Here is a 116,667-nt window from a genome sequence, read left to right on the forward strand (position 1 = left end):
TGTTATCAGAGTAAACTCATGTGTAGTTAGGTGTATATGTACGCACATGCGCGCGCGCGCACACACACACACACACACTCCCTAACTCTGTTCACTGAGAGAGCCTGGGAGCAGAGATGTTCCAAAAGCAATGAGCATACTTATCACCAAAACCTTGGCTTCTAAATACCGTTTTCCACTAAGAGGAACCCAGATTCTCTGGAGAAACATCGGATTCCAGGGCTGGGATGAGAAAATACAAGATGAACCTGTGACACCAGGTGCGGTGGGTCACACCTGTAATCCCAACACTTTGGGAGGCCGAAGCAGGCGGATCACTTGAGGCCTAGAGTTCACAACCAGTCTGGCCAATATGGTGAAACACTGTCTTTACTAAAAATACAAAAATTAGCCAGGTGTGGTGGTGGGCACTGTTAATCCCAACTACTTGGGAGGCTGAGGCAAGGCAATCGCTTGAACCTGGGAGGCAGAGGTTGCAGTGAGCCGAGATCGCGCCATTGCACTCCAGCCTGGGCCACAGAATGAGATTCTGTCTCAAAAAAAAAACAAACAAAAAATGAGCCTTAAACTCTTGGTTGTTTCAGCCCTCAAAGGATGATGAGGACATATCAAAAGGATGCAGAAGCCAGCTCGACGGGGTTCCCACTGGCCAAATCAGGGACAAGCTGAGCATCAGAATTAATCACAATAATAAAGGGTTGTAAGGATACAATGGGAAATCACAAGTTTACATCAATCAAAATTTTAAAATGCATAAATGGAAAGTTTACAATTTACATAGTTTCAAAGTACCCACTTACAAAATGCTTATTAAATATAAAGGGAGGGAAAATAGTAACTTGGCTGTGGAGAAGCCTAGCAGACACCCCTTTAATCAAATGATCAAAGTGAACGTCGTTGGTATGGGACAAGTTGAAATCACATGCCTTCTGATAGGATGCACTGGGCAGAACACAAATTGAGAGACAGCCTTCAAACTTAAGTATCAAGGTCACAAAAGTGAAGGAACGTTGACAAACTGTTCCTAAACTGAAAGAGACCAAAGAGACTTGAGAACTAGATCCAAGGCTTGATTCTGGTCTAGATCCCCTTGCTATGGAGGACATGATAGGAACTCCCAGTCAATCTCAAGAATGGGGTCTGCAGGTCGGATGGTGGCAACATGACCGTGCAAGCATCCTGAGTGTTGCAAGTGCTTTGGAAAACGGCAGTGTGCTTGAATGTGCACAGACCACCAGGGGGTCTTCTTAAGACGCAGACTCTGACTCATTGAGCCTGGGTGGGGCCTGAGGCTCATGGGACCTATCCAATCAGCTCCAGCTGTGCCCATTCTGCTGGCCCAGGGATCATACTTGGAGTAGCAAAACTCTAGTGAACCTATGAAGAGTATTTGCTATTTACCTCCCAAACACGCACCTTCCCCTTCTTTTGATTCTAAACTCTAATTTTCCTTTGGGAACATCCTCTGCTGCCCTCTGTGCACCTGTTTTGGGTCAGATAGTCCCCAACACTCAGGCAAGAAGTGTGCAACCTGGGCCTCTGCCTCCCCATCCTCTGGCCACTGTGAAAGGTTCAAGACTGGTTCTGAAACCCAGGCAGGGCCAGTGTATTCATCTGCTCTCACACTGCTATGAAGAAATACCCAAGACTGGGTAATTTATAAAGAAAAGAGGTTTAACTGACTCACAGTTCAGCACGGCTGGGGCAGCCTCAGGAAACTTGCAGTCGTGGTGGAAGGCTCCTCTTCACAGGGTAACGGGAGAGAGAATGAGAGCCAAGCGAAGAGGGAAGCCCCTTATAAAACCATCAGATCTCATCAGAACTCACTCACTCTCAGGAGAACAGCATCAGAGAAACCACCCCTATGATTCAATTATCTCCATCTGGTCCCGCCCTTGACACGTGGGGATTATTACAATTCAAGGCGAGATTTGGGTGAGGACGCAGAGCCAAACCATATCAGTTAATGAAATGCAACTCTAAGAAGCCTGGCTGAGTTAACAGCCTCTAGAGACCCCATTTGTCTTCTGGAGCCTTCCTAAACTCCTAAGGCTTACAGCGGCTCAGGCCTTGCCTTCTGCCCTCTAACTCCAAAGGCCTCAAAGGCTTTTCTGATCCCCATATGACTCCACCACAAAGTATCCATGTGCCCTTAGGAAAATGAATTTTTGCTTGTTTTCACACCTGTAAAATGGGATACCACTTACCTCAAAGGATTGTCCACCTAAAGTGTTTTCACAGGACCTGCTACAGAGTAGATGCTCAATACATTTTTAATTGTTCACGTTGGCTTTTGGAGCCCATGACCCTACACAAAAAGAAGGGATGGCATCTTGCTGGTACATCTTAGGTCACTTTCTGTATTGATGGTGGCTCACCACGGAGTGTGGGGCCCCTGGAAGATGAAGCCAAATCTGCTAGCTACTGTTATTGTTCCCTCCAGGTTCCAACAATTCCTGCACAGTCTAGCTACTCAATTCATTCCTAGTTTGCTCCCATCCTATATCGAGTTGCCTACATATCAAAAGGAAATAAATTAGCAACGTTGTAGGTGCCACCGAGTGCAGGTTTTCTCCCAGTCATCGCAGTCTCCTGCCAGTGAGCAGAAATCCCTTTCGACTGTCTTTATTCTACTGCCATCCTGTGGCTGGTCTGTGCCACTGCAGCACCCTGGGCCGGATGTAGCTGAGCATCTGTAGGGTCATTGTCCTCACTGTCCCCAGGAAGGGGCTCCTGAGGAGGGAGTGCAGTTGAAGGGTCTGCTCAGGTCCCCCACCAGCGGGCAGACGTCTGGCGTGAATCACCAGTCTTGACTTGGTTTCTGTTTGATGAACCTTAAGGACACGTAGTACAGGACCATGAAGCCACCGCTGAGGCCAATGACGATGAGGTAGATGGCGTAGAGAGGGTACGAGTTCAGCTCCATGGCACTGAGGATCTGGAGACACAGACATGCAGTGGGCTCATGAGGAGGATGGGCAGCCGGACGTCCAATAATTTAGAACCCGAGGCCTTCCCCGCTTACTTTATCTCCTGAGACCGCGATGGTGAGGTTCCCGAGAGGCATTTTATAAGTTCTTCTGCTGAACTGAATCTTCATCAGCCCTTCAAAACACCACCGCAGGAAGGACACTTTGGAAATCCACGCGGGCACTGGAGACAGACAGCCGCGTTACTCACAGGTGTCCCTCATATTCTCATGGTTTCCCCATATTTGCATGGTCTCCCCCATATTCACAGAGTCTCCCCATATTCCCATGGTCTGCCCATATTTGCATGATCTCCCCATATTCCCACGGTCTCCCATATATTCAGTCTCCCCATATTCCCATGGGCTCCCCATATTCGCACAATCTCCCCATATTCCCACAATCTCCTTTATATTGATGTGGTCTCCCCCATATTCACACAGTCTGCTCATATTCCCACAGTCTCCCCATATTCCCACGGTCTCCTTTATATTGACACGGCCTCCCCCATAACCAGTTTCCTCATATTCCCATGGTCTCCCCATATTCCCATGGTCTTCTTTATATTGACATGGTCTTCCCCATATTCACACAGTCTCCTCATATTCCCACGGTCTCCCCATATTCCCACAGTCTCCATATTCACAGTTTCCTCATATTTCCAGTCTCCCCATATTACCACAGTCTCCCCATACTCCCAGTCTCCCCCATATTCACACAGTTTCCTCATATTCCCATGGTCTCCCTATATTCTCATGGTCTCCCCATATTCCCACTGTCTCCTTTATATTGACACGGTCTCCTGCATATTCACATGATCTCCCCATATTCCCACAGTCTCCCCATATTCCCATGGTCTCCCCATATTCGCACAATCTCCCCATATTCCAACAATCTCCTTTATATTGACATGATCTCCCCCATATTCACACAGTCTCTTCATATTCCCACGGTCTCCCCCTATTCCCACAGTCTCCTTTATATTGACACTCTCTCTCCCATATTCCCACAGTCTCCCCATATTCCCACGGCTCCTTTATATTGACATGGTCTCCCCCATATTCACACTTTCCTCATATTCCCACAGTCTCCCCATATTCTCACGGTCTCCCCATATTCTCACAGTCTCCTGCATATTCATGTGATCTCCCCATATTCCCAGTCTCCCCATATTCCCATGGTCTCCCTATATTCTTGCAGTCTTCCCATATTCTCACCGTCTCCCCATATTCCCACGGTCTCCTCCTATCCTCATGGTCTCCCCGTATTCCCATGATCTCCTTTATATCGACACAGTCTCCCCCGTATTCAGTCTCCCCATATTCCCATGGTCTCCCCACAGTCACACAGTCTCGCTTACCTGCACAAGGGCACATCCCACTCTCTGAGACAGGGCCATGGTGGCTCTGGCCCAAGTTCTCTGATGAGCAAGGAGGGGAGAGAGACCAGAGACCAAAAGGCAAAAGGGCAGAGGGGTTGCTGGGGACATGGACTGGGGCCGAGGGAGCTGAGAGGCCACGGGGTCACCCACACATTTGATCCATAGCAATTCTCGAGAGGGATGTGATGAGGCATCCCTGCACGTGCTCAGCTTCATGGACTGTGCGGGCTGAGGAGAGTCAGCGGCCCCACACCAGAGACAATGGAGCCTGTGCCCTGATCCTATGGAGGTGGCATGGTACGGGGAGGGGAAGGAGGCAATGAGCCCTGCCTGGGTGCATCAGGAAAGCCCTGGCAGAAGAGATGCCCCATGGAAGGCGGGCATGACACTCCCAGAGACAATAGCTGGGCAGGCTCAGAGGTGAGAGAGTGGGGTGTGCTGGGGGCTTCAGAAAGCTGGGGAGGCCGCAGGGATTGAGCAGCCCCGGGAAGATTTGAACAAAGAGGGGCATGGGTTTGCACCTTGGAAAGCTCACTCTGCATGGCTGAGTCGAGAGGGATGTGGAGGGGCCCAGGTTACAGAGACCAGGCTATGGCAGTGGCCCAGGCTCAAACAATGGTGGCCAGGGATGGAGACACAGCCAAGCAGACATTTCAGAGAAACAGGAGGCAGAATCGACCTGGCTCACAGGTGGACGTGGAGAGGGAGGGAGACAGTCAAGGGCGACTTCTGGATATCAGCTGTGGGATAGGAGGAGGTGCATCTGGAATCTCTAATGGAATCATTCCTTTGGCCTCCAGGGCAGTGGGCAAAGGCCTCTGCTTCCAGAAGGGCCAGCCTCGAGTTGGATCTAAGTGGTAAGTGTCCATCTCCAGATGAAAGCAGGCTTCATCCAGTCACATGAGTCCTAACAAAGCTGGCCCAGGCCCCGGGGGCAGGCCTTACCTGTCCACAGGCTGCTCAAGTTTATCATGAAGCCCCCGGTGAGGTAGAAGGAGTTGTAGAGGGCATTGCTGAAGAAGGAGGCCATGTGGAAGGTGGGGAGCAGGGCCGCGGCGGCCAGGGCCATAATCCTGCAACAGAAGACCACCAGCCACACCAGCAGGAAGTGCAGCAGGAAGGGCTGGAGGCCTGGCCTCAGGTTGGCCAGCCAGTAGGTGGGCATCCCGTAGATGATGATGTAGGCACAGTGCTCCGGAAGCTCCCCGAGGATCTGCAAAGAACAGCCCTTGCAAGGATATGAAGCCAGCACCTTCACTGCCATTATTATAAACGTTTAAAAGTAGCAGTGCCCCCAGATGGCAACCTTCCCTCCTGGTGATGAGGAGGCTGTGGCAGGAGGGTGTGCTGGGACCCAGGAGCATGAGCTCAGTGCTGGCCTCCTCCTTGCAGATACCAAGTGCTCCCTCTAGGGCAGTTCAGCCTGTTTCCCCCAGGGCAGCAATGGGCACCTGCTGTCCTAAGAACTGCTTTCAAGTCCCTACTCCCCCTGACCAGATCAAGTAGCTGTGTGGCCTTGGAGAGCCACGTAGCCTCTCTGAACCTCTGCTTCCTGGAAACACCTGCCTGGCCTGCTAGGGGGCCACAGTGAGGCTCTGAAAAGGTAAAATACAATGAGGACTTCTTTTTTTTAGATTCCTTCTGGCCAGAAAACTATCATTCCTGGTCCACAGTCCTGGTGTTTTGGCAAATGTTTAAAATAAAAGTTCAAGTCTCTGAAACTCCCCTAGAAAATGTGGCATCTGGTGGCATCTGTGACTTCACATGACCCACGGCCCCATGGTTCAGAAAAGCCTTCCTTGTAGCAATGTTTTCTCCACACTTACCCCCACCCTGGTGGGTGGGGGGGCACTTGCTCTCAACCCTGCCCAGTCACCTTGGCAAAGAAATATGGACCAGTGGTGTACAGCCCGTCTTCCAGTTCATAGTAAAGCATTGCCCTCTCTGAGTAACCTAAAAAATAAGGGAAAGGAAAAGAGAATAAAAAAGTAGAATAAATCTACAGTGTTTCTGTTTTGGAGACTCTCTTAATACAATTCAAAGTAGTTATCATATTGCCCAAGTCTCTTATTTTTTTTTTAAATAGGCACAGTAAAGCCATCCTAATTTAGATGTTTGATGAGGCTCCTCAGGTTTTCCAAGTCTGTAGCTCGTGTTCTGCTGTCAAATTTAAATCCTGCTAGGATAGGAACAGCTAAGACTCGGTAATTTACTTTCATTTGTATGCTAATATTAACATGCAAACTTTAAAAACATTATTGTCTTATATATCACAATCACAATAAAATCAAACCCGCTCCCCAGGAGCTCAGAGGAACACAGCTTGGAGGTGGCTGAGGTCCTGCCTGGCCATGCCAGTGGGCCACACTCACATTTGGAGATAACATCCAGAATGACGTTGAAAGGGATGAGAGCACCGATCATGAACAAGAGGGCGGCTGTATCCATGAAGGAGAGCTGGATGCTCCCATGGCCAAAATAGAGGAAGCCGATGGTCAGTGACATCAGACAGGCCTCCGCCCCATGGATGAGGAGGGTGGGCAGGTCTCGGAAGTCGTTGGAAATCTGACGACTTAAAAACCAAAAGGAAGAGATGCTGAGGCAACAGCATACACCAGCCCCGTGACCCTGGGAATGTCACAGTCTCCGTAAGCCTCGTTTTTCTCCTATGCAAAATGGGGATGGTAATACCTGCCTCATAGAGTGGCTCTGAGGATTAAATCAGAAAACTGATGACAGCATCTGTCCCACAGTAGGTACTCAATAAATGATTGTTACTTTTATCATGAATGTATCAGCTTGGCAATGTTACTCAAAGAAATGATCCTGAGGAAAAAATCAATTACATCCATAAAGATGTACGGACAGGCTGGGCGTGGTGGCTCACGCTTGTAATCCCAGCATTTTGGGAGGCTGAGGCAGGTGGATCGCTTGAGGCCAGGCGATCGAGACCAGCCTGGCCAACGTGGAGAAACTCCATCTCTACTAAAAACACACAAAAAATTAGTCAGGAGTGGTGGCGCACACCTGTAATCCCAGCTACTTGGGAGGCTGAGGCAGGAGAATCACTTGAACCTGGGAGGCGGAGGTTGCAGTGAGCCAAGATTGCCCTAGTGCACTCCAGCCTGGGTGACAGAGAGAGACTCTGTGTTAAAAAAAAAAAAAAAGTACGCTCAATGATGTCTGCTGCCTCATTGCTTGTAGTAGCAAAAGCCTGAAGATAATCTGGCCATCAAGATGGACTTAATGGGTGGGTGATTACGGCTAGACTAACTGGAATGCCGAGGAAGACCCAATCAGACGGGAGGTAGAGGTGCTGCCCTAACTGAAAAGAAACCAGCTACAGACCAGCATGCAGAGTATGATCCCGCTACGTTTACAAATGTGTGTATGCATGGAAACATCAGGAAAGACACACGCCACACAGTGCCGTCTGGCTTTCTTTGAGGGCTGGTATGACCGCGACTTCCCTTTTAACCAGAGATTCTCTCCTATTGTCTCCATTTTTCTCAATGACCCTATGCTATTTCTACGATCTTCCAGCCGGTGAGGATATCTTAATTTTGCTTAAAGAATAAAAGCAATAGGGGTGTTCTGTGTCGCACTGAAGGTTAGTGCTGGTCCCAACAATGCTGTTTCCTTTTTTTGAGATGGGGTCTTGCTCTGCTGCCTAGGCTGGAGTGAAGGTGCAATCACGGCTCACTGCAGCCTCCACCTCCAGGAATCAAGCAATCCTCCCACCTCAGCCTACCAGGTAGGCCCACGCCACCATAACTGGCTAATTTTTATAATTTTTTGTAGAGATGGGCTTTCACCTTGTTGCCCAGGCTGGTCTCGAACTCCTGAACTTAAGTGATCCACGCACCACAGCCTCCCAGAGTGCTGGGATTACAGGCATAAGCCACCAACGCCCTGCTGGATGCTGTTTTTTCAAATGACTCTACCTCTCACTTTCTCCTTTAAATTCACTTTAATAGAAAGGGCTTAATGTGATATACAAAGACTTGGGCAGGGGGGCGGGTTCAGTAATAAAATGACAGATAATTACCGGATCAGCGTTGTAAACTGCTGCACCGCCCCAGGCATCTTCGTAGGACTCGGGAGGCAGTTGGTGTCTAGTGGGGTCACGCTGCTGGGAGGCAGAAGATGTGGCCAGGTCATGGGGGCAGCCACCTTCTGCAGGGAGCTCTCCTCTCAGAGTCGCCTGCCACCTTACCTTTCCACACAGGTGTCCTCGTCAAGATCCTTCGTCTCTGCTTTCCATAGAAAGTCATCCAAGTCACACACTTTTTCTAGAAACAGGGCTGCGAGTGACTGAGCCTTCTCCCTGGTGGCCAATTCCTGCTCTCTGCTGCGCCTGTCAATGCTGGTCAGGTCCACTGCAAGCAGGGGATGTGGAGTCACAGGTGGCCTATTCCCTGGCACCTGCTCACAGGTGAAGAGCTTGGTGCACGCCCAGCTCACAATGCTGATCACCCCTCATGGGGCTCTGGGACATTCTCCCCACCCTCAGCCATGAAGCAAGGGGCAGAGCAGAGAGAGGCAGAGGGACCCCAAGGGCTGGGCCTTCACCCTGCCAGGCCTGACCACATCTGCAGAAGCCTCAGGGTAAGAGCAGTGGATCAAAAAATGGGAAAGAGTAGAGGACCCGCCCAAGTCCCACTACCCAGGCTCATTTTGAGGACATCTTAGGACAGAGCAAGAGCCTTCAGAGCCAAGGGCCACATGACAGTCATGCTCTGGCTCCAACTCCAGCTGTCCAGGAAGATTTAATGAGGACTCAGTGCCCCTCCATGGGGAGAAGTTGGGCTGGTCAGGGGGAGGCTGAGTAGTTAGGCTCCCAGATAGTGAGCGTTCCATCCAGAGAGTGAGAATTCTATCCAGATAGTGAGAGTTCAAACCAGATGGGGAGAGTTCTATCCAGATAGATAGTGACAGTTCTATCCAGAGGGTGAGAATTCTATCCAGATAGTGAGAGTTCCATCCAGAGAGTGAGAATTCTATCCAGATAGTGAGAGTTCTATCCAGAGGGTGAGAATTCTATCCAGAGAGTGAGAGTTCTATCCAGAGGGTGAGAATTCTATCCAGATAGTGAGAGTTCTATCCAGAGGGTGAGAATTCTATCCAGATAGTGAGAGTTCTGTCTACATGGTGAGAGTTCTATCCAGATAGAAAGTGAGATTTCTATCCAGAGAGTGAGAGTTCTATTCCCACACAGTGAGAGTTTTATTCAGATGGTGAGAATTCTATCCAGATAGATAGTGAGAGTTCTATCTAGAGTGAGAATTCTATCCAGAGAGTGAGAGTTCTATCCAGAGGGTGAGAATTCTATCCAGATAGTGAGAGTTCTATCCAGAGAGTGAGCATTCTACCCAGATAGTGAGAGTTCTATCCAGAGAGTGAGAGTTCTATCCAGAGAGTGAGAATTCTATCCAGATAGTGAGAGTTCTATCCAGAGGGTGAGAATTCTATCCAGAGAGTGAGAGTTCTATCCAGAGGGTGAGAATTCTATCCAGATAGTGAGAGTTCTATCCAGAGGGTGAGCATTCTATCCAGATAGTGAGAGTTCAATCCAGATGGGGAGAGTTCTATCCAGATATATAGTGACAGTTCTATCCAGAGGGTGAGAATTCTATCCAGATAGTGAGAGTTCGATCCAGATGGTGAGAATTCTATCCAGACAGATAGTGAGAGTTCTATCTAGAGTAAGAATTCTATCCAGATAGATAGTGAGAGTTCTATCTAGAGTGAGAATTCTATCCAGAGAGTAAGAGTTCTATCCAGAGGGTGAGAATTCTATCCAGATAGATAGTGAGAGTTCTATCCAGAGAGTGAGAGTTCTATTCCCACACAGTGAGAGTTTTATTCAGATGGTGAGAGTTCTATCCAGATGGTGAAAGTTCTATCGAGTTATTAAGAGTTCTATCCAGAGAGTTAGAGTTCTATCCAGACAGATAGTGAGAGATCTAACGAGACAGAGAGTGAGAGTTCTATCCAGATAGACAGTGAGAGTTCTATCCAGAGAATGAGAATTCTATCTAGATAGTGAGATTCTATCCAGATGGTGAAAATTCTATCCAGACAGAAAATGAGAGTTCTATCCAAACAGTGAGGATTCTTTCCAGACAGATAGTGAGAGTTCGATCCAGAGTCAGAATTCTATCCATATAGTGAGAGTTCTATGCAGATGGTGAGAATTCTATCCACACAGATAGTGAGAGTTCTATCCAGAGAGTGAGAATTCCATCCAGATAGTGAGAGTTCTATTACGATGGAGTGAATTCTCCCCAGACAGATAGTGAGAGTTCTATACAGAGGGTGAGAATTCTATCCAGATAGATAGTGAGAGTTCTATCCAGAGAGTGAGAATACTACGCAGATAGTGAGAATTCTATCCAGATAGTAAAAATTCTATCCAGATAGATAGTGAGAGTTATATCCACAGACTGAGAATTCCATCAAGATACACAGTGAGAATTCTATCCAGAGAGTGAATTCTTTCCATATAGATAGTGAGAGTTCTATCCAGAGTTAGAATTCTATCCAGATTGTGAGAATTCTACCCAGATAGTGTGAGTTCTATCCAGAGAGTGAGAATTATATCCAGACAGTGAGAATTCTATCCAGATTGTGACAGTTCTATCCAGAGGGTGAGAATTCTTTCGAGACAGGTAGTGAGAGTTCCATCCAGACAGTGAGAATTCTATCCAGAGACTGAGAGTTCTATCCAGATGGTGAGAAGTCTATGCAGACAAATAGAGTTCTATCAAGAGTGAGAATTCTATCCAGATACTGAGAGTTCTATCCAGAGGGTGAGAATTCTATCCAGATAGATTGTCACAGTTCTATCCACAGAGTGAGAATTCCAACGTGATCGACAGTGAGAATTCCATCCAGATGGTGAAAATTCAATCCAGATAGCGAGAGTTCTATCCAGAGAGTGAGAATTCTGTCTACATAGATAGTGAGAGTTCCATCCAGACAGATAGTGAGGGTTCTAGCCAGATGGTGAGAATTCTATCCAGATAGTGAGAGTTCTCTCCAGATGGTAAGAATTCTATCCAGACAGATAGTGACACTTCTATCCAGATGGTGAGAATTCTATCCAGACAGATAATGAGACTTCTATCCAGAGAGGGAGAATTCTATCCAGACAGATAGAGAAATTTCTATCCACAGGGTGACAGTTCTACCCAAAAAGATAGTGAGAGTTCTATCCAGAGAGTAAGAATTCTATCCAGATACTGAGAGTTCTATCCAGATGGTGAGAATCCTATCCAGACAGATAGTGAGAGTTTTATCCAGATGGTGACAATTCTATCCAGACAGATACTGAGAGTTTCATCCAAAGAGTAAGAATTCTATCCAGATAGATAGTGAGAGTTCTATCCAGAGAGTGAGAATTCTATTCAGATAGACAGTAAGAGTTCTATCCAGATGTTGAGAATTCTATCCAGATAGCGAGAGTTCTATCCAGAGGGTAAGAATTCTATCCAGAAAGATAGTGAGAGTTCTTTCCAGAGAGTGAGAATACTATCCAGATAGATAGTGAGAGTTCCATCCACATGGTGAGAATTCTATCCAGATAGTGAGAGTTCAATCCAGAGGGTAAGAATTATGTCCAGATTGATAGTGAGAATTCTATCCACAGTGAGAATTCTATCCAGACAGATAGTGAGAGATCTATCCAGAGAGTGAGAATTCTATCCAGATAGATAGTGAGAGATCAATCCAGAGAATGAGAATTCTATCCAGATAGTGAGAGTTGTATCCGGATGGTGAAAATTCTATCTAGAAAGGCAATGAGACTTCTATCCAGAGACTGAGAACTCTATCCAGATAGACAGTGAGAGTTCTATCGAGATGGTGAGTATTCTATCCAGATAGTGACAGTTCTATCCACAGAGTGAGAATTCTATCCAGACTGTGAGAGCTCTATCCAGAGGAGGAGAATTCTATCTGAAAGATTATGAGAGTTCTATCTAGAGTGAGAATTCTATCCAGATAGTGAGAGTTCTATCCAGAGGGTGACAATTCTATCCAGATACATTGTCAGAGTTCTATCCACAGAGTGAGAATTCTATCCTGATCGATAGTGAGAATTATATCCAGATGCTGAGAATTCTATCCAGATAGTGAGAGTAGTATCCAGAGAGTGAGAATTCTATCGAGAAAGGTAGTGAGAGTGCTATCCAGACAGAGAGTCAGAGTTCTATCCAGACGATGATTATTCTATCCAGATAGTGAGAGTTCTCTCCAGCTGGTGAGAATTCTATCCAGACAGATAGTGAATATTCTATGCAGATGGTGAGAATTCTATCCAGACAGATAATGAGACTTCTATCCAGAGACAGAATCCTATCCAGATAGATAGTGCGAATTCTATCCAGAGAGTGACTGTTCTATCGAGAAAGATAGTGAGAGTTCTATCCAGAGAGTAAGAATTCTTTACAGATACTGAGAGTTCTATCCAGATGGTGAGAATTCTACCAGACAGATAGTGAGAGTTTTATCCAGATGGTGAGAATTCTATCCAGACAGACAGTGAGAGTTTTATCCAGAGAGTGAGAATTCTATCCAGATAGCTAGTGAGAGGTCTATCCAGAGGGTGAGAATTCTATTGAGATAGATAGTGAGAGTTCCATCCAGAGGGTGAGAATTCTATCCACATTGATACTGAGAGTTCTATCCAGAGAGTGAGAATTCTATGCAGGCAGACAGTGAGAGATCTATCCAGAGAATGAAAATTCTATCCAGATAGATAGTGAGAGCTCTATCCAAAGAGTGAGAATTCTATCCAGATTGATAGTGAGAGTTCTATCCAGAGAGTGAGCATTCTATCCAGATAGTGAGAGTTCTATCCAGATGGTGAGAATTCTATCCAAACAGATAGTGAGAGTTTTATCCAGAGAGTCAGAATTCTATCCAGAGAGATAGTGAGAGTTCTATCCAGAGGGTGAGAATTCTATCGAGAAAGATAGTGAGAATTCTATCTAGAGAGTGAGAATTCTATCCAGATAGTGACAGTTCTATCCAGATGGTGAGAATTCCTTCCAGATAGTGAGAGTTCTATCCAGAGGGTGAGAATTCTATCCAGATTGATACAGAGAGTTCTATCCACAGAGTGAGAATTCTATCCAGACAGATAGTGAGAGTTCTATACAGAGACTGAGAATTCTATCCAGACAGTGAGAGTTCTATGCAGAGATTGAGAATTCTATCCAGACAGTGAGAGCTCTATCCAGATGGTGAGAATTCTATCTAGACAGATAGTGAGAGTTCCATGCAGATGGTGACAATTCTATCCAGACAGTGACAGTTCTATCCAGAGTGTGAGAATTCTATCCAGATAGTGAGAGTTCTATCCAGATGGTGAGAATTCTATCCAGATAGAGAGTGAGAGTTCTATCTAGAGTGAGAATTTTATCCAGATAGTGAGAGTTCTCTCCAGAGGGTGAGAATTCTTTTTTTTTTTTAATTATACTTTAAGTTTTAGGGTACATGTGCACATTGTGCAGGTTAGTTACATATGTATACGTGTGACATGCTGGTGCGCTGCACCCGCTAACTCGTCATCTAGCATTAGGTATCTCTCCCAGCGCTATCCCTCCCCCCTCCCCCCACCCCACAACAGTCCCCAGAGTGTGACGTTCCCCTTCCTGTTTCCATGTGTTCTCATTGTTCAATTCCCACCTATGAGTGAGAACATGCGGTGTTTGGTTTTTTGTTCTTGCGATAGTTTACTGAGAATGATGATTTCCAATTTCATCCATGTTCCTATAAAGGATATGAACTCATCATTTTTTATGGCTGCATAGTATTCCATGGTGTATATGTCCCACATTTTCTTAATCCAGTCTATCATTGTTGGACATTTGGGTTGCTTCCAAGTCTTTGCTATTGTGAATAGTGCCGCAATAAACATACGTGTGCATGTGTCTTTATAGCAGCATGATTTATAGTCCTTTGGGTATATACCCAGTAATGGTATGGCTGGGTTAAATGGTATTTCTAGTTCTAGATCCCTGAGGAATCGCCACACTGACTTCCACAAGGGTTGAACTAGTTTACAATCCCACCAAGAGTGTAAAAGTGTTCCTATTTCTCCACATCCTCTCCAGCACCTGTTGTTTCCTGACTTCTTAATGATTGCCATTCTAACTGGTGTGAGATGGTATCTCATTGTGGTTTTGATTTGCATTTCTCTGATGGCCAGTGATGGTGAGCATTTTTTCATGTGTTTTTTGGCTGCATAAATGTCTTCTTTTGAGAAGTGTCTACTCATGTCCTTCGCCCACTTTTTGATGGGGTTGTTTGTTTTTTTCTTGTAAATTTGTTTGAGTTCGTTGTAGATTCTGGATATTAGCCCTTTGTCAGATGAGTAGGTTGCGAAAATTTTTTCCTATTTTGTGGGTTGCCTGTTCACTCTGATGGTAGTTTCTTTTGCTGTGCAGAAGCTCTTTAGTTTAATTAGATCCCATTTGTCAATTTTGGCTTTTGTTGCCATTGCTTTTGGTGTTTTAGACATGAAGTCCTTGCCCATGCCTATGTCCTGAATGGTAATGCCTAGGTTTTCTTCTAGGGTTTTTATGGTATTAGGTCTAATGTTTAAGTCTTTAATCCACCTTGAATTGATTTTTGTATAAGGTGTAAGGAAGGGATCCAGTTTCAGCTTTCTACATATGGCTAGCCAGTTTTCCCAGCACCATTTATTAAATAGGGAATCCTTTCCCCATTGCTTGTTTTTCTCAGGTTTGTCAAAGATCAGATAGTTGTAGATATGCGGCGTTATTTCTGAGGGCTCTGTTCTGTTCTATTGATCTATATTTCTGTTTTGGTACCAGTACCATGATGTTTTGGTTACTGTAGCCTAAGAGGGTGAGAATTCTATCCAGATAGATAGTCAGAGTTCTATCCACAGAGTGAGCATTCTATCGAGACACATAGTGAGAATTCTATCCAGAGAGTGAGAATTCTATCCAGATAGATAGTGAGAGATCTATCTAGACAGATAGTGAAAGTTCTATCCAGATGGTGAGAATTCTATCCAGACTGATAGTGAGACTTCTATCCAGAGATTAAGAATTCTATTCAGATAGATAGTGAGAGTTGTATCCAGAGGGTGAGAATTCTATCCAGATAGACAGTGAGAGTTCTATCCACATAGATATTGAGAGTTCTATCCAGACAGTGAGAATTCTATCCAGATAGAGAGTGAGAGTTCTATCAATAGGGAGAATTCTATCCAGATAGTGAGAGTTCTATCTAGAGGGTGAGAATTCTATCCAGATAGATAGTCAGAGTTCTATCCATAGAGTGAGAATTCTATCCAGACAGATAGTGAGAGTTCTATGCAGAGACTGAGAATTCTATCCAGATACTGAGAGCTCTAACCAGATGGTAAGAATTCTATCCAGACAGATACTGAGAGTTCCATGCAGATGTGAGAATTCTATCCAGATAGTAAGAGTTCTATCCAGAGGGTGAGAATTCTATCCAGATAGATAGTGAGAGTTCTATGCAGAGATTGAGAATTCTATCCAGATAGTGAGAGCTCTATCCAGATTGTAAGAGTTCTATCCAGAGGGTGAGAATTCTATCCAGATAGATAGTGAGAGTTCTATGCAGAGATTGAGAATTCTATCCAGATAGTGAGAGCTCTATCCAGATGGAGAGAATTCTATCTAGACAGACAGTGAGAGTTCTATCCAGAGAGTGAGAATTCTATCCAGTTAGTGAGAGTTCTATCCAGATGGTGAGAATTCTATACAGATATAGAGTGAGAGTTCTATCTAGAGTGAGAATTTTATCCAGATCGTGAGAGTTCTATCCAGAGGGTGAGAATTCTATCCAGATAGATAGCCAGAGTTCTATCCATAGGGTGAGAATTCTATCCAGACAGATAGTGAGAATTCTATCCAGAGAATGAGAATTCTATCCAGATAGATAGTGAGAGCTCTATCCAGAGAGTGAGAATTCTATCCAGATAGTGAGAGTTGTATCCAGATGGTGAGAATTTTATCCAGACGGATAATGAGAGTTTTATCCACAGAGTGAGAATTCTATCCAGAGTGATAGTGAGAGTTCTACCCAGAGGGTGATAATTCTATCGAGAAAGATAGTGAGAATTCTATCCAGAGAGTGAGAATTCTATCCAGATAGTGAGAGTTCTATCCAGATGGTGAGAATTCCTTCCAGATAGTGAGAGTTCTATCCAGAGGGTGAGAATTCTATCCAGACTGATACTGAGAGTTCTACCCACAGAGTGAGAATTCTATCCAGATAGATAGTGAGAGATGGATCCAGAGAGTGAGAATTCTATCCAGATAGATAATGAGAGTTCTACGCAGAGACTGAGAATTCTATCCAGATAGTGAGAGTTCTATTCAGAGGGTGAGAATTCTATCCAGATAGATAGTGACAGTTCTATGCAGAGACTGAGAATTCTATCCAGATAGTGAGAGCTCTAACCAGATGATGAGAATTGTACCTAGACAGATAGTGAGAGTTCCATGCAGATGGTGAGAATTCTATCTAGATAGTGAGAGCTCTATCCAGATGTTGAGAATTCTACATAGACAGATAGTGAGAGTTCCATGCAGATGCTGAGAATTCTATCCAGACAGTGAGCGTTCTATCCAGAGGGTGAGAATTCTATCCAGACAGACAGTGAGAGTTCTATCCAGAGAGTGAGAATTCTATCCAGATAGACACTGAGAGTTCTATCCAGATAGACAGTGAGAGTTCTATCCAGATAGTGAGTATTCTATCTAGATAGATAGTGAGAGTTTTATACAGTGAGTGAGAATTCTATCCAGATAGTGACAGTTCCATGCAGACGGTGAGAATTCTATCCAGAGAGTGAGAGTTCTATCTAGAGGGTGGGAATTCTATCCAGATAGATAGTGAGAGTTCTATGCAGAGATTGAGAATTCCATCCAGATAGTGAGAGCTCTATCCACATAGTGAGAATTCTACCTAGACAGATGGTGAGAGTTCCATGCAGATGGTGAGAATTCTATCCAGATAGTTAGAGTTCTATACAGATGGAGAGAATTCTACCCAGACAGATGGTGAGAGATCTATCCAGAGGGTGAGAATTCTATCTAGATAGATAGAGTTCTATCCAGAGAGTGAGAATTCTATTCAGATACTGACAGTTCTATTCAGATGGTGAGAATTCTATCCAGATAGTGAGTGCTATCCAGAGAGTGAGAATTATATCCAGATAGGTAGTGAGGGTTCCATCCAGAGAGTGAAAATTCTATCCAGACAGATAGTGAGAATTATATCCAGATAGGTAGTGAGGGTTCCATCCAGAAAGTGAAAATTCTATCCAGACAGATAGTGAGAATTCTATCCATATGGTGAGAATTCTGTCAAAATAGATAGTGAGAGTTCTACCCACAGAGTGAGAATTCTATCCAGATAGTGAAAGTTCTATCCAGATCGTGGGAATTCTATATATAGAGAGAGTGAGAGTTCTATCCAGAGAGTGAGTATTCTATCCACACAGTAAGAGTTCTATCCAGATGGTGGGAATTCTATCCAGATAGATAGTGAGAGTTCTACCCAGAGAGTGAGAATTCTATCCAGATAGATAGTGAGAATTCTATGCAGATGGTGACAAATCTATCCAGATAGTGAGAGTTCTACCCAGAGAGTGAGAATTATATCCAGATTGACAGTAAGAGTTCTACCTAGAGAGTGAGAATCCTATCCAGATTGTGAGAGATGTTTCCGGATGGTGAAAATTCTACCTAGACAAATAGAGTTCTATCCAGAGAGTGAGAATTCTACCTAGACAGATAGTGAGAGTTCTATCCACAGAGTGAGAATTCCATCCAGATAGATAGTAAGAGTTCTATCCAGACAGATAGTGAGAGTTCTATCCAAATAGTGAGTATTCTATCCAGACAGATAGTGAGAGTTCTATCCAGATGGTGAGAATTCTATCAAGATAGACAGTGAGAGTTCTATCCAGATGGTGAGAATTCTATCCTGACAGATAGTGAGAATTCTATCCAGAGACATAGAATTCTATCCAGATAGATAGTGAGAGTTCTATCCAGAGGGTGAGAATTCTATCCAGATAGTGACAGTTCTTTCCAGATACTAAGAGTTCTATCCGGAAAGATAGTGAGAGTTTTATCCAGAGAGTAGGAATTCTATCCAGTTAGTGATAGTACTATTCAGATGGGAATTCTCTCTAGATGAATAGCGAGAGTTCTATCTAGAGAGTGAGAATTCTATGCAGATAGTGAGAATTCTATCCAGATGGTGAGAATTCTATCCAGATAGATAGTGAGCGTTCTATCCAGATTGTGAGAATTGTATCTAGCTATATAGTGAGAATTCTATCCCGATGGTGAGAATTCTATCCAGATAGTGAGTGCTATCCAGAGAGTGAGAATTATATCCAGATAGGTAGTGAGAGTTATATCCAGAGAGTGAAAATTCTATCCAGATAGTGAGAGTTATATCCAGAGAGTGAGAATTCTATCCAGATAGATAGTGAGAGTTCTATCCATATGGTGAGAACCCTATCAAGATAGATAGTAAGAGTTCTACCCACAGAGTGAGAATTCTATCCAGATGGTGAGAAATCTATCCAGATAGTGAAAGTTCTATACAGACAGTGAGAATTCTATCCAGATTGATAGTAAGAGTTCTATCCAGAGAGTGAGAATCCTATCCAGATTGTGAGAGTTGTTTCCAGATGGTGAAAATTCTACCTAGACAGAGAGTGAGAGTTCTATCCAGAGAATGAGAATTCTATCCAGACAGTCAGTAAGAGTTACATCCAGAGAGTGAAAATTCTATCCAGATAGTGAGAGTTATATCCAGAGAGTGAGAATTCTATCCAGATACATAGTGAGAGTTCTATCCATATGGTGAGAACCCTATCAAGATAGAAAGAGTTCTACCCACAGAGTGAGAATTCTATCCAGATGGTGAGAAATCTATCCAGATAGTTAGAGTTCTATACAGACAGTGAGAATTCTATCCAGATTGATAGTAAGAGTTCTATCCAGAGAGTGAGAATCCTATCCAGATTGTGAGAGTTGTTTCCAGATGGTGAAAATTCTACCTAGACAGAGAGTGAGAGTTCTATCCAGAGAATGAGAATTCTATCCAGACAGTTAGTAAGAGTGCTAACCAGATTATCAGAATTCTATACAGATAGATAGGGAGAGTTCTACCAAGAGACTTAGAATTCTACCCAGATCGTGAGAGTTCTATCCAGATGGTGAGAATTCTATCCAGACAGATAGTGAGAGTTCTATCCAGAGAGTGAGAATTCTATTCTATCCAGATAGATAGGGAGAGTTCTACCAAGAGGCTTAGAATTCTACCCAGATCGTGAGAGTTCTATCCAGATGGTGAGAATTCTATCCAGACAGATAGTGAGAGTTCTATCCAGAAAGTGAGAATTCTATTCTATCCAGTTAGATAGTGAGAATTCTCTCCAGATGGTGAGAATACTATCCATATAGTGAGAGTTGTTTCCAGGTAGTAAGAGTTCTATCCAGAAAGATAGTGAGAGTTTTATTCAGAGTAAGAATTCTATCCAGTTAGTGAGAGTTCTATCTAGATGGTGAGAATTCTATCCAGACAGATAGCGAGAGTTCTATCCAGAGAGTGAGAATTCTATTCAGATAATGAGAGTTCTATACAGATGGTGATAATTCTCTCCATATAGATAGTGAGAGTTCTATCCAGAGAGTGAAAATTCTATCCAGATACACAGTAAGAATTCTATCCAGAGAGTGAGAATTCTATCCAGATAGATAGTGAGAGTTCTATCCAGATGGTGAAAATTTTATCCAGATAGATAGTGAGACTTCTACCCAGAGAGTGGGAATTCTATACAGATAGTGAGAGTTCTACCCAGATGGTGAGAATTCTATCCAGATAGTGAGCGTTCTCTCCAGAGAGTGAGAACTCTTCTATCCACATGGTGAGAATAACCATGAGAGAATAACCTCTATCCAGAGGTGAGCGTTCTCTCCAGAGAGTGAGAACTCTTCTATCCACATGGTGAGAATAACCATGAGAGAATAACCTCTATCCAGAGGTGAGAACTCTGGATAGAGTGAGAACTCTGGATAGATGTTATGGTGAGAATAACATCTATCCAGAGGTTGAGAATTCTATCCAGACAGATAGTGAGAGTTCCATCCAGAGAGAGAATTCTATCCAGATTATGAGAGTTCTATCCAGACAGGTAGTGAGAGTTCTATCTAGAGTGAGAATTCTATCCAGATAGTGAGAGTTCTATCCAGAGGGTGAGAACTCTATCCAGATAGCAGGAGTTCTATCCAGAGAACTCTATCCAACTTGATATTCTATATTTCTGGATAGAGAATTCTCTGGATAGAATTCTATCTTGATAGAATTCTCACTCTCTGGATAGAACTCTCACTATCAATATCAGAAAGATAGAATATCAAGATAGAATTCTATCCAGAGAGTGAGAATTCTATCAAGAACTCTGACTATCTATCTGGATATAATTCTAACCCTCTAGATATAACTCTCCCTATCTGGATAGACTTCCCACTCTAGATAGAACTCTCGCTCTCTATCTTGATAGAATTCTTACTCTGTGGATAGAACTCTCAATATCTATCTGGATAGAACTCTCACTGTATATCTGGATAGAATTCTCACGCTCTGGATACAACTCTCACTACCTATCTGGATAGAATTCTTAGTATTTGGATGGAAGTCTCACTATGTGTCTGGATAGAATTCCCTCTCACTATCTATCTGGATAGAATTCTTAGTATCTGGGTGGAACTCTCACTATGTGTCTGGATAGAATTCCACACCCTCTGGATAGAACTCTCACTATCTATCTGGATAGAATTATCACTCTCTGGATAGAACTCCCACTATCTGTCTCGATAGAATTCTCACTCTGTGGATAGAACTCTGACTATCTATCTGGACAGAATTTTCACCCTCTGGATAGAATTCTCATTATCTGGATAGAATTCTCACTCTAGATAGAACTCTCACTATCTATCTGGATAGAATTCTCATCATCTGGATAGAACTCTCACTATCTGTCTGGATAGAACTCTCAGTATCTATCTGGATAGAATTCTCACTCTCTGGATAGAACTCCTGCTATCTGGATAGAATTCTCACCCTCTGGATAGAACTCTCACTGTCTGGATAGAATTCTCACCATCTGCATGGAACAGTCACTATCTGCCTGGATAGAATTCTTACCGTCTGGATAGAGCTGTCACTATCTGGATAGAATTCTCAGTCTCTGCATAGAACTCTCACTGTCAATCTAGATAGAATTGTCACTCTCTTCATAGAACTCTCACTATATTTCTGCACAGAATTCTCATTCTCTTGATAGATCCTTCACTATCTGCCTGGATAGAATTCTCACCCTCTGGATAGAACTCTCAGTGTCTGGATCGAATTCTCACCATCTGGATGGAACTCTCACTATCTATCTCGATAGAATTCTCAACCTCTGGATAGACCTCTCACTATCTATCTGGATAGAATTCTCACTCTCTGGATAAAACTCTCACTATCTGTCTGGATAGAATTCTCACCATCTGGATAAAACTCTATCTGTCTGGTAGAATTCTCACCATCTGCATAGAACTCTCACTGTCTGGATAGAATTCTTACTCTTCTATCCACATGGTGAGAATTCTATCCAGACAGTAAGAGTTCTATCCAGGGGCAAGAATTATGTCCAGATTGAGAGTGAGAATTCTATCCACGGAGTGAGAATTCTTTCCAGACAGATAGTGAGAGATCTATCCAGAGAGTGAGATTTCTATCCAGATAGATAGTAAGAGTTCTATCAAGAGCGTAAGAATTCTATTCAGATAGTGAGAGTTGTATCTGGATGGTGAAAATTCTATCTAGACAGGTGGTGAGACTTCTATCCAGATAGTCAGAATACTATCTGGATACATAGGGAGAGTTCTATGCTGATGGTGAGTATTCTATCCAGATAGATAGCGAGAGTTCTATCCAGAGAGTGAGAATTCTATCCAGATAGTGAGAATTCTACCAAGAGAGTGAGAATGCTACTGAGACAGTGAGAGTTCTGTCAAGATGGTGAGAATTCTTTTATTTTATTTTATTTTATTATTATTATACTTTAAGTTTTAGGGTACATATGCACAATGTGCAGGTTAGTTACATATGTATACATGTGCCATGCTGGTGTGCTGCACCCATTAACTCATCATTTAGCATTAGGTATATCTCCTAGATGGTGAGAATTCTATCCAGATAGATAGTGAGAATTCTATCCAGATGGTGAGAATTCTATCCAGATACTGAGAGTTCTTTCCAGGTAGTAAGAGTTCTATCCAGAAAGATAGTGAGATGTTTACCCAGAGCGTAAGAATTCTATCCAGTTAGTGAGAGTTCTATCTAGATGGTGAGAATTCTATCCAGACAGATAGCGATAGCTCTATCCACAGAGTAAGAATTCTATTCAGATAGTGAGAGTTCTATCCAGAGGGTGTAAATTCTATCCAGATAGCTAGTGAGAGTTCTATCCAGAGAGTGAGAGTTCTATCCAGATAGATAGTGAGAGTTCTATCCAGAGAGTGATAATTCTACCCTGATAGTGAGAATTCTATCCAGATGGTGAGAATTCTATCCAGATAGTGAGAGTTCTTTCCAGATAGTAAGTTCTATCCACAAAGATAGAGTTTCATCCAGAGAGTAAGAATTGTATGCAGTTAGTGAGAGTTCTACTCATATGGTGAGAATTCTATCCAGACAGATAGCGAGAGTTCTATCTAGAGAGTGAGAATTCTAAGAATTCTATCAGATTGTGAGTGTTCTATCCAGATGGTGAGAATTCTATCCGGACAGATAGGGAGAGTTCTATACAGATTGTGCGAATTCTATCCAGATAGATAGTGAGAATTCTATCCAGATGGTGAGAATCCTATCCAGATAGTGAGTCCTATCCAGAGACTGAGAATTATATCCAGATAGGTGGTGAGAGTTCCATCCAGAGAGTGAGAATTCTAACCAGATAGATAGTGATAGTTCTATCCAGATGGTGAGAATTCTATCAAGGTAGATAGTGAGAGTTCTAACCAGGGAGTGAGAATTCTATCCAGATAGTGAGAGTTCTATCCAGATGCTGAGAATTCTATCCAGATAGATAGTCAGAACTCTATCCAGAGAGTGACAATTCTATCCAAATAGTTAGTGAGAATTCTATTCCAATGTTGAGAAATCTATCCAGATAGTGAGAGTTCTATAGAGAGTGAGAATTCTATCCAGATTGATAGTAAGACTTCTATCCAGATTGTGAGAATTCTATCCAGATAGATAGTGAGAGTTCTACCAAGAGAGTGAGAATACTACCCAGATAGTGTGAGTTCTATCCAGATGCTGAGAATTCTATCCAGACAGATAGTGAGAGTTCTATCCAAAGAGTGAGAATTCTATCAAGATAGATAGTGAGAATTCTATCCAGATGGTGAGAAATCTAGCCAGATACTGAGAGTTCTTTCCAGGTAGTAAGAGTTCTATCCAGAAAGATAGTGAGATTTTTACCAAGAGAGTAAGAATTCTATCCAGTTAGTGAGAGTTCTATCTAGATGGTGAGAATTCTATCCAGACAGATAGCCAGAGTTCTATCCAGAGAGTAAGAATTCTATTCACATAGTGCTAGTTCTATCCAGAGAGTGAGAATTATATCGAGGTACATAGTGAGAGTTCTATCCAGAGAGTGATAATTCTATCCAGATAGATAGTGAGATTTCAATGCAGATGGTGAGAATTCTATCCAGATAGATAGTGAGAGTTCTACCCAGAGAGTGAGAATTCTATTCCAGTAGTGAGAGTTCTATGCAGATGGTGAAATTTCTATCCGGATAGTGAGAATTATGTCCACTATCCGGATAGTGAGACATAGTGTCCACTATCTGGAGAGTGAGAATTCTATCCAGATTGTGAGAGTTCTATCCAGAGGGTGATAGTTCTATCCAGAAAGATAGTGAGAGTTCTATCCAGAGAGTAAGAATTCTATCCAGATAATGAGAGTTCTATCCAGATGGTGAGAATTCTACCAGACAGACAGTGAGAGTTTTATCCAGATGCTGAGAATTCTATCCAGACAGATAGAGTTTTATCCAGAGAGTGAGAATTCTATCCAGATAGATAGTGAGAGTTCTATCCAGATGGTGAGAATTCTATCCGCAATGATAGTGAGAGTTCTATCCACAGAATGGGAATATGATCCAGACAGATAGTGAGAGATCTACCCAGAGAATGAGAATTCTATCCAAATAGATAGTGAGACTTCTATCCAGATAGATAGTGAGAATTCTACCCAGATGGTTAGAATTCTATACAGGGAGTGAGCATTCTTTCCAAGTAGTAAGAGTTCTGTCAAGAAAGATAGTGAGATGTTTATCCAGAGAGTAAGAATTCTATCCAGTCAGTGAGAGTTCTATCTAGATGGTGAGAATTCTATCCAGACAGATAGCGAGAGCTCTATGTAGACAGTGAGAATTCTATCTAGATAGGGAGAATTCTACCCAGATGGTGAGAATTATTTCCATATAGATAGTGAGGGTTCTATCCAGAGAGTGAGAATTCTATCCCGATACATAGTGATAATTCTATCCAGATGGTGAGAATTCTATCCGGATAGTGAGAGTTCTATCCAGAGAGTGAGAATTCTATCCAGATAGACAGTGAGAGTTCTATGCAGAGAGTGAGAATTCTATCCAGATTGTTAGAGTTCTATCCAGAGGGTGAGAATTCTATACAGACAGATAGTGACAGTTCTATCCAGAGGGTGAGAATTCTATACAGCAGATAGTGAGAGTTCTATCCAGAGAGTAAGAATTCTATCCAGATAGTGAGAGTTCTATCCAGAGGGTGAGAATTCTATCCAGAGAGATTGTCAGAGTTCTACCCAGATGGTGACAATTCTATCCAGATAGCGAGAGTTCTATCCAGATATGTAGTGAGAGTTCTATCGAGACACACAGTGAGAGTTCTCTGCAGATGGTGAGAATTCTATCCAGATAGTAAGACTTCTATCGAGAGAGTGAGAATTCTAACCAGATAGATAGTGAGAGTTCTATCCAGAGGGTGAGAGTTCCGTCCAGGAAGATAGTGACAGTTCTATCCAGAGTGTAAGAATTCTATCCAGATAGTGAGAGTTCTATCCAGATCATGAGAATTCTACCAGAGAGTGAGAGTTTTATCCAGATGGTGAGAATTCTATCCAGACAGATAGTGAGAGTTCTATCCAGAGAGTGAGAATTTTATCCAGACAGATAGTGAGAGTTCTATCCAGAGGGTGAGAATTCTATCCAGATAGATAGTGAGAGTTCTATCCAGAGGATGATAATTCTATCCAGATACTCAGAGTTCTGTCCAGAGGGTGAGAATTCTATCCACATTGCTAGTGAGAGTTCTATCCAGAGAATAAGTATTCTCTCCAGATAATGAGAGATCTATCCAGAGAATGAGAATTCTATCCAGATAGTGAGAGTTCTATCCAGAGAGTGAGAATTCTATCCAGATAGTGAAAGTTCTAACTAGATGGTGAGAATTCTATCCAGACGGATAGTGAGAGTTTTATCCAGCAAGCGAGAATTCTATCCAGATATATAGTGAGAGTGCTATCCAGAGGGTGATAATTCTATCAAGATAGATAGTGAGAGTTCTATCCAGATAGTGAGAATTCTATCCAGATAGTGAGAGTTCTATCTGGATGGTGAGAAATCCTTCTAGATAGTGAGAGTTCTATCCAGAGGGTGAGAATTCTATCCAGATTGATAGTGACAGTTCTATCCACAGAGTGAGAATTCTTTCCAGACAAATAGTGAGAGATCTATCCAGAGAGTGAGAATTCTATCCAGATAGATAGTGAGAGTTCTATGCAGAGTGAGAATTCTATCCATATAGTAAGAGCTCTATCCAGATAGATAGTGAGAGTTCTATGCAGAGTGAGAATTCTATCCAGATAGTAAGAGCCCTATCCAGATGGTGAAAATTCTATCTAGACAGATAGTTAGAATCTCGTGCATGCAGATGGCGAGAATTCTATCCAGATAGTGAGAATTCTATCCAGAGGGTGAGAATTATATCCAGACAGAGAGTGAGAGTTGTATCCAGAGTGTGAGAATTCTATCCAGATAGTGAGAGTTGTATCCAGAGGGAGAGAATTCTATCCAGATAGACAGTCAGAGTTCTATCCACAGAGTGAGAATTCTATCCAGACATTTGGTGAGAATTCTATCCAGACAGTGAGAATTCTATCCAGAAAGTTCTGAGAGTGAGAGTTCTATCCAGACAGATAGTGAGAGTTCTATCCAGATGGTGAGAATTCTATCCAGATAGATAGTGAGAGTTCCACCCAGATTTTGAGAATTATATCCAGACAGAGAGTGAGACTTCTATCCAGAGACTAAGAATTCTATCCAGATAGACAGTGAGAGTTGTTGTATCCAGAGGGCGAGAATTCTATCCAGATAGTGAGAGTTCTATCTAGATAGATATTGAGAGTTCTATCCGGAGTGTGAGAATTCTATCCAGATAGATAGTGAGAGATCTATCCAGAGAGTGAGAATTCTATCCAGATAGATAGTGAGAGTTCTATCCAGAGTGAGAATTCTATCCAGATAGTGAGAGTTCTACCCAGACGGTGAGAATTCTATCCAGATAGTGAGAGTTCTAACCAGAGTGTGAGAAATCTATCCAGACAGGTAGTGAAAGTTCTATCCAGAGAGTGGGAATTCCATCCAGATAGATAGCGAGAGTTCTATACAGAAAAATAATGAGAGTTCTATCCAAATGGTGAGTATTCTATCCAGACAGATAGAGTTCTATCCAGATGGTGAGAATTCTATCGAGATAGATAGTGAGAGTACTATTCAGAGAATGACAATTCTATCCAGATTGTGAGAGTTCTGTCCAGATATATAGTGAAAGTTCTATCCAGAGACAGAGAATTCTATCCAGATAGATAGTGAGAATTCTATCCAGATGTTGAGAATTCTATCCAGATAGTGAGAGTTCCTCCCAGTTAGTAAGAGTTCTATCAAGAAAGATAGTGAGAGTTTTATCCAGAGAATAAGAACTCTATCCAGTTAGTGAGAGTTCAATTCAGATGGTGAGATTTCTATCCAGACAGATAGTGAGAGTTCTATCCAGAGAGTGAGAATTCTAACCAGATAGTGAGAGTTCTGTCCATATGGTGAGAATTCTATCCAGACAAATAGTGAGAGTTCTATCTAGATGTTGAGAATTCTATCCAGATAAATAGTGAGAGTTCCACACAGAGAGTGAGAATTCTCTCCAGATAGTGAGAGTTCTATCCAGATGGTGAGAATTCTATCCAGATATATATTGAGAGATCTATCTAGAGAGTGAGAATTCTATAGATAGATAGTGAGAATTCTATCCAGATGGTGAGAAATCTACCCAGATAGTGAGAGTTCTATCCAGAGAGTGAGAATTACATCCAGATTGATTGTAAGACTTCTATCCAGAGATAGCGAATTCCATACAGATTGTGAGAGTTGTTTATGGATGGTGAAAATTGTATCTAGACAGGTAGTGAGAGTTCTAACGACAGAGTGGGAATTATATCCAGACAGATAGTTGGAAATCTATCCTCAGATGTTGAGAATTCTATCCAGATAGTGAGAGTTCTCTCCAGGTAGTAAGAGTTCTATCCTGAAAGATAGTGAGAGTTTTGTCCAGACAGTAAGAATTCTACCATTTAGTGAGAGTTCTATCTAGGTGGTGAGAATTCTATCCAGACAGATAGCAAGAGTTCTATCGAGAGAGTGAGAATTCTATCCAGATAGTGAGGATTCTATCCAGATGTTGAGAATTCTTTCCATATAGATAGTGAGGGTTCTTTCCAGAGTGAGAATTCTATCCAGAGAGATAGTGAGAGTTCTACATAGAGTGAGGATTCTATCCAGATAGTGAGAGTTCTATCCAGAGAATGAGAATTCTATCCAGATAGATAGTGAGAGTTCTATCCAGATGCTCAGAGTTCTATCGAGGAAGACGAGAGAGTTCTATCCAGAGAGTAAGAATTCTATGCAGATAGTGAGAATTCTACACAGATGGTGAGAATTTTATCCAGACCGATAGTGAGAGTTCTGTCCAGATGGTGAGAATTCTATCCAGACAGATAGTTAAGAGTTTTATCCAGAGAGTGAGAATTCTGTCCAGATAGATAGTGAGAGTTCTATCCAGAGAGTGAGAATTCTATCCAGATAGATAGTGAGAGTTCTATCAAGAGAGTGTGAATTCTATTCAGATAGATAGTGAGAGTTCTATCTAGAGAGTGAAAATTCTAACCAGACAGATAGAATTCTATGCAGATAGTGAGAATTCTATCCAGACAGATAGTGAGAGTTATATCCAGAGAGTGAGACTTCTATCCAGGTAGATAGTGCGAGTTCTATCCAGAGGGTGAGAATTCTATCCAGAACGACACTGAGAGTTCTATCCAGAAAGTAAGAATTCTATCCAGATAGTGAGAGTTCTATCCAGATGGTGAGAATTCTACCAGACAGATAGTGAGAGTTTTATCCAGAGAGTGAGAATTCTATCCAGATAGATAGTGAGCGTTCTATCCAGAGGGTGAGATTCTATCCAGATAGACAGTGAGAGTTTTATCTAGAGTGAGAATTCTATCCGGATGGTGAGAATTCCATCCAAATAGATAGTGAGAGTTCTATCCAGAAAGTGAGAATTATATCCAGATAGATAGAGAGTTCTACCCAGAGAGTGAGAATTCTATCCGGATAGATAGAGAGTTCTATTCAGATGGGAAAATTGTATCCAGATAGGGAGAGTTCTATCTACATGGGGAGAGTTCTATCCAGATAGAAAGTGAGATTTCTATCCAGAAAGTGAGAGTTCTCTTCCCACACAGTGAGAGTTTTATACACATGGTGAGAGTTCTATCCAGATAGTGAGAGTTCTATCCAGATGGTGAAAATTCTATCCAGTTATTAACAGTTCTATCTAGACAGTGAGAATTCTATCCAGACAGGGAGTGAGAGTTCTATCCACAAAGAGAGTGAGAGTTCTATCTAGAGAGTGAGAATTCCATCCAGATATTGAGAGTTCTGTCAGGATGGAGAGAATTCTATCCAGACAGATAGTCAGAGTTCTATCCATAGGGTGAGAATTCTATTCAGATAGATAGTGAGAGTTCTATCCAGAAAGTGAGAACTCTATCCAGATACATAGTGGGACTTCTACCCAGAGTGTGAGACTTCTATACAGATAGTTAGAACTGTATCCAGAGGGTGAGAATTCTAGCAAGCTAGAAAGTGAGAGTTCTATCCAGAGAATGAGAATTCTATTCAGATAGTGAGAGTTCTATCCAGATGGTGAGAATTCTATCCAGATAGATAGTGAGAGTTCTATCCAGAGAGTCATAATTCTATCCCGAGAGTGAGAGATCAATACACATGGTGAGAATTCTATCCAGACAGATAGTGAGAGTTCTATACAGTGAGTGAGAATTCTATCCGGATATATAGTGAGAGTTCTATCCATAGAGGGAGAATCCCATCCAGATAGATAGTGAGAGTTCTATCCAGAGAGTGAGAATTATATTTAGATAGTGAGAGTTCTATCCAGAGAGTGAGAATTCTATCTAGATAGTGAGAGTTCTATCCTGATGGTGAGAATTTTATCCAGACAGTGAGAGTTCTATCCTGATGGTGAGAATTCTATCCAGACAGATAGTGAGATTTCTATCCAGAGAGTGATAATTCTATCTAGATAGATAGTGAGAGTTCTCTCCGGAGGGTGAGAACTGTATCCAGAAAGATAGCGAGAGTTCTATCCAAAGACTGAGAATTCTTTCCAGATAGTGGGAGTTCTATCCAGATGGTGAGAATTCTATCCAGAGAGTGACAGTCCTATGCAGAGGGAGAGAATTACATCCAGATAGATAGTGAGAGTTCTGTCCCCAGAGTGAGAATTCTATCCAGATAGACAGTAAGAGATCTATCCAGAGAGTGAGAATTCTATCCAGATAGTGAGAGTTCTATCCAGAGAGTGAGTATTCTATCTCGATAGATAGTGAGAGTTATATACAGAGAGTGAGAATTCTATGCAGATAGTGAGAGTTCTATCTAGATGGTGAGAATTGTATTGAGATAGTGAGAGTTCTATTCAGAGGGTGACAATTATATCCAGATAGATATTGAGAGTTCTATCCAGAGAATGAGAATTCTATCCAGATTGTGAGAGTTCTATCCAGATGGTGAGAATTCTCACTGAAAATTAATAACTTGGCCTCCCAGGCACCCTGCCGAAAGCAGGAGAATGTCTGGCTGGAGGGTTCTAGGGACTGGCCAACTTCAGGTAGATTTCTCACTGACCCCTTGGTCGGCTGCTCTGCCCCAGGAGGGAGACAGCACACTTGGCTGTAGACCCAATCTGATCAGCCCCTGCCTGCTAAATCCCAGGGATGCTAACCTGTAGGGAGCACCAGGCAACCCCACACCACAGCTGTCCTCTTGCAGTGCCTCTGCCTTCTACCTCCAAGGCCCTGGCAATGCCAGAAAAGGCAAACTGAGCCCAGCCACAGCCAGGATCTCCCTATACCCAGCTCAGTCTAGGACCATGCATGCCTGCCCACCCTCCCTTCATTCCTTCCCCAGAACCTTGGCTTGGCTAGAGGTTCCCCACTCCTCTCTCTTCCCCTTCCCTCCTCCCATATCCTTTTTTTTTTTTTTTTTTGAGATGGAGTCTCACTCTATCGCCCAGACTGGGGTGCAGTGGCACAATCTCAGCTCACTGCAAACTCTGCCTCTCAGGTTCAAGCAATTCTCGTGCCTCAGCCTCCCAAGTAGCTGGTACTATAGGCATGTGTCACACACCCAGCTAATTCATGTATTTTTATTAGAGACAGAGTTTCACCATGTTGGCCAGGCTGGTCTCAAACTCCTGACCTCATGTGATCTGCCTGCCTCAGCCTCTGAAAGTGCTGGGATTACAGGCGTGAGCCACTGCACCTGGCCCTTCCTCCCATTTTCATAACACATCTCAAGACAAGATAATGTCTAGGTGGGGTCTTATAAACCATGATGTGGCCCCCTAGTGTGCAGCACTGTAGCTCAAAACATCAGATTTTTGGGTACCCCAGGCCCCGCGTAGCTCTTGCATCCCAGGTTGGTGAGAGGTTCCTGCCCCAGGGCTCGCAGGCCAGAGCCCCTTCCAATAACAATATAAAATGTAAAAAAGAGTTTTCAGGTCTGCTGTGGACACTTGACTTCCGGTAACCCCTCTCTGGGGTTACTTTAAATTATTCCCCGATGGCCAGGTTGGCAGGTGCCTTTTGGCCCCTATTCTGGGGATGGCTGGCCTGAGGATGACACACCGTCAGGAAGCCAGGCTGCCACCTGAGCACAGGGAGGGAGGTGACCTTTCTGTGAGTTCATGCAGAATGTGAGTACAGAGGGCGAGGGGTGGCCTGTCCTCCTGGGGGAAGGATGGTGGAGAACTTGGGACACTAGGAGGAGGGTGTGGGCTGCTGGACGAGGAGTCACAGCCAGGGCTGGGCACCAGTCCCAGTTCTGTGCCTTACAACTGTGCTGGAACAGGTGTTTAGCTCTGCAGGCTCCAGGCTTCTCATCTGTAAAGATGGAGATGGCCTTGGCCTGGCCGGGGCTTGAGAGTCAAACAGGAGACCCTTTGAGCCTGGCATGTTTGGGCCCCATGTTTGCCTTCAAGGAGATGATTGCTGTTGTCCTGTTTACTGGTGGGGTCCTTGCTACAGTTTGCCATCCTGGGTGGAAGCTGGGGGCTCAGGCGACCTATAGCATAAGCCATGACAGCTGTCTCCCTGGGACCTGGTACAACCATGACGCCTGTCCAGCAGCCATGCCCTTCCTCAGCACTCAGGATTTCAGGCCAGGTACCTGGGAAGGCAACTGTCCCCTGCAGAATGAAGGAAGCGGCTCATGCTCTGTGAGTGTAATATGCTGGGTGTTCAGGACCCAAGCAAAGGGCAAGCCTGGGGCTGCCAGAGCAATTTTCATATCTAGAGATTCCCTGGCCAAGGCCACCACCCTGGACCCCCCTCTGCCACCCTGCACCTTCAGGCTCCCTGCCACTGTGGGAACACCAGGGCATGTTTTAAGATCTGGTGACTTCTTGACCTTAAAGGTTGTTTCCTTACCGAGTCTGAATAAAGACTCTGATATTTATTGATCCCCACCCTCTTGAATTCCATGCCCTCCCATCTTTGGAGTTTGCAAGTTTCTAATCTATCATGCACAGAAGGGTAGCTCTTTATCAGAAGCTTCTATTTCCAGGCCCTCATTTCTAGCATTTGATACCTGGCAAACCACCCCATGTTCTTCCCCATCGTTGCTCCTCCTCTCCTGAAACCTCTGGGAGTTTCTCCCCTGAATCTTTCCAGCAAGCTTGGGCAGGGTTTAAGCATCGGGGAGGCCCTGTGTGCCAGGGCCCTGGCTGCTGGCCTTGGGGACTCACCATAGAAGTCAGCAGGATTGCTGTAGCGAGGACAGGGGTAGCCGATGGCTGTGAAATACTGGACCGTGTGCTGGGCTGCCCCTAAGTAGATGGGGGTGCCAGACGTCATCAGGAGGACCAGATCAAACAGCCTGAAGATGTCAGAGCGAGGCTGGTGGAGGGAGATGAGCACCAGCCGGTTGCCTTTGGCCAGCCTGGACAAGGTCTTCACCAGGTTGTGGGCTGTGAAGCTGTCGAGCCCAGAGGTGGGTTCGTCGAGAATAAGGATTCCTTTCCAACACAGAGAGGAGCCTGGTGAGTCGGTGGGGCTCTGGCCAGACCAAGCCAAGCCTGAGGGGACCACACAGGTCCCTGTGCCCCCATCTGCCCCCCAGGCCCTCACCTGGGTTCCACAGGAGCTGCACCCCAATGCTGACTCTCCTGCGCTCACCCCCCGACAACCCCCGCACGTACATGTTGCCCACGCGGGTGTCAGCGCACTGCCTAAGCCGCAGCTCCGCGATCACGTCCTCCACCTGTGGGCCAGAAGGAGCTCTGAGGCCACCTCAGGGGCCTCCTTCAGGACTGGACACATTGTGACCCCAAGGATAAAGGCACCCGCTCCTCCGGCTGGGTTTGAAAGTGAAGGGAGACAGCTCCAGCACTTGAGTTCCAAGCTGCAACATTGGTTCCCCTGATTCTTTCCACAGGTCCCGAGTGGCCTCGACGTGCTGGGCATGGTGCCCTGTGTTAGGAACGTGGCAGTGTATTGGGGACCATGGCTCTCTACCCACATGGAGGCCCAGAAAACACACAAACAAATACACTCATCCCACATCTTGACAAGTGCAGTGAAGGGAACCAATGGGCTGAGCTAGCTTCTGGCGGGCTGTGGGGTTTGAAAGGAGGGTGGAGGGCGGGCTGCAGCCCAGGGCTGGCGGAAGGCAAGCTGAGTTGTTCAAACTCGACCTGCGGCTGGGTCCTGAGGCAAGGCAGCAGGGGAGGAGCGGGGCATGGACACTGTGGCTTCTTGGACCTGGGGGTCACCACTGGGGCCAGTTAGTTACCCTTTTGTCACGCTGGGCCTGGGAGAAGGTTCTGGGCAGCCGCATCTGGGCAATGAAGGCCAAGGTCTCTCGCACGGTCAAGTTGGGGAGCAGCTGGTTGTGCTGGCGCACGTGGGCCACACACTTCCTCACCAGCTGAGGCGAGCTGGGCTGCCCATTGATCCAGATCTGGCCTGACTTGATCTTGCCGCCGTGACCTCGGCCAGTGATCACATCCAGCAAGGAGGCTCTCCCACAACCTGCAAAGCCACCAGGGATATCCCTGAGAGCAGAGCTTCTGTGGGGGCCAGGCTGTCAGCCACTGCTCCCCATACACTCTCCAGGACCCTGGACTACTCTGTCCGTGCAGATGTGACCAGCCCCTAGAGAGGTGGCATAGTCCCTGGACCTAGATGGGGTGGGCCCAGGACATGGAGCTCCAAGCCTTCTGTCTGCAGCCAACGTGAGCACCCCTGTGGGGCTGCGAGGCATGATGGCGCTGGGGGTTCAGGCCAGGCCAGCCAGTGGTGGCCTGACAGGAGAAGGCTAGAGTCCTAGATGCCACAGGGCCAGCTGGTGCCTGGAGCATTTCTCCCCTCCTGCCACCCACCAAGGCCCTTTCTCCCCAAGGCAGGCTGGTGTTAACATAACTATTTCTGGCTGGCAAACATGCCAGCAATGTCTCATTATTCAATGTCGGTTGGCTCAGAAGCTGGCTTTGTGAGGACTAATTTGGAGCATTTATAGAGTGTCTTTTAAAAATGCAAAACCAAATCTATTTTGAGAAATAATGGAGAAAAAAATAGAGAAATAATAGAAGTGGAAACGATTTAAAACTACAGCACAGTGTACATATATGTTCTGACTGTATCTACACCCATCTCTCTTCTTTTCATCAGTGGTACTTTTACTTTTTCTTTTTTTTTTTTTTTTGAGGCAGAGTCCCACTCTACTGCCCAGGCTGGAGTGCAATGGTGTGATCTCAGCTCACTGCAATCTCTGCCTCCCGAGTTCAATCAATTCTCCCTGCCTCAGCCTCCTGAGTAGCTGGGATTACAGGCGCTACCATGCCCGGCTAATTTTTGTATTTTTAGTAGAGACAGGGTTTCGCCATGTTGGCGAGGCTGGTCTTGAACTCCTGACCTCAGGTGATCTACCTGCCTCGGCCTCCCAAAGTGCATCAGTGGTATTTTTAATACTCTTTTTTAAAAAAAGATTCACCTAACTGAGGGTGGAGGATGGGAGGAGGGAGAGCAGGAAAAAACACTTGGGTACAAAGCTTACTACCTGGGTGATTAAATAATCTGTACAACAAAACCCCGTGACACTAGTTTACCTATATAACAAACCTACTTGTGCATCCCCAAACCTAAAATAAAAGTTAAAAAAAGATTCATTGCACTCAAGTTAACAGCACCCTCTTCTGAATGATGTACTAATTATTATTGATTTGAGAAAGTAAGCATCAGATTGGATCTAGTTTCCAAAAACTTTCGGTGAGGCTCTGTCTGTGACAGCTGTTCAAGCTGTGAATGCGGATTGGGCTCAGGCTCAGAACATCTTCCTACCATGGAGCTAGGAATGAGCTCTTTCCACTCCCGCAGATGGAGTGTTTTCTGCTTGTTTGCTTGTTTGTTTTGGAGATGGGGTCTCCCTCTGTGGCCCAGGCTGGAGTGCGGTGGCGTGATCTCAGCTCACTGCAGCCTCTACCATCCAGGTTCAAGAGATTCCCCTGCCTCAGCCTCCTGAGTAGCTGGGATTACAGGCACCTGCCACCGTGCCTGCCACCACACCCGCCACCACACCCAGCTAATTTTTGTATTTTTAGCAGAGACCGGGTTTCACCATGTTGGCCAGGCTGGTCTCGAACCCCTGACCTCAGGTGATCCGCCTGCCTCGGCCTCCCAAAGTGCTGGGATTACAGACGTGAGCCACCGTGCCCGGCCCCAGATGGAGTTTTGATCTCCTTACTGTATGTTCCTTTTGGAGAGCAAGTTTTCCAAGTTGTGTTCAAACAGACTTGTCACAGGTTGAGCCAATACATATGTGATAAGTCCTTCCTGCTACACACTATGTGCTTCTTGCAGGAAGCCCCACAGCACCCAGTGCAAACCCCAAAAACCAAGAAGCTTCCTCACATGATCTTTCTGGTTACTGTGCAGAGGCTCTCAGGGTAGAAGGGGCCTGTGCACCACCTCTGGGTGTACCTCATTTAAGATCCCTGAGAACATGAGTGGAACAAAATAGCCAGGAGAGAAACCTGGGAGAGAAGCTTCAGAGCCAGGCTCCAGGGACACAGAGGACTTCACCAACATTCACAGGGACCACGGATTCCCACTCAGAAAGCCGGAAGGCCACGTTTTCTGAGCAAAACTTTGTGAGAGCGGTGGGGAGCCTTCCAATGGAGGATGCCTGTGGCATCTGGGGAGACTCTCTGATATGGTTTGGCTCTGTGTCCCCACCCGAATCTCATCCGAAATTGTAATCCCCACGTGTCGAGGGAGGGACCTGGTGGGAGGTGATTGGATCATAAAGGTAGATTTCCTCTATGCTGTTCTCATGATAGTGAGTGAGTTTAAAAAGTTTAAACTCTGATGGTTTAAAAGTTTTTGGCAGTTCCTCCCCTCATTCTTCTCTCCTGCCACCATGTAAGATGTGCCTTGCTTCCCCTTTGCCTTCCACCATGATTGTAAGTTTCCTGAGGCCTCCCCAGCCATGAGGAACTCTGAGTCAATTAAACCTCTTTTCTTTATAAGTTACCCAGTCTCAGGTAGTTCTTTAGAGCAGTGTGAAAACGGACTAATACACCTTCCATGAACTAAGACAAAACACCCACTGGCATTCAAGACCCTTATTCAATGGCTGGAATCTCCAAATCAATAAACTCATCAATTGGAAACCACTTTTGGCATTGCTGAGAGTATAAAAGAAACTAAAATGCCTAGGGCTGCTTTCTTTTCTTTTCCTTTTTTTTTTTTTTTTTTTAGACAGTGTTTTGCTCTTGCTGCCAAGGCTGGAGTGCAATGGTGCAATCTCAGCTCACTGCAACCTCTACCTCCAGGGTTCAAGCGATTCTCCCACATCAGCCTCCCAAGTAGCTGGGATTACAGGCACATGCCACCACGCCCAGCTAATTTTTTGTATTTTTTTTTTAGTAGAGACAGGGTTTCACCATGTTGGCCAGGCTGGTCTCGAACTCCTGACCTCAGGTGATCCACTTGCCTCAGCCTCCCAAAGTGCTGGGATTACAGGCATGAGCCACCATGCCCAGCCTGGCTGTTTTCTTTGTATTTTAAAAATTATGGCCAGCGTTCTTTTGTGTGTATGTTGGGCAGGGGGAGAGGGGGATGGCAGTAAAAGTCACAGGAAGTGTAGTCGATGAACCTTTCTAATAAATCATTTTAATAATTTCAGCTGCTCAGTTAAACTAAATTTGGCCTGAGACTGCCTGCATACTTTGAGTTCCCACAGAGCAAACTGTAAGCAAACTTAGTATGTAAACAAACTGCAACTTATCTTAGCAGTATATTCTCTTAAGACAGAGACTGGCTGAGACAAGTTGCTGAGTCTCAGCCAATCATGGCAGCCAAGCATCAGCCAACAGGCTACCGACTGATGAGCTCCTGTCCATACCCAACACCTGATCACATCACCCTCAAATAAATAAGGTGAACACCCAACTGTAACCAATCAGCTATTTCTGTAGGGCACTTCCTTTTTCTGTCTATAAATACTGCCTGACCAAATTGCTTGGGGGAGCCTCTGAACTGGTCCTGTTTTTGAGTGCTGCCAGATTCATTAATCACTATTTGCTCAGACAACTCTACTATTTATTTGTCTAAAGTTGTTTGTTGTTGTTTTGTGTTTTGTTTTTGTTTTTTTTACACAGGCAAGTAAACCTGAAGCCAAACAACACTGAATCTATAAACAACCAGGAGATGCTCGGTGCAGTGACTCATGCCTGTAATCCCAGCACTTTGGGAGGCCAAGGCAAGCAGATCACCTGAGGCCAGGAGTTGGAGATCAGCCTGGCCACCATGGCAAAACCACATCTCTACAAAAAATACAAAAAAAAATTAGCCAGGCATAGTGGCACCCACCTGTAATCCCAGCTACTTGGGAGGCTGAGACATGAGACTCGCTTGAACCCAGGAGGAGGGGGTTGCAGTGAGCCGAGATCACACCACTGCAATCCAGCCTAGGCAACAGAGAGAGACTGCCTCAAAAAAACAAAACCAAAAAAAAAAACAAAACAAAACAGGAGACTATTCAGTGTAATTTATTCATTCCTTTCTAAGAGACGGGATCGTGCTCTGTTGCCCAGGCTGGAGTGCAGTGGCGCGATCTCGGCTCACTGCAAGCTCCACCTCCCAGGTTCACGCCATTCTCCTGCCTCAACCTCCCAAGTAGCTGGGACTACAGGCACCCACCACGACACCCAGCTAATTTTTTGTATTTTTAGTAGAGACGGGGTTTCACCGTGATAGCCAGGACGGTCTCAATCTCCTGACCTCGTGATCTGCCCGCCTCGGCCTCCCAAAGTGCTAGGATTACAGGTATGAGCCACTGTGCCTGGCCGGGATCTACTTTTTTCTTATTTAGGTCAGGATTGCAGGGACAGGGACAGAGTGAGAGGGACTTCATGATTGTGATGCTGTTTCAGTTACAAAGTGCATTTATACATAAGATTTCATTTGATCTTTGGTTATACAGTAAACAGAACTTATCTACCAGACGGGTGTAAAAGTTTGGAGCAGAATGTTTAAAAAATTGAGTAATCTCTACCTCTGGAAATGATTAATTAAAAGATATAAAATGCTCTCTCCAGCACTATGTAAGTGTGTCCCAGGGAGAAATGCCTTGATCCGAGAATGATGAAACCAAAGTTCTAGTTCTAGCTCTGCATTAAATATGTGTCCTTACGAGAATCCCTCAATTTCTTTGGATTTGAGTCTCCTCATCTGTCAAATGGAGGGGAGTGTGTGTGTGTGTGTGTGTGTGTGCGCGCGCGCGTGCGCGCGTGCAGGAGGATACTCTAGACACACTGAGAAGTAGGGAGTTTGAATACCTTCCTCTGAAAATGCTTCCAAACTGGTAGGGAGAAAGAAAGGTGGAACATGATGAGAATGACCTCTATTTCCCAAGCTCCCTTTCAGATCAGACATTCTCTCATTTTAAATTTGGCCATGAAAATGACAATTTGAGGCACTCCAAGAACCTGGCTCTTTGCAGATGAGTGAAAGTTGTGCTAAGTAAGACGCTGGAGAGGCTGTCTGAGAGGTGAGAGTGTGGCAGGGGCTGTCTGGCCATAATCAGAATGTGATTGTGGAGGAACAACCTGAACCAATGCCCCTCATGGCTGGAGGAGTCTGAAAAGAACATTACCTGCTGGAGCTGTTTGCTGATCTCTCCGTCCAGGTGTTAGCCAAAGTCAGATGCTCTGGCCACAGCCTCGGGTGGACAAGAGGCACACTCATGACTCTTAACAACAGCACCTACCCTCAAGCCAGCAAATGGAGGAGCCAGGATTTGAGCCTAGGTCTGTCTGACCCAGAACCTGTGTTCTCAGCCATTCTGCTGTATTATTCTACTAGTCAGCAAAGAGCTCCATAAGAAGCATCCATTTGTCCAAAGGACCATTCTGTATCCCAGGAGAGAAACCATTGCCCAGCGATTTGCCTTGCCGGTACCTGAGCTCCCTATGATGGCCAGCATCTGCCCACTTCTCACTTTGAAGCTTAGGTTCTGGATGCCCAGCTCACAAGAATTCTGGCAGCTGGGAGATGTCCAGGGCATCTTGAACTGAGCCAGCTGCTCAAACCAAGGGACCTGAGAGGCCAGGTCCACCTGTGGGGAGATATCAGAAGGTTCCTTAGAGAGCTGAATGGTTCAGAGGGCTTCAGCAACTTCTGTTCAGCATCTTCGTTCCCCAGGTGGCCCCTCTCCACAGAGGATATGTCCTCACCTACATACAATAGGCCCCAACCCAGGTTCTACCAAACACGGAAGCGGGACCCATGCTGAGAACCTGTAGCTGCTGTTTCCAGGTCTGAAGATAAGAAGAATGAAAAGCATGTACAGGCCAGGCACGGTGGCTCTCAGCACTTTGGAAGGCTGAGGCAGGTGGATCACCTGAGGTCAGGAGTTTGAGACCAGCCAGACCAACATGGTAAAACCCCGCCACTACTAAAAATACAAAAATTAGCCAGGCGTGGTGGTGGCTGCCTGTAATCCCCGCTACTTGGGAGGCTGAGGCAGGAGAATCACTTGAATTTGGGAGGCAGAGATTGCAGTGAGCCAAGATTGCACCACTGCATCCCAGCCTGGGTGACAGAGTGAGACTCCATCTCAAAAAAAAAAGTAAGGAAAAAAGAAAATCATGTGCAATAGTGGTACAGAAATAAAAATAAAACACGAAGCAAAATGTCTTCACTTGATACTAGTAATTTAGTAATAATTTATCAGATGGTTACTATGTGCAAGACATTGTGTTAATCACTTAACATCCATCACCTTATTCAATCTTCACTGCAAATCTATAACACAGATATGATCAGAATCCTTGTTTTACAGATGAGGCTCAGGGCAGTTAAGTAACTTGCTCAAGGTCACACAGCTGGTAAGTGGCAGAGCAGAGAAAGGCTCATTGGCTTGTCCCAACTCACACCCACAGGAAGCGAGACTCAGGCCTCTGAAGTTCACCATCCCAGACCCCACCATGTCCCATCTGGGTCCCTGGGGAGGTGTGGGAATATGGATCCTTGAATCTGACCAGGGGGTTCCTGGGTGCCTCTGAAAGGTCAGTCGTTGTCTTTGCACTCTGGATGTTTTATAAGCTCCAGGGATAGTACATTTAAAAAAAAAAAATTATATATACATATATATATATACACACACACATATATATAAAAACTAATGAAATCTGAATAAAGTCTGTAGTTAATAGCATTGTACATTGTTCATTTCTTAGTGTTCATAATTATACTATGGGTATGCAACATGTTAACATTAGGGGAAGCTGGACAATGGGTATATGGAAACACTGTGTTATTTTTGCAATTTTTTCCAAAATCTAAAGTTAGTTATTTCAAAATATAGTTTAAAAAGAGTCCCAGAGACATTTTTCTATAGGTTCACGCATTTTGTTTTATGTTTATACAACAGTTTCATTCTCTTTTCAAGCCTCTCAACCTCCAGCTCTGATATATGCCATTGATGACACCTATTGCACCTGACACGTGAGGCATCAATGTGGACTGGACTCTGTCCTTGGGGGCAGAGGGCCTGCAAGGTGGGCCCACCCTTTTATTTCCGCCCGGGGAATTTCCTGGCTGTCCCTGCCTGCTCCTTTCCCCTTGAACCCAGGCGTGCCTCTACCTGGTAGTTGAGGTCTCTGACCTCCAGGGTGTTGGGCTGGCCACTGTAGGTGAAGTACAGGCTGTTGTCACTTTCAGAGGAGAACAATCTATCCTGGAGGCCCTGTGGGAGACAGGAGAGATGAGGGGCTCCTTTAGAAGCTGCTGAGAACATAGGAGAAGACAAGGAGGAAACCAACAGGTGAGAGCAACTTCTTAGAGCCGACGTGGTTAAATCTCAAATTGGCAACAGACGGGATTGCACAGGTGGAACCTCAGGGCTTTGGGAAAATAGGAGTGCTGACAAGGGCCCATCTCCTCTTCCCTTCAGAGAGAGGTTCGGGGCTTCTCCCGGGGCACCTTCCCAGAGAACCTCAACCTCAGGCTGGTGGAGCCTGAAGCCAAGCAGCTTCTGGTAAAGAGACCCAGACTCTGGACCGGAGAGAGTTCTATAAACAAACCTCTGTACTCTGAGAAGACCTGACTGGAGTGGGCAAACTCTTTGCCTTTAACTTTCTCTTCCCTGCAGCTGGCTTAATATCTCCTGATGCCAAACAGACATGACACATGCAGCATGTGAGAGGGAAGCAGCTGTTGAGAGTTAATGCCCAATATTCATGAAGACACCACCCTGAGAAAAGTTCTAACCAACATCTTAGTCCTCACTAACATCTGGCATACTTCTCCTCATATCTGATTTTGATGAAGAGTTCATGCAACAAAGTGATGGAAAATGCTGCTGGGAGCTTTGAGAGGAAGTCCCTCTCATCATCATCATCATGTTGTTGTTATTGTCGAAGTGGTGGTATATTTGAATGTACATTAAAAAATCAATGTTTCATGGTGTCGGCTGATACCTTTGAATGGTATTAACCATCTGCAGATCTCAATTCCTCCTATTTGGACAATTCAAGCATTTAAATCATTGAGGCCCAAACAAAGAAGCAACAGGAAGTCCCCCACCATTTCTTTTTCTTTGGATTGGGTCTTGCTCTATCACCCAGGATGGAGTGCAGTGACGTGATCACAGCTCACTGCATCCTTAACCTCTCAGGCTCAAGCAATCCTCCCACCTCAGCCTTCCCACCACGACCAGCTAATTTTTGTATTTTTTGTAGAGACAGGGTTTCGCCATGTTGGTCTCAAACTCCTGGGCTCAAGTGATCCACCCACCTCAGCCTCCCAAAGTGCTGTGATTACAAGGGTGAACCACCTCGTCTGACCTCCAGTTTTTACTGCATTCAATTTTTCTTACATTTCTGTCAGGCAGGAACAAGTACACTTTCATTAACAAGTTCCCATAGACTTTCCTCCTCAAGCTACCATTCTCACACTATACATTCCTTCAATCAACCACGCACCCAACAAACACTTATGGGGAGCCCAGAACACCCTTCAGGCTTGGAATTTGGGATGTGACAATGAAAAGGCCATTGAAAAGCTTAGATTTTGGCAGGTGAGACAGGTGATTACGATGGAGCGAGACAGACCAGGCAGAGAGGGAGGCTGACCTCAAGCAACTGACCAGGGTTTATTTTCACTATGTACACAATGCACGCACATGCTGTAGGTGAAACTAACATGACTTAGGCTTTACGTGAAAATAACAAATAACATACAGCAGTCTGCTTGTCAAAGTACCCCTGCAATGATGGGGGCCAGAAGTTCTCGGAAAGAACATTCCAGGTCAGTGGAGGTGGAGGGAAAGAAATTCGGTGACAGTATGCCGCAGGCGTGCTGTGGGGAACCCCTAGAGTTCTGGGAGAGTATGAAAAACAGCAGACAAAAGTGACTTCCATTGCTTAATGTTTGAATTATCACCATAAAGACCCAAAATTATAGAGAAAAAAAATGGGAAAGATAAACACCTAATTCAGGAGAGGGTTTATCTCTGGGGAGCGGGCAGAGATGAAAGGAGAAAGGGGACACAGTAGGAGTGCGGGGATCAAGCTTCAAAGCTTTTGGTAATTGGTGGTGTGTACATGAGAGTTCTTTAAGCTGCTTTGTGTATGATATTTCACAATATGTTGTCAAATTGAGAGAGCAAGCCAGTGAGTAGAACTCCAGAGTTCCATTCCCACCTCAACCCCAGTTGCCAAAGCCCCCAAGCAGGAGGGAGGTTGAGGGAGAGGAGGTAAGAAGGTCTGTGCCCCAAGCTCCTGAGGAGATTGAAAGCAGCTCGGACAGATGCTGGACTCCTGGCAGATCAGCCCTTCGGCCTTGCCCCTCACTCGCCCTCTCCGCTGTCACTGTACACATTGCTTCATTGTCCCATTTTTGTTGTTGTTGTTGAATCATCAAAAAATCTTAGCCATTGCCAGTTGTGCGCAGTGGCTCATTCCTGTAATCCCAGCACTTTGGGAAGCTGAGGAGAGCAGATCACCTGAGGCCAGGAGTTCAAGACCAGCTTGGCCAAAACAGTGAAACCCTGTCTCTACTAAAAATACAAAAAAAAATTGCCGGGCATGGTGGCACACCCCTATAGTCCCAGCTACCCTACTCAAGAGGTTGAGGCAGGAGAATCACTTGAACCAGCAGGTGGAGGTGCAGGGAGCCAAGATCGTGCCTCTGCACTCCAGCCTGGGCCACAGCGTGAGACTCTGTCAAAAAAAAAAAAATCTTATCCATTTCTAAGAGACTCATGTGGGCTAACATGCATCTTGCTGTTGTTGTTTTTAAAACAAATATCTGCAGGAGGGATATTAGACAATGTAAATGAGCTGAGAAATTACTTCTGCTGGCCAAAACATCCCCAGGTCGGATTTAGGCATGGAGGAGGCGCTGAGGAAGGAAGGTCAGACGTTTGGAGTCTGGAGCAATGTGTGGAGGTGACCTGCAGCCCAAATGGGTTCCACTGTGTGGTGCTTTGAGAAGGGGAGGGAGCTGGCAGACAGAGGAGGCAGAGCAGAAACTGGGTAAGAGGAAGGGGAGAGGTGCCTGGTTTCTTGTTCCAAGGCTCGCCCCAAGCCCCTTCACTGTGGCCTGGGAAGGCAGGTGTGGGCCAGCGCTGACTCCAACCACCATTGAGGGATTGTGCCTTCCAGGAGTTGCACAGGCAGCTCATCTTTCGGAGGAAGAAAATTCGTGCCTGGGTTGGGGACGACCTCTGTTCCATTTTAAAATATTTTCCTTGGCTCCCAGGAAGGATTTGTTAGACTCTTCCTGAGGTTTTGACAAACTCTCTGTATTTTTCAAATACTTAAGTATCTATTCGGCTGACATCTTAATCAGTACGACTGTCAGAACATCACTTGAATTTCTGACAGGTGACACCCAAAAAAGCAAAAGCAGGTTTATTTGTAGGTAACCAGCTCTGCTCATGCTGGGCTACATTGTAATTTCTCCTCGTATTAACTTCTGATCAAATTCCTGAGTCAGATGCCTAGGCAAGAAGGAAACTCTCAGAGCACATGTTTCTGGTTCTGAGATGAGGAGCCTATGCCCCGGGGGGAGTGATGTGCTGACACTCACGGCTGGAGGGTTGGCAAGAGGACACGCAGGACTTGTTCCTGGCTGAAGAAATTTTATCGAAACATTCAGTCTAGGTCACACACAGCTCTGCCTGCTGCCAGGGTCTCTCTTGTCCTTCTCTGTCGCTGCTCCTGCCCATGGCATGAGGAGTTTGTGGGTTAAGGGCACTTGCCACTCCAGGTGCCCAAGATGCCAGATATTCTCTGTGCAAATGGCCCCAAGTCCATCCCCAGGGTCTGTACACCTCTTCCCAGCCCCAACCTCCTGAGGACTTTTAGGCCAGAGAAGTATATGTCTGTGCAGGGCAGGGCTGCAATGCAGGTAGGCAGGAGGGTGACCATCCAGGGTGTTGAGGGCCCCGTGGAGTGGGATGGAGCTGAGGGGGCCAGAAAAGGGGGACAGGTTGTGGCTCGGGCTGGAAGTGGCTCCCCCGTACCAGCGCATTCTAGCCAAGATGCCTTAGAATTTCTCAATTTACACCTGGCCTTTCAGGTTGTGAGGAAGATATGTCAAGATAAGAGGATAGAAACTATTTTATTTAACTGTTCTTATAGCTTGACTGATGACTTTTATATATCTAGACATAGGAAATGTGACCCTCATCCTCTTGTTCCAAGACCCACAGGTGTTAGGGGCAGACCCTCACTCAGCACCTGGAGTGACAGGATCGGACAGAAGGGAAGCAGAAATGGCAGGGCCTGCGTGCATTTCTGGTGTGGTCCTAGCATTTCTTTGCCTCTCAAGCTGTGGTGGCTGAATCGTCAGCCCTCCCAGGCAGAAAGTGTTCCCAAAGTCCCGCTGACTTTCTATTCTATTCAGGCTTTAAACATTTCCCGGAGTGGTGGGCCCCACAGGGTATTCAGAGAGCAGAGCTGGTCAGGTGTGGTGGTTGCAGAACTGACTAGAAATGGTGGGCTCCTTGGGTCTGGCCGAGTCAAGTCCTGGAAACTCAAGGCCAGTCCAGGTGGTTTTCCCCATTGGGTGTGGAGTCCTTGATCATGCTTGTCTTTCTCTCCTCCCTCCTACCCACAACAGGCAAAGATGGAAAGGTGGGATGGGGTGAGGTGGTGGGAGTGGGGATCTGCTCCTCGCTTGTCTTCCAGTTTAGCCTCCTGCTTCAAATCCTGCCACATCCCGAATTCAGTCAAAGGCTATTTCTTGAGTAAACACTTCTCAGGTAAAATGAGGAAGGAAACGTACCTCCACCTCCTGCCACCTGGCTGCTTCTACTCCTTCCAGCTTTCTCACAGAACTTACGATTGCCTGTTAGAGCCACACATGCTGATGTTCCCACAAAAGCTGTCTGTCACCCTGTCTCACCTATCACTTCATTACTGAGACCAACCTGACAGCCACATGGATGGAGGAGACACCAGTGGAGTCCCTGGCATGTGTGAGCACATTTCTATGATGGAGTCTCATTTGGAAAAAGCAAAACTGGCCAGGCACGGTGGCTCATGCCTGTAATCCCAGCACTCTGGGAGGCCGAGGAGGGTGGGTAACCTGAGGTCAGGAGTTTGAGCCTGACCAACATGGTGAAACACTGTCTCTACTAAAAAATACAAAATTTGCCAGGTGTGGTGGCAGGTGCCTGTAATCTCAGCTACTTGGGAGGCTGAGGCAGGAGAATCACTTGAACCTAGGAAGCGGAGCTTGCAGTGAGCTGAGATCATGCCACCGCACTCCAGCCTGGGCAACAGAGCGAGACTCCGTCTCAAAAAAAAAAAAAAAAAAGAGAAGAAAAGAAAAAAGAAAAAGTGAAATTGTCTCACATCACACAAAAGAACATCATTTCCCTAAAAGAGCATTTCTTAGGGCAGGAAGTGACCTCAGAGGCCTCTGGGACCCTGAATCTGTTCTCCTCCGCCCTTTGACATTCAGGAAACAGTCCTGTGGCCATGTCCTCACACTGCTTGATGTCCGGGTGGTGCTAGGACAGAAGGCTCCTGAGGGAAGAGAGAAAGGTTTGATTTCTCCTACCCGCCCACCAGGCCTGGGCCGACTCCCCATTGCTCACTCACCGAGGTATCCTGGGGAGTGGCCCCTTTCGGCAGCCCTCTCTCCTCTGCCGCCTTCCCAGCCATGGGGCCCACAGGTCTGTGCCCCTGGGCTGCAGCTCTCTTAGACCCAGCTGCTGCCTGCCAGGGCCAGTGTCTTCACTCTGTTTCCTGGAGCAGGGACACCTCGGCCTCCTGCCCTGGGCCCGTCTCTCCCAGCATTCCTTGCTGGCAAGCCCACCTACAAATGTGTGTGTTCTGCCCACTGTCAAGATAAGGACGTGCTGGCTAAAGGTACATCAGATAATGGTCTCCGTGGCCAAGTCCCAGTCCTGCTGTCCCAAGGGACTCCGGGGTCAGGTGGAGCAGGCAGGGCAGTCTGCCACGGGCTCCCCAACTGAAGCCACTCTGGGGAGGGTCAGGCCACCAGAAAATTTGCCCAGCTTTGCTGCCTGTTGGCTATGGGTGACCTCTCATCTTTGACCCCCGGAGGGTCCATGGGTCTCCAAGTAAACAGAGGCTCCCAGAGCTCCCTGGAGGGGGCTCCTGCCACCGCCCCGGAGCCTCACAGCTTGGGCATCCTCCATGCCTCCTACAGCGTCAGGTAAGGCAGAGCCCTTGCTGCTGCTGCTCCCCCAGGAGTGCGGGGCCCGGCGCTCACCCCTCTGCTGCCTTTCTTCACTCTTTAAGTGCCAGTCTGGGCACTTCGGGCTCCCTCTTTAGTGGATCGGGTGGAGAGAGGAGAGGGAGAAAGGCTGTGCTGGGAAACATGGAGCGACAGTGAATGGCCCCTCCCCCTGCCCAGGGAAGGGCCTGGGCATAAACAAAGTGGCAGCAGTGCCCTGCCTACCCAGTGTCTACGGCCTGCCCTCTGTGGATGGGAATGGGGGTACTGGGAATGCAAGGAGTCTTGAAACCTGGTGAAAGAATGCAGGGACAGCCACCTCGCAGCCAAATGGACAGGACATTCAGAGCAACTCCAGCACAGGCCCCCTCCCTACGTGGCAGACAGCCTCAGTCGCTATCTGCCAGGTTCTACAGAGGAGGGCGCAGAGACTGAAACACGTTAGGAGCCTGTCCGGAGACTACTGGGGTGGGGCACAGGTAGGATCAATGCTGGGGACCTGGGTGTGGCCCCTTCCAGGGCCCCAAGCTGCCTTTGCCTTCCTGGGGTTTCCTTTAAAGCCACCGCGTGAGGCCCTGGTGGGACATCACATCTTGCCAGCAGCAGTGGACCAGGCAGATCCTCAAAGATGTCTCCTTGTACGTGGAGAGCGGGCAGATCATGTGCATCCTAGGAAGCTCAGGTAAGCTTGGGAAGGAGGATTCTAAAAAGGATTTGGCTTGAGTTAAACTCCACATTGAAGAAACAGATTAAGTTGTAGCAAGAAAGCCACAGGTTTGAGATTAGAATGAATTCTATTGATATCTGACTGTGAATGGAACTGCTACCAATGTGAAATCTTTAGAAAGATCCTTGAAAGAGTATAAAATTCTGCCTAACATGTACGTGAATTCATATTTCAAAATATAAAAAGCCCCCACAGTTCCATGGCATATAACGGTACTCAGGAAACACAATTTCCCCTATCTGTACACTGCCTAGAGACAGGAAAAGGATTAAATAAGCACAAAAATGACCATTAAGCCCCTATCTTTGATTCCAGTGGTGCTTTTTTATGATGGTATATTTTGGACCTACAATCAAGAATAGAGAATAGGCTGGTCACAGTGGCTTATGACTGTAATCCCAGCAGCTTGGGAGGCTGAGGTGGGAGGATTGCTTGAGCCCAGGAGTTCGAGAGCAACCTAAGCAACAGAGTGGGACCCCATCTCTACAAAAACATACAAAAGTTAGCCAGGCATGGTGGTGCATGTCTGCGGTCCCAGCTACTTGGGAGGCTGAGGTGGGAGGATTGCTTGAGCCCGGGAGGTTAAGACTTCAGTGAGCTGAGATAGTGCCACTGCACTCTAGCCTGGGCAACAGAGCAAGACCCTGTCTCAAAAAAAAAAAAAAAAAAAAAGACTGGAGAATAATGTTTAAAAGTTCATGTATTAACATCAGGCCTTATCAGATCTTATCTGGTCGTTTTTCTTTTCTTTTTTTTCTTTTTTGAGACAGAGTCTCACTCTGTCACTTAGGCTGGAGTGCAGTGGTGCGATCTTGGCTCACTGCATCCTTAACCTCCTGAGCTGAAGTGATCTTCCCACCTCAGCTGGGACTACAGGTGCACACCACCATGTCCGGCTAATTTATTTTTATTTTTATCTTTTTTTGTAGAGACAGCGTTCTTGCTATGTTTCCCAGACTCTTTTTCTTTTTTAAGGAATTAAACATTACAAATTGCACTGAGGTCATCCACTGCCCGTTCTCCACATCATCCTTCTCATCCTCTTTCCCAGGGTAGCTGCATTTGAGCCTACAGTCGGTGTTTGTGCCCCTGCATCAGCCAGTCATTGCCCCAGAGAGTCTAGCCTTTGGTGAGACAGCTCCTTGTGGCCGAGGGCAATTCCCTGGGAGGGTCCTTGTGGTGAATCTTCTGCAGCTGACGTTCTCAGCAGCTGGGGGATGGCTGCATTGGCCCTGAAGAGGGGATCTGTGTGGCACACCACAGTGTCTGCCACACTGGATTACCATGTACATTTTAAGGTTAAAAGCTTCTGACAAATTGGCTCCACAGAAGCCTCTTGATTGAGCTATTGCTTGCAAATTGTTGACATTCACTGCCACTCTCTACTTGTGTTATTCTCTTCAGTGGAGATGGGGACTCCATTGAAGTCTATGACCAAATGTAGGCATGGTCAGCCTCCTTAGACCCAGGGAATTGAATCCATGGCTATTCACCTGCTACAGCAGGTGCACAACCAGATGCCAACAGTAGTGTTGTTAAGAGGAATTCCCAGGCCGGGCACGGTGGCTCATGCCTGTAATCCCAGCACTTTGGGAGGCAGAGGCGGGCGGATCACCTGAGGTCAGGAATTCGAGACCAGCCTGGCCAACATGGCAAAACCCGTCTCTACTAAAAATGCAAAAAAAAATTAGCCAGGCCTGGTGGCAGGTGCCTGTAATCCCAGCTACTCGGGAGGCTGAGGCAGGAGAATCGCTTGAACCCGGCAGGCGGAGGTTGTAGTGAGCCAAGATTGTGCCACTGCACTCTAGCCTGGGCAGCAGTGAGACTCCATCTTAAAAAAAAAAAGAGGAATTCCCAGACTGTCTCAGTCCACTCAGGCTGCTACAACAAAATACCACAGATTGGGTGGCTTATAAAAAGCAGAAATTTTTTTCTCACAGTTCTAGGGGCTGGGAAGTCCAAGATCAAGGGGTCAACAGATTCAGTGTCTGGTGAGGGAGACTTCCTCCTAGACAGCCATTTTCTCACCCTAACCTTGCATGGCAGAAGTGGGGAGGGGTCTCTGAGGCATTCATCCGAATTGTAAGAGCTCTCCAAAACCTAATCATCTCCCAATATCATCTCCTTGCATGCCCCACGTCATAATATCATAATCTTGGGTGTGAACATTTCAACATATGAAATTTAGGGAGACTATAACACTGACCAAACATTGAGACTATAGCACTGACTAAAGCTGTTACACTTTTCAAAGACTTTGTCAGTTCTTATTTCCATTTTTAACCAATATCTAGCTATACACATGTACCGTAACATCCAGGGTCATTCTCAGCTTCCTTTTGATAAATACAGTGTGCTTCTTTAAAAAGAAAAAAAACTGCCTCTTCTCCTTTAACAAATTTTCACCTAGGGTGGCATTTAGCACCCTTCTCAGAAGTGTGTCCCACTTCTAAGAACAACAAGAAATGGAACCCCCCATCTCAGAAGTGCACCCCAAAGGCCAATGTTGTGTTTCATGCACATACAGCAGGACAGCGGGAGGGGCTCTTGATTGGGGTGGGGGAGTGGGCTGATTTCTGATGAGATGCCTAATCACGGCTTTGGGACAATGCCTACCCTTTATACTAAATGAATCCACAGTGGGCTGCAAGTTCTACAAGGGCAGGGACTGTATTCTACTGTATCCTTATCACCTAGAACAGGGTCGGTCACGTAGTGGGTGCTTAATAAATATTTGTTGAATAAAGGAGTAAAATAATTTTATGAATTACTCCATAGTATTGCATAAAATGACAATTTCATTGGTGTCTTATCTCAAGCAGTATTATCTATCAAATCTTCATTAGCGAGGCAAAAGATGATGACATATATGTTCAAAGTCTCACTAGAGTATAGTCTAAAGCAAGCCTGCACAGAGCCATCCGACTCCAGGGGAACTCCAACTTATTTGAATTGTTATTTGCTGTTGAGGAGGGCGTAGACTCTGGGTTGGATGCTTCTTTGCAGATTATTTAGTTGCAAATGTCATAGTTTTATTGCCCTTTAGGGCATTCACCTTGTGATCCATCCGCCTTGGCCTCCCAAAGTGCTGGGATGACAGGCATGAACCACCACGCCCAGCCTCTCATATCCTCTTTTGAATGAGCTTTGTCATCTTGCTGGTTCCCTCATTAATGAGTTAACAAATACTTGACACATTTTTTTAAAAAACTAAATTCATTATTATAAAAAAAAAAAGTATCCCAAAATTTAGTGGCTTAAAACAACACCATTCATGATCTCTCAGAATGTCTATGGATCAGAACTCTGGAAGTGACTTGGTTGGGTAGTTCTGTCTTGGGATCCCTCCCAGAGAAGTATACACTGGATTTGGCAACAATAAAGTGGCTTTAATATCCCTGGGGAGGCCAGTTTTGATGAAGTGGTGGGGCTGGGACCCAGGCTGCAGGATATTTGCAGCTTCTGCCAGAGTTCAGATTGGATCCAAAAAATGTAAAGCCAGGATGGCTCTGGTTAGAAGAACCACACGACTGGGAAATTACAGGGCACATTTTGAAAGACAATCCCAATGAAGTCACATTTTGTTTCTTTATAATGGGTTTTCCTCTCTTTCCCCACTCTGACCACCTCCTGAACACGCAGGGGCTAATTCTGAGTTTTGTCAATGATGCATTAGAAAAGAAGACAACTGCTAAGGGAGTTGATTCATCTTTGTACCTCTCACAGCAACAAGCAAGTTTCTTTAAAATATTTCAACAAGGGCCAGGTGCGGTCGCTCACACCTGTAATCCCAGCACCTTGGGAGGCCGAGGCGGGCGGATCACCTGCGGTCAGGAGTTCAAGACCAGCCTGGCCAACGTGGTGAAACCCCGTCTCTACAAAAATACAAAAATTAGCCAGGTGTGGTGGCACACGCCTGTAATTCCAGCTATTTGGGAGACTGAGGCAAGATAATTGTTTGAACCTGGGAGACAGCGGTTGCAGTGAGCTGAGATCTTGCCACTGTACTCCAGCCTGGGCAATAGAGTGAGACTCCATCTCAATAAATAAATAAATAAAGGGCTGGGCCCGGTGGCTCACGCCTGTAATCCCAGCACTTTGGGAGGTTGAGGCGGGCAGAATACGAGGTCAGGAGATTGTGACCATCCTGGCTAATGCAGTGAAACCCCATCTCTACTAAAAATACAAAAAAAATTAGTTGGGCATGGTGGCAGGCGCCTGCAGTCCCAGCTACTCAGGAGGCTGAGGCAGGATAATGGCATGAACCTGGGAGGTGGAGGTTGCAGTGAGCTGAGACTGCGCCACTGCACTCCAGCCTGGGCAACAGAGCGATACTCCGTCTCAATAATAATAATAATAATATTTCAACAAAAGATCTCTTTGGCTCTGCGCAAGCCATCTCATCAGTAGATTTCTCTTGCTATCTTCCCAGATAGTTCAGAACTTCCCGCCTATTTCTCTGTTATGAGTCCCAACTTCTCAGCCTCCTTGGATAGGAAAGGCCTGGGAGGGCTATTCTGTCTCCATGAACTCTGGGCCTATGGTAAACTTGTGTCCAATATGACTGAGGGGCCATCAGGTTCTTGTCCTAAAGGCATCACCTAACCTTTAACCTTAGAAAAAAGCAGTGGCTCACGCCTGTAATCCCAGCACTTTGGGAGGCTGAGGCGGGAGGATCACCTGAGGTCAGGAGGTCGAGACCAGCCTGGCCAACATGGTGAAACCTCAACTCTACTAAAAATACGAAAATTAGCCGGGTGTGGTGGTGCATGCCTGTAATCCCAGCTACTCAGGAGGCTGAGGCAGGAGAATGGCTTGAACCTGAGAGGCGGAGGTTGCAGTGGGCTGAGATTGTGCCACTGCACTCCAGCCTGGGTGACAGAGTGACACTCAGTCTCACTCAAGAAAAAAGCAAACCAAGGGAAGCATCATCCCCCAGTCACCTCCAGCAGGCAGTTAGTTCACCACAACCCCTCTGTGGGAACTTCCTAGTGACATCCAGATAGGCTATGCCCCAGGCTCTAGTGCAGGCTGTGGCCAACTTGGTCTTACTAAAGGACTTACCAAGCCAGTGCTTCTCAAACTCGACTGAAGCAGAGCTGACTCAGCAGGTCTTGGGTGCGGCTTGGGGCTCTGCATTTCTGGCAAGCTCTCAGGGGTTGCTGATGCTGCTTGCTTTGTGAGCAAGGCTCTAGACAATGTCACCTACATCCAGGTACAACCAGACCACCCCAGGGGGGCACAAAAAGAAATCCGTCCTAGGATCCAAACGTTTCCAACAGTCTTGGCTTTCCTCTTATTCTGATACCTATAAGTATTTTGTTTTTCAATCCAAAACAGTTTTAAAGGCAAATAAACAAGCAAAGAAAGCACGTTCTGTCTTGACCCAGATGAGAGAAATGGCATGTCCCCTCTCACTCAGGGGACAATCCAGAGACTCACTTGCGCGTGAGACTGCTGCACGCACAGTGCGCGTTCCACAGGGCAGGGCCTGTATCCTGCTGTGTCCTTAACACCTAGAACAGGGTCCGTCATGTAGCACTCATGGCCCGCGGGGTCATGCCTGCACAGAGGGTCTCGGGAAGCTCCTCCAAGGCCGGCACAGAGTGGTTCCTCTAGGGCCTTCTGTTGTCGCCCCGCAGGCTCCGGGAAAACCACGCTGCTGGACGCCATGTCCGGGAGGCTGAGGCGCGCGGGGACCTTCCTGGGGGAGGTGTATGTGAACGGCCGGGCGCTGCGCCGGGAGCAGTTCCAGGACTGCTTCTCCTACGTCCTGCAGGTGGGCGCGTCCCCCACACCCCTGGCCCCCCGCCCGCCCCGGGGGCTTGGGCTACACTGACGCCCGAGTCTCCTGCAGAGCGACACCCTGCTGAGCAGCCTCACCGTGCGCGAGACGCTGCACTACACCGCGCTGCTGGCCATCCGCCGCGACAATCCCGGCTCCTTCCAGAAGAAGGTGGGTGCAGCCCCCCGCTCACAGAGGGCAAACTGAGTACCTTTGCACCCCCCGCTGCCCTCCTCTCTTCGCCTACGCTTGCCCATTCCTTCCCTTTGCTCGTCACTCCTTCACTCTAGAGCGCGCCCTGCGTCCTGCACCGTGCACCCTGTGCTGCCCCTAGTCACATGTGCCTTTGGAGACTTGAAATGTCAATAGTCCAGACTGAAACGTGCTCTGAGTGCAAAATACACATCAGATTTCAGACTCTTAGTCTGAGAAAAACAGAACGTGAAAAAGCCCATTAAGAATTTTTAGGTCGGGCAGGGTGGCTCATACCGGTAATCCCAGCACTTTGGAAGGCCAAGATGGGAGGATTGCTTGAGTCTAGAAGTTTGAGACCAGCCTGGGCAACATAGCGAGACTCAGTCTCTACAAAAAATACAAAAATTAGTTGGGCGTGGTGATGTGCGCCTGCACTCCCAGCTGCTAAGGAGGCTGAGGCGGGAGGATCTCTTGAACCCAGGAGGTCGAGGCTGCAGCGAGCCATGATTGCACCATTGCACTCCAGCCTGAAGGACAAAAAGAGACTCTGTCTCTCCCAACCAAATAAATAAATAAATTTCAAAGAGTATTGATTACAGGTTGAAATGGTATTTTTGGCTGTAAATAATATGTTATTAAAATTAATTTCACCTGTTTCTTTTTACTTTTCAAAATTTGGCTACTAAAATTTCACTTCTGTCTGTGGCTTGCATTACCCTTCTCTGGGACCATGCTGTTCTACAAGTTCCCTGTTTGAACAGACATAGTTATTTTTGCCACTGATTTTTCTCAGCTTGCTTGGAGCCATCTTGAATGTGCCTCATCCAAACTGGACTGAGTTAATGAAGGAAGAAACTATTGAATTGTCAGCTCCTTCTAGGTTCCAATCTCTTTCTTAATTGTCTCCAGTTTGGAAGTAGCCACAGGTAAACCCACCGGGTACCTTACCTGGAAACTGCTTCATTTCTCTCTAGACTGGGAAGGCCCACAAGCACCCAGGGAACCAATGACAGGTGGACATGCCTCCTTCAAGGGGCACAGCTCCCTGGGAGCAGGAGAACTCCCGATGGCAGAGTTCTCTCCAATTGAGAGTCATTTCTGAGCAAATCCAGCCCACAGCGTGTAAAATCCTGATAAGTAATTCAGTGGGAAGGAAGTGCTGATGATAATAAAGGAGATAGCATGGCAGATCTGCTTCTGTCCTTGGAAGAACCTGGAAATAAAGCATGGCCAATGTGAGCAGGCTATGTCTGCGGGGCTGTTGGCTAAGGCTCAGGCTTCCTGGACCACTTCAGAGAGCCCAGAGAGTCCTCTCAATCCTGGCCCTGCCATTTGCTAATGGCATTATCTTGGGCAAGTTACGGAACTTTGTTTTCTCCTCTATAAAAAATACAATAAGAATGCATTTCTCCTGGGTTTGATGTGAAGAATACATCAGATTACGTGAAAGCACAGAGCATGGAGGGTTGGACTTGCTCATCCCAATAGTCCTTCCAAGGACTCTGAATTCCATTTCCAAAATTTGTTTCCAAAATGTGGGAGAGCATTCCTGCTGGGGTGTGAAACCTCTGAGACAAATTAAGTAAATGTCTTCTCTGTCCATCTCTTCCAAGCCAGGAGGGGCAAGCTTACTCCTTACGATGTTACAGAGATGAGAAGGAGGCTCGGGAATCTACCCTGGCTGGTCAGCACAGAAATCTCACTGTGTCAAGCAAAGCTTAATTCTAGGATCCTTCTACCCTGATGGCAAGAGAAGACCTTTCTTTTGTTCCAGAATATATTTATATCTAGTTTATTTATGCATTTTTACCTTCTCATTATTCCTTTGTACCTATTTCAGATATGTCCATTCTTTGGGTGGGTCAAAGTTGCATCTATGCCGTCAACCCCACTCCCTGACTCCTCTTGAATGTTGGTCCACAAGTCATTCCCTCTTCTTCTGCAATCTAGCTTATTGTTTTTTAATGCAATGGTTTTGTTTCCATTTTCATCACGCGGCCTTATTAGGGGTGTCTGGAAACAAAACTCATTACCATATGAGTATCTTCTGTCTCTTTCTGCTTTCCCCCTGGGGTTTCTGCAGATAGAGGTAATCAGTACAGGGGGACAGAAACAGATTTGTGAACAGGTCTCTGGAGAGGAGATAAGCTGAGGAAGGAAAGACAGTGAGGGAGGAAAAAAGCCAAGCTTCTTGATTAGAGATTCAGTAAAGAATTTTTTTTAGTCGTTATTGTTTTGGGAGAGTTGAGAATGAGGAGGGAAAACGGTTTCAGGGAGTTACAGGCTTTAAGTAGAGCGAAGAGAACTGGAAGAAAGGGAATTTTAAATGTGGCTGGGGGTTATAAATTGGGTCCCCATTAAAGTCCTTAAAGAAATTCAAGTAAAGATTGGAATTATTTTTAATTACTTCTGAAGGCTGGATTATATGTCTTTGATGTGAAATCACACTGAGATTGTACCACATGGGACCCCAGCACTTATTTGGGTTATATAGTGGGAAACAGGTTTAGTTCGAATCAGGTTGGATTTTTGTAAACACATAAAGCATTTATGATAATAAAGTTTCAAAACCCAAACACTTATAAAAGTAAGCGATATTGTAATCATGAATTTGGGGGATTTTTCTGTATGGGCTGCAGTGACTATGGCTCCTGCAAATAGGAGTTTAATGAAGCATCTGTTGTTTCCTGGTTAATTTTCCTGAAGCAAGTGTAAGCAGTTTGTGTTCTAGGGAATCTTATTTTATTTGTTTATTTATTTATTATTATTTTTTTGAGTCGGAGTCTCGCTCTGTCACCCAGGTTGGAGTGCAGTGGTGCCATCTTGCCTCACTGCAACCTTGGCCTCCCGGGTTCAAGCAATTCTCCTGCCTTAGCCTCCCGAGTAGCTGGGATTACCGGTGCCCGCCACCACTCCCAGCTCATTTCTGTATTTTTAGAACAGACAGGGTTTCACCATGTTGGCTAGGCTAGTCTCGAACTCCTGACCTCAAGTGATCCACCCACCTCGACCTCCCAAAGTGCTGGGATTACAGGCATAAGCCGCCATGCCAGGCCCATTTTATTTTATTTTATTTTAGAGACAGGGTCTTGCTCTGTCACCTAGGCTGGAGTGCAGTGGTGCCATCACGGCTAACTGTGGTCTCAACGTCCTGGGATCAAGCGATCCTCCTGCCTAAGCATCCCGAGTAGCTGGGACTACAGGCACGTGCCAGCATACCCAGCTAATTTATTGTTTTTTTCTTTTTTCTTTTTTTTTTTTTTTTTGTAGAGACAGGGTCTCTCTTTGTTGCCCAAGCTGGTCTCAAACTCCTGGCCTCAAGCAATTCTCCCTCCTCAGCCTTCCAAAGTGTTGGGATTACAGGCATGAGCCACTGCACCCAGCCTCTGGGGACGTTTTAAAAAATTCATATTATTTATTTAAATCTGACACATGTATTACGATTTAAGCCGAATTGGATCATATTATTATCAAAGACATGCTTTCCCCAGGGTGTGGTGAGTCTGGAAGTGGCCCTTGGATTCTTGGGGGGTGTGCTGCCTCTTTCATGTCCTCCCCAGCCCATGAATTGAAATAGCAGCCACAGCGACTCCCAGCCTTCCTGTAATTTGTGTCTCCTGCAGGTGGAGGCCGTCATGGCAGAGCTGAGTCTGAGCCATGTGGCAGACCGACTGATTGGCAACTACAGCTTGGGGGGCATTTCCACTGGTGAGCGGCGCCGGGTCTCCATCGCAGCCCAGCTGCTCCAGGATCCTAGTAAGTGGCACCCAGAACTGTTACTAGCTGCTGTCTGGGCATCTTCTGTGTGTCTGCAGATACTTTGGGCCCCTTCTTCACAGTCCTCATTTGGAAAGGGGTTTGTGTACAACTGAAATCACAGGTTTTTCAAACTGAGGACCCAGTTTTTTCGGAAATGCTGTATAGTTCATTTCCTGATGCGATTCCATCATCCAAACAAAACAGCTCCTGGACCCGGAAGCGTTGCATTGGTGTTGAAGTGTTCCATTGGGGTTTTCCTTATTCAAATATGGAGCCTTGCCCTGCCAATCATTTCTTCTCACCAGGGCAATACCACTGTGTGGGCTGGGGAAAGCCAATGAGTTTTGATATGACCACAGGTGTTCATGAAATGGCAGGAATTAAAATAGGAATTTGAATGATAAACTCAAAAGTGTATATGTTGTGGGGAAGGGAGTATCAAAACAGAGTAGTCAATCCTCTGCCAGGTTTGGTCATTTTCCCCATCACCTGGGGAAACCTCGCCACTCATGCAGCTGGAGAGGACAAACTGCATCTGGATCCTTTCTTTGCACTGTGGTAGACCAGGACGGCCTGTTCTTCAGATGGTGCTTGGTCACTAGAAGGCAAATAAGAGAGATGTTTTTAACAGCTCTTGTCACTTTTTTTTTTTTTTTTTTGAGACAGAGTTTCGCTCTTGTTGCCCAGGCTGGAGTGCAGTGGTGCGATCTTGGCTCACTGCAACCTCCACCACCCAGGTTGAAGCGATTCTCCTGCCTCAGCCTCCTGAGTAGCTGGGATTACAGGCGCCTGCCACCACACCCGGCTAATTTTTGTTCTTTTAGTAGAGACAGGGTTTCACCATGTTGGCCAGGGTGGTCTCGAACTCCTGACCTCAGGTGATCCGCCTGCCTTGGCCTCCCAAAGTGTTGGCATTACAGGCGTGAGCCACCGCGCCCGGCCCCCTTGTCACTTTTTAGGAAGAAATAAGTTACTTTAAACCCTCTAAAGAACCCAAATGTCTGCCACACTTCAGGCCTTGTTTTATTCGTCAGATTTTTTTCTTTTCTGTGCAAAGACCCTGCTGGTGTTGGAAAGTGTTACAGACATGAAATGGGGTTGTCTTTTTGACCAGCCTTCTCTCAGTCTTGTTTTAAAACAACTTGATGCCAGCCTGCCAGCCCTTGTTCCCTGACAGGGTGCCCTGAGCAGAGCCCAGATGGCCCGTAAGAGGCCTGAGCTCCTTACTCCCTGTGCCCTGGAGGATTTGAGCCCCACATGTGCTCCAGAGCTCGGAACTAGGCCCTTCCACATCAGGTCCTTTCTCCTGAGCTCAGGCTGAAAGCCAGTTTACATGTTTACTTCCCACCGCACACTGTTTGAATGGGGTACAAACTCAATAAGGAACAGTTCAGAACTCTGAGTTTTAAGCACAGAGCCTGGGCTTTGCACTGCCTTAGAAGTCTGGCCCTTCTTTGCTGGCAGAGGTCATGCTGTTTGATGAGCCAACCACAGGCCTGGACTGCATGACTGCTAATCAGATTGTTGTCCTCCTGGTCGAACTGGCTCGCAGGAACCGAATTGTGGTTCTCACCATTCACCAGCCCCGTTCTGAGCTTTTTCAGGTAAGAGGTTCAACTCGTAAAGGCCGGGTCTATGGTATGTTGAGCTGGGAATCGCAGGGGCAGGGGCAAGATTTGTACCAGTGGCCAGGCACAGTGGCTCACACTTGTAATTCCAGCACTTTGGGAGGCTGAGGCAGGAGGAGCACTTGAGGCCAGGAGTTTGAGTCCATCCTGAGCAATAAAGTGGGACTCCCCATCTCTAAAAAAAAAGAAAGAAAGAAAGAAAGAAAGAAAAAGAAAAATTAGCCAGGCATGGTGGTGCATATCTGTGGTCCCAGCTACTTGGGAGGCTGAGGTGAGAGGATCGCTTGAGCCCAGCAGGTCAAGGCTGCAGGGAGTCATGATCATGCCATTGCACTCTAGCCTGGGTGACAGAGGAAGACCTCATCTCAAACAAACAAACAAACAAAAAACCGTTAGTGCTAGAGAATTGGAGCCAACAGCTCCTGAGAGGGGAAGAGCAAAGGATGAAAACTCACTTCTTTCAGCACCTACCATGTTCCAAATACTTTCTGTACATAGCTCATTTCATCTGCACAACACTCCTATGAGGTGTGTTTCAGTGTATTCACCTTACAGAGGAAAAGAGTGAAACTTAGCAATGATTCAAAATTGATAGTTGGGCGTGGTGGTGTGCGCCTGTAATCCCAGCTATCCGGGAAGCTGAGGCAGGAGAATCGCTTGAACCCAGGAGGTTGCAGAGAGCTGGGATTGTGCCACTGCACTCCAGCCTGGGTGACAGAGTGAGATTCGGTCTCAAAAACAACAACATCAACAACAATAACAACAAAACAACAACAAATTAAGCCAAGATCACACAGTTATTAATAGTAAAAAGCTAGCATTAGCCTTTCACAGCCAAGTTGGCTTCAAAGGCTGTGTTTTTCCACGAAATCATACCGATTTCCTTCCAAAAAAACTCACTTTCTCCGCCCAGTATCCCTTTAGTTAGCTATTATTTGCTTTTTACAGAGGAGGAGCTGAGATTTAAAATGAAAACAAAAAAACAAACTAAGACCCACCCCTGCTCGCCCGAGGTCACTCACTTGGCTTGGCTGGGACTTACGCCCAGGTCCAGTCATGCTTGTCTATCCCAGATGTGAAGCTGAGCCTCAGGATGGGAGGCAGCATGACCCGCAGTGGTAGCCTAGGCTCACAAGGGTAGGGATGCATTTCGAATGTCTCCAAGAACACTGATGCAGGGCCAAGGTCATCGAAGGACTGACTGCTTATGGGAAATGCATTTCCCATAAGGACTTGGTGACCATAAGGAATACCTGACCTTGGCCCTGCATCAGTGTTCCCAGAGACATTCAAAGTGCATCGCTACCCTTGTGATCACACACTAACTACGTCTGTTGTCTGGTCAGCTCTTTGACAAAATTGCCATCCTGAGCTTCGGAGAGCTGATTTTCTGTGGCACACCAGCGGAAATGCTTGATTTCTTCAATGACTGCGGTTACCCTTGTCCTGAACATTCAAACCCTTTTGACTTCTATAGTAAGTTTTTCTTTCACATTCCCCATCATGAATGTTTTTTAAACTTTCTCATCTCAGACTTCTGCCTGGATGACACCAGTCTAGTGGATTTGATTTTTGCTTTTGTTTTTGTGTTTTATACTCTTCAAGGAATCAATTTGGCCGGGTCAATGAACTTGCCAGAGATGACTATCAGAATGAGGTCAGGGATCTCTCTCAAACAAACTGGCGCACTGCTACTACTTTATCAGAGCATAATTAGCTGAGCTTCTGAATTCTCCCAGACAATCCCAATGGGATCCTCAAGGCCCTGCTGGGATGCCTTAAAGTATTCTGATTTTATAGGTGGGCATTAACCACAAATTTTATCTTGATGGGATGAGGTATTATGGCCAGTACTCCTGTACCAATTGTATATCCATGTACATACATGCATTTAAAAACACATGGGTGACATCTTTTGGGAAAAACTTTTAGTGGACCTGACGTCAGTGGATACCCAAAGCAAGGAACGGGAAATAGAAACCTCCAAGAGAGTCCAGATGATAGAATCTGCCTACAAGAAATCAGCAATTTGTCATAAAACTTTGAAGAATATTGAAAGAATGAAACACCTGAAAACGTTACCAATGGTTCCTTTCAAAACCAAAGATTCTCCTGGAGTTTTCTCTAAACTGGGTGTTCTCCTGAGGTAAGAGGCTCACAAATGTGAGCAATGCCCGTTGGAGGTCTTTAGCCATCCCCCAGTAACAATTCTGAAAAGGAATTAAAACAGGGTTGTTTGTTTTCAGGAGAGTGACAAGAAACTTGGTGAGAAATAAGCTGGCAGTGATTATGCGTCTCCTTCAGAATCTGATCATGGGTTTGTTCCTCCTTTTCTTCGTTCTGCGGGTCCGAAGCAATGTGCTAAAGGGTGCTATCCAGGACCGAGTAGGTCTCCTTTACCAGTTTGTGGGCGCCACCCCGTACACAGGCATGCTGAACGCTGTGAATCTGTGTAAGTGCCCACGTGCTGGAGGTGCACCTCTTTCTCCCTAAATACCTCCCTTCTCCAGCTGTAACCTTACAAAAGTCTACCATTATAAGGGTTTTTCTCTGAGCTAAACCCAGCCCTCTCCAGGTTCCCTCTCTGGGGAAAGGCAACTATTGAGTTACCAACACGTTAATATGAATGAGCTCACCAGGTGGATCTCTCTGAGGGCTAAGGATCCAGGGAAACATGAAGTGATAATGTACTGGTGGGGAGAGTTTGAGGAGTTTTTCAAAAGATCATTCCTCCTATCTCATCTTGGCCATCTCAGATGCACAGCCCATGGGGGGCTCAGCGACCAGGCCAACTTTGTACCGTTAGCTTCTTTTGCAATTGTATTGCAATTCTGGTAGAGTGTAGATTTCCAGCGTGGGGATTTATTGTCCTGTGGATGGCAGGTCCCCTCCTTCTATGACTAGGGAACCCCCCTAGCTGGTCCTCACCATCCAGCCCTGACAGACCTCACATTCAGCTTGGGCTAGCCCTCCCTTTTTCAGCTGGGTGGTGACTGACTGTTCTGAAACCTGCCTTCCATCCCCAGTTCCCGTGCTGCGAGCTGTCAGCGACCAGGAGAGTCAGGACGGCCTCTACCAGAAGTGGCAGATGATGCTGGCCTATGCACTGCACGTCCTCCCCTTCAGCGTTGTTGCCACCATGATTTTCAGCAGTGTGTGCTACTGGTGAGGGGTTGTTCAGTTCACCCAGGGCCGGGCTCCCATGGAGTCATGGAGCTAGTGGGACTCGTGCAGGGAGAGCTCCAGGGTGAAGTTCTCTGCTCTGGAGGATCTACACTTTGCCCATCAGTGTCTAGTGCAATGTCGTATCTTCCAGGACATTAATTTTATTGTAAATAGCCCAACTGTGGGTTGCAGGAGACCTGAGAACAAACCAACAAGATGACATGTGCCTGGGAATGACCTGTCCCACATTCACGGCAGGGCCTGGGCCAGAGAAGAGAGGACTCTGAAGTAGCTAGGACCCAGGTGCATGGGGGGCCTGGGGGAGGGGAGAAAGCAGCCTGAATGTAAAACCTTAAAACAGACACATTCAGAGGGTGGGAAGAGGACAGCAACCAACAGAGGAGGCAGAGGGTGATCAGGGAGGTAGAAAGAGAAGCAGGATTGGGCAGCATCAGAGAGGATGAGGAAGGAGAGAGTTTCAAGGAAGTGTCATAAACACTTCAATATTGCAGGGGTTAAAGGAGGTGAAGCATAAGGGGAGAAGGCCATTGCAATTTTCCAAAAAAGAGCTTCGGTAGAGTCATGGGGGTGCAAGTCAGGTTTACAAGAAGGGAAGGTGTAAGATGGAGGAAGCAGATTGTTTTGAGAAACTTGGTGTTACAGGGTAGGATGAAGAGGGGCAGTTACTTAAATGATGATCAAGTTCAAAAAATGGTTATTTTAGGATGTGGTAAATAAGACCATCAAAAAACATCAGATTGAGAGATGAAAATGCAGCCAAAATTTGGATAAGTCAAAGAGGAAGTTTCCAGAGTAGACCAAGGTAGGGATAGGGGAATCAGAATAACATGGGATCAAGGATGCAAGCAGCTAGGGTCACAGTTTCAAAGATGGGGTGTGGGAAGAGAGGGGGAGAGAGAGAGAATGAAAAATAGAGATGATGAAGATATCAAGAAATTCATAAAATGGGAGGTGAATTCAGCTGCTGAGCACTGGGGAGAGAGATTGAAATTGGGAAGGGGGAAATTTTAAAGTAGAGGTTTATATCAGTCATCATAGGACATGCTATTAGAATTCAAGACACAACAAGGAAATCTTAGGGGTCCAGGGGCCAGCTGAGGCAAAGTGGCAGAGGGGATCCAGTTAGTGCGGCAATAGGCATTGTCCAGCACACCTTCCATTGCTTAAGGGAGAATAGGGTCCCCAGATGTGGGAACTGATAAGGCAAAGAATGGCAGAAGGGGTCCAGCATCTGCAGCAGTGAGGGCACTGGGGAAGTGAGAGGCAGGAGGCTGTGATCAGAGAGGGTGTCCTCAGACTCTGAAATCCTGGGAGCGAAACCATTTTGATTAATATTTAAGTCCAAGACATGGTGAGTGATGCAGATTAGGTAGCTGGAGCCATTGGAATTGAGATTCGCTAATTAGGAACCACTGATGTGGATGGCTCATCAAGAAGGTTAAAGAGCTTGAGGAAAATGATAGGGGAGAGGAGCAAAAAGAATGACTCTGGTCCAGATGCTATAAAATCATCAAAGGCAAGAGGATGTTTTAAACATCACAGAAGACAACAATGAGGAACGGCATTGATAACATAAGCAAACTTCATGATTTGTACAGAGGAAAAGTAGATGGCCTTGAAGAGTAAGTGGTAAGGAGGGGCGAGTATAAGACATGCCAACATTTTTTGCTTACTCTACAAATGGGATAAAGAGCAGCCATGCCTAATGGTCATTGAAGATACGCTATCACCAGGGAAATGTAATTTGGAGAAAGGAATATAAGAGGAAAGGTGCATGGATATAGGGTGGTTTGTTTACAAGAAAATGAAGGTCAGGCCAGGCATGGTAGCTCATGCCTGTAATCCTAGCACTTTGGGAGGCTGAGATGGGCAAATCACTTGAGGCCAGGAGTTCAAGACCAGCCTGGCCAATATGGCAAAACCCCATCTCTACTAAATACAAAAAAATTAGCTGGGTGTGGTGGTGCGCACCTGTAATCCCAGCTACTTGGGAGGCTGAGGCAGGAGAATCACTGGAACCTGGGAAGCAGAGGTTGCAATGAGCCAAGATCACGCCACTGCACTCCAGTCTGATCAACAGAGTGCAACTCCGTCTCAAAAAAGAAAACGAAGGTCAAATCAGTGGAAGGGGTTGGTAGAATAAAAGACAAGAATGGAATGGAGTAGGGCTGGGGAGGGCTAACCTGATCGAGGACAAAAGAAGTGAGGGGTTTTCACGTAGGCAATAATCCCATATAACAGAGATGAGGTTCAGGGAAGGGGGTGCTGGGAAGCGGGTTGGGTGAGCCCTTTAACGTTAGGTAGGTGTGGTGTTGGCTAGGCAGAACATGGTTATTTATGAAGATGCCTGTAGAGTTCAACAAGCCTGCTTACTGCAGTTAGTTGTGACCATTGTCTAAGTAATTTAATGTTTTCCTATGAGAGCTGAAGGAGCTGTGAAAGGGAAAAGGTGGCTCCCAATGAGTTGCAGCCAATGGGAACAATTTGATGTAATAAATAGTCTCATGTTGACTCCTTTCCAAAACGGCCTTTCAAAGGGGAGTGTGGCTTGCCCTGCAAACTTCTCCCACCCACTCACCACCAAGGATTTATTCATAGAGGCAAGTGCAGTATTTTTCTTAAATGATAGCCCTTGGAGAGGAAACTAAAGCTTATGCTTTTCTAGGACGCTGGGCTTACATCCTGAGGTTGCCAGATTTGGATATTTTTCTGCTGCTCTCTTGGCCCCCCACTTAATTGGTGAATTTCTAACTCTTGTGCTACTTGGTATCGTCCAAAATCCAAATATAGTCAACAGTGTAGTGGCTCTGCTGTCCATTGCGGGGGTGCTTGTTGGATCTGGATTCCTCAGGTAAGATATCATAATTCAAAAAATTTAGATTGGGATAACCTGTTATTAATGATCACCTAATAATGACTGAAGTAAAGGAATACCAGAGAACTGATAGTGGTTATGGATATTACCTTATAGTCTAGAGCATTTATACTGCTCGTTAATCATTGCCTTAGACCTTGAACTGTTCATTTGTTCAATAAAATGTCTTTTTTATCGGGAATCAGGAACTAACAAGTTTATGTTATGATATGATTCACATATAATAAACCATTATACCAAGAGAAGAAAACCAGCCCGGATGTTCCAGGAAAAACTCACAGCCCACGTGATAGGCTAAATAAATTGCATGCATTAGCTCATTTCTGACCTGGTACTGTTGAGTGTGTACTGCAGTTCTCAATTCCCAGTTATTCTTAGGAATTAAGACTAGTCAGACAAAAAAAAAAAGCCTGCAGGATAAAAGACTGCTCCAAAGAGTATCAAGGCTTAAAGGATATGCACCAAATGATAGCAGTAATTATCTCTATCTCTAAAATCAATATCAATAGTGATATTGATTTTAATTTTTTTCTTCATATTTCTGTATTTTATCAATGTTCTGTAATGGACAAGTATCATTTTATAACCAGGAAAAAATGTATCCACACACATTTTTAAAAAGCAGCAGCAAAAAGGGCAGAAAATTTTAAAAGGCTAAAAATGATCCCAGGCAGGTGGTGTGAGTGGGATCTAGTAAGTAATCTCTGGGTCCCCAAGGAAACATGAAGGCTGTTTCTTTGACTTAAAAATGTAAAAATCAAGTCAAAAAGCAAAAGCATTACTGAGCATCTACTATATAAAATTATATGTGTGTTTAATTATTTAACTCTCAGAGCAATCCATTTTCAGATAAGAAAATGAAGCTCAGACTTGACTTTGCTCAAGTCACACCACTATGAAGGCTGTGCCGCACGTGACTTCGTGGAGAGAGGCTGACCTATGAGTCAGAAACTTCCTCTACCACTTGCCAGTCTCTTTTCTATCTAAATTAGTTTCCTCATTTATAAAAAAGAGATCACTATTTCAGCCCCACCTGCCTCAAGGGATCATGAGAAGGAAAGGAAATAATCAATATGAAAACACATTATAAATTGTAGTGAGTTATACGAAGTGAGATATTATAAAGCAAAGTGAATTAGGCTTTGATAAATCAAGGAGGATATTTTTTCACACGAAGACCATTATATTGTATTTGTCCATGTTGCTTAAGTGGATTGTTAATATTTATGAAAAATGCAGAAATCAAATCACACCAAGAGTACAGAATCAAGCCAGCAATGTACAGAGCCAACCTTGGGCAGCATTTCCTCTTTTATATTATTTGAATCATTGTTTCAGTTAATCTGGTGCCATTTCATGTACAGATGATCCCCGACTTATGATTTTTTGAGAAAGTGATACTCGTTCTGTAGAAACCGTATTTTGTTTTTGTTTTTGTTTTTTTGAAACAGAGTTTCACTCTGCCGCCCAGGCTGAAGTGCAATGGCGCGATCTCAGCTCACTGCAACCTCTGCCTCCTGGGTTCAAGTGATTCTTGTGCCTCAGTCTCCTGAATAGCTGGGATTACAGGTGTGCGCCACCATGCTCGGCTAATTTTTGTATTTTTAGTAGAGATGGGGTTTCGCCATGTTGGCCAGGCTAGTCTCGACCTCAAGTGATTCGCCCACCTCGGCCTCCCAAAGTGCTAGGATTACAGGTGTGAGCCACCGCAGCCAACCTAGAAACTGTATTTTGAGTAGCCATACAATCATCCTGTTTTTTACTTTCAGAACAGGATTCAATAAATTACATTAAATATTCAACAATTTATTATAAAATAGGCTTTGTGTTAGATGATTTTTCCCAACTGTAGGTTAACGTTAAGCTTTCTGAGCACATTTAAGGTAGACCAGGCTAAGCTGTAATGTTTGGTGGGCTAGGTGTCTTACATGTGTTTTTTTGTTTGTTTGTTTGTTTTGAGAGGGAATCGCGCTCTGTCACCCAGGCTGGAATGCAGTGGCACGATCTCGGCTCACTGTAACCTCCGCCTCCCATGTTCAAGCGATTTTCCTGCCTCAGCCTCCCGAGTAGCTGGGATTACAGGTGCCTGCCATTACGCCTGGCTAATTTTTGTATTTTTAGTAGAGACGTGGTTTCACCATTTTGGCCAGGTTGGTCTCAAACTCCTGACCTCAGGTGATCTGCCTGCCTCAGCCTCCCAAAGTGCTGGGATTATAGACGTGAGCCACCGCGTCTGGCCTTAAATGCATTTTTAACTTAGAATATTTTCAACTTATGATGGGTTTATCTGGAAGTAACCCCATCATAGGAAGCATTTGTATTGGGTTTTTAGGAAAAGGAGGTTAGTTGCTCTTTATTTTTATTTTTGTTTGTTTCTTGACACAGAGTCTCACTCACTCTGTCACCCAGGCTGGAATGCAATGGCACGATCTCGGCTCACTGCAACCTCCGTCTCTCAGGTTCAAGCAATTCTCCTGCCTTAGCCTCCTGAATAGCTGGGATTACAGGTGTGCACCACCACGCCCAGCTAATTTTTGTATTTTTGGTAGAGATGAGGTTTCACCAAGTTGGTCAGGCTGGTCTCAAACTCCTGACTTCAAGTGATTTCCCTGCCTCGGCCTCCCAAGGTGCTGGGATTACAGGCGTGAGCCACTATACCTGGTGGTTAATTGCTCTTAAAAGGTAGGCAGTTGCAAAGAATACTAAATGTTCTCAGATTAGTTGCAAAATCTTAACAACCCAAGGCTTCACATGAATTCCACTTCCATGGCTGAAAATTAAAACTCCACTCTTAAAGGCCACATCAACCTGCTAGTCATTCCATTTACCCATTTTTCTCCCCAGTCATCATCTTTCTGGGTGAACTGCCTAAGGCATTTGTGCTGTTGGCTCCCTTCTCTTTTAAACACAAAGGAAATTAGCTTTGCTATGTTTTCTGCTTACAAAATCATGCAAGTTCTTGGGGGAAGAAATGCTCACAATATAAATATGGATGCAGAAGAAAGTAAAAGTTTCCTGAAGTATCAGAGCCCAGAGTTAAATTTTGTTGTAGTTCTTGCTAGAATTTTATATAATTTTTAACAAAGATGAAATCATCCTGTTGTATAAGATATAAAATATGCATACATTTTTTTCCCATTTAACAACATAATATGAATTAGGTGGGTGTGGTGTCACGTGCCTGTAATTTCAGCTACTCAGGAGGCTGAGGCAGGAGAATCACCTGAACCTGGGAGGCGGAGGCTGCAGTGAGCCAAAATCACGCCACTGCACCCCAGCCTAGGTGACAGATCAAGACTCCGTTCAAAAAATAAAAAAGACAAAGCACAAACCAACCTAATGTGGACAATGTCATGTCAATACATCCAGATCTATGGTTCCTCCCGCTGCTTCTCCTTCTGTCTGTGCCTTTCACTGATCCATTTCTCTCTCTCTGCCACCTGCACAAAGTCTGTTGGTTGTTCCCAAGGCTAGAGGCACACTCTCTTTGAAGGCCCCTTTTGTTTTCTCTCTCAGCCTATCACACACTACTTCCTGTCACGGTCTTCCTTTGCAGTAATAGATTATCCACCCCTTGAAGGCAGCAGCTGTGTCTCATTCATCATTTTAGACCTTCTCAGCAGCCAGCCCAATTAGGCCTTGGACCAATTAGGCCTGCAAACATTATTTGTTGAGTGAATAAGTGAATGACTCTGTCTTTGAACTGTATACACACTGCATCACTCACCAAATCATGTTGGTTTTCTTTTCTGATATCAAACCATAGGTGCATGTGGAACATTTTGTGTTTGACTCTGTGTGGTACAGGGAGAAACAAAGGTTCACAGTTCCTACCTCAGAAAGATAGCACCCTAGCCACTAGGCAGCCAACCTCTCATGGCCATCATCCTACTCCAGGCCTTTGTCATCTCATAGTTGAACTTTTTTTGTAGTCTGGTCCTTTTTTTGTTTTTTTTTTTTTCTTTTCCTGTTCTTACTCTGCCCTCATTCTGGCCATCCTTCTTGCTGGAGTCACGTTAATTTTCTCAGAATGCTGATTTCAACGTGACCTGTCTCATTCATGGTCATTCAACCTCAACTCACAGCAAGGCCCTGAAATGGCTGTTTCTGGCTATTGTTCCGAGCTCCCCTCCCACTGTTCCTTCACATCCTGTCTTCCAGTCTTTCTGGTCCAGTCAGTCCCATATGCAGCCCTTGGCATACCTATACTCATACCATTTCTGCCTTCCTAGAATTTCCATCCTCTTCCCCTAATTCCTTCCCAGAGTCCCACGTATCCTTTTCAATTAGCAACCTCTCAATGTGGTTAATTCAATGTTGCGCCTTAGGAAACTGAAAGTTTGAGGACACCTTGCAAATAGGTGAAACCATAAATACTAAATACAAGAACATCATGGATGTGTGGTACACATTTTTTTATACTTTCTTGGCACAAATAGTTCACTACTGTGTATTTTTATAGTTTTAAGGATATATTCTATATCTCCAACTACATTATGAGTTCTTTAGGGATAGGATACATCTTTTGAAGTTCTCAAGCTCCTAGAACTAGTGCCTTGCAAACAGAAAGAATTTTATATCTTTTGATTGACAGAAAATATACAGTGGACTAAGAAGACCACAGTGTCAGCACACAGTTTCACCTGAAATAGATTGGAGAGGAGACATATTTCATTTTCACAATGAATGTTGGCTCGGTCTCTCCTTCCTTTTTCCTTTGTATTCTAGGTTAGTTCTAACTTTCTACATTGGTACCTTCAACTTTCTGTTTAATCACAAATCTCCTCCAATTGGTATGTGTTAGGTCTGTATTTTCTTGTACGTTTATATCAGTAGTGCTTACCAAAATAAGTAGACAGTAATCGTCTACTTGAGAGAACTGTTAAATTAAGGTCTTCACTATAACAGGCCACCAAGCTGTGCCTAAAAATGACAAAGTGCTATGCTTACTGACTTGGAAGGATGTCTGAGACATATGTTTGGCAGAAAAAGAGTAAGTTAGGAAAGAGCATGAAGAGTTTAATTCCATTTATATAAAACTTTTAAACACACATGTTATATGTATTACCAAAATGTTAACAATAGTTATTTCTAGGCAACGGTATTTCTTTATATTGTTCAATGTTGTTTGAAGGTTTTTTTATAGTGAGCATCATTTTTATAATAAGGAGATAGAAAACTATATTCCTGTTGGAAAATATAAGGATTGCCTTTCTTTTCATTTGGTAGGACTATTGCCAGAGCCTACTGAATTTCATTTTTGTTTTCTTTTTCTTAAGAAACATACAAGAAATGCCCATTCCTTTTAAAATCATCAGTTATTTTACATTCCAAAAATATTGCAGTGAGATTCTTGTAGTCAATGAGTTCTACGGACTGAATTTCACTTGTGGTAAGTATTCTATTTGGGGATATTATTTTTGCATATTACTCTGAGGAAGCAATTTCTTGGAGGAAATGTATTTTTGAAATAAAAACTGTGTTTTATAATAATTCAATTTAAAACTCTGTTTTGAAATACAGTCCAACATTTTCTCTGATTTTTAAGATGAAAGAAAATAAGCAGTAGTCAAGTTAGTCTCCTGTCAAAGGTCAATAGGTAAGGGACACTTGGATGTTGTTAGAAAATGACAGACCTTATGTACACTGAGGTAAACTCCAGTATATTCTGGATAGACTCAGTTCCTGTATCTACTGAACACATTCAAGCAGGCTGAAGTGGCTTCTTGTTCCCCAAAATGTACATCGTACATAGCTAAATAAAGCTACTTTTGGCAAAAGTCTATTCCTCAATCCCACCAGACGGAAGTAGAACCAGGACAAGGACCTCATGGCCATTAGAAATCTCAGGGTGGCCAGGCGCAGTGGCTCACGCCTGTAATCCCAGCACTTTGGGAGGCCGAGGTTGGATCACTTGAGGTCAAGAGTTCGAGACCAGCCTGGCCGACATGGCAAAAACCTGTCTCTACTAAAAATACAAAAATTAGCCAAGCATGGTGGTGCGTGCCTGTAAATCCCAGCTACACAGGAGGCTGAAGCATGAGAATCACTTGAATCCGGGAGGCTGAGGTTGCAGTGAGCCCAGATCGAGCCACTGCACTCCAGCCTGGGCGGCAGAGTGAAACTGTGTCTCAAAAAAAAAAAACAAAAAAACAAACAAAAAAAAACCCAAAAAAACCCCAAAAAAAAACAACCAAAAAAATCTCAGGGCCACTCCAAAGACAACCAAAGAATATGGCTGAATTTAGTAGTGTTTTAAATAATTTTAAGTGATAATGTCAGTAACTTTAGGATAGCCTGTGCTAAGGGATCATGATTTTTATCACAAATATGGTAATGAGTCTATACCCAAAACAGACACAAAAGCATGTCCATCTTCAAATGAAGCCAAAGGCCAGAACTGCTCACTCTTGCTTCATCAAATTCTAAACTCTGGGCTTGCTAAAGTGTCCTGTATTTTTCATTAAGGGTACTTAGCAAGCACTTGGTAAATACTTGTTGATTAAATTACCTGAGATAAACCACACCTGACACTGTCAATCTTTTCCTTGACAGGCAGCTCAAATGTTTCTGTGACAACTAATCCAATGTGTGCCTTCACTCAAGGAATTCAATTCATTGAGAAAACCTGCCCAGGTGCAACATCTAGATTCACAATGAACTTTCTGATTTTGTATTCATTTATTCCAGCTCTTGTCATCCTAGGAATAGTTGTTTTCAAAATAAGGGATCATCTCATTAGCAGGTAGTGAAAGCCATGGCTGGGAAAATGGAAGTGAAGCTGCCGACTGTGCATGACTGCTCTGAACGTCTGAAATGAGAGTGCCATGTATTTCTTTCTTGATAGGACATCTCAAGTCTTTTAACCATTAAGACTCCATTTGTGCCTCTTGGATCCAAGCAGGCCTTGAATGCAATGGAAGTGGTTTATAGTCCCTTGCTCTTACAACTTGCAGGGACATGTGGTATTTGGAAATTGTGACTGAGCGGACCCAAGAATGTAAATAATAATCATTCATAAACCTATGGGAGACTCGTGTGACTATTTTTTTTCCTTGTTCTAGGCACAGAAAAAAATAGGTCAGCTTAAAAATATGTTTACATTGGATAAAGGATTAGGCAAAAATAAAAGGTTTCAAGGATTCCCGACCGTAAGTGACAGAGAAAAAGAGTTGTGGGTTTAGATGAAGCAAGGTTATCATGCAGAATTGGGTAAGAATGCTTCTGTTCCTGGAAGACCCAGAGTTAAATGCAGATGTCCACACGAGGGGTCGGAGTTACCTGATCACATCGAGAGAGTGCTGGGCAGATGGATGGTGAGCACCACTGCTACAGAGCACCCAGTGATTTTACTGAGGATTAAAATAAAAAACTGTAGGAATGGGCTCAACAGTGAACAAAGCACACCAGACAAACCTCTGGTTATGTTTTTAAAGATTCGTTTGCTATTTTTCACTTTCAGCTGAGTTTACTTATAGGCACATTGTGCACATGTACCCTAAAACTTAAAGTATAAAAAAAAAAAAAACCTACCAAAAAAAAAAAAAAAGAATTACAAGTAAACTTTACTAAAGTATATGCACTGAGAAATAACACCATTAAGGCTGGAGATCAGCTGTTATTTAAAGTCCATATAGAAAAAATGCTGACATAGCTAGACATGGTGTCTCACATCTGTAATCCCAGCTGCTCAGGAGGCTGACGTGGAAGGATCGCTTAAACCTAGGAGGTAGGGGCTGCAGTGAGCTATGATGGAACCACTGCACTCCAGCCTGGGCAACAGAGACAGAGCAAGACCCTGTCTCTAAAAAAGAAAGAAAAAAAGTGCTGACATATTGTTTACAAAGAACAGGGTACATACTAGAAATTCACATTCTTGAACTGTAAAGGGTGCTGATATGTATAAATACAGACACCTGTATTACATATTTTCAAGGACAAAATAATGTAAATAGGTTATTAAAAATGGGTTCTGGCCAGGCGCGGTGGCTCATGCCTGTAATCCCAGCACTTTGGGAGGCCGAGGCGGGTGGATCACGAGGTCAAGAGATTGAGACCATCCTGGCCAACATGGTGAAACCCTGTCTCTACTAAAAAATACAAAAATTAGCTGGGCATGGTGGCAGGCGCCTGTAGTCCCAGCTACTTGGGAGGCTGAGGCAGGAGAATCGCTTGAACCTGGGAGGTGGAGGTTGCAGTGAGCCGAGAATGCACCACTGCACTCCAGCCTGGCGACAGAGCAAGACTCTGTCTCAAAAAAAAAAAAAGGTTCTGTATTAAAATTACTGATTCTCTTTCTGATTGATCTTCAAGTAATTCCATGTACGAACCCGAAATGAAACTGTCTCAGTGTTACTATGGTAACTTTGGCTGAGAATATGGTAGAGAGCGCATGAACTTGTTCACTGACTGTGACCTAACTTGTGAAGAAAGATAAATTATAGCATTTGAAATGTCTCACACTGAAATAGGAAAGATCATTTCATTAAGGAAACCACAGTAAAATTCTATTTCTTAGAACAGTATTTAAGGATGTGGAGGCATTGGTAAATTATCAGACTAGTATTGTCAATTTTTATAAAAGGTCTTTGACATGGATGATTATGGTGTAATAGTTACACAATGTCTTACAGATTATATATGTCACATCAGTTATAGACAATTCTGGAGATGATAATCTATTAAAGTAGTTCAAAGAGAGTCCCACAGGAACCTCTTTTGAAATCACTGATTTCAACTTACTAAAGATATGGGTGTACAACATAAGTGGAAACATTTTCTACTATTCATATGCAGATGAATTTCATTCTAGCTCAGAAACATTTGGAAAACTGACATCACACGTGACTTCAAGCTATTAAATGTTAGTGATAGCACCTTAGAAAAACACAATGGCTTTCAACATGTGACAGTTTGTGTGTCAAGTCAAAAATGGACAGTGATGTGTAAGAAAATCAAATTACATAATAACAATTCCTATTACTCTTGTGGAATAGGCTGTTTCTTCCCACCAAGTCAGTGATGTTTCTGAGATCATAATGTTCACTGTAAATTTAAAGGGATCTCTTTTTCCATAGCACTCAGCAAGAAACCTGTGCTAAAGACTAAGGTTCCTTGGAAACATGCTGAAAATTCTGTTCCCAAGGGTGTCAGAACCATACATACTGCAAATAATTTATGAAGTCCTAGTTCATTGCAATAAGCAGATGGCTTGCTATCTGCTCAGACACTACTCCCTTGGGGTAGTAAATGTGCTTATCTGAAGCTGGGAGTCAATATATTTTGTATGTGGACATGGAAGAACATAGAATAAATCATTTTTAATCATAGCAATTATACTTACTCAAAATGAACTTGGCTAGCAGGTACACAAATCTACAGATTGGAATGGCTTCTTAAAGGCTATCCCACCTTGGAAATAATCCTGGTTATCCGCAACACATGATGTTTTGTCCTGCTTCTTGATAGGATATCTCCTTAGATGTGCCTGTTCTTCAAAAAGTGGTATTTAAAATAAATGTGTCAGTCTCACAGCAGGGTGAAATTGGTGCTGATTAAAAATGCCCCATTCCAGACCACTGATGGCGACACTCTAGGTGTGGGGACCTGGGAATGTGCATCTCCTGTTTCAGGTGCTTCTTGCGCCTCACTGTTAAGAGTAAAATTTTGACATCTGTGAACCCAATTCCGGTTTCCTCCCAGCTACAGCTGAGAATGCCTTTTAGAAAGAATGTGTCTAAAGTGGGCACTTAACCTTGCATTTAAAACTGTAACCAAATACTCTTACTTTTATATTCCTAAAAACATATAAGCAGAAACTTATACATGCTGAATTGAGTATATACCACTTAAACACGTTAGAGGTAGGTAGTAGAAGATTCTTTTATTTTAAAAAAATTACACGTGGTTCTACAATATTTTTTTCCTTTTAAAAAGCTTCAAGATATACAGGGAGATGCACTAATCCAAGAAATCCAGCTTGTCCTTTAACAAATTATACAGTTTAACTTTCTTCACATATTGCCACAATAGTTAATTCACAGTATAATCTTATTTGTATTTGGAAAAGAAGAAATAAATATACAATAATTGAAATAGGTTCAAGAATCAAGCTCGATTTGTTTCCAAGACTTGGAAGAACTTCTTTTGTACTGTTCCAGTTCCTAAAACAAAAATATGTATCACTTTAAGAAAAATCAACTTTACTAATTCAAGGAGGCACCTTAAAACTGCCTTCTCATTTTTTAGATATAACAATGTATCCTTAGTAGCATTATCATTCTAAATATTTCTTGCCAATTATTTTGTAAATGATTATGCTTAGGACTTATTTTCTAGAAATACTGTCTTCAGAGTTTCTGTGTGGCTAAGCAGCACTCAGAGATGAATTTATTAAACTTTCAGACAAAATTATGTACATAAACTACATAATACATATGAATTGTCTTTCAACTAATGAACTAGACATCTGTCATCCTTCAAGTATTCAAAAGTGATCTTATTTTAATTGTTTGCTGTTCAGCTCTTATCAAAAACTTGGTTGAAGTTAGCAAAATATTTAAAAAATATATACCCAGGCTGGGTGCGGTGGCTCATTCCTATAGTCCCAGCACTTTGGGAGGCTGGGGCAGGAGAATTGCTTGAGCCCAGGAATTTGAGACCAGCCTGGGCAACATAGGGAGACCGTGTCTCTACAAAAACTGAGAAAAATAATTATCCAGGCATGGTGGTGTGTGCTGTGGTCCCAGCTACTTGGGAGTCTGAGGTGGGAGGATTGCTTGAACCTGGGAGGCCAAGGCTGCAGTAAACTGTGATTGCGCCACTGCACTCCAGCCTGGGTGACAGAGTGAGATCCTGTCACAAAAAAGTGTGTGTGTGTGTGTGTGTGTGTGTGTGTGTGTGTGTGTGTGTGTGTATCCTTTGTCCCAGTGATTTTACTTTTAGAAATTTATCATCCATAACAATAGAGCAATGCACAAGGATGTAAAAGAAGGAAACCCATTGCTCTGTCTCAGCACAACTGGAAACAACTTTGATGTCCCCCAGTAAGGACTGACTAAATAATTAGCATTCATTCACAGGTGGCTTCCAAGGCAGCCAGCAAAAATAACAGTGGCCACATGAAAACATAATGTGTGCCACATGAAAAAAGCACACAGATAGGGAGAGGGCAGGATACTTCCATTTTCTATTTTATATACATCTACCTATAGGTCTTGAATTTTTTCACAAGGAGTATATGTTACCTTTACAATTCATAAATAAATTTTAGTGGAGGTGGCTATCCTGCACAAGGCAACTGACATGTAAAAGGGACCATCTAAGGGGATGCCTCTTGGCCTCCTACATGTTGTTCAATGTCTAAATAACTGTACAAAGGTTGTCACCACTTCAAATAAACAAAACGTGGTTACTCTGCAAGATAAGGCAATCACTGCCCTTTGGCTAACATAATTGAAGTTCACAGTTGCTATGAAAAGAAAATCCATTCGAATTTTCAGAAAAATTGCAGAGCGTACCTTTCATACCTATACCCTAAGTTACTAAAATTTAAATGTTAAATGTTTCAAAATGGTATATAGACTTAGGAAGAATTTTTCCTTGTTTTTTTTTGTTTTTGTTTTTTCCTTTAACTTCCTCACTGGATTCTAGGAAGAATTTTCATGGTAATAATCATATGTAGTCTTTACAGCTTGTTTTATTTTTTTCTAATAAAGCTAATTCAGTTCACCAGTTATCTACCACTTGTGGTTTTAAAGATTAACTCATAAAGAATAAACAAATTGTTTACTGCAAACTTTGTCTTTAACTGGAAGTTAAATTATTTTTACCAATGACAAAGGTGAAAACGTTGTTTTGAGATTCTTTGCTGGTAGTATCTCCCTTTTGCAGACAGCAGACTGTGAGAAAACTAGGGCTATCACACAGGCCATGCCAGAGGGAGAAAAAGGAATAACCAATATGGGACAAAAACCACCAAGTCCACTAGATCTTCAACATGACAATGATATGGCCTCAAAATAATACATTGATGTTTTAAAGGGATAGCAAGTAAGAAAGTTTTCAGAAGATATCTGTGGTTGGCCAAGAAGACCTTAAAAATAAATGTTAATTGTAACCTTTTTTTTTTTTTTTTTTTTTTGCTTTAACAAAAATAATAGAAAAGAAGCTGGGCACAGTGGCTTATGCCTGTAATCCCAGCACTTTGGGAGGCCAACTCAGGAGGATTGCTTTAGGCGAGGAGTTCAAGACCAGCCTGGGCAACAAAAAACAAAAAATTACCCGGGCATGGTGATGTGTACCTGTAGTCCCAGCTACTTGAGAGGCTGAGATGGGAGGATCCCTTGAGCCCTGGAGTTCAAGGTTGCAGTGAGCCATGATCTCCCCATTGCACTCCAGCCTGGATGCCAGAGCAAGACGCAGTATCAAAGAAAAAGAAAAAAACACAAAAGAGGTAGAAGGGCTCAGCAAGTGCTTTCCACATTCGCATTCCCTTAAAATCGGGAATGCTCTAAAGCTAGAGGACTTTTAAAAAATAGAAAATACTACTTAAGTATTTTCTGGTGCCCATGTGAAGTCTGGCAAAAGACAGAACTTTAAATAATTAAAGAGGGCTAATCACGAAAGACCCTAAGTCTGCAGGAAAGATGAAAGGGGTCTTCCTACCAATCCTCAGATCCTTGAGGACTGACTTCACAGCACACAACTGGAAACAACTTAAGGTCTCACAACTACTCATGAAATAGTATGAAATAATATTCAAATTAAAAATTTTGTATAGTAGAATGTCAAAATTTAGATTCAGATTATCAATGAAATAACAGCAACAACACTGATAATCATTAGGGTATCTTTACAGCTAAAGCATAAAATTATGTTAAGGTCCTATGTGTGCAATCTGGAATCAATTCATCTAAAACCACACAAATAAAAGGGGTTTAGAGGCAAACTTAGGATAGCATAACTTTTCAGGTAGGTTAAAAAAAAAATCTCGAACCAAGAGATGATAGGAATTGGTGATCTGCTGGCAGTGAGATACAAGAGATGAATGAAGGGTGATATGGGTACTGCGGGGCTGCCTTCTTTTTCCACACAAAATTCTTATGGTTTTAAGTCATTTAGAGAAGATAGATTTGAATGTGAAAACTCATGATGCTCACAAATACCCTAATCCTTTAATAATACTGATGTATATGAACTTAATAAAAGTGATCATTATGCAATATAAACAGATATTCTTATCAACAACAACAGTTAATCATTGACTCCTAGACAAATATTAATCAGGGATGACTTCCAACTAATCCTTACAGCCAGGCTGCAAACATAATAAGGGTTACATAAGGTCATTTTCCTGTTTCTACAACATGCCTCTCACTTTGCTACAGCTATAAAACCTCTAAATATTCATGGCATATTTTTCAAAAGTCTTCTGGACCGTTTACATAAAATGTTTTGCTTACTTCTCCAACAGCCCCCGAAGGTGAATACTGAGAAAAAAACCCTGGCTCCTACTCCCAGCTGACAGCTATTTTCAGGTTACCCTCGCAACAATGTGACTGCCACCTGAGAAGTTGCCGGGGCTTTCAATCTAGTGCTTACCATATATAAGTTTACTCATATAAGGACAGGTTCTGTACAATGTCTCATTTTATCAAATCAAACTAAAATCTAAGTTTGCTTGTTTGTTTTTAGAAAAATCTAGGCCAGGCGCAGTGGCTCATGCCTGTAATCTCAGCACTTTGGGAGGCCAAGGCGGATGGATCATGAGGTCAGGAGTTCAAGACCAGCTTGGCCAAGATGGTGAAACCCCGTTTCTACTAAAAAAGCAAAAAAAAAATTAGCCAGGTGTGGTGGCAGGCACCTGTAATCCCAGCCACTCAGGAGGCTGAAGCAGAGAATTGCTTGAACCCGGGAGGCGGAGGTTGCAGTGAGCCGAGGTCATGCCACTGCACTCCAGCCTGGGCGACAGTGTGAGACTCGTCTTAAAAAAAAAAGAAAAAGAAAAGAAAAATCTAAGTATTTGAGTGATGGTGAATTTGCCAACTCTTAACATTCTTACATCAGACTTGTGTGTTCAAATGGGGCTATCTAGTGATACATGGGATGGTGGTGTCCACTTTTAAGCATTTTCCTGAGAGAACCTGGGTTATGTCGGGTATGTCTGTGTGCTTTCAGATCGTGCTTTCAGTCCTTAACTAGGCAAGATATGTTTTCTGGTACAAGGAAGGTATAGGTATGTCTGAATGTCCTAATCAAAAACAAAGCTCTTTATGTAATTCCACAAACCAAAGAATATTAAGAAAATGTCTCTCTAGCAGCAAGGTAAGAATCACCACTCATCTTTAATATAATGTAAACTGGAAAATCAAAAAGGTTTATGTGAACACTAAGTCATGTCTGGGTGGTGGGATGACAGGTGATTTAAAAATTTTTCTTTATTCATATCAAATTTTTATTTTTTCTACAGTATACTATTAGTGTGTTATTTAAATAGATGTACTACTTAAATAATTTTAATAGTAAAGAAGATACACTGAGTAAATACATTGAGAAAAATGTAAGGAATTCCCAAGGCACCCCAGGTTTTGTGATAAAACTTCAGATGAAATTAAGTAAATGTTTAGGATAATACCTGATCCTTCTGAATTCTCATCTCATCGACTTCACTTTCAGCATACTGAGGATCTCTCGCAGGGTCCTTGATATCTTTCAGCATGTTAATACTCTGAAATTACAAATCTCAAAATCACTTCACACCCATAACCCAAAATTCAATGGCTACCATCTGCCTAATAAACCAAGCTCCCATTCCTCAGCTTGCCACAAAGGCTCTCTACGATCTTTCTAGCTTTTCTCATCACCACTGAGGCCCGCTTCCAATTCCGCCAGGTCCCCTTTCAGTTGTCTCTCCCTTCTCTAACAGCCAGATAACTCTCTTTGAAAGTGGAGCAGGAACCATGTCTTACCCTTTTTTTTTTTAACCCCCACAGTGCCTATTTACATTTTCAGCAAATGTTTAATTGATTTTTGAGCATAAAAGATAAAAACAAAGTTATCATAATAAGCCCTTTGACACATTTCCTATAACTGTTAGATAGTGCTAAAAATCTTGCTTTTAAAAAAATTAGAAATATGTACCTTTGGTGGAAAGAGCTTTTCATACACTTTTTTCCACAACTCCATTGGTGAGTGGGCATGAAGCTTTCCAATGTCATTTTCAGGAACAGGAGGAGATCCTAAAATAGCAAGTTTTACCACAAATGACTGCATTGATTAAAATATTACAAACTCCACCAATAAAAGAAATAACACTAACAAAGGTATACATCTCAGATCACTCATTTTCCCTCTCCTTAATATAGTCACCATAAAAATTTACCCTACCCAGCACAGCAAGGTCACTGGGACAGATTCTAGTACCGAAAGAAGAGGAGGCAAAGAGTAATGGGTAAACTGTAACTCTCATTCTCCACACCCTGTACCTATAGCTGTATCTATATCCTGTTAACCAGTAATTCCAGTTTTTGGTAGTGTTTGCCCTAGAAACACCTGCAAACTGGTACTGTATTAAGGATTTCACACTGCAGTATAATTTGTTATCAGTGAAAAATTGACCTACAACCAAAATATTCATCAGTGGTGAACAGTGCATTAATTACTACGCATAGCCATGCTCTGTAACACTATCCAACAGTTAAAATAAGAAATAGACCCATATATAGCATTAATATGGAAAAACTAAGGTATATTGGTATATTGAATAAAAAGATATTGAATAATAGGGTATATTGAATAAAAGGGGAAATTCCAAAATGATATAGACTGAACATATAATTATATTAAAGCAAATCGTTTTTTTACACTATATACACGTGTGTAAAGGCATAGGAAATTGGAAAGAACACAAATTTGCTCCTTGTATGTACTCTTTTACCTTTTTACAAGGAGATATCTTTATGTATTACTTGTATAATTTAATTTGAAAAATTTAAAACTTTGCTGCCATTTGCAATTTGTAACTGGATATTTCCCATCTTTCTATTTCCAACAACTGTATTGTTCCCCAAAACTGTTTTACTGGTGATCTTCCAGGACATCCTTACCACTTTGGTGCGAAAGCCATTGATACGCTCCACTGACGTTATTCAGCTTTGCCAAGTTTTACTTGTATTCCTTTGTGTGTCTGTGTGTATATTAAGTTCTATACAATTTTATCACCTGCATAGGTTCATGTATTTGCTACCACAGTCGAGACACCAACTTAATTCCACTAGCACAAAGATCCTGTGTTGCCCTTTTATAGACATAACCTCTTCCTTCCCGACCCCTCCCCTGGTCTCCCCATCCATAGTTCTATCCCTACCCTCTGACCACCACTAATCTGCCTCCATTTCTAAAATGTTTTTCATTTCAAAATTTTTTATAAATAGAATCACACTGTATGTAATCTTTTCTAATTGGCTGCTTTTTACTCAGCATGATTCCCTGGAGATTCATCCAGGCTGTGTGTATCAATCATTTGTTCCTTTGTATGGCTGAGTAGTGTTTCCTGGTACAGATGTACCACAGTTGTTTAGTCATTCACCTGCTGAACAACTTCTGGGCTGTTACTAGGTTTTGACTACTAAACATAAAGCTGCCATGAATATATGCCTAGAGATTTTTTGTGTGAGAGTTAAGTTTTCATTTATCTTGGATAAATGCCCAACAGCACAATTTCTAGGTCATATGGTAGTTGCATGTTTAGTTTCATAAGAAACTGTTAAACTGTTTTCTAGAGTGGCTGTACCATTTTACACTCCCACCACCAATGTATGAGAGATCTGGTTTCTCTGCATCCTTGCCAGTATTTGGTGGTGTCACTATTTTTTATTTTAGCTATCCTGTTAAATGTATAGTGATATTTCATTGTGGTTTCAATTTGCATTTCCCTAACAACTAATGATATTAAACACCTTTTCATGTGCTGCTTTGCTATTTTTATGTCCTCTCTGAAATGAAATGTCTGCTTATGTCTTTTGCCCACTTTCTAATTGGATTGTTTATTTATTTTTCTGTTGAGTTTATATATTCTAAACACTAGTCCTTTGTCATATATGTGGTTTGAAATTCTTTTCTTCCACACTATGGCATGTCTATTCATCTTCACATGGGCTTTCATAGAGCAAAAGTTTTTAATTCTGATGAGATCTAAGCGCGATGATTTTTAAATTCAGCAATTATGAACTCTCTTCTGGCCTCCAACTATTCATAGAAGCAGAAGAATTCCATCAGCATTATCTATCAGTACAACAGTGATTCTCACTGCTACTGGAATTAAGTTGGTGCTAATGATAATCATAAACATCAGTCTCCATGAACATTCACTAAGCAAAATCACCTCCATTCCTTTCATTCCAATTAATCTATAATCTCATTACAAAGATTTCTATATTTGAAGTCAAGTCACCTTTAGCTTGTAAGACTAACAGAGGATGGGAAATACAAAAAAAAAACAAAAAACAAAAAAACCCTACTGCCCATTAGAATGTTAAAAGCAAACTACGCCACCTGCAGAGGATAAAGAAGTGTGAGGCTCACAGATCTTCACAATGAAAACAGTTTCTGTGGGAAGGTAAGGGCCTTGAGATATAAACTCTTAAACTTCCTTTTGATTCAGAAGCCTATAGAGTCTATGAGTTTAGGAAATACATTCCATTAGATGAGGCATGCTATTTCATAACAAAAAATCAAATCATACCTAATTGTTACAACTGTGTTCTTTTCGGTTTACTCTACCACTTCAATCTCTCATATACTTGCTAATTGCCTGTAATATGTAGCTTTGAATTTCCTCACTACTCTATGCTCCTAGCTTCTTTAAAGCCAAGGAGCTAAAATTTAAAAGTACCTGGAAATCAGTGGGGGAAAGAAAATACATGCAATTTGTTTTTCAGTGGAATAGAGATCAGAAATGAAAAATCAGTCTCTTATGTGGTGACATCACTTCCATCACAAACATGTCAATGTGATGCATGTTACATGAATACTGGGCATATAAACAAACACACAGGAAATAACAGCAATGATAATGAAACCAGAAATAGGAGTATGTTGGAGACAAAGTGAACATGGAGTAGGACAAAATCAATAAGCAATTAAAAAAAGATTGAACGATCTTAATAAGTTCACTAACCTATTTGACCGAAAGAATCCAATCCTGCTGTGATAAACAGCGGTTTATTCTGATCCACACATATTGATTTGCTACGTGGAGAAGAGAAAGATTCTAAATTAGTTTAGCAATTAGATTTGCTGCCACGCTCGCCTGTAAATATGACAGCAATATTATCGGCTAGTTTTACATTTAGCCACTAATGAGAGCATTGCCCCGAATGAATGAGTGACTATCAATTTAAGTGATTTCAAAAATTAACATATAGCATAAATAAACGTTTTATAGGAAAAAAAGTGACAGACCCTATTACCTTAAATCAAAACCAAGAGAAGCAGCAAGGCTAAGAAGATACATACCAAAATTTTCAAGTCCATTTCAAATCAATAAAAGAAAGTGATAATAGAGGGAAGCTACTAAAGTGTGGGAAAGGAAGTAAAAGAAATCAGGGAGCTAGTATAATATTATCATTATTTTATTCCAGCCTCAAACTAAATGTTATGTAACATTTTGCTTGTAAAATTTAAGAAATATTTAAAGAATATAAGAAGCAGGAAATAATATTAAATTATCCCCTTTATGCTGTTTTGACAAAATAAATAATAATTAAAAATAATAATAAAATAATTAATAAAATAATAAAATACATAAAATACATAAAATAATAATTTAAAAAGAAATTATCCCTTTAAGAATAGCCATCTGGGTCACTTTCCTGGTCAAGACACAAGAGACTGAGTAGAACAATAATCAGATGAGACAACACTGGCTAAATCAATCACTCAATAAATGATATAAAAAATATCTTAGCAGTACCTTTTGTCAATGCCAAATGCCAACTGGTTGATAACTCCACGTATTTTTAGTAATAGAGCTTCTGATTTACTGGTAAACTTTAAACAAATCAGGAGAACAAATTATATGCTCTATTTTCCAATCACAGAAACAGGTAAAATAAATATGGCTTTGAACAAATACAGATTACAAACAGAATCACTATTTAGTTGCCCAACAAATACTTCTGTTTGAGTAGACAAAACAAAACCTGAATAAAGAAATCTTGGTAACTTTAACTCGTCCTTCAAATTTAATGAGTACATGATGTGGAAAGGACTTGTGTTTATGTACTCATCATTTCAGCTACTCACACAAATGGACCATAATCACTGTCAAATAATTTCTTTAAAATATATATATATGAATGTATGTTTATGGGCTGTATGTGTGTAAACATACTCATTATGGTCTAAAAGAAAATTTTCCAAAATGCAGTTGGGTTGGTTAGAAAATAAGAGGTATACCTCAAAAGTAGCTTTCACATCCAAGGGCGTATTGCTGCCTTCCAAATAGTCACTGTGGGACTGCAGACTGGTCTAATGATGCTGATACTCACTAAGGTAATTTTTTAACTTCTTTTTAAATTGCTTTTGGTGCCTAAGCTACTGAATATTTTCAGTGCTGGTATATAACTAGGGAAACCATAACCAGAACATTTCAGAGAATGAAAGGGGTTGGGTACTATTAATAATTAAGCTGTGACATCAGATGAATACCAGGACATATGGTTACCCTACAAATCTTTAAAAGCTAGATTGGATTTCTGTAGATACCAAAAGTCATTCACAGCCAAGTCAAAATGACTAAGAGGTATGGAAGTGGGAAAAACAACTTTGAACTGAAATGAAATCTAATTATGAAGCAAGGATATCAGCGTTATGGTTCCAATGGCAATTCCACAAGATAAGCCTCATTCTGGATTAAGAACAGAAAGTTCTTAATGCTCTCAGAGAAAGTATTCAAACGAGAATACTCGTATATATATAAGATCTGACACATTTATTAAAGAAAGCATTGAAATAATTGTAATGCTTCTACTGAGACCATGTTTTAAAATACATACAGAAAACTTTAACTGAATTTTAGAAATATAACTGCTCTGTTTAATTTTATTTTCTTTATGAGAAAGGAAAAACCTAATCACAAACATATTTCATAGAAGATAGGGCTGGGAGAACATTAGATGTTTTCTAACCCAACTCCTCCATCTGCTGCATCAATCACTTCTAAAACAACCTTCACAAAGAACTGTAGGCCTTCTGCTTAAACAAACTCAGTGCCTGGGAACTCATCTCCCCAAATAATTCATTGTTTTCAGATAACGGTAGTATTAGAAAGTGCTTTCATATTTTGAGTAAACTCTATTGATTCCTTTTTCTGGACCTTAGAATAGCAAAGAATGAATTTAGTCATTTTTCCATGGAACATTCCTTCAACTATATAAGAGAGTATCACATTTTAGGTGATATTCTCCTGGTCCTCATATATAATAATTTAAAGTCCTTGCCATCCTCATGGCTCTTCTCTGATTCTGGTTCTACTTATCAGTCTTCTCCTGTTCTTTTGGGGGGCGAGGAGCATATTGGTTTTTTAAGAGAGGGGGTCTCGCTCTGTTTCCCAGGCTGGAGTGCAGCAGTGTGATCATAACTCACTGCAGCCTCAAACTGCCAGGCTCAGGCAATCGTCCCTGCCTCAGCCTCCTAAGTAGCTAGGACCACAGGCATGCACTATGATGACTGGCTAATTAAAAAAATTTTTTGTCAAGACAAGGTCTCATTTTGTTGCCCAGGCTGGTCTTGAACTTCTGGCCTCAAGTGATCTTCCTACCTCACCCTTCAAGTGTTGACATTAGAGGCAAGAGCTACCACACCTGGCCTGTGTTTTGTTTTTATTAACTTAATTAGATTGTTCATAATATTGAATCAATATTCTCAACTGCACTATATAGGATCAACTATAGTGTTGGAAAAAAAAAAAAAACCTGCTAAATTTCATGGAATTTTGCAAAGCAGTACCCAACTTTCTTCCTTAAATGGGGCAGAGGGTAAGAAGAGATGTGAAACTGAAAGATGGGGCTTTGATCACTTTGGCTACATTCTTCCTGAAAGGCCTTATGGTTCCTTTGGTGGTCCAGAAGTACTCCACTAACCCAAACCCTGTTCCTTTAGGCTTATTAAAAGCTGAGATGAAGCCATTCTCAAAGCCATTCCCTGGTCCCTGATCTTGTTTGATCTCCTGGGCCATGGTTAATCCCAGGCTTGCTGTGGACTGCGTTGACCTGACTTCATCTAAATTTGTACCCATGAGACCAGACTGGACCCTCCATCAAATGTAATCTGTTCCTAAAGAAATACAGGGATTTCCCTCAGCTAACTTTATAACCAGAATAAAATGTGTGACCCTCTCTAGTGGCAAAAATAAGTAACTGCAAGATCTTTACCTCTGTACCCTCGATGAGCCATTCACTTTAAATTCCCCATATCCTCTCAAAATAGTAAAGAACACTTCCCAAAGTACTGTGTCAACCTAATACGTAAGCAAATACGATTCAAACATAAAAGGTGATCATTTTTAAGAAAATACATAATGAAATGTGTAATGTTTTGGAAGGTATAAAAACTGACAACACATATTTTGTACATATTACTTTCAGTGAAAATATTCTAGCCATGAAAGCAAGGGGCTAGACCATGTTGTCTCTAGGTTCCTCTGAGTGCTTTAATTTGGAGGAAAAAAGAGACCATTAACTAATTATTCAAATGTAAAGGAAATTTTTTTTTTTTTTGAGACAAGCTCAGTCTGGAGTGCAGTGGTGTGATTTTGGTTCACTGCAGCCTTGACCTCCTGCACGCACGTGATCCTCCCACCTCAGCCTCCCAAGTAGCTGAGACAACTGGTGTGTGCCACCATGGCCAGCTAATTTTTAAAATTTTTTGTAGAGACAGGTTCTCACCATGTTGCCCAGGCTGGTCTGAAACTCTTGAGCTCAAATGATCCTCTCGCCTTAGCCTCCCAAAGTGTTAGGATTACAGGTGTGAGCCACTGCACCCAGCTGGAAATTTTTTTAAATAAAAATGTTTTGGCCAGGCATGGTGGCTCACGCTTGTAATCCCAGCAGTTTGGGAGGCTGAGGAGGGTGGATCATGAGGTCAGGAGTTCAAGACCAGCCCGGCCAACATAGTGAAACCCCATCTCTACTAAAAACACAAAAATTAGCCAGGTGTGGTGGCACGTGCCTGTAGTCCCAGCTACTCAGGAGGCTGAGGCAGGAGAATCACTTCAACCCAGGAGACAGAGGTTGCAGTGAGCCGAGACCATGCTATTATACTCCAGCCTGGGTGACAGAGTGAGACTGTATCACAAAAAAAAAAAAAAAAAAAAAAAAAAAAAGTTGTTATATTTTATTGCATTAAAGGACATTTAGTAAAGTTTAGTCCTGCTATGGGAGATAATGATAACAGTGATATAATAACCAACATTTATTGAGTAATATTCTGTTCTAGGCCCTGTGCTAAGCATTTCACATGTACTCCCTCTTTGAATCCTCACAACAATCCTATGAAGAAGGTACTGTTTTTCTCCATTTTACCCTGGAGGACAATGAGGCTTAAGTGAAATTAAGTGACTTGCCGAAGATCACACGTCTAATAAATGGTCACTCTGAGTTGCGAACCCAGGGAGCATGACTTCAGATTTCATGTTTTTAACTTTTACAACAAACAGCACTTTTTTAAAGAGCCCCCATCCCCAATACACACACTGTTAGAGTTGATTTTTGTTTTTCTTTTAGGGGAATATAGATTCTAATTCTTAAGGGGATACGAAAAATGAATAAATAGATCATCAACTTATCTCTTTAAACTTGGTTGGGATTTATGGATATAAGCAATTTAGAACTTTTGTTCCAAAGAAGGGGGAGACCATCTAGAAGTGCATGTTCAACAGATGCATTATCAAACACTCTGTAAGGAGAGGTCTTCAGCAATGGGAAAGCAACAGGACCATGTGCATTAGCAAAAGCATTTATCCCTCGTAGCTGTGCATCAAGTTGCTGATTTCCCCAAATTTGGTACTGTCCATTCAAGCCCAAAGGACAAGAAATGTACAAACCATTAATGATGCTCCATAATAATGTGCAACAAATCGAAGTGTCTTGCATATTACCTTTCTCTTCTCAGACTCAAAATCCTGTAGAAACATGTTATTTTAAAAAGTCAAGATAACCAAATATCTATAGCAGGAAGATTCAAATTATTAAATGTAGAATAGATTATTTCTTATTTTTTTAAACTCACTTTCAGGAATAGGATTCCATTACCTTGATATTTGTTTCATAGAGAGTTGAACAATAGCTGCAGCCTTCTTAGAACTACAGCTAACAGATCTTTCTTTGTTTAAATACTTAGCTCAATAGAATTTAGATATAAGCACACATTTCATAGTGTGGAATTCTAACGATTCTCTGACAAGCAAAGATAAGAAGGAACTAATTTTCTACTTTCTTCAATTTAAAAGCTGGGAAGTAAGTCCTATTCCCCAGTGACTGGGTTGAAGACTTTTTTTTTTTTTTTTTTTTTTTGAGACAAGTGTCTCACTGTGTAACCCAGGCTGGAGTATAGTGGTGTGATTACAGCTCACTGTAACCTCAAATTCCTGGGCTCAATTGATCCTCCCCCTTCAGCCTCCCAAAGTGCTGGGACTACTGGCATAAGCCACTGTGCCCGGCAAGATTCATTTTCTAAATCTGCCTTATCCCCATTCTAATCACTGCATTTATTTTCTTTACCTATTTTTTTCTGTCCCAACTATGTCTTTTCCAAAATCTTTAAGATGCATGACTTAACCTATTCCTTCAATAATTATTTTTCTTATTTTGATATTATTTTTGTACCTCCCTCATAAAAAGCACAGCCATATATGTACAACAAACTCAGCTAGAAGCGGAAGAGCTTACCTGAAAAACATCATATTTACTTCCAATTATGACCAGAGGTACCGGAAATGGGTCAATTAATTCACGATCCTGTTAATAAACATATTTCATTGAGTTGTTGTAATTCTTTATTGCTAGGTGCTTAGCAATTTCTATTTACTTCCAAAAACATTCCATTTTTAGTCTCTTCATAGATGTTTACTTAATTTGCTTGACATAGAATTTGTTCTAATATTTAACTTTCACTTCCTAAGCTATATTTCATAAGTGTAAAACTAGAAATGGCAATTCCCTAAATTACTATGATATTTATTATTTTCCTTTTTCTACCCTTTTATTTCCTTATATAACATATTACCTTCCTGGTTTTTTTAAATTCTATTTTATGTTGACTGTTGGAACAGCATTTATCCGGCATAGATTTGTTTTGTTCCATTATTTCCTATGAAAAACACTTTCTTTCTTTTTTTTTTTTTGAGGCAGAGTCTCCCTCTGGAGTCAGGCTGGAGTGTAGTGGCGCGATCTCGGCTCACTGCAACCTCCGCTTCCCAGGTTCAAGCGATTCTCCTGCCTCAGCCTCCCAAGTAGCTGGGACTACAGGCATGCACCACCACACCCAGCTAATTTTAGTATTTTAAGTAGAGACGGGGTTTCACCATGTTGGCCAGGATGGTCTTGATCTCTTGACGTCGTGATCCGCCCGCCTCGGCCACCCAAAGTGCTGGGATTACAAGCATGAGCCACCGCACCCTGCTACACTTTCTTATAAACTCTGGATAATATAAAATGCTGCTCTCAGTTTTCTAGATGATGATATTTATTATTGTATTTGAAGAACTTGTGTTACTATCATATCAACTTTATAATTTAATTAGCTGTCAGATGATAAAAAGATACTGAGTAAGTGACAGAAACGAAATGAATGTAAAATACAGAGTGATGGTGAAGGCTATTACAACTCTACCCCTTGCTTAAAGTTGTAGCTTCATCTAGTCTTTGTCAGGTGACTTTTGTACAATCTGGCTTTTTATCTTCATTTTTACAGAGATTATAAAATCAGTATCAAACCACTACTTTAAAACTCTATTTCTCTGATTGGTGTAATATGCCATAACAATCACAGAAGATGTCTAACAAGAAGATATAAGGAACCTTCTTCCTTGTTTTGCTCTTACTGAGGTTTTAATAAATTGCTGTAATTTTCCAGTGAACAGGTTCATCTACATCAAATGAATTTCAAGTCATGCATAAAAATCTAAAGAAGTTGTTTCTGATGTTATCATTAACTATATATGGGACTAAGGATTCCAGTAATAATCCCAAACAGCAACTCACAGGATGATCCTTCTGCATATTATTCCAGATCTTCTGTCTCATTTCAGAAACTGCTTTAGCATTTGTCTTTCCCAGTTTCATTATCACTTTGTCTACATGGCTTTTTGTGGCTTGCAAGAGATTTTCCATGGTGGGCCAGAGATCATTAGGTTTTGAAAGATCCAGAACGAGAACAAGAGAAAACGTCCTAAAGAAATAAAACACTTTTCAAAAAAGACTCAAAATAATTACCATTTTGAAATCCTAATGTACTGAAATTTATCTAAGAATAACTAAAATATACCTTAAGGGGGAAAAAAAACCGTAGCATTATTCTAAGACTCCCAAAAACAAAAAACCAAAGTCATAGCCTTATTTATTCCAATACTTTCCTCTAGTAATATTTAAGTGTTACAATAGTGGAACTAAGTTTCTGTTTGAACTAAAAGTAGTTTAGTTCAAATAGAGAAGCTCCAAGAATTTGGATCGACAATGCCACATTTACATCCAGTTTTACTGTGTGCTCCAAAAAAGGGAAGCAAAAATAATAAAAGAAGCAAAAACAGTAACAAAATAATCAGGTAAAGGAGAAGAAAATAGATATATGGGTGGACCTTGCTAGGGAACTACCTAGTTAATCTCCACAATAACCCTCTCCAGAAGATGTTATAACGTCCATTTTATAGATTAGAAGTCTGAGGCACAGATTTATATAATTAGTAAATTGTAGAACTGGTATTTAGATCCAAAGTTACACGTTTTTCTGCAATACCATTCTGTCTCTCTGAAAGCACACTCCTGACCACCAGATACATGACCACCATCACCACATGCACTTGTATTCTGTTCATGCCCATCAAACATAAACCTAGACTCGGCACAAAAACAAACATTCCTGTTCAAAATTGGGCAAAGAGGCCAGGGATGGTGGCTCATGTCTGTAATTCTAGAGCTTTGGGAAGCTGAGGCAGGAGGATCACTTGAGGCCAGGAGTTCAAGACCAGCCTGGGCAACATAGTGAGACCCCCTCTCAACTATATTTAAAAAAAAAAAAAAGAAGGCAAAAGACTCAAATAGACATTTCTCCAAAGAAGATATACAGATGGCCAATTAACACATGAAAAGATGTCCAACTTCCTATCCATTAGGCTAGCTATTGTCAAAACATTTTTTTGTTGTTGTTTTTGGAGGAGGAGTCTCTATCGTCCAGGCTGGAGTAGAGTGGCATGATCTCAGCTCACTGCAACCTCTGCCTCCCGGGTTCAAGCCATTCTCCTGCCTCAGCCTCCCAAGTAGCTGGGATCACAGGCATGCACCACCACATCTGGCTAATTTTTGTATTTTTAGTAGAGACGAGGTTTCACCATGTTGCCCAGGCTGGTCTCAAACTCCTGACCTCAGGTGATCTACCCACCTCAGCCTCCCAAAGTGTTGGGATTACAGGTGTAAGCCACCACTCCTGGCCTAAAACAATTCTTTAAATGAGAAGATAACAAGTATTAGTGAGGATACAGAGAAATTAGAACCCCTGCACATTGCTTATGGGAATGTAAAATGGTGCAGCCACTGTGTAAAATAGTATAGTGATTCCTCAAAAAATTCACCATAGAATTACCAGATGATCCAGCAATTCCACTTCTGAGTCTAAACCCACAAGAAGTGAAGGAAGAGATTTAAACAGATAGTGTACACCAATGTTCATACCAGCATTACTCACAATAGTCAAAAGATGGAAACAACCCAAATGTTCTGCATGGATTAACGGATAACTGAACTGTGGTATTTGTTTACACAATGGAACATTATTTAGCCTTAGAAGTGAGGGAAATCCTGACACATACTACAAATGGAAGAACCCTGAAGACGTTATGCTAAATGAAATAAATAACAAAAGGACAAATAATGAATGATTTCATTTATATGAGGTACTGGAGTGGTCAAATTCATAGAGTCAGGCAGTAGGGATGATAGTTGCCAGGAGCTGGGGAAGGAAAAATAAGGAGTTATTGTTTAATAGGTAAAGAGTTTCAGTTTGAGAAGATTAAAAAGTTCTGGAGATGCATGGTGATGAGAATATACTTAATGTTACTGAACTGCACAGTTAAAAATGACTAAAATTTTACGCTATGTATATTTTACGACAATAAAAACTAAACATTTGTAAATCTAGGAGTATTTTTAAAAATGGTTATAATAAGTATGTAGAACCATAATCCTTGATGGTTTAGGATTATATCCAGTATAACCAATATATCCTTGATCAACACAGCAAACATTCTGCTAGAAGACACAGCACAAAATTATAATATGTTATTTAATTATTTTGTTTAGTTCAAGTAAACAGGCTATTTAGTATAATTCAAGCAAAACAGTAACATTTCTGTTGGTCTAAATTCAGAAAGTAGTCTTTTACACATTAATTATCAAATTTTCTAAAAATTATTGTGCTATTACATTGTCTAGGCAATTATATTTATGTCATTTTAATAAGCTCATAAGCAGTTTTGCTTAAGTGTAAAAATTGTATATACATTTTTAATTGTACTAATTTCATTTTTAGGGTTTTGGTATGGTTGTGTTTCAACTATGATTTAACATTTTTTCATTGTGATGAAATGGATATAACATACAATTTATTATTTTTTCAAGTGAAAAATTATTCTAAGCAAAAGAAAAATAAATTACTCAAATTTTTTCTAAGATTAAAATTTTTGTTTACAGTATATTAGAAATACTTTTGATACTTTTTACCTATTTCATAGCAAATGACAGCCAAAAAATTGTTTAAAACAAACTCCTAAAACAGAGATTCAGACTACAGGAAATGTTCTATTACAAATTGTCTAAAGTGTGTGGAAATGTTCAATGCATTTATAATTCTATAAACAGTTATTTCAAAGATAAACAGTATCTAACAGTATTTGGCAATATTGTTTTCTCAAGTTGTGAGACTTCATCCAACACAAGGAAATTATGTGTCAAACTAATTCCAGTCAAAAACACTTTGAGTGTTTTTGACATGATGAATGAAATGTTTTTCCATGAATTATTTAACCACCCAGCAACCTACTTTAGACCCAAGCCTATGGCTCCCTTTCCCTTTCCCTCTGTTGATCATAACCCTGACCCTTCCTCTCTCCTAAAGCAGGTCCCAGCTGTCCTGGGGCTCCAGGGAAAGGAAGACCAAGACCTCACAAATGAAGTATTAACCCTTGGGATGATCTGGCTTCCTGCAGAACCTAGAATTTCCACAACCCCAGCAGGCCAAAACCTTTTGGGCTTCAAGAAGGGGAGTGAGGTAATAAAACAAGTCAGTCGAATAGGAGGCGACTCCCAACCCGGGTAAGAGCCAGCTCCTGTATTTTCACCCTTTCAGCCTCTGGCCACTGTAACTGGAAGCTCCTCCCACCCTCACTCTCTCTCTCTCTCTCTCTTTTTTAAAGAGACAATGTCTCACTCTGTCACTCAGGCTGGTGTACAGTGGTATGATCATAGCTTACTGCAGCCTTGAACTCCCTGGCTCACGCAATCCTCCTGCCTCAGCCACCTGTGTAGCTGGTACTACAGAGGCTTGCTATGATGCCTGGCTAATTTTATTTTTTAATTTTTTTGTAGAGATGGGGTCTCACTATGTTGCCCAGGCTGGTCTTGAACTCCAGACCTCAAGTGATCCACTGGCTTTGGCCTCTCAAAGTGCTGAGATTACAGGCCTGAGCCACCACACCTGGCCCCTCACCATCTCTTCTCAACCACACCACTAGGCACTATTCCCAGGCAGCTTCACTTATTTGTCACCATTAAAGAGAGACAAATGAAAAACTATATAACTGTAAAATTCCATGTTCCTGAAAAATAAAATCATAGAGAAAAGTGTTCAAAAGTGGAAAAGCAAGATCTAAATATGTATATAAAATATCCCAAACCTGTACAAAGTCTATTTACAGACATTGAAAAGGCTGAAATACCTCAACATGTTAAAGTGGTTATTTTTTAATGTGATTCTGGCTCCTTTTACTTTGTGTCTTTCAGTATTTTTACAAGTTTTCTGTAAGAGCATATATTACTTTTCTAATAAGTGAAAGAAAGTAAATCATATTTCACTAAAAGGAAAAAAAAAAAGACCAAATAAAGCCAACCGTATCCAGCCAGTTCTAGAAAAACAACTGTCCCATTAACAAGAAATAATTCAATCCTCCAAGGAGCTTAATGACCAACATGTAACAACTAATTGTCAAGCCCTTTGTATTTGATCCAGGCAGCAGCAATGGTTTATGTTAAACTCTAAGAACAAAATATTTCAGATTAAAAAAAATTGTTTTTCTTAGCTAAGACCAGTTCCCAGGAACACTGTAGGAAATGTCACAATTTTCCACATATTTGGCCAACATGTGGGAGTTACTGTCAGGAAAACATCACTCAAGCGTTTTGAGGTTTTCCTCTAAGTTCTATTTCTCTAAGGTCAGCAAACGGAGAGACTTTCTCTCTTCTCGGACATATAGTCTTCCTTTAAATGAAGCTTCAAGAATATTAATTAGCATTAAATTCAAAGGTAGCTTATAATACTCAGCTGAAGAAAAAACTCAGAGCCGAATTAACTCATACTGAGATGGATAATGGAAAGAATTAAGCTTTTCAAATTTATTTTTACAAAATGAATTCATTGCCCAAGTGTAATTTGATGTATTTTTGTTTGTTTGTTTTCAGCTTGCAAAATATGTTACTGGGGGGAATGTCAGCTATCTCAGTTCAGCACGGGCCAAAATCTTGGTTCTTTTAAAACTTCTTTGAAAGCATTACAGGTTAGGCATTTAGAAAGGAAGTGGGCATAAGCCTTCAGCAACATAAAACTGTACCCCAAAATTCTGACTGAGAAAAGCCAACTCATATTCCTCCTAGGGACACTCCTGTGTACTTACAGCTTTTCCTGGAGCTGGCTCACTTACCGTAAGGTGTCACTTGTGATGGGTATGCTGATTAAGTCCAATAAAGAGGTTCCTCCACCGAGTTCCCAAAAGTGAGCGATATCTTTTGGCTGAAAAACAAAAATTTTTGATTTTTTGAAGTTTAAGTACTTCTTATATGTCATTAGCACTTCCCAGTAATAATTATACATACAAAATATTGTAGTCCTTAATCAACCCTTTCTTGGCAGTCAAAATTTTTTCCTTTATCCCATCCCTCAAAATGCATCAAAGTGCCTATTCTAAAGAAAAATGATGAACTATTCAAAATTGTTTATATGTGTACACAAATGCCCTAATTCTAGTAATACCTAAACAGAAGACATCAACAGTGCGTCAATCTTGTAAATAACATATGTAGCATATACTTATGCAGACTTTAGATAAAAATTAACCTGTTCAACAAATTTCGTATTATCTTTTGGAAAACATTTATAATTCTAGATAGAAATAAAACAGGTGAATAGGAAAACATTCCTATTTAGGAAGACAGAAGCTCACAGAATGAATTAGACACACGTAAGGCATGAAGAAAAGGGACAAACAAATGGCAGTCCTGGCTGCGGATCAAGATTACTTGAGCAAAAGTATAAGCAGACAATTTGTTCCTAATTCCTGTGGAGAATCTGACAGGCTACCACTGACAATAATACACGGTAGGTGGGGGAACAAGAGTTCAAACAACTGCTTCTCTTTTCATAGGACCCTCAAAATAATAGGAAACTGAAAGGGCTAGGCAGCCAAGAAGTTCAGAAATAAGATCATCTAGGGTTGGGTGCAGTGGTTCACACCTGTAAACCCCAGCACTTTGGGAGGCCAAGGCTGGAGGATCACTTGAAGCCAGGAGTTCAAGGTCAGTCTGGCCAACACAGTGAGACTCCATCACTATAAACAATTTTTTTAAATTAGCTGAGTGTGGTGGTACATGCTTGTAGTGAATTTGTGGTGACAGTTTACTTGGGAGGCTAATGCGGGAGGATTCTTTGAGCCCAGGAGTTTGAGGCTGCCATGAGCTATGATCCTGCCACTGTACTCCAGCCTGGGAAACAAAGTGAGACCTTGTCTCCGAAAGAAAAAGAAAAGAAAAGAAAAAGGACCATCGATTCCATAAGACGTTCCTAGACTGTTGGCTAATGGCATTTCTGCTTCTGTCCTGACACTGAAGACCCTTCAGGTCACTGAAATTGTGAGGAGCTGACAAAGTGCTTCTATTTAGGACTCCTAGGGAATTAAATCTGAGAAAGACATGATGCTTCCAGAATGAATATGGAAATATCCCACTTGATAGTACAAAGTTTAGAAAAAAAATTACACAAGTTTTTACGTATCTGCTCCCATGAGCCTGGAAGAGACAGATTGTCAATAAAATAAGTTTTAGGTGAATATATATTATTTTGGATATTTGACAAAATTTCATCTTGTAATCTCTACAATTGTTTGGCTGTTCATATTTGAATCATTAATTTTTGTGGGAAAAATAATTCTTCACTGGAAAATCTCCCTCCATTCACAATTTGATAAAGGGAAGCTTTTAGAGCTCTTCTCAAAAGTTAAGCTTATGAGAGCTGTCTCAAAGTTTCCCATGAAAAGCATAATTACATTTCTAGGCTTATTACTCATGTCAAAATTCAAGTGACTCACAAAAATGAAGTTCTCCTGTATCTCTATATATTATGTTTTTTTCTTTAAATTTCAGTTTTAATAACCCACTTTCATTGGTGAATCCTGGAAGCAACAATAGGCAGTTTTCTCTCTTTATACACTGTCTAATGAGGAAACATTTGGACTAAGTCAGTGTATAAAAATCTGCCTGTGTTAGCAGAGTAGCGGGATGCTCCATTCTAGATTGTCCTTCTACACACTTAACTTTAAGAAATGATCTCTTTTCAGGTGACAACTCCAAAAAGATTCTATTTAGGAATTCCCCACCCCACCCCCTGCCAACATATACTATGAACCCTTCTTCTATCCTGAAGAGTTTATCATGTTCCTCTAAAGAGACATTAAAACAAGTGAAAATAGGATTATAATCAAGCAGGGCATATGACCTCAACTAGTACTATCAACTTCAAGATGCATTTTTAAATGCTAATAATTTAGATTTTAAACAGTATATTTTCATAAATATTCCACAGGTCAAACCTATATTTTAGCAGATTTTTTGAGAGACAGAAAATAACTCACAACACTATTCTCATGAACTGTACAATAAAGTTAAAAAGGTATCTTATTCTAGCATCTTAAGACACAATAAATGAGAAGGCTAAAATGTTTTCACAGTTTGGGTTGGCTTCTATCTGCCACACTGCATTTGAAGTTTAATGGTAGACAGCTACGAAGTGTATAACTAGATATGTTTATTGATTACAGATAAGATGGAAAATGTAAAACAAAGTCAGCAGCATTACTTTCCCATCTATGGGCATAGCAATGTCACTTTAAAAGACACTTACTGTGTTGTGCCCTTTTGCTCTTCTTCCATATGTATATTCCAAAGCTAAGGTTGGTTTTGGTGGTTCATCTCTGTATAATAAAGGCCGATAGTATTATCATTGTAGGTGGTATTAGTTTCTTATGCTATCATCTTACCTGATTCATTTTTCCTTCCTCTTAAAAACTTTATTAGTAGAGAAGTTACCTTGTATAATAGCGTTGAAATAAATTATATACACAAAAGAAATAAACCTGCAAAACACCATCTTAGTGGATTTTAACAGCACATGCATGTGGTAGCCCCTAAAGGCACTGCTGGGGCAAGCAGAGAATGTGTTGAGGCTGGCAGCGTGGATGGCCATGCTGGGCACAAGAGCTCTACATCCAGGCCATGCAGGAAGCACTGACACTGGGTGTTTTTTTTTTTTTGAGATGGAGTCTTGATTTGTCACCCAGGCTGGAGTGCAGTGGCACGATCTCGGCTCACCGCAAGCTCCGCCTCCTGGGTTCACGCCATTCTCCTGCCTCAGCCTCCCGAGTAGCTGGGACTACAAGCGCCCGCCACCATGCCCAGCTAATTTTTTTTGTATTTTTAGTAAAGACAGGGTTTCATTACGTTAGCCAGGATGGTCTCGATCTCCTGACCTCGTGATCCGCCCGCCTCGGCCTCCCAAAGTGACACTGGGTTTATACTCAGCCCTGACATGAGGAACCTAATGACTGTCAATTTAAAACATCAATGCAAGACTTGGCCAGGCATGGTCGCTCACGCCTGTAATCCTAGCACTTTGGGAGGCTGAGGTGAGTAAATTGCTTGAGTCCATGAGTTTAAGACTGGCCTGGGCAACATGGCAAAACCCTGTCTCTACAAAAAAAAAAGGTAGTACATGCCTGTAGTCCCAACTACTCAGGAGGCTGAGGTGGGAGAATCACTTGAGCCTGGGAAGTCGAGGCTGCAGTAAGCCGAGATCATGCCACTGCACTCCAGCCTGGGTGACAGAGAGGCACCCTGTCTCAAAAAAAAAACAAAAACAATGCAAGACTTTAATGCAGTTCTCTAGCAGTTCTTTATCTTAAATCACAGCCCAAACATGGGTATCATTTAGATAGTGATAGTTAATAAATTATATCAACAAGTCCTTAAAATCAGTAATGATTAGGAAAATATTAAAACAATTTGCTGAATTATTTATACTATAGCTTATACTGCTGGTAAGCAGTTTTATGGTGTATATATATTTAATTTTTTATTATGGTAAAGAATACATAAAATAGAATTTATCTTACCTATTTTTAAGTGCACAATTCAGTAGTATTAAATATATTCACATTGTTATGTAACTAATATTCAGAACTTTTTCATCTCACAGAACTGAAACTCCATACCCATTAAACAACTTCTCATTTTCCCTTCCCCCTAGTCCTTGGTAACTACCATTCTACTTTTTGTTTCTATGAGTTTGATTATTTTAGATATCTCATATAAGTGGAATCATACTATATATATATATATATATATATATTTTTTTTTTTTTTTTTTTTTTTTTTTTTTTTTGCAGTGGCGCAATCTTGGGTCACTGCAACCTCTGCCTCCCAGGTTCAAGTGATTCCCATGCCTCAGCCTCCCAAGGACCTGGGATTACAGGGGCCCGCCACCACACTTGGCCAATTTTTTGTATTTTTAGTAGAGATGAGGTTTCACTATGTTGGCCAGGCTGATCTCGAACTCCTGACCTCAAATGATCTGCCCGCCTCGGGCTCCCAGAGTGCTGGGATTACAGGTGTGAGCCACTGCACCCAGCCCAATATTTGTGTTTTTTTTGTTTCTGGCTTATTTAACTTAGCATAATGCCTCAAGATTCATCCATGTTGTAGCATGTGACAGAATTTCCTTCCTTTTTAAGTCCAAATTATGTTGCTACATATCTTTATTTTACTTTCCTATTTTATTTTATTGAGACAGGGTCTCATTCTGTCATGCAGGCTAGAATGCAGTGGTGCGATCACAGCTCACTACAGCCTCAACCTCTCGGGCTCAAGTAATCCTCCCACCTCAGCTTCCTGAGAAGCTGGGACTACAGGTATGCACCACCATGCCCAGCTAATTTTTGTATCTTTTGGTACAGACAAGTTCTCATTATGTTGGCCAGGCTGGTCTTGAACTCCTGAGTTCAAGCAATCCGCCTGCCTTGCCCTCCCAAAGTGCTAGGATTACAGGCATGAGCCACTGCACCCGGTCCCATATCTATCCTTAGATTGGAGAAGAAAGAGAAATGATTTTTAAATTTCTGACTTACATAATTATGTTTATTGAATATTCTGAATATCACCCCTGCATACATCTTTTGAATACGTTATATAGAGAGTAATATTCGGTTATATGTCCCAAAAGATAGAAATTTTATCAAGCCAAATGCTACTTTTAAGACAAAATTTATAAGATCTGATATTTAACCTATATTTTAGAAAATTAGTCTTTTCCTAAGTAGACTTTTGAGGAATTGAAATTAATACTTTTCAGGGCCAGGCGTGGTGGCTCACACCTGGATTCCCAGTACTTTGGGAGGCCGAGGCAGGCAGATCACCTGACGTCGTGAGTATGACACCAGCCTGACCAACATGGAGAAACCCTGTCTCTACTAAAAATACAAAATTAGCTCGGCGTGGTGGCACATGCCTGTAATCCCAGCGGGAGGCTGAGGCAGGAGAATCGCTTGAACCCGGGAGGCGGAGGTTGCAGTGAGCCGAGATGGCGCCATTGCACTCCAGCCTGGGCAACAAGAGCGAAACTCCATCTCAAAAAAAAAAAAAAAAGAAAGAAAGAAATTAATACTTTTCAACTCAATGTACTATTTTGTAGTATTTTATCCTAAGCTGGTGTTGTATTAGATGATTTGTTTATGACAGGAAACGTCTAAATGTGGTCTAAAAAGACCCATGATTCCTGGATATGGAAAGATAATACAGGTGTTACTGTTGATAGTTCCTCTGAGAAACAATATTGTTGGTGAAAGGAATTACACAAAAGCAGGAATTTATTATTTGTATCCTTTAAAAATATTTTTCAAATGAGTGATGTTTCTTTAATGTGACCTTAACACCAAATTCCATCTCTTTTGATGATTTTGGAGACGTTATATGTATTCAAATGAAGGGAACAGAGAAATATCTTCCAAAAATGACTGAAGGCTTTCCTCATCAGCTTCCTGAAACATCTACCAATCATAATGCTAAATCTTAATCTGACGGCCTGCTTCTACAGTATACGTTAGGAAATATATAAAATAAATGATAAAATATCCAGTTTGAGGATCAACACTGTGCTTCAAAATGTACCCCTGAGCAACTAAAGCTTACAATGAATGTTCAAATAATTGTAGATTAGGTAGAATAAAAATAATTTAAATATCAGAGTAGCATAGCCAAAAAGAAGGTAAATACTATTGTAGGCTGGGTAATTATGGTAACATTTCTCCCTCAAATAGGGAAATCCAGTATTAGTCTCATATAATTTTTGGCTTATTGTTAGTTTTATATTTAAAGGCGCTCTTAAAGGTTATACTAAGGATTTGCTAAGAATTAAATATTTTGTTTGGGTCTCAAAATGGTTCCCCTTCCTTATGTCTTTTAGAGCTAACTTGCCCTATACAACTAGAATAAGCATAAATATAGTTTAAAGGTTAACATAACACTTACCTGTCAAGACACCTTAGAATAATAGTAGTCTTTCCCTGGAAATTAAAAAAGAAGGAATACTGTGTTAATGTCATTCATATGTAAAAATTGTATTATTGTTCGTAATTGTGGCCCAAAATAGATTTTTAATCAATTGAATGATAAATTACCTGGAAACTAAAAACTAGAAACTTTCGGAATTGTTCTAAAGTTTGATAAGTGGAAAAAGTTAACCGTCAACTTTCCATCACAGTGTAACTACACTGCTATTATTATAATTATAAAGTCCCACAGATGACAAATACTAGCAAATCATACCTCACTTAAGTGGTCAACTTGGCAGCTGTCTTAAATTTTTTCTCTACTCATCAATGTTAATTACTGGTTAAGCTGATGCTTAGTGTCTTTTAAAATGTTTTAATTCCAATTGTTGAAGTGGAAATAAAGAAAAAGGTAACATACACATAAAGGACACATTGTAAATATGTTCAAAGTAAGCAATTCAGATACTGCATTAGAGTAATTTAATTTCAGAAGATGTACTTATTCCAAGTTTCTGTTTATTTTTATTTTATTTTATTTTATTTTTGAGACAGAGTCTCACTCTGTCGCCAAGGCTGGAGTGCAGTGGCATGATCTTGGCTCACTGCAACCTCTGCCTTCTGGGCTCAAGTGATTCTCGTGCCTCACCCTCTCAAGTAGCTGGGATTACAGGTGCACACCACCACGCCTGGGTAATTTTTGTATTTTTAGTAGAAACAAGGTTTTGCCATGTTGGCTAGGCTGGTCTTGAACTCCTGGCCTCATCTGATCTGCCCACCTCTGCCTCTCAAAGTGCTCGGATTACAGGTGTGAGCCACCACGCCCAGCCCCAAGTTTCTTTTTAGGAGTAAGGAAATACAAGTTCTGGCCTAATTCCTACCACTAGTCACGCAACTTAACTTCACAGCTTAGCCAGGGATTAGCTCAGTGGTTTATATCATTTTTAAAAAATAGTAAAATGCTTTTTTTTTTTTTTTTTTTTTAAAGAAAAGACCCCTTGCAAGCAAACAGATAAAAGAGAAACAGCAAGGCAAGCTCCACTGGAGGAAACCTTCAGGCTCTAAAGAAAATAATTTGGAAAACTCTGGATTGCCAAAAACACAGAACACTTATTATATGTGTTTTTGCTTTTACTAAAAAACCTATAGTTTTTGACAAAAAAGATAATTACTCCAGATTATATCTGGAATATGATCAAATTAAGTAAATTTTTTGTAATGAGATATATTTAAAAATAACTGGAATTGTACAATATAAAAATGTATATTATTGAAGGATGTTTATTGGCCAGTGTTATATCAAACTGAAAAACTAAAAACAACCTACATGTCCCCTATTGGCTAAAATAATCATGGTAAACCATATAATAGAATAATATACAGTTATTATGAATGACAATGTAGAAATATACTTACTGACATAGTAAAACATTCATAATAGATCAGCATGACTGTGTTTTCAATTAAAAAATACTTTTCCTGCTTCCTTGAAGTACACACACACACACACACACACAGAGAGAGAGAGAAACAAACACACAAATAAATGTAGAGGGACATCACTATGTTAATAATGATTATTTCTAGCTGAAGGATTTGAAGGTAATTAAAGTTTTTAAGAAAATCAGGATTTTCTGCCAGGCATGGTGGCTCACGCCTGTAATCCCAGCACTTTGGGAGGCCGAGGCGGGTGGATCACGAGGTCAGGACATCAAGACCATCCTGGCTAACATGGCAAAACCCCAACTCTACTAAAAATACAAAAAAATTACCGGGCGTGGTCGTGGGCGGCTGCAGTCCCAGCAACTTGGGAGGCTGAGGCAGGAGAATGGTGTGAACCCAGGAGGCGGAGGCTGCAGTGAGCCGAGATCATACCACTGCACTCGAGCCTATACGACAGAGCAAGACTCCGTCTCAAAAAAAAAAAAAAAAAAAAGAAAATCAGGATTTTCTAATTTTCCTACAATGAACTTGTATCATATGTAGTATGCTGTAAAAGTTCTAAATTAATAAGGGCTACATTACCCAAAAAGTAATGTACTCCGCAAGAAAGTAGAATAAGAATTGGAAGGAATTTTAAATAATATCTAGCCAATTTCCTCAAATTTTCATGGTACACTAGTATTGATTGATTTAAATCACTCCCCCCCACCTTTTTTTTTTTTTTTGAGACAGAGTCTCCCTCTGTTGCGTAGGCTGGAGTGCAGTGGCACCATCCTGGCTCATGAAACCTCTGCCTCTGGGTTCAAGTGATTCTTATGCCTCAGCCTCCGGAGTAGCTGGGATTACCAGTATGCACCACCACGTGCAGCTAATTTTTTGTATTTTTTAGTTGAGATGAGGTTTCACTATGTTGGTCAGGCTGGTCTTGAACTCCTGGCCTCAAGTGATCTTCCCACCTCAGCCTTCCAAAGTGCTGGGATTACAGGCTTGAGCCACCACGCCTGGCCTTAAATCACTTCTATTATTATTTCATATAAATGTATAGTACTATATGGTAACAATTCCAAATTAACATAAACTAATCTGGGAACTGAAATCAAGTTTTAGATTATCATTAAAATTACAACCCAAAATTTAAAAATTCATTAGTACACTCTGGTCCCCTGAGAATGTGGCCGTAGTCTTGTGGGTTTCCTAATTCAAGAAACATTGACCTAGTACAAGTTCATTTAGAGACCATCGAAATGAATCCCATCTTCCCTCCCATTGCCTCAATCGCCCCAGATGTCCAGCCCTCTCCTCTGACCCATTATCCCTGGAACTCTGAATTTCCTAACTCTCTAAACATCCCTTAATCTGGCCCAATAATCCCCTTCTGTCTTCCCTTCCTCTAAAATCCTTCCACTCTATGACTTCAGCTCCATGACTGGCAAACTCCCCAATATCTCAGCCTTTTCAGAATATTCTCTCCACATGTTGGCCTTAACTAAAATATGACTTACCCTGAACCCCTTCCTCTGCAGCCTTGTTAAACGAAGCTATTTATTCTCACTACCCTACATACATTAGGGTCCTCCTTGCTCCCCAGTGCCACCTATAAAGAACTACTCTACCTCCCTCCTCTTGAAAAAACCTCAGAGGCTCGTATCAGTTTACCACCAGGGTTGTTGTCATCTCTTTTGGCTCACAATCTCCCTTACCTTTTCAGCTACTGTCATGAATCTTCTTCACACCCACATGGGTCTTGGCAATCCACCTGACATCCGGAGCTCTCAGTGCATTTGCCTCCCAATGGAGGCCTTTTCCCTCACTCTGCTTCTGCCACGGTCACTTCCAAGGTTACATCTTGAAGCTTTCCAGTTTCACTGGAAACCGCACTGCTTCCAAAATCACATGTACAAACAACACATTCTCTAACCACTTCTTCAGGCATCCCCACAGTAATAACTCTTTCACCTTAGTGAAAGGTCTCAAATGTCCATTGACACCCCTCTTCCCCCCACTAACAGTCGCTCCTACTCCATTAGCCTCTTCCTATCTTCACTTTTCTCCTTTTCCATCTCAGAGCCCATAGTTTATCATTACAATCATCTCTGCTAAATATCATTCATGCCCTGAGCTCCCTCACTTTGCACTGTACCCAACCAGCAAAGACCGCCCCAGGTAATCACCTTCCTCCTCCGTGCCTGCACCCATGCAAGTGAGTGATGGTGGAGAAAAACCATGTACTCTGGGCAGATTAGTATCAAACTAACATCCATCATCAAAATGGCAGTCAACAATGACTGAAAATCCTATTACATTCCTCTAGTATGATCTCTCTCCCATTTGTTGGAATATCTGTTTCATACATTTTTCTTGATCAACTTAGAATACTCCACACTCTTCACCTGAATTACTTCTCTTTCCTTACTTCTTACCTTCAAGCTTTAGCCATCACTGTCTTCAGGAGGCTTTCCTAGTCTCCCAACTTTCTGGGGTGAGTTAAGTGCCCTCTCTGTTTTCCACCACAGCATTTGTCTCATGGTATTGTCATTCTTGGTGTACAAGTCCTGATACACAAGTTCCTTCCCAGGGAGAATGCCTTTCATTCCTGTTTCCACAGTGTCTAGCAGGATGCTTAGCATATAAAAGATGTTCGATCAATGTCAACCGAATGGATGAACAGATGGTTGGAAGGAGAAAGAGAAGGCAGCAGGGCAGTGGGCTTCTTTGGTAAAGGGTGATTACTATTAATTGAACAATAGAAGCATTAATTGCTTCCCTTTATCTTCCAAAATAATGTTCTCCATGAAGCAGAATCAGATACCTTTTTCTTTCTTTTTTGAAACAAGGTCTCCCTCTGTTGCCCAGGCTAGAGTGTAGTGGCACAATCACGGCGGCTCACGGCAGCCTTAACCTTCTGGGCTCAAGTGATCCTCTCGCCTCAGCCTTCCACGTAGCTGGGACTACATACAGGTGAGCGCCACCACACCCGGCTAATTGTTTTATTTTTTTGGAGAGACTGGGTTTTGCCACGTTGCCTAGGTTGGTCTCGAACTCCTGGGCTCAAGCAATCCATCTGCCTCAGCCTCCCAAAGTCCTGGGATTACAAGCATGAGCTACTGCACTCAGCAGAATCACATACTTTTTAAAGAACAATACCCTCAAAAGTTTTAGATATCAAGGGAGTTCCCAAATCATCAGAAACAAAATTACTTTTATTACTAAAAACAAAAAACGTTTGTATATGCCACATACTGCCATCAAGAAAAAGGGGTGGTTTCACAAGTAACAAAAAAACAAAACAAAACAAAAGACAAAACAGGGTATCATGACTACAAGGGAGTCAAGAATAACTGTTACAGAGAGCGCTCAGAGGATACTGGTAGGGGTATTTTGTATGTAAGCATTTGTATGATGGAGTCAGTAATCAGTACCATTAGTATAAGCCATTCTGTCTAATATTCTGTGTACAGAATGTTTTCTGTAATAGAAATGTATTTGTACCATAAGACTAGTACTAGTTATTTACTCATTTATTTAAATCTATGTATGTACCTACATGGCAGTAAGATACAATGTAGGAAACTGTTAAGTACTATGCCTAATATGAAAATCACGTGCATCATAATAGTAAACTCATGAAATAACGCGTAGCCGGGGCGGTGACTCATGCCTCTAATCCCAGCATTCTAGGAGGCTGAGACGGGTGGATTGCTTGAGTCCAGGAGTTGGAGGTCAGCCTGGGCAACGAAGTGAAACCCCATCTCTATTAAAAATACAAAAAATTAGCCGGGTGTGGTGGCGCATGCCTGTAATCCCAGCTACTTGAGGTAAAATCACCTGAGCCAGGGAAGTCAAGGCTGCAGTGTGCTGAGATCGCACCACTGCACTCTAGCCTGGGCAACCAGAGCGAGACCCTGTCTCAAAAAAAGAAATAACATGCTTATAAAATATATACTTATATAGTTGGGTTAAAATTTTAAAATATAAATGATCTCTACGATAATTTTATTTTAAATAATTAAGTTTGAATTTTAAAAAGTGGGCCAATATGAAAACTCTGGAAAATAAAAAAATTAAAAACAAAATAAAAACATTAAGTGATTAGAATTTGACTATCCATATTTCTAATTTTTATCAGAATTTTTTATTTACATATTTGTATAATTGGGATCATGTCATGTATGACACTTGTGTCCTGCTTTTTTAATTCAGATTATATTCTTACATCACTAAAACCTTTTTCATGGTTGTATAGGTATTTCTCCCAATATATGTAATCTTAATGTTGTATATAAAACCCCCAATGGAGGGTGTCCGGTTGTGCAGAGAGGGCCTTCTGGGACTCATCTGGAGACAAGACGGGTGCTCAGGCTGCCTGGGCACTGACGTTGCCCAGTGAACATGTAGCCTTGCTGATGCAGAGTTTAGTTTCTGAAAGCTTCGTATTTGTCAGTGCACTTAAGTGGAAGCATGGAGCACAGAAAGTGAACAGGAATTTGAACCCCAAACAGAAATGAGCTACGGCACTACGTGAATTTCAGCATCTTGCATCTAGCAAGCCTTGACCTTTTTGTGTCACCAGTCATTTTGCCTTCCTGGCAGGAACTTTGTGGGCCAGGCAAAGTTGCATGAAGATATGATGCATATGTTCCTGCTCTGTGTGGTCACTTCCAAGCCTTTCTGTATGCTTGGCCAAGTAAAACAGAGACTTACAGCAAGTGGGGAGGGGTTCTTCCTACCAATCAGTGGTCCAATGGAAATGCTGCCATATTTTCCCCAGATTTTTCAAAATAATTAATAACCCTGTAACAAATATCATTGACACAGTTCAATTATTCCTTTAATGAGATTTCTAAAAGTAACAATCTAAAATATAAAATTGTTAAGATACTGACTTACTGATTTAGAGAGTGACTTAGATATTTAAATGAATCCTAGCTTTTATACTCAATTGTGGTGGAAGACCTGAATATTTTCAAATCATGAAATAAAAAATAGTTTAAATATATTTTTCTAAAATTTCGTTTACTATTATAGTTTTTCCTAGATTAATAATAAGCACTTTTAAATTCATGCTAAACCAGATTGGTCATCTGGTCAAAGTGTTGAAGTATCTACATTTTAATCAAAGTATTAAAAGATATTTTACCAATGGTTGTTAAATCATCACAATAATTGAAAAAAAGAAAGCATTACCCCATTTTTACTGCCAATGAAGAAAACAGATTTTTCTGCAATTTCAGCTCCATCACCTTCACTTCCATTAATTCCCCTTTTTTCCACTTCAGCTTTTGCAATTTCCCAGAGAGTTTCACTACATGAGAGGCAGAAAAAACAAAATTGAGGGAAAAAGAATTCTTTCAAATATTTATTTCAAGCTCAGAGAAATTTTATTTCAGTATAATTTATGAAACAAATGAACATTATTTTCTGAGGAACAATAATCTGGTAAAACATCTGAGGATTAGTCATTCTATGATTTTGTTTTTCTTTTGTTGCTTTGAACTAGTTCTTTGAAGAATACTGAAATTGATAAGCAGAGCCTTTATTGCCAGGATTTGAGGCTGTCATATTTGGGGCTTCCCATAAGGTTCATAGCTGTGTATGTCAGCTTCTCAGACACACATGGAGGTACAATGACTTTGGGAATGTACAACTTGAAAACTACAAACATTTAAGTCACCCAGGAAGATGGGAAAAGTACAATACCAGTGTATCAAATAATCTTTCCTCCCTGAAACATTTTTTTTGTGTTTTAAATTATGTTTTTAGGAAAAAAAATATTTTTTTTTTAATATAAAAGTATATGGGAGGCTGAGGCAGGAGGATCGCTTGAGATCAGCCTAGGCAATACAGGAAGATCCCATCTCTACTACTACTACTACTACTAATAATAAATTAGCATGGGGGAGGGATAGCATTAGGAGAAATACTTAATGTAAATGATGAATTAATGGGTGCAGCAAACCAACATGGCACGTGTATACATATGTAACAAACCTGCACGTTGTGCACATGTACCCTAGAACTTAAAGTATAAAAAAAGAAGAAGAAGAAAAGAAAACAAACAAAATAATTGGCTGAGGCTGGGAGTGGTGGTTCACACCTATAATCCCAGCACTTTAGGAGGCCAAGGTGGGTGGATCACTTGAGGTCAGGAGTTCAAGACCAGCCTGGCCAACATGGTAAAACCCCATCTCTACTAAAAATAAAAAAATTAAAAAAAAAAAATTAGCCAGGTGTGGTGGCGGGTGTCTATAACTCCAGCTACTCAGAAGGCTGAGGCATGAGAATCACCTGAACTCGGGCGGTGGATGTTGTATTGAGCCAAGATCGTGCCACAGCACTCCAGCCTGGACAACAGAGCGAGACTCTGTCTAAAAAAAAATAAAATAAAATAAAAAAAGAAGAAGAAAAGAAATTAGCTGGGTGTGGTGACATGCACTCGTGGTCCCAGCTACTAGGGAGGCTGAGGCAGGAGGATTGCCTGAGCCCTGGAGGTTGAGGCTGCAGTAAGCATGATGACATCACTGCACTCCAGCCTGGGTGACACAGCAAGACCTTGTCTCCCCCCGCCAAAAAAAAACCATAAAGAAAGAAAAAAAAAAAACCCTAAAACCACAAACATTTTGAAAACAATCCTTTCATTCATTTCTTTACACAGATATATAACTTTACACGAAAAAATCATATATATATATTAATTAAAGCCTAAGTGAAAATGTAATATTAAACTAAAAACTAACCACGGGCAAGACCTGATAGGTCCTAGCCTGATTCTGCTACTTCCTATGTATGTGAACTTGGGAAAATTACCTAACCTCTTTAAATCCTTCATTCCTTTATTAATTAAACAAATATTTATTGATCACCTAATATATGCAATCCTCTGTGCTATTCCCCAGGCTCAATTGTTTCTCTATCTCTAAAAAGCCAATAAAAAAGAGTATCAGCTTTATAGGATTGTCATAATTGTTAAAATATGTATGTAGTTTAGGGCATGGCCCATACAATTACAAAAATTATTGAGGGCTTGTAATTATTACTATTCAAGAACCAGGAATAAGAAAAAGGGTCAAAACAGGAGTCCTTAAATGTTTGCACTAAAATTCATGCATTTATTTCACAGGTGAGCCTTCAGAACTCAGTTTGGGGCTGTTTGCTCTTCATTTACACAACATTCTTTCAAAATGTGAGGATCTGCTTTCCAAATACCTAGCAGAGATGAAAGACGGAGATGCTGCAGTCAGCCACGTCACCTGCGGAAATCGGGAAGTATAACCATAGCTTTATAACTGTAACCAATTATCCCGTGATGGAAAGCTGACAATTCTCCACACTATCCCAAGGAGAGAAAAAGATTTATCCTGCTCTGTGATGCACTCCCTGACCCCTCTCCCCGACGTGCTTAAGCATAAATTGTTGAGAAAAGGTTTAGGAATATCTTGAGAACAGGTAATTAAAATGAATATCATAGATTTGAACAGCTAGAATATAGTTTGCAAACCCTCTCCCGTTTCCCCCCTTAAAAGTGATGTTATACTTTCCACAGTGCTTTCCAAGTTTCCCCTCGCTTATTACTGCGAACCCCCGCACCAGGAGGGGAGGCCCCTGGGGAGAGGAGGCTTTGTGGTCTAGCTCATCGCCGAATGTCCTGCTCCGGAAGTAGTCTCTGGCCTGCAAGAAACTTTTATTCAATCATTGAATGGGTGGAGTTGCTGATCTTTCCAAATCTCTCACTTTTCTACCTAGGGAACTTTCTTTTCTTTCCTGTTTGCGGCAGAATCTTTATGCTCAAGGCTGATTCCTAGGTCCCCGACCCTGCATATCCTGGTGGCAAGTAGCCACCCCCCACAATCTTCCAACAGCTGGTCCCGCCTGGGCTTCCTCTCGCCAGGAATACTCTCAGCAGCCTTTCCCACGCAAGCCGGGTTCAGGGAATACCTGGGCATCGTCGACGGCCTGGCTGCCGCAAACGTCACAGGCTCGGAGTAGTGACCAGCCTAGAATCAGGCGGCGAGCTCCGCAAGGAGTCTGGGAGTGAGGCATTCTGGGTTACCATGGGAGCGACGTCGCGGCCGCGGTTGCGTGGGGAGAGGGGCATCATGGGAAATGTAGTTCTCAGGAGTCCTTTTACATCTCATTCTCGGCCTCAAGCCTTAGGACTGCTTTTAGATCCCAAGTTAGTAACCCCTTGTTACCTCCTAGAACGAGATGATAAGGGGTTACAAACCTGGGATCTAAAAGCAATTTTCTTTTATTTTAAAATTTTTTTACTGGGTGTCAACTATATGCCAAGGGTCTCTGCTCTCTCTCTCATCTTTCACTTTTTTCTTCCCAATCGCCATGATTTAGGAATAGAGGGTGTAACAATCTCTTGAGCTGTTTTCTGGTAATTTACTAGAAGCAAGGAATATTCGGACTTTAAATTTTAAAATAAGGCACGTAATTTTAATATTTTCCAACTTTCTAGATGTTTAGTTGTTTCAAGTTTTATTCAATAGCACATTGTGTATTTATTAATAAATTAATGAAGCAAGTGCATCTCCTACATACTTCATTTACTTTATGAATGTAGATTATTTTCTTTTGGAACTTTGTGGTCTCTTTATAGATCTGCAGGAGTGTCCAAATAAATAACGAACACTGAAATAAATAACAATCATTGAATATGCAAGGCCCTATGCTACACAGAATAAGGAATAAAGAGATGAGTAAGAAAAGATCGCTACCCTTAAGAAAGACATACTCAGCTAATTATAAGCACCTAAGGAAGTGAGCAATCTAAGCTATTGTATAGAGGTACAAAAATTGCATGAGGGCAAGTGACCAATTATGCCTGAAGGAGATGGTGAAACATTCATGGCACTGGTAGTATTTGGTCTGTGTTGAACGCTGAGTAGACTCAGGCTTTCTAGCCCAAGATGCCCTAAATATTTGAAGGAGATACCCTCCCTCCAATCCTCTACTATTCGGCTTGATTTCTATGGTGTGATGTTCAAGGACATGGGCTTTGGCGTGAGATGGACCTAGGTTCAAGTTCTGACTTGGCCACGCTGGCTAAGTTGTCACATTGCCACATCGGGTAAATCACTGAATTTCTGATCCTGTAAAGCGGGAAAGATTGTGAATCTTAAATGAGATAAATGTAGGTAAAACATAACTTACGTGTGTGTCTGACACATTATAACTGCTTAATGCTTGTTATTATTGTGTGATAAGCTGCTGGTCAGCAACTTCGAACAAAGAAACACAAGGAACACATTCCTGGAAACAAGGCTGATGGTTGATAAAAGGGTGTTTATTTCAAATAAAGTCATTGGGAAAAAAATCCTCCCAACACCTAGGTATATTTTGGAGATGTAAAGAACACTAAGCTGCACATAGGAAGGGAATTAATGGGAGTAGAGCTCACCGAAGAAAGGATGATTTTTCAAAGGACGCTTACACATCTGTCATTGAATCAACAGCTATAGCCTGGTGCTAAGCCAGCCTTTAAGCTCACAAACTGATATGGGACAGATTGTAATGAATTGTAATGATTTGGGTTCTGGAACTTCAGAATACTTTTGCATGCTAGTTAGGAAGGCCTGTTGATTTTGATAGCAATAACGACAGCTAACATTTTTGCCAAGTGCTTGCTATGTACTGGGCACAATACTCAGTACTAGTACTTCAAAAGTACACTTGTTTGAATAACGGGGAGAGGTGTTTGAAGGAGGGAGCTTGGTAACGAGGAAAGTGAAGGTGATCCGGCTGGGCCCTGATCAGCAGCATTGATTCAGGGTTGATTTAGTTGATCTGACTGAGCAGGTGAGTTCCCCTTTCTTCCCTCATTCCTCTTGAGGCCTTCATACTTGGGCAAAGAAAGTGACTTTCCTGGGTAGATGAAGATTGTTCTTACGGTAAGAATGGAAGGAGAAGGAGACAATTTTATGCTGCTTTCTGGATGGAATGAGCGACAGTGCAGAAGGGTAAAGGCGTGTGCAGGATGTATTTGGGAAACTGAATAGTTTGGGTTGCGATCATATAAAGTGCCTGGTGGAGCTACAGTGGAAGAGCAAACTGGGCAGGTAGATGGGGCTACTGTGAAGGATGCTGTAGTCTAGACTTTACTGTGTTGGTTATGAGAAACCAAATAGGGTTTAAAAATAGGAGTGTGCCATGATTAGACATGAGTTTCAGTGAGATAATTTTTTGCATTTGTGTGAAGGATGGTTTGGCATCTAGAAGACCATGCGGAGGCTATTAACAATAGCTAGGAAAGTGACAGGCAGAGTTTTAAATTTTTTTCCCTTGTTTTCAAAGTTATATAAGCTAATTGTAGGGGAAAAAACGTATGCACAGAAAATTAAGAGGGTAAAATAAGCATAAGCCAGAAGTAGTAACTATTAGGTATTTTGGAAATACATTTGATATGTTTCATTCTAATCTTTTTTCTTACAAAGTTGAGATTAATTGTAAAGTTAATTAATATCCTGATTTTAACATGTATTTCCCCATATCAAATTTTAAAAATGCACCATATCAAATTTTAAAAATGCATCATAAACATAACTTTGATGGTTGCAGAATATTTCACTGCATAGATTTTTCATAATTTACTTAAGCATTCTCCTAATGTTGAGTACATTTGGGGTGGTTCAGAGTAAACACCTAACATGAGCTGGGTTAATCACAGTCCTTCCCTGAAGTTTTTCAAACTAGAATTGGGAAAAGCAAGTCACTCTACCTCTAGAGGAAATTAGCATATTTTATGCTAAATGAAATATTTTGTAGTTAGTGAGCACACATCAGACACACATCAATATGAAGGGAAAGTGCTGGCATATGTCTCATGGTTCTAATTGTCCCTAAGGCTTGCCTGTGTCCTCACCTTTCTTATGGCTTGGTTGTTCAGCTTGCTCTTTGATTATATGAGACATCCTAATATCCTTGTAATACAATTTCTCATTTTTGTCTAAGCTAGTTCAAGTTGAATTTTGGAATTTACAGCAAAAAGAGTTCTATCTAATACAATTACTAGACAGTAGAAAGTAAGACGGTGGTAAAAGGGAGAAAAGTCAATGTTTCTTTCTTGATTGATGAACTGGTGATCCTCTTAACCAATTTTAAGGGGCACAGAGCAGGAGAAGCAGGTTTAGAGGACATGGTGAGTTTGAGATATCATCCAGCAGACAGTTGGACAATTTAGGGTCTGCTGGACTTGGCAGTTAAGTGGTCAGTGATAACCTCATGTGAAGATGTTTCGATAGAATAGTCAGTACATGAAAGCAGTGTTGATGATACCCTATCCCTGAGGGGAACATCTTATAATCTGTACATGATCCAAAACCCAAGAACTCTCCACAAGCTTTCCTAAGGTTACACTTTCTGTAAACTTTTCTCTCATAAAAGGCAACTCTTATTGGGGTTTGATAGCATTTTCCAGAAACTCTAGAAGTTAATAACATCTAAGCCATTTCCTCTGGTATTACCCAATATTCAGTTCCTAGGAGCTCCTGGGAATTCATTAGAGCCACATAGTGAGAGAGGGAATTAGCCTTCTCTTGCCACTGCCACTGCTAAAGAAGAGTTGTTTGATTTTCATAAAACCACAGTATAACCTAGCAGCACGTTCAGAAAGAGAGGCCCTTCCCCTCCCACCCCCACTCTGTTTATTAGAAAATTATGTTGGCAGGCCGGGCACGGTGGCTAACGCCTGTAATCCCAGCACTTTGGGAGGAAAAGGCGGGCAGATCATCTGAGATCAGGAGTTCGAGACCAGCCTGACCAACATGGTGAAACCCCGTCTCTACTAAAAATACAAAAAATTAGCCAGTGGTAGCGGACGCCTGTAGTCCCAGCTACTCGGGAGGCTGAGGCCGGAGAATGGCGTTAACCCAGGAGGCGGAGCTTGCAGTGAGTGGAGATTGCGCCACTGCACTCCAGACTGGGCGACAGAAAAAAAAAAAGAAAGAAAATTATGTTGGCAAAGCACAGGAAGGAAGGGTACTCAGTATTCAAGTGCGTTGCTGAACATTTGTGTCCTATTTTGGAGTTATTTGCTAATAGACCTTTCCCTAGTAAAGTTGGTATTCCTTGCCTATTACTGGACTGCAAAATAATATAAAGCATACAATAAAGTTTTTTGGAATGATGCGAATTATAATCCAGAGTCACTGTGACTCTGTACAATTTAGGTCAAATGAAATCCAACAAATAAAATCACAATATAAAGTAAATGCTTAGCTTGTCTCCTCACCCCAGCCTCTGCCCAGACCCGCCAACTCTTCTTTGTAGGACTGATCTTCCCACTTAAATCCCCAATAATTGAGCGTCATAAAGATACTGAAGAAAAAAAAAACACCCAAGAAAAGCCTGTATGTTGGTCCCACTGAAATATAGATAAATCTTGCTTCACCCTAAATATCTACATGTGGACTTATCTTAATTTGGAATTTAAAGGAGAAAAAGTTCTTTTTGTTGCAGTTAAATCCCTTTCTTCTTCTTCTTCTTCTTCTTTTTTTTCTGAGACAGAGTCTCACTCTGTCACCCAGGCTGGAGTGCAGTGGCGTGATCTCAGCTGTCTGCATCCTCTGTATCCCGGGTTCAAGCACTTCTCTGCCTCGGCCTCCCAAGTAACTGGGATTACAGGCGCCCACCATCACACTCGGCTAATTTTTGTATTTCTAGTACAGACGGGGTTTCACCATCTTGGCCAGGTTGGTCTTGAACTCCTGACCTCATGATCCACTCGCCTCGGCCTCCCAAAGTGCTGGAATTACAGGCTTGAGCCACCATGCCCAGCCATCCCTTTCCTCTTTTAGGGAAAAGAGAATGGGGGGAAATGTGAGAGGAGATGTCATTTCTGCATAAATCAGGTGGGCAGCAGGGAAACTGCTGTGTCCACTTCTTCTTGCTTGTCACTTCTCTTCCTCAATTTTCAAATTACTGGAGCTGTCCCTCCCTAGAAATCAGCTGCAGGGGGGGTGAGTGGGTGGGGGAAATATGTTCTTGGCATCCCACCAACAGGTAAAGCCTTTTTCTAGAGAAATATGGTTATCCACGGTGGTTACTTCTTCAGGATCATGCTTCACGCACAATTAAGGGTTAAATGTATTGTTCTAGGAACTTGATCACTGTGTATTTTTTTTAATTGGCAGGTAGATGTAAGCACATGTATTTCTTTTTAATGAAAAAAAAATCCAAACAACAAACTATTAAACACATTTTTAAACAAAGAGTCTTTATAAGTTGTGACTAACTTCTCTTGTAAATTGAGAGTTAAAGTCATTTCTAAGCTGTGATAGTGTTTGATTTTAAGGGCACACACACACACACAATCCAGAACATTTAAGACAAATTTTTGGAACACAATCCATTCAACTCACCTATATGAAATATGAAATC

At 42.4% G+C, this 116,667-nt stretch overlaps 3 protein-coding genes across 37 annotated transcripts; 1 reads left to right on the forward strand and 2 right to left on the reverse strand.

Moving 5' to 3' along the window:
* Positions 1-352: 352 nt before the first annotated feature.
* On the reverse strand, positions 353-53,731 carry ABCG8 (ATP binding cassette subfamily G member 8). Of its 5 annotated transcripts, XR_008546232.1 has the most exons (14): positions 53,130-53,731; positions 41,268-41,369; positions 39,581-39,737; positions 33,912-34,150; positions 33,248-33,380; positions 32,866-33,135; positions 8,567-8,729; positions 8,399-8,482; positions 6,723-6,922; positions 6,227-6,303; positions 5,296-5,563; positions 3,026-3,153; positions 1,688-2,938; positions 353-529 (listed from the first exon to the last, which is right to left on the reverse strand). XR_008546232.1 is itself a non-coding variant. In XM_009442401.5 (13 exons), the coding sequence occupies exons 1-13, from the start codon at positions 46,798-46,800 to the stop codon at positions 2,801-2,803; spliced, it is 2,019 nt and encodes a 672-aa protein (XP_009440676.2). In that variant the 5' UTR covers positions 46,801-46,938; the 3' UTR covers positions 353-2,800. The 5 variants fall into 5 exon arrangements, 4 of the variants coding, with proteins under 4 accessions (XP_009440676.2, XP_525745.3, XP_016803930.2 ...); XM_009442401.5 differs by lacking the exon at positions 53,130-53,731 and adding an exon at positions 46,738-46,938 and having other exon boundaries at positions 353-2,938; positions 8,399-8,479; XM_525745.8 differs by lacking the exon at positions 53,130-53,731 and adding an exon at positions 46,738-46,937 and having other exon boundaries at positions 353-2,938.
* Positions 47,004-72,519, forward strand: ABCG5 (ATP binding cassette subfamily G member 5). Of its 2 annotated transcripts, XM_016948442.3 has the most exons (13): positions 47,004-47,317; positions 47,899-48,020; positions 53,708-53,844; positions 53,923-54,021; positions 57,669-57,801; positions 59,269-59,408; positions 60,779-60,908; positions 61,365-61,578; positions 61,679-61,884; positions 62,459-62,597; positions 65,284-65,469; positions 70,773-70,885; positions 72,049-72,519. In XM_016948442.3, exons 1-13 carry the CDS (start codon positions 47,175-47,177, stop codon positions 72,240-72,242), a joined length of 1,956 nt encoding a protein of 651 aa, XP_016803931.2. In that variant the 5' UTR covers positions 47,004-47,174; the 3' UTR covers positions 72,243-72,519. The 2 variants fall into 2 exon arrangements, with proteins under 2 accessions (XP_016803931.2, XP_016803932.2); XM_016948443.4 differs by lacking the exons at positions 59,269-59,408; positions 60,779-60,908.
* DYNC2LI1 (dynein cytoplasmic 2 light intermediate chain 1) lies at positions 56,427-111,342 on the reverse strand. Of its 30 annotated transcripts, XM_063789917.1 has the most exons (19): positions 111,220-111,308; positions 110,819-110,952; positions 110,491-110,534; positions 108,472-108,589; positions 107,989-108,078; positions 105,708-105,906; positions 104,988-105,164; positions 103,261-103,330; positions 101,825-101,859; positions 98,149-98,218; positions 95,678-95,766; positions 90,756-90,942; positions 89,442-89,510; positions 88,598-88,675; positions 84,467-84,543; positions 83,672-83,742; positions 80,635-80,732; positions 80,129-80,221; positions 75,358-75,656 (listed from the first exon to the last, which is right to left on the reverse strand). In XM_063789917.1, the coding sequence occupies exons 8-19, from the start codon at positions 103,291-103,293 to the stop codon at positions 75,594-75,596; spliced, it is 963 nt and encodes a 320-aa protein (XP_063645987.1). In that variant the 5' UTR covers positions 103,294-103,330; positions 104,988-105,164; positions 105,708-105,906; positions 107,989-108,078; positions 108,472-108,589; positions 110,491-110,534; positions 110,819-110,952; positions 111,220-111,308; the 3' UTR covers positions 75,358-75,593. The 30 variants fall into 30 exon arrangements, 26 of the variants coding, with proteins under 26 accessions (XP_054533780.1, XP_063645976.1, XP_063645982.1 ...); XR_010149551.1 differs by lacking the exons at positions 75,358-75,656; positions 111,220-111,308 and adding exons at positions 56,427-58,402; positions 74,837-74,985; positions 103,617-103,757 and having other exon boundaries at positions 104,988-108,078; positions 110,819-110,950; XM_054677805.2 differs by lacking the exons at positions 75,358-75,656; positions 104,988-105,164; positions 105,708-105,906; positions 111,220-111,308 and adding exons at positions 56,427-58,402; positions 74,905-74,980; positions 103,617-103,757 and having other exon boundaries at positions 110,819-110,950.
* Positions 111,343-116,667: the final 5,325 nt, after the last annotated feature.

This window comes from Pan troglodytes, chromosome 12 (assembly GCF_028858775.2).
Source record: "Pan troglodytes isolate AG18354 chromosome 12, NHGRI_mPanTro3-v2.0_pri, whole genome shotgun sequence".
Classification (NCBI taxonomy): domain Eukaryota; kingdom Metazoa; phylum Chordata; class Mammalia; order Primates; family Hominidae; genus Pan; species Pan troglodytes.

Bases quoted from the DNA above. Each gene is read 5' to 3' on its own strand.
- ABCG5 (XM_016948442.3), top strand. From the start codon at position 47,175: ATGGGTGACCTCTCATCTTTGACCCCCGGAGGGTCCATGGGTCTCCAA. The intron at 62,598-65,283 runs GTGAGGGGTTGT...ATGCTTTTCTAG, and splicing joins TTCAGCAGTGTGTGCTACTG to GACGCTGGGCTTACATCCTG. The intron at 70,886-72,048 runs GTAAGTATTCTA...TTTCCTTGACAG, and splicing joins CGGACTGAATTTCACTTGTG to GCAGCTCAAATGTTTCTGTG.
- ABCG8 (XM_016948440.4), bottom strand. From the start codon at position 53,204: ATGCAGAGCCCCAAGCCGCACCCAAGACCTGCTGAGTCAGCTCTGCTT. The intron at 39,738-41,267 runs GTAGAGGCACGC...ATCTCCCCACAG, and splicing joins TCAGAGACCTCAACTACCAG to GTGGACCTGGCCTCTCAGGT. The intron at 8,730-32,865 runs GTGAGTCCCCAA...CCCTGCTTGCAG, and splicing joins CAATCCTGCTGACTTCTATG to TGGACCTGACCAGCATTGAC.
- DYNC2LI1 (XM_016948444.4), bottom strand. From the start codon at position 111,324: ATGCCTCACTCCCAGACTCCTTGCGGAGCTCGCCGCCTGATTCTAGGC. The intron at 95,767-98,148 runs GTAAGTGTCTTT...TTTGTTTTTCAG, and splicing joins GAGCAAAAGGGCACAACACA to CCAAAAGATATCGCTCACTT. The intron at 80,733-83,671 runs GTTAGTGAACTT...TTGCTATTTTAG, and splicing joins GGATTCTTTCGGTCAAATAG to GATCTCCTCCTGTTCCTGAA.